The sequence below is a fragment of the Mesocricetus auratus genome, unplaced genomic scaffold, assembly GCF_017639785.1.
Source record: "Mesocricetus auratus isolate SY011 unplaced genomic scaffold, BCM_Maur_2.0 Super-Scaffold_100009, whole genome shotgun sequence".
Taxonomy (NCBI): domain Eukaryota; kingdom Metazoa; phylum Chordata; class Mammalia; order Rodentia; family Cricetidae; genus Mesocricetus; species Mesocricetus auratus.
In genome coordinates this window covers 39,704,980-39,849,158 of record NW_024429193.1, presented here as the reverse complement: position 1 = coordinate 39,849,158, position 144,179 = coordinate 39,704,980, and the positions used below count along the sequence as shown (strand labels likewise).

The 144,179-nt window shown below is 37.7% G+C and overlaps 1 long non-coding RNA gene across 1 annotated transcript; it reads left to right on the top strand.

Annotated features, from left to right (window-relative positions):
- The first annotated feature begins 45,484 nt into the window (after positions 1-45,484).
- On the top strand, positions 45,485-117,167 carry LOC121142347. The gene is made up of 4 exons (XR_005879339.1): positions 45,485-45,706; positions 111,462-112,121; positions 115,127-115,230; positions 116,827-117,167. It is a non-coding gene; the product is annotated as an uncharacterized LOC121142347 (long non-coding RNA).
- The last annotated feature ends 27,012 nt before the right edge of the window (positions 117,168-144,179 follow it).

The window sequence follows — 144,179 nt, the reverse complement described above, 5'->3', positions numbered from 1 at the left end:
CCACATCAAACCAAGGGTTTCCTCACCTGCATCCTACTAGAAGATACCCACCAAGAACCACAATTGCAGTATCCTCCATTACCATATCATTTAGCACTCACTGTGTGAATTAGGATCGACAAGCAGAAAATCCCCCACTGTCCCATTAGTTCCTTCTTGTCCCAGTTCTGGCTGTTGGTATGGATTGCGCACATTTCTGTTTGCCTATCCACTGAGGAGCCAGTCTAGACCTGTCATCTCTCCTGCTTGTTTGTCCATTGGGAGCCAGCCCTGTTCTTTCTGCATCTTCAGTTGGACTCATCTCTGCAGCTTTCCTTTGAAGTCTGTGAGTCACATTGGTCGCTCTGACTCACCAGAGCAGCTCCTTCTCTGCAACCTAATCAGGTTCATTATCTTATCAATACAGAGATGAATGCATTTCATCTTTGGCTTCCTAAGTCTCTTTGAAATTCCTTGTCTCTTGAACTCTTTGTAGTAATGTAACCTACATAAATATTTACTGTGTGGTGAGTGATTCGAGAATTGATACTAGTAAATAAACCACTCTGTGTTTGCCTCAGTCAGATTATCATGGAAAGTAGGAATATCTGAAAAAATTCTATCATGGAAGTCATCACAACCATAAGAATTTTTGGAATAACAATTTATTGAAATTGAGGAAATACATTAGCATGCCCATCTATCTTTCTTACACAACATTAAGTTGGTTTAACACTCACAGAGTCTTTAAAATGATTATATAACATTTTTGTTTTAAATGTTCAAAGGTGCTTAGATGTTCTCAGTTGTACGTAGATGCTTTTATTGCTTTATGGAGGCAAATATAAGGCAGTACTAACAATAAGATAAAGGACTATGACAGGGATATGTTAAGATTCTTTGTGATAGAGCACAGAGAGCGTTCATGAAAATGTGACTTTCTGACTTAGACTCAGGTTGAGAAACATGGCCATTTCCCAAAGTTGCTTATTCTTACCTTGAATGGCTGATGGGAAGCTTATGCAACATGGCAGTTTATCATGATAATAAGGCCAAAGTAAGCTGAATATACAATCTCCCTTTTACTTGAAATTCAATGAAAACATGTTATTATTTAAAAAATATCATGCTCATTTATATGAAAAATAACAAAGCTTTTTATGAGCACTGCAAGCTAGATTTCAGCTCATCATTGTCAAAGCCACTTTTTCCTATTCTTTTGCAGACAAATATAAGTTATTTTTAAAGAAACACTTTATTTCTCCTTAGAGATATTCTGAATCCTAGCAATGAAATGCAGGTTGTTAGTACATAGCTTAAAAATAAATCCACAGAAAAGTCCCTCACCTAATATCACATGAGTACCCAAGAAAACTTGTTATTTGGGGTTTTAAGGTTTAATCATAGAGTGACAAATGAATTGCTTCAAAAACGAAGAAATGTTTCTGTTAAAAAATGTTATTTGCCGGTTTGGGGAAAATTTAAACACGTTACATTTTACAAAAGACAGTACAAAACTGTGGGTGGATGATAGGTAAAAGCAACCTAGAATTTGAGATCAACAACCTTTGTTGTTATTCTAGAAAGAACATCAGGAAGAAAATAACCACTCATTAGACTCCACAAGAGGCAGAAACCACAGCTGGCACATGGAGTGTCTTCCCTTTGCAAAGTCTTTAAGTCATGATTTTGATGTCCTTTATAAAACAGAGTGGTGCGCATTTCCTTGTATTTTTCTTTCATGCTAAACTTTCGACAGAGTATGCTTTGGGGATCATTTTTCCCCTTTAACTTTAATTTATTTCCTAATATATGAGCTCATTTTTCTAGTTGAGGGAATGACTTAATGCTATAGGCCAGTGAAAAATTAAGCTTTTAACCATGAACCCAAATTATGGGAAAATAAATGGCAATATGTCTAATGATTGATGTATCCATGTATGTTGAATGCTTAAAAGATTGTTATAATATTTTTAAAGCTTTAAATTGATTTATTCTTTGGAAACATCATATATGTACGTATTCACTCTGACCACATTCATCTACTACTTGCCTTACCATTTTCCCACCCTCAGCGGCACCCTCCTCCTTCCATTAAGTCCCTGTCCCACAAACATGTCTTTCTGATTTGCTTTGTGACTCACTGAGTTTAATCAAGACACTTAACATAGACTGAAGAACCAGCCTTCCTCCGTCTTAGGCTTAAAAGCCATCTTATAGTAAAGACACTCTAGGTTCATTCCTGTTTATGACAAAACCTCTGTTTCTCAAGGATTGGGGTGAGCCTCACCGAAGAAACAGAAACCATGTGTTCTTTCAAAAACTCATTATAACCACAGTGCAACCCTACATTTGTTTCAAAATGTTATATGACTACTTTGTTATGATTACGAATATCTTGCCATGCCTACCTTACAACCATGTCTTCATTTCAAGAGGTCATTAGGACTAACTTGTTTGTTGTGCTCTTACAACACCACCTATTTTGCTCATGAAATACACAATTTGAAACCTTATATCCCTGAACTACAAAAATCTCTGTCTTCCTCACATGCAATGTTGACCTCTTGAAACCAATCTTAACGGGAGGCAGCCCATGTACACGAATAAAAAAAAGCTTCCTTCAACTAACTGCTTGCTTTAATTAAATTTGGCCATTACGATTTTGGTCTGTGATCTTTCTCCTCCCATCTTTGGAATTAACAGGACATGGATATATAGATACACATTGCAGAATGTGTAACTGACTCATGGCTACATCAATAAGGTCATTAATTTAATCTCTCACAGCAACCTAAGCTTCTTTATCTCCACTGACCAGGGTCCTGAGAGTCCTTCTCCATGTATGACTGGGTATTTCATTGTTGTACAGGACCTGTGTAGAGAACCCCAGTCGTAATTTCATGAGTACGTTGTCACTGCCCTTACATTCATTCATTTACATTCTTCCTACCTGCTTTTCCACATTATCCTTGATGCTAGAAGTAGGTGTCACGGGTAACCTGTTTAAGACTAAGTGCAACCGTCACTTGTTCTCAGCCTCTTGACCAGTCTGAGTCTCAACATTACCACTACTCATTGAGGAGAAAAATTGATTTTCTGTTTTCTTGTGTCCCTACTTCCTGGTCTTTTACCATAGAAACCAGGTACTCAGTTTCTATGCTTTGGCCCTTTCCAAAATGTAAAATTATATTGAGAAAAATCACTGGGAGAAGAAAATTCTATAAGTTCACTGGTATGTGAACTTCTGGGCTGAATTAGAATGCTTCACATCTACATGGTCTGGGGTCTTAGGGACTTTAGGGAATCACACCTAAGTGAATATGTATTGGAAACTGTAGCCTAGTTGCCTCTGAGAACAAAGGAAAGAACACTTTTGAAAAAGAGCCAGAACAGATCTGTGTCTAGACCCTGATGTTTTTATGTCTGCTAACAGAGTGATTTTTCAAAAATTGCTTACTTTATTTTTTCATTACAATTTAAAATTTCCTGTTGATTCTCTCTATACATTACCTTTCTTTTCTGAAGCTGTCTAATTTTTATTTGTCTCAAGAGTGTTAATCTGTACCTATTGGAATATATGTGCAATAGCTATGCCTAGAGTATTCGATGATTCTAAGATTGTGTCGTCTCACATTGGCATTTACTGTCTTTTGGCCTTTGTGAGGGAACTTTTTCTGGTTCTTTATTAGAATTGGATCCCATTAATTTTTAGTATTAAGTTATGAACTTATGGGTCTTATTTAATGCAATTGAATATGAGTTGGAACCTGTACCTGGCCACGTATGAAAACAAAATTAAATGACATATAATAAACCATACTTGGGTGTCTTTGATGTGGGATAAAGTCACATAAACATCAGCCTCTCTGCATGGAGACATTCTTGGTGTGGTCCTAATGAGGATTCTTAGAGGAAAGTTAAGCATGCATAGCACTGTTCCCTCTGCAAGGTGCCTCTGCATATGAATACATGTGGGTACCTCTGATACATCTCTGCTTTCTTTGATCCAGGAGAGAGTATTTTCCTACTTGAAGAATAAAAGATCTTCTTCAGTACTTTGAGTGCTGGCTGCGATTATTTGTTTTGCTTTTGCACTCAACAAGATGTAAACTCTTTGTGTTCTGTTACAAATTGCTTTTATGAATTAAATGATGGAAGCATTTTTGAACTTTAAGGTAGATAATTAGAAACAATGCAGTCTGAGCAATATTGAAAAGACTGTGAACAAATTTAGGAACCGGTGAGATGATACCAAAATATTTTGTCAATGTGATCAAATAAGGGGAAGAAAGGCAGGAGGTTTAAATTGATTCTTTAAAACAATTAAAAAGAATGACAGGACTCATCTCAAATAACCAGAAGATAGAACCAAAATTAGTAAAATCTGAGATGAAAATAGGGACATTTTAATAGATGCAAATGAAATTCAGAGAAACTCTGAAACTCTAAGTGAGCCACCCCAATTAAATGTTTTCGTTATAAGAATTGCTATCGTCATGGCGTGTCTTCACAGCAATGAAAACTCCAAGACAAACAGAAATGAAAGAATTACCAAAAAGGCCTCTGGAAAAATTGAGCATCCTTTCATGATGAAAGCTCTGAGGAAACTGAGAATAAAATAGAACATATCTCAACATAGTAGAAACAAATCTATAACCAACATCACACTACACTGGAAAAACTTAGATATTTTTCTTAAAATAAGGAATGACACAAGGGTATCCATACTCTCCATTCTTATTGGACATAAGGTTTGAAGGTTTCTTTAGCTAAAGCAATAAGGCAAGAGAAAGAAACCAAGAGGTTGCAAATTGGAAAGGAAGAAATCAAATTATCTTCATTTGAGGATGGCATCACCATAAATTTAAAATATCCTATAATCTCAGAAGACTCTTAGACCTTATAAACATTTAAAGTCCATACCAGAACTCAAAATCAACATATGTTTTTAATTGCATTTTAATTAACCAATAGTGAACTTGCAGATAAAGAAATCAATAGAGCTTACATTCAGAATATCTTCAAAGGAAAGCAAAACAGATCAACAAAGACCAGGAAAAAGCATACCTAAGAACAAGATATGCCTCTACAATACAAATTTTAAAACACAAAATAAAGAAATGGAAGACACTGAAAGTTAATAAGTTGCCTATAATCATGGATTTACAAAACTAAAATTGTGAAAAAATGATATTATCCAAAGCTGCAGTCCCTGCCAAACTGTCAGTGACTTTCTCCAAGGAACCAGAAAAATAAAAATATCCTAAAGAGCACATGAAGCACGAATGACCCTGAATAGCCAAAGTAGGAAGAATACTGTTGAAGGTATCTGTGGCCTAATTTCAAATTTCAGTATAGAACAGCAGTTCTAAAAACACCAGGATGCACGAAGCATGATGTGCAGACCAAAAAAATAGGCTGCAAGGCCCCAGAATAAAAACATATGCATCTCTAGCCACCTGATTTTTAACAGACACAGGTCATATATCTTGAAGAAAAGGGAGCCTGCTCAGAAAATGATGCTGAGAAAAACTGGTTGCTGCATGTAGAAGAATGAAAAAACGTAAATTCAAAGTAGATCAAACACCATAGTGTAAAACTTGCACTTTGTCATGGAGGAAACATATGTAAGGGTTCATATGTAAGAATTAAAGGTGGTTATAAGGAAGGATGTTATAGAAAGTTCTCTAAAACGTCACTTAATAACAGCAAGAACTGACAAATGGATTGCATGCATTTTAAAAGTTCTACATAGTGAGGGGAAAAAAACAATCTGCAGAATGAGAAGATACTTAGCAGGAAGGGAGAAAGTCTTTGTCAATTATATATATGCAAGAGAATTAATATTTAGACAATATAATGAACTCAAAATGTGCATTCACTCAATAAGTAAACAAATGAATTGGACAGTGTTTTCAAAAGACAAAATATCAATAGCCAAAATAATGATGGAAAAAATCCCATCAGTGTAACTCATATTAGAACTCCAGCCAGAATGGCAACAAATGCTAGTGAGGATGTAGGGAAAATGAATTCTTCCATTCTGCAAATGAGAATGAAGTCACTAGTCACTATGGGAATGGTAGTGATTGCACCCAACCTAAAAGTAAGACACCCTAAGAACTACCTATTCTACTTCTGGATATGTAAATTGGAGAACTGAAGTCAAAATGCCATAGGCATTCACAGCAAACAGTGTATGGGACCTGCGACAGAAGAATGGCTAAATAATTGTGGCCTACATACACAACAAAACTTAAGTAAGCTGTATTTTTTTAAGAGATGTCAGAATTTCTTACAATTCTATATCTTCTTCAACTAAAGCTTTTTTTCCCCTCTTGAATTTTCATCTCTAATTTCAGAAGCCACTTTTTTTTGAAAAAAATCAACAGAGTCACTTAAGATTATAATTGTTCCATACATTTATTCTGGTCTGTCTGTAGACAAGAAGAAATTTGACCTACCTAGGAAGGTCAACATAACTGAGAAAGCATGATTAGCTAAAATCTGTAGCAAAAAGTAGAAAAAAATATATGTGTGTGGGGGGGAAGTGGGATGTGTCTTGCTATCTCTTAGCATTAATCCAATGATTTCACTTATGAGTTTTCCTTTGACTACAGCCATGCTTTTTTAATAGGACCGTTTCCCATGTTGCTAAATTGTCTGTAGTCTTATTTCAAATTCCCAGCTTTATACTTGTCGATCTTTCCAACACGTGTGCCACTGGGCACCCAACTCTCCATCAACAATGCCCCCATGACACATTAGAATCTCTTCACAGACTGATTTTTCTATTACTTTCAATGTTCTTTAGCATATATGGTAGGTACATTCATTTGCCCCCAATTACCTCTGAATAAGTCATCCTGCTGATTTCATTATAGTAAGTCAGCCTAAAATGACTTTTCCCCATTAAAATCTGCAAATCCTATTTCAACCGTGTCCTGGTTAATTTTCTGTTGCTGCGATAAAACACCACGACCAAACTCAACTTGAGGAGAGAAGTGTTTATTTCATCTTACACCTCTCAGGTCAGACTCCATCGCTGAGAGATTTCGGGACAGTAACTCAAGGCATGAACCTGGCGATAAAAACTGAAGCCAAAAGGAGCCATAGAGTGGAGAGCACGGTCCACAGAATCAACAAGCAGGGCTCATAGACACTCACGGAGACTGAAGAAGCAGCAACCACGGATCCTACATGGGTCTTCTGCATATATTTTATGACTGTTAGCCTGGTGTTTTTTGTGGGATGCCCTAATATTGGGGGTGACCTGCCTCTGGTTGTTTTGACTGCTCTTGGGACCCATTTTATTCTACTGGGTTGCCTCATCCAGCCTTAACATGAGGGTTTGTACCTACTCTGATTGCATCTTGTTATGCCGTGGTCAGCTGATATCCCTGGGAGGTTTGCTCTTTTCTGAAGAGAAACTGAGAAGCAGTAGATTTGGAAGAGAGTGGAGGGGGTACTAGGAGGAATGGATTGAGGGGGAACTGAGGTCAGGAAGTATTGAAAAATAAAATAAGATACAACAAAATAAAATAAAATAAAAAAGAATCGACGACAAAACCATGGAAGAGTGTTGCTTATTGGATTGTGCTTCATAGTTGGTGCAGCCTGCTTTTTTATATACCCTAGAGTAACCTGGGAGGGTTGGCAATGGCCATAGCGGACTGGACATTCTTACATCAATTACTAATCAAGAAATTGTGCAGCAGAGTTGTCTTTAGCCAATCTGATGTAGGTTAATTCCTCAATTGAGATCCCCTCTTGTCAAATGATTCCGTCTTAAGTTCAGTGGCCATAAAACTAACCCAGTATCCATAATACAGCTTGGTGTACAATATGAAACTGATGAGTATTTTAAATGAATAAACAAATGCAAGAATATTATTTCTTAGTTCCCCTACAGAGAAAATAAGCAATCTTTTATGTTTGGAATCACCAGGAATTTAAGCCATCTTATCTCCACTAGATAATTCAGGGATTTTTGTTTGTTTCTTGTTAGTGATTTTTTTCCTTGTATTCAAATAATTCTAATTAACGTCAAGCCAATGAGTTCTTTTGAATACCTCATTTCTGGCTTTCCCCACTTCTATGCTGGTTTGATTTGAACTTTACTTAACAAATGAAAAGATTGAGTCAATTTTGAATATGTATAAACTCAGTTTTACTCACTATTTTTAGATCACTTGTTAAAAACAGATTCAATGTTCTTTGCCTAGAGTATTAGGTTTGACATCACGTGATCTCTACCCCTCCACCATGAAGATGTTCAGAAAAGGATGTGTTCTAACAATTTTGTGTTGAAGTTCCTACATAAACTGTTGTCTGTTGTTCATGATGTATAGTTTTGGTTTTGTTCTTTCTGATCACTATGCTATTAGCTATGTACTCCCAATAAACTCTTCAGGAAAAATGCAATGATAAAAGTGCTTTGAGGGGCTGGAGAGATGGCTCAGAACTTAAGAGCATTGGCTGCACTTCCAGAGGTCTGAGTTCAATTCCCAACAACCACATGGTGAAATAATGCCTCAGCAGCAAACAGTATTGGCTACTCTTCAGAATACAAGTGATACACATACATGCAGGTGAAACACTATACACATAAAATTAAATTAAACAAGTGTTCTAATTTCTCAGTGGTCAATGCAGCAGCACTTTCCTCCAATGCATATTATCTTGAACCATGATAAGTACCACTATTAACTGAATTTAAAAATGTACCTAATAGTAGTTTAAATTTATATTCAAATTCAAAATTGAACATGCATTTGGATTACTATAGTATCAAGCAGCACAGATACAGTCACTTGGGCAACTTATAGGAGTTTTTACTTTGGTCCACATAGTAATGTGAGTTCCTTCTCAGTGCCTGTATCTATACCATATGTGTTGTCTAAAATCCCTTCTATTATCCTAGGACTCTCACAGAATATTGTCCCTCAGAATTTGGCTTAGTGAATCTTCACCCTCTTTCTGACCTTTGGATTCTGAATAGGAACCTTCTTACCCTTTGAGCACTTACATTTTCTGTTTCCATTTATTGTTTCCTTCACAAGAATAATTATTTGACTTATTTGTCTGCTTCAGAATATAAGCTTAGTAGGGTATGACCTATGAACACCTTCTAAATATGAGTGCAAAATTTATGGTAAGAATTTAAAATTCATTTCAAAGAATTGAGCAAGCACACAATGGCTCTAATTATAGTAGGCAAAATGTGTTGTGGGAATACAGAAGAAAAAAACCCAAAAAATATGCCTCAGGCATAAGTAACAGTAGGATTTAGTGGAGATTTTTATGGGAATCACATTTGTGTCAAGGGGAAAGACAGTGAGGAAAATTCCAAGCAGGAGAAGCATTCCCTGAAAAGATGTGGAAGCATGAAAACACAAACCGTGTAGGAACAGAGAAATCATATATGGTTGAAGAAGTTTGCTGTGGCTCTAATTAAAAACATCTTTTCCTCTATGGGGACTCTGGTAGTGGATCAGTATTTATCCCTAGTACACAAATGGACTTTGGGAGCCCATTCCACATAAAGGGATACTCTCTTACTCAGTCTAGACTTCAAATGATATGACAGACTTTGAAGATAGCCCCATGGAAGATCTCACCCTCCCTGGGGAGCAGAAAGGGGATGGAGATGGGGGGATGCTGGGGGACAGGGGAGGAGGGAAGGGAGAGGGAACTGGAATTGACATGTAAAATAAGCTTGTTTCTACTTTAAATAAAAACGGGAAAAATCGTTTCCTTTTCATCAAAAAGACTTGTTTCATTGTAGAACAATGTTGGCTTAATGCATTTCCTACTGCCTGATGGACTATCTTCCACCAACTCTCATTTCATGGTTTCTGAATTTCTTTTGGCAAACCAGCATTCTATTATAATGAATGTGTATACTCATGTTCCGCCAGATGAAATCACCCCCCCAAAATACAAAAACAACAAAAATCACCCCAAACTTCACAATTTAATTTTCCACTTTTACAAAACAATTCACAGACTACATGTACTTTCTGAGCTCTTTGTCACATCTTTCACTCAACTAATTACAGTTATTTTCCAAATAGTATTTCCTGAATGTTTTTTCCCCTACATCTGAAAACTTTAATGTCTTTTTAAGGTCAACTAGGTGAGTAAAATTTAATCATTGACTCTAAAATCCCACTCTACTATGAAATGCTTCTGCTCTTTTACCATGCTGCAGCTAAAATGAGCTGCTTAATAAGTTACAACCAGGGCTGCAGATACAGCTCCATTAGCAGAGTGCTTGGTTAGCATGCCTGAAGCCCTTGGTTTGATCCCTAACACTGCATAAACCCAGCATGGAGGTGCATGACTGCAAGTGCAGTACCTGGAAGACAGAGGCTGGAGGTGAGGATCTAAAGATCACTGTCAACGGCATGGACGGTTTGAGGTAAGCCTGGCATATATGAGGCCCTGACTCAAAATAATAGTAACAAGTGATAGTGACAATGACGTTTGATAAATAGTAAAAATTGGCATATGAGAGGGTTGAAATGAGCTAGGGATTGCATTTGTAATTAAAAGACAAAGTGGTTGTAAACATTTGGTAAGGTTTGTAAGCCAGCCCTGGTAAGAGTGAAATGTTAGGGAGCACAAACCAAGGACATGGCCACAAAACTAATACATAAAGCAACTATCATAGATAAAAGAAGCAGAAGACAATCATCAAGAAAATTGGAGATATTTATCCTTTAGTGAGTATACAGAGCCCTTTCCAATCTTTTCTAACTATTTTAACTAGTTTGGGTTTGAAATTGATTTTGTCAGATATTAGAATTAATAAACTCCCTTGTTTCTTGGCTCCACGGGTTTAGAATCCCTTTTCCATTCTTTTAGCCTAAGGTCGTATCTGTCATTGATTGGATGGGTCCTGTTTTCTAATACAATCTATTAGAAAGTTGTGTCTTTAATAAATTGTAATATTAGAGTGTTAATAACAAGAGTTATTATTGAACAAAGTTGATTGATTCCTCTTATTTTGTTTCTTTCTTTTGTTTGTTTGTTTTTTGAGACAGGGTTTCTCTGTGGCTTTGGAGGCTGTCCTGGAACTAGCTTTTGTAGCTTTTGTAGACCAGGCTGGTCTCAAACTCACAGAGATCCACTTGCCTCTGCCTCCCAAGTGCTGGGATTAAAGGCATGCACCATCACCACCCGGCTTGTTTCTTCTTTTTAAAGAACTTTTTGCTTGACTTTTCCGGACCTTCAAACATTACAGGCTACTATCATTGCCCTTGGCTTTTGTGTGATATTTTGTTCGTGCTCCAATTAATAAAGCTTGCCTAGGAATCAGAGGATGGAGCTAGACAGAAGAGAGGAAGAGATATGGCAGGGCATAGACAGGATCTCAACCCTTTCTGTTTGAGGATTCAGAGAGGTAAGATGTGACTGTGGCTGCTCTGTTTCTCTGATCCTTTAGCTTTTACACTGATATATAACACTGGGTTATTATTGGTAAGACCAATAAGGATCACGCTATACTTGGCTACTTTCTATAACTTGGCAGTAAGACCCTATTTATTGCTGAAGATATCACATATTTGAGTCATAAGAATGGGGTGGGAATCATGTAGGTTCAGTTCTGAAGATTTCATTCCTACTAGTCAGCTTTCACAGTTCTGGTAGATGTTAGGCATGCTACCAGAGGAGAAAAGGAATAACCAATCTCACCAAGCCATGAACCCTGAAAACTACAATTTCTTGCCTGGCAAGATAAACTCACTGGTGAAATAATGGCATAGATATTATGAGAGAAACCAATCATTCTCTGACTAGATTTAAGGCCTGCTCCATGAGATGGAATCTACATGTGGCATTGTTTTTTTTTTCTTTAGTTGAAAGTAATTATTTCAAGTCAACAAAGAAGTAGCAACCCAATAGGACATGGGTAAGGGAGATGACAACCAATAATAGAAGTTAAAATGCAGATGACAGAACTGAAAGAAAGAAGTCAGCTTTCTGTCTGTTAAATAAACAAAATAATTTGCTCTCTATCTGGCATTGGTGTGTTGGAGCAGTTTTTTTCTTTTTAATTATTATTTTAATTTTAAATAGCTTGTTTCCTCTCCCTCCCCTCCTCCCGCACGCCCCACCATCCCACCCAGCCTCCCACCCTATCTCCACTTCCTTCCACATAGGGGATATCTAGAGTCTGTCATTTCACTCAGGGCAGGGTCCAGGCACTACCCTAAGAGTCCAGGCTGAGAGAGCACCCCTCTTTGTGTTATGGACACACGATGACTGTCTGTATACCAGTGATAAACACTGATCCACTGCCCAGGGCCCCATAGGTTGCCCAGGCCTCCTCACTGACTCTCACTTTCAGGGGGTCTGGATCAGTCCCATGCTGGCCTCCCAGCTGTCAGTCTGGGGTCCAAGAGCTCTCCCCTGTTCAGATCAGCTGTCTCTGCTGGTTTTTTCAGCCCATTCTTTGCCAATTTGCTCATCGCTCCTCTCTCTATGTCACTGGGTTCCATGGGTACAGTTCAGTGTTTAACTGTGGGTGTTTGCCTCTGCTTCCATCAGTCACTGGATGAAGGTTCTAGGATGGATATAGACATCAAGTTCATTATCAGGAATGGGCATTTAAGGTGGTCTCTTCACTATTGCTTAGCTTGCCAGTTGGTGTCAATCTGTTAGATCACTAGAGGTCTCACTGGTGCCAGATCTGTCTTCTAACCTATGATTCCCTCTTCCCTCTATTCTACCCCCTACTCACCCTTCCTGTTCCCCCATGACCTACTCTCTCTTCCTCTTCTCCCCCTCTCTTCTTCCCAGCTCCCAATCCCCCCTACCCCTCACCGTGTTCCCAATCTGTTCAGAAGATCTTGCCTCATTCCTCTTTTCTGGGGTACCTTGCATATCTCTCTTAGGTTCTTTCCTGTTTCCCAGACTCTCTGTCAGTGGAAGTACAGACTGGCACTATCCTGATCCATGTCTAAAATCCATATATGAGTGAGTACATACCATGTTTGTCTTTTTGTGACTGGCTTACCTCACTCAGGATGGTTTCTTCTAGGGTCATCCATTTACCTGTCAATTTCAAGATTCCATAGTTTTTTTTCTGCTGAGTAATACTCCATTGTGTAAATGTACCACATTTTCTCTATCCACTGTTCAGTTGAGGGGCATCTAGGTTGCTTCCAGGTTCTGGCTATTACAAATAATGCTGCTATGTACATAGTGGAGTATGAATTTGCCTCTTTTGGATATATGCCTAAGAGTGGAATTGCTGGGTATTATGGTAGATTGATTCCCCTTTTCCTGAGGGATCTCCATACTGATTTCCAAAGTAGCTGTATGAGTTGGAATTCCCATCAGCAGTAGAGGAGTGTTCCCCTCTCTCCGCATCCTCTCCGGCATAAATTGTCTTTGGTGTTTTTTATTTTAGCCATTCTGACAGGAGTAAGATGGTATCTCAGAGTTGTTTTGATTTGCATTTCCCTGATGGCTAAGGATGTTGAACACTTTCTTAAGTGTCTCTTGGCCATTTTAGCTTCCTCTATTGAGAATTCTCTATTTAGTTCTGTACCCCACCTTTTAATTGGATCCTTTGGTGTTTTCGAGCCTTGCTTCTTGAGTTCTTTGTAAAGTTTGGAGATTAGCCCTCTGTCAGATGTGGGGTTAGTGAATATCTTTCCCCATTCTGTGGGCTGCCTTTTTGTCTTGTTGACTGTGTCCTTTGCCTTACAGAAGCTTCTGAGTTTCAGGAGGTCCCATTTATTAATTGTCGATCTCAGTGTCTGTGCCACTGGTATTATGTTCAGGAAGTGGCCTCCTGTACCAACTTGTTGAAGAGTATCTCCCACTTTCTCTTCTAAGCGTTTCAGTGTGGTTGGATGTATGTTGAGATCTTCAATATATTTGGACTTAAATTTTGTACAAGGCAATAGACATGGATCTATCTGCAGTCTTCTGCATACCAATACCCATTTATGCCAGCACCATTTGTTGAAGATGCTTTCCATTTTCCATTGTATAGTTTTAGGTTCTTTGTGAAAAATCAAGTGCTCATAGGGGTGTGGGTTAAAATCAGGGTTTTCAATAAGGTTCCATTGATCTACCTGTCTATTTTTGTGTGAATACTAAGCTGTTTTCAGGAGTATAGTTCTATGATAGAGCTTGAAGTCAGTTATGGTGATGCCTCCTGAAGTTCCTTTATTGTATAGTTGTGTTGGCTATCCTGGGCCTTTTGTTTTTCCATATAAAGTTGATTATTGTTCTTTCAAGGTCTGTGAAGAATTGTGCCGGAATTTTGATAGGGATTGTGTTGAATTTGTAGACTGCTTTTGTCAAGATTGCCATTTTTATTATGTTGATCCTACTAATCCAATAGCATGGGAGATCTTTCCATTTTCTGGTATCCTCTTTGATTTCTTTCTTTAGAAACTCAAAGTTCTTGATATACAGGTCTTTCACTTCCTTGGTTAACATTATCCCCAGATATTTGATGCTGTTTATGGCTATTGTAAAGGGTGATATGTCTCTGATTCCTTTCTCAGCCACTTCATCATCTGTATGTAATAGGGCCACTGATTTTTTTGAGTTAACCTTGTATCCTGCCACATTGCTGAAGGTGTTTATCAGCTCTAGAAGTTCCCTTGCAGAGTCTTTCAGGTTACTTATATAAACTATTATATCATCTGCAAATAGTGGAAGTTTGACTTCTTCTTTTCCTATATGTGTCCCCTTGATCTCCTTTTGTTGTCTTATTGCTGCAGCCAGAATTTCAAATACAATATTGAAGAGATATGGAGAGAGTGGACAGCCTTGTCTTGTTCCTGATTTTAGAGGAATTGCATTGAGTTTCTCTCCATTTAGTTTGATGTTAGCTGTTGGTTTACTGTATATTGCTTTTATTATATTCAGGAATGTTCCTGTTATGCCTGATCTCTCTAGAACCTTTATCATGAATGGGTGCTGGATTTTGTCAAAGGCTTTTTCAGCATCTAGTGAGATGCTCATGTGGCTTTTCTTTCGCAGTTTGTTTATATGGTGGGTTACATTGATAGATTTTTCTAATGTTGAACCATCCCTGCATTCCTGGGATGAAGCCTACTTGATCATGGTGGATGATTTTTCTGATGTGTTCTTGAATCCACTTGAAGCAGTCATCAAAAGTCTCCCAACCAAAAAAACCCCAGGTCCAGATAGCTTCAGTGCAGAATTCTACCAGAAATTCAAAGAAGAGCTAATTCTAATACTCCTCAAAGTATTCCACACAATAGAAGCAGGAGGCTCACTACCAAACTCTTTTTTTGAGGCTACAATTAGTTTGATACCCAAGCCACACAAAGACACAACTAAGAAGGAACTATAGACCCATTTCCCTCATGAACATCGATGCAAAAATACTCAATAAAATACATATGGCATTGTTAATGAGGCATAAACCTGTGGTTACAGCCCTAAGGGAAAACCTACTATTCATTAACAGGTAAATGGACTCTGCTAGCTAGTTTATTTCAGCTTGACACAAATTAGGAATAGAGAACCTCAGTTGAAGAATTGCCACCACTATAAAATTTCCTGTAAGTATATCTATGGGGCATTTGCTTGATTGATGAATAAGGTGGGAGGGGTCAGCACACTGTGGCCAGGGCTACACCTGAGCAAGTGGGTCTGGGCTGCACAATAAAACAAAGTGAATAAAACATGAATAGCAAGACAATATGCAGAGCTTCTCCTAGGCTTCTGTTTCATTTTGTGCCTCCAAAATCTTGCCTTGAATTCCTGTGCTGACTTCCCTTGGTGACCTGTGATATGAGAGCCAAATACATCCCTTCTTCCCCAATTTGTTTTTTGATCACGATATTTATCACAGCAAAAGAAAGCAAACTAGGCCATGGATACAATCTTCAAATGACTCCCAATGATTTATTGCTATTCCCATAGACCAGTGTATCTCAACCCTTTCACGGTGATATTTATTAATGCAGAGGTACACAACTGGTCACTGGTCAAAGAATAGGACTCTGGAGTGCTCAGCTACAGATGTTTCATCTCTGTGAATCCCCTGACCTCATCACTAATGAATATTTGTAGAAAAGGGGACAGAATAATTTTAATTGGCCGGAGTGATGAATGACTTCAAGGAAAGAGTGTTTTCCAGACATAACATAGTAAATGCTCACATGAACTCACAGAAATTGTGACAGAAGGCACAGTATGCATACAAACTAAGTTCATACAACATCTCATCATTGGGATAGTGGTAGAGGTGTACATATTATCACACCCTTAGCTGAGGAGCTGTAGACAATTGAATGATGCTTGAAATGGTCCACTTTCCTTCCTTTAATTGTGAATTCTGGCATATAGATTACATTATAGAGTAGGCCCTATACCTAAGAGTTGTTGGCCAATACCAAATGGACTTGGAGTCAGAGAGAAGGGGAGACAAGTTAGGCAGTTTTGGAGATTGGTGGATCTGGGAGGAGCTGTAGAATTGCATATGAATAGGATCAAAACACATTCTATGAAATTTCGAAGATTTCTAAAGATATTATTTTATTAAGAAAATAAAATGCCAAAGAAACCCATAACTTTGTATATGCTAATTTTAAAAGCTAATAAAATATTAATAAATTTTAAATAAATAAATACATTTGGAGGAAAACCCTGAAGGCACTCAAGAGATCTTAAGGACAGCTCCTGTCAACAAAAGCCCACAAATGAGCCTTTAGTGTGCTGTTTCTAATGAAGCACACACATGACCTTCTCATTCTCTATTCACTGTCACCTTAGGAGTGTCATCCCTGCATTACAGGGGTACACAGCTCAGATGGACTAAAGTGTAGGCCTGGCTACTACTCCTTATACTATGTATTCTGATGACTGAAGGCATATAAAATACAAGAGCTGTGGATACACAGCAAATTTTACCCAGACTTTTAGTAATTTACTTGATACTCAAGAGAACCAGGTATAAGATTTTCACTGGGGAGGAGTGGTAGCTTCCATTCCACAAGGGCAGTATTCAGCAAGACCACAAGAGTGAGACCATCACTATGTGTCACTGATTAGGCAATGGCATAGAAGCAGGGCAATTCCCAAGGCCAAAGAAATGGAGTCATTAGCAACAAATCATCCTAGCAAAACTACAGGGATGAGAATGTCAGAACTTCTGAGTGGAATCTTCCAAAGTGATGGGCAGAAAGCATAACCTCAGGCCTTGGCTACACATCCCAGGACCCTCCATTCCTAAACTGCAGAACATGGAGACAAAACCACATAATTATGTTAATGCTGCATCCATCTTGGATTTTGTACTTACATGGGGTCATTTATATGTTTCTCGTAGGCTATTACACCATTTTGAAATAGGAATGTCTATCTTACATCTATCTTCACCACTATATTCTGAAAGCAGATTAACTTAATTTCACAGGCTTATAGCTGGAAAGGAATCTACTCCAGGAAGAATTATATCTTGAGTTTCACCCATGTCAGATTCAGATGAAACTTTGTACTTTTGAATTGATGCTATAATGAGTTAAGACATTGCAATGTATGCAATGACTGTATTTTGTGTTATAAGGACATAAATTTTGAAGTCAAGAGTGTAATTCCATGATTTGAATTTTTATCATATTAGCGACTTAATATCAAATGAAATAGGGAAGAGAAATGCTGATAAAAGTTGGCTTGCTCACAAGGGCTGTGTTGTTGTGAATGAGTTATTGCTGGTGACTTTGGTTAGTGTTTTAACACAGAAGCAGAGAAGTCAACTAGAATACCAACTTACACTCATTCTCTGTCCCACACTGTAGAAAACAGAAGAAATATAGGAAAGCAATATAAGGCATCTATACTTTTTTTTTCTGAGTTTGAGAGAAGAAGAGAAATACATATAAAGGAACTTGCCACAGATTTATGAATTTTAACATGTAATATAGCTGTTTATAATATTGTTTCATTGATTTAAATTTCCCTTTTTTGCTGTTGAAAATATTTTTAGCTGTCCCGCGCTACCGTCTCGCCAGCAAGAACGACGCGGCACACTTAGGATCCTTCTGCAGAACAGCTTTAATGCGTCTTGAGAGGGAGAGCATAAGCTTACAAAGCGGAGACCCGGGGAGCGAAAAGCCCAACCCTTATATAGCTCAGCAGTCCCCGCCTCAGATGTGTCATCTCCTGACTGGCTCCTGCTCGTCAGCCCATATGAAGCCACGGGAGAGGCAGAGAGTAAGGGATGGAAAAGTAGCAGGCACATGCGCACCAAGGTTGTTTACTCCAACTGACAACGGGTGTCAGTGCCATCTTGTAACGGAGAATGTGGGGGCGGCTCCCCACATTTAGCCATATTGAAATTAAGCACAGGAGACCATGCTCTTTCTTATATTTAAAATCAAACAGACAAGAAAAGCTACAATTTTTTGCAGTTTTACTGAATAGGAATGGACACCTTGTCACAGATTAGCGTGCTAGAAATGTTAAATTTATTTTAAAGTTCCTTTTTCCACTACTGCTTCATTCAAATATTTCTGAATGTGTCCTCTAAAATATACTTCCATTGACTAACAATTCTTGTTCATCATCTGTTGTGTGACACTATTTCTGGAGAAATGTGAAATATCTACTCACCATAGACAGGGACCCAGTGACAGGCCAAGGGACAGACATTACTGAAGTCCAGCTAAATGAACTAGTGAGTTCACAAATGAGTTGTCACTAACAGGAATGTGCATGCGGGATTGCCAGTAGGATCACAAGGCTCAAAGAGTAATATATCACTGATATCTACCCAAGTATGGAAGACAGCTGATGAAAGCTAGAAACCTGATTCACAGGGTACCACCACCTGCAGGCAGCTCAACAGGTTGAACAGGTAGCTCGGGTGGTCTGAGCTTTTTCAGGGGAAACTTCGTTTGTCTGGTTTGCCTCTTCCAGGAAGCTTGGCTAGGTCTGAATCTGTCTTTCAGCCTGTCTCACTGTTTATATATGCTTGAGAGAGGCGGCCTAGTGGAGCTGGTCAATTTCATGACTTTCTAAAGCTGTTGAGTTGTTTATTTCCTAAGCTTAATGAATTTTCCTGCAGAGTGGAATGTTTTTCACTTCCCCTTAGGATATCATATTGTTTTACCTGCCCCCCCTTAATGTCACTTAATGAGCTTCCCTCTAAGATGGAAGGCTTTAATTTTAGAGGAAACTGTCTATAACGGGAACCCATTCATCTTCTGAGTCCATACATCTGCTATATGAATGGGCTAGAGAATTTTAGAAGAACAGACCTTCTCGATTTCAGCTGGGAAGGCCATAAATAGAATCAGAAGATTTATGTTCTTATCAATTGAAGAATAATGATTAACACACACACACACATCCATATAGGCTTTATCATGAGACTTTTATTCCATGAACCAAAACTCAAGGAATTTGCTGAGTTAGACAGCAGTCAAACTTACTTTTGCATTATTTGAACAATAGCATACAATTTTGCTAGAATTTTAGGAAACAATGCCACCATTGGTGATAGAAAATTCGATAAACTAGAAGTGAGTCTGGAAAATTACTACATTTGTATTTTATTAGTAGTTGGATAAATAAGTACTTCTAAAGTAATGCACTATTTTTTTTAAAGAAGGAAACAGGACTGGGAGTAGGGTGGCTCAACCAGTAAAGGCACTTGCTGGGAAAATCTGATAAACCCAAGTTAGATCTCTGGAACCCACAGAAGAACATCAACTCCAAAAACTTGTTCTCTGACATCTACATGTTCCCGAAGAACTGAGTGCTGGGAACCACACTCAGTGCCCCCTCATGGGCAGTATTGTGACTTCTTGGCTGAGCCATTTCTGTGGACCACATGGGGGGTTTTATTATCTTAAAATAAAAGCACTTGTTATGCCAGCACCATTTGTTGAAGATGCTTTCTTTATTCCATTGTATATTTTTAGCTTCTTTGTCAAAGATCAGATGTTCGTACGTGTGTGGGTTAACATCCGGGTTTTCAATTCGATTCCATTGGTCTACCTGTCTATTTTTGTGCCAATACCAAGCTGTTTTCAGGACTATTGCTCTATAATAGAGCTTGAGGTCAGGGATGGTGATGTCTCCGGACGTTGCCTTGTTGAACAGAGTTGTTTTGGCTATCCTGGGTCTTTTGTTTTTCCATACAAAATTGATTATTGTTCTTTCAAGGTCTGTGAAGAATTGTGCTGGGATTTTAATGGGGATTGCATTGAATCTGTAGATTGCTTTTGGCAGGATTGCCATTTTTACTACATTGATCCTACATATCCAAGAGCATGGGAGATCTTTCCATTTTCTGAGGGCTTCTTTAATTTCTTTCTTTAAAGATTCAAAGTTCTTGCAATACAGGTCTTTCACTTGTTTGGTTAGTGTTACCCCAAGGTATTTTATGTTGTTTGTGGCAATTGTAAAGGGTGATGTTTCTCTGATTTCTCTTTCAGCCCTTTTATCATCTGTATATAGTAGGGCTACTGATTTTCTTGAGTTGATCTTGTAGCCTGGCACTTTGCTGAAGGTGTTAATCAGCTGTAAGAGTTCCCTGGTAGAGTTCTTTGGGTCACTGATGTAAACTATCATATCATCTGCAAACAGTGAAAGTTTGACCTCTTCCTTCCCAATTTGTATCCCCTTGATCCCCCTTTGTTGTCGTATGGCAATAGCTAGAACTTCAAGTACCATGTTGAAAAGGTATGGAGAGAGTGGACAGCCTTGTTTTGTTCCTGATTTTAGAGGAATTGCGTTGAGTTTCTGTCCATTTAGTTTGATGTTGGCTGTTGGTTTACTGTATATAGCTTTTATTATGTTTAAGTATGTCCCTGTTATCCCAGATCTCTCCAAGACCTTTATCATGAAGGGGTGTTGGATTTTGTCAAAGGCTTTTTCAGCATCTAGTGAGATGATCATGTGATTTTTGTTTTTCAGCTTGTTTATATGGTGGATTACGTTGATGGATTTTCGTATGCTGAACAATCCCTGCATCCCTGGGATGAAATCTACTTGATCGTGGTGAATGATTGTTTTGATGTGTTCTTGGATCCGATTTGCCTGGGAATCCAGCATGGGACTGATCAAGACCCCCCTGAATGTGAGTGTCAGTGAGGAGGCCTAGGTAATCTATTGAGCCTTGGGGAGCAGATCAGTACCCATCCCGAGTATACACATGGACTTTGGACTCCCATCCAACAATGTGAGGTGCACTCTCACCCTGAACTCTTGGGGAAGGGTCTAGGCCCTGCCCTATATGAAATGACAGACTATGGACACCCCCATGGAGGGCCTCACCCTCCCTGGGGAAATGAGGGGATAATGGGGGGGGTGTTTGGGGGGAGGGCATGGGAGGAGGGGAGGGAAAGGGAGAGGGACCTGGAACTGACTTGTGAAGCAACCTTGTTTCTTATCTAAATTTGAACTGAAAAATAAATAAATAAATAGATAGATAAATAAATAAATAATAAAAAAATAAAAGCACTTATTAATAACAGGATGAAGTGTTCATACATGTAATCCATGCTCCTCCATGAACCTTAGTGCAAAATTAATTTCTTGGACAGAGGATGCAGAAAGATAGCAAAGAGGAAGATAAAGGTGTTGATGACTCAATATTAGCAAGCAGATGAGGGTCTCTTGTCCTAACATTGGCTTTGTGAGTCTGGAAATGGCCAACTTGAAGTCCACTTAGTACAAATATGCCAGACGATGCTAATGGCATCAACATTGTTCTATTTAAGATGTCCATAGAAATTTAGTGAATATAAGTTAGTTAAAAAGTGGGGAAGATAAGAGTTGTATGAAGGAAAGAAATAATTTATAAAACAGGAATCTAGTGTCTGAAAACTGGGTTGAGAGAGGGGAATTTGATTAAACATTTTCAGTAAAGGGAAGGTTAGTGGTGATGGGAATTTTGACCTTCTCCTTACCTATCTTTGCTTCCATGGGTAGAATTCCATATCTAATATCCTTGCTAAATCTGGAGGGGTGTTTGAGTGTAGTTTTGAGGTATTAGAGGGAGGGGTGGGACATTGGTGATACCTCAATTGAGGAATGAAATTACAGTATCAAGAAAATGATTCAGAAAACCCTAGAGTTTAGTCAGTCTAATGAGGCCTGCTACTAGCCAGGATTTAAAGAAGAGTGTATCCCATGCAATAGAACCCCTCTATGAAGTAAGGTACTGCCCAGCAGGGGGTAGGAATGGATTAACACACACACACACACACACACACACTATACATACCCCCAAAATAGTCAAGGAAAGGTATATCATGGAAAATTAAAGTTATATGGCCCACAGAAATGGAATTAAATGTATTTGTATGTGCCATTATACATTAAAACACAGTATCAATGGTCAACCAATAGCATTTATTGAGTAAGCAGTCATTCCAATGGCAGACTATTGTATGAAGGGCAATGGAAGCATTGAACACACAAATTTAGTTAATTCTATAGTAAACAAAAAATACCAAAATAAAGAAATTCAAATTAGTATTTTTCTCAGCTATTGAAATGTCTTTTCCTTCTCATGTGTTAACTATAAATAAATAATTCCAGTTCTCTGCCCTCAAGTTGTTGTTTATTATTATTAAATAACTTACAGACAGTGACATAGATTTATACCTACTGTTTATTTAAACTTCATGAAATGCATTCAGCTCTCTGGAGAAAATGCACTGAATACATATAACATAATAATAAAATAATAATATGCCCAAGGATAAACTGTGTGCCTGTGCTTTCATACTGAGAACATCACGGGTGTTCTCCAGTACAGGTTGTTTATAAATGAGGACCCCAGCTGTTGCTGAGAGTCTCAGGCGGAAAACGGGAGCAAATGGGGGATAATAATCCTGCTTATAATAGGAGGCTGTTTCTCTCGTGAACCAGGGTGAGTTACATTCTCCCTAGGAATAAACTGCCCAGTCAGTGCCTCCTACCAAGTACCATGTGCTAAATTACCTCTTTCCAGGTACTAAATGACACCTTGATGCTTTGAAAAAATTAATGGGTGAGTGGTTTACCCTGCAAGCATTTTATTCCCTGTGAGACAACACAGGATTCTGAACAATTAAGTTTTGGAGGGCAGCATTAGTCCTAGAAAGAACAGTTTAAAGGTGTAGAGTTGTGGATGCAATACAGAAAATAGTCTCCAATGTATAGTAAAGATAGGACTTTCCACATGAAGGAGGTTTTCATTAGCAGCAGATGTATTTCCCTCAGGGGCCAGTGGAATGGGTGAAAAAGGTGAGAGTCATTATTGAAATCATAAAATACATTAATATATCATCTTTACATTTATTTACAATGATTAAGTAATCTCTTAATCTCTTTTTTAGAAATGCCAAGTTGTACAACTAGTCAGAGGGTTGATGACAATTGAAGCAGTCTTCACACCAAGTAAAAACTATGGTTTCTTTGTCTACAGATATATGTTCTTTCTTTAACAGCTTGTACATTCATCAGAACCACACAAAAGTCCAATGTGTAGGCTAGAGGCAATATTGGATTTTGAGAAAAGGTTTTTTGTTGTTCTTCTTCCTGTTCTTCTTTAAACAGAGACAGCCAAAATGTCATTTTGTTTAGTTTTATCTAATTATTCCTCAAGGTCCATGCTACAGTTGGTGAAATTAAATTAACAAAATTAAATTAATGAATTTCAGAGAAGGGCTTGCTTTGGGAGACTCCAACCTCACATTCTCCTAAGCAAAAATAGGTGTTTATCTTTTATCTTAAAATGTTCATGAGAACATTAACGAGAGTACAAGTATAAATCATACAGATAGTTTTAGTGGTAATTGTTATAGGTTGGCTGGCAAGGTGATGTGGTTATTGCCACATTTATAAAGCAATTCTTCTTGGAGAAACAGAAGATTGCAATGAAATGTGTGGAAAATTCCACCACCATTACAACTTAAAAACAAATGTGTCTCTTTTCGCCATTTTTGAAGCAAATGTTCTATGCACATTTTTCAGATTCTAAAATGCTAGTACTTTTTGAATAATTTTGAGTGAATTACAAATGAGAAGTAGGAACAATTATATTTGCTATAATTTCTTCAAGGGAGAATATGATTTGCTCTTTAAAGTTCTAAGCCTACTTGAGATATCACAAAGAGATTTCCTGGTGTGCAATGTGTTAACTCATGTAAAGCAAGAGGTGGAAACTTTTGTTGCCATAGGAAAAAGGTAAGGACAGCTAAGAGGGAAAGAAAAGGGTTGGAGTCAGTGTGATGGGTGAAGCCTATTGTATAATGTGAGTTCCTTTTACATCTTTAAATGTCTATAAAAAGAAAGAAAGAAAGAAAGAAAGAAAGAAAGAAAGAAAAGAAAAGAAAATGATGGAATGTAGCACATGGAGTTGTCCTTTCAAAGAGGGAGATCTCTTGAGAGATGACTGCAATATCTAGAGAGTTTGAGTTCCAATTGAATTTGCTATTAGATAATAGCATGGATTAGGGCAGACTGTGAATTCTGTTTCAAATATGAGTTTGAGTTTGGGGGGAGTTTTGCAGTTGCAAAAATTTTAAAACTTATTATGAATTGTTTAGGAGTTTCTAAGCCACAGCATTGACCAGATTTGATGAAGGATGTTCTTAATAGCTAATATACTTTTGAAATTCTATTTCAGAATTTTTTCCCTTTTAAAATTTAAATTAGAAACAAGCTGCTTTGACATGTCAATCCCAGTTCCCTCTTCCTCCCCTCCTCCCCTGCCCCCCCACAGACCCCTAATCCATGCCCTATCAGCTCCCCAGGGAGGGTGAGACCTTCCTTTGGGGATCCTCAAATTCTGTCATATCATTTTGAGCAAGGCCTAGACCCTCCCCCATGTGTCTAGGCTGAGAGAGCATCGTTCTGTATGGAATGGGCTCCCAGAGTCCAGTCATATACTAGGAATAAATACTGATCCACTACTAGAGGTCCCATAAATTAACCAGACCTCCAAATTGACATCTGCATTCAGGGGGTCTGGAATGGTCCTATGCTGGTTTCCCAGCTATCAGTCTGGTGTCCATGAGCAACCACTTGTTCAGGTCAGCTGATTCTGTTGGTTTCTCCAGCCTGGCCTTGACCTCTTTGCTCATCACTCCTCCCTGTCTGCAACTGGATTCTAGAGTTCATCCTAGTGTTTAGCTGTGGGTGTTTGCTTCTGTTTCCATCAGCTACTGGTTGAAGGCTCTAGGATGGCATATAAGATAGTCATCAATCTCATTATCGGGGAAGGGCATTTAAGGTAGTCTCTTAGCTATTGCTTAGATTGTTAGTTGGGATCAACCTTGTATATCTCTGGACATTTCCCTAGTGCCAGATTTCTCTTTAAACCTATAATGGCCCCCTCTATTGTGGTATCTTTTTTCTTGCTCTCTTCTATTCTTCCTCTGATGAGAAATTTTAAGTGTTTGACATATAGAGAATGCAAACCCAGATTGATATTCAAAAAAAGTAAACATTACTCACGATGATAATGACAATGATGATGATGGTGGTGATGGTGGATGTGCTCAGTGTAGCAGTCAATAGGATATCAAAAAATTGTAAAAACTCACTAGTACAACAGTTATTCTCATTACTATAACATAATGTTATTTCAATGTCAAGAAACCTTTTTTTTCTTGTTGACATGTGTTTAAGGAAGAGGAAACTAAAACTAGGTATGAGTGTGTATGAGCCAAAACTTTCCCTATATCTTTATATTAGCAGAATTATTGTTACCAGAATGAAACTCATTGAAAATAGAGTTTGCATTCTTAGTACTGTGTGTGCGTAAATTCAAGCTTCAATTTTTCATAAAAATTCTCTAACACTATATGATTTTAGGTAGACCTTCTATAAGGACCTCTTACTTTCCAGAGAGGTAAAAATATGCCTTTTTCTGAGCACTGGAGCCAATAAACTAGTTTAGGTTCCTTGCAGCAGAATATTTGTAAAACATCACTGAAGAAAGAAAAGTTGACTTTGAAATACTATATTATAACAGACTCCCTACTTGGTCCTTAGGGGAAAGAAGTAAATAATAAAGGCCCCTGAGCAGCTTATTTATTTATTTATTTATTTATTTATTTATTTATTTATTTTGGTTTTACGAGACAGGGTTTCTCTGTATTGTTTTGGAGGCTGTCTGTCCAGCCTGGCCTCGAACTCACAGAGATCCGCCTGCCTCTGCCTCCCGAGTGCTGGGATTAAAGGTGTGTGCCACCACCGCCCAGCCCTGAGCAGCTTATTATATGCAGTAGTTCCTTAAATAGCAGGTTCATGAGATGGAGTTTTGTGAAAAACCTCCCTGAGCTTGTTCAAAGAAGGACCAGTTGGTTAAGCATCTCATTGTTGAGGTGAATTGTCGAGCTCAGGCACTAGTGGGTTAGCATATGATGGGAGAGTATATATATATGGAACTCTGTACCCTTTATTTTTTTCTTAGTTAGAGTTTTCTTAGCTGTTTATTACTGCTATGATAATTTCAAAGAACCTATCCATCATTCCTTTATAAACACTAATATAATACCTATGTTCCTTTGATTCTTACATGTCCTTCAGAAATGCAGATTTAACCTACTTTATGTATAAATAATTAGGTGTAACTGTGACAAGAATGATGTAAAATTCTTCTTGAATTCTGTTTCTAGAATGCTCAAATTTCTAATGTAGTTTCCTTCTGCTTGATATATTCTATCTTTCCCCTCTATTTTTATTTGAAAATTTCTAACACAGAATTTCATGCCAGAATTTTTTTCTTCCTGAAAGCTGGAAGAAATCATTTCAAGCTTCAAGACTGTGAAAATTGACTATGCCTGACTTTTCCTAAAATGACTCGCAATGCTTTTAGCCAGGCAGATTCTAGGACTAGTTCGTTTGTGATCAAAACTTACAGATGGCACTTACTGAAGACTAGCCAGTAGGATGTTTTTGAGAATGTCAAGATAAAAAACTATAATTAAAGGTTATTTTGGAGGAAAGCCAGAGTTACTATCAGTAGATGCCTGAGGTAGAAAATTTATATAAAAAAGACTTTTTGACAAAGTAACTGCTGACAAATATCTTGCAACTGATCATGTCTTTTGCAAACAATTGAATTTCTAGTCTTTGCATTGCAGATGCTAGCTTTCAGGTGATATCAGTTGAAGTTGCTATGTATCATGCTGACTGCTGGAGAATTGGAGGCTATTTCACAATTGTCAAGATTGTGTAGCCATATTTTTTTCACCAGTTATTGTAGCTCATCTCTGCTGCCTGTTATCTTTATGCCAAACCCACATAATATTCAATTGCCACAACATGGAGGTTATATGATGATAAACCCATGATGAAACCATGATGAAATGATGAGCTTTATACTACTAACAATGTAAAGTGGAAATTTTATGCACTGAGACAAGCATCATAATAATAAATATCTATAGTTTACTTTCCAGGCATCATTGCTCATGGCATGAAATAAATAACAGTTTGAAGTAATAGAGTAGTTAAAGGGGTGGGCTAGTGGCTTGAAGAAGGGAATTAATATCCGTGATTAAAATTGCATGTATCACTGCCAAGGGCTGTGAAAATATGTCAATTGCATGACTGTCTGTTTCAGGGCCAAGGGAAGAACATTTGCAATTTAAAAACAATGACTCTCTTTTATTATATAAAACAAACCAAAGCCCTCACTCCAAAATGAAGCTAACAAGAAATAAATTCCATCCACGTCTGCTTCAAAAAATGATCAATGTTAATTATACATGTATTTTTATGGGCTGTTAAGTACTTTAAAATCTTTATTTAAAGGGCTGTGCCAACTGATCTAATAATGTATTTCTACAGGGTCATATTTTATATTCCTCATGAATTCCTGTAAATTCCAGATCGCAATTTTATGACCACTGGGTACTGAATTCTTCTTTAAATTTATATTTGCAATTCGAATTTATATACTTTGATAACAACAATGAACTTGCCCTGTTGAGAGGAAAAGTGGCAAAGTGTATTTTCACTATTATTAATTTATAGTTCTAACTTTTGTAACTAGCAATTATATACAACAAGCAACATGCAATTTAATATAGCACACTGGGGAAAATGGAGAATGAGTAACAATAAATTTGATTCTTCTTTTGGACTGAGAATGCGTCTGGCTTGTATGATAAGCACCACAGAATCCACTTGCTAGAGCATCCCCAGTATTCACATTTGCCATGTCTGAGAAGTCATGCTATCTGTAAGTTATTTGATGCAAAAATGATTTCAAAGAGATACTAATGTGCAATTTGGAAGAACATGTGAAAAAAGTCTCATTAAATGTATATTATTTTTCTAAGATTTTTTAAAAAACAATTCACTATGAAGAGATACCCTCAAATGCAAAATCTTCATAAATGCAATTTTATGTTGGCTGGGGCACATCTAAAATAGACTAATTTTCTTGCTATCAAAAACAAATACTCTATCTCTTTTTGTCTCTCTGTCTCTGTGTCGCTCTGTCTGTAGGTCTGTCGGTCTCTCTGTCTCTCTCACAAACACACATACAGACACACACAGACACAGACACAGACACACACACACACACACACACACACACACACACACACTTTGTCCTGGCTCAATACTATGCTGTTATTTTTACCCTGTTCTGTTGAAGGAGATGAGTGCTTCACCTTTTGTTTAGCTTAAAACTGAGTATTTGCTCTGCACTCAACAAATAGTAAGTCATAATGACAAGTAACGAATCCTATTTGAAACCATAAGGGGGAAATGCAAGTGGTCCCAAATGCCAGTGTTCTGTGAGTTAATTCCATCTGTGGAGGAACTGCAATCCCAGATTTTTATGTTCGTGAAATAATTCAAATGATTCTCTCCTATTTTTAACTTCTGGATGGGCCAAAGAGATTTTCACACCAAAGATTACAGCCGTGGCTTTCACCAAGCTGAAAAAACAAGCTTTAATGTGATGATCCACACAAGACCAAACTTGATGAGAAATGTAGGGTGTTGCTATGGCAATTCCATTCGTTGGAACTTTTCTCTGTTGGCTTCAATCTGACATTACAGTCTAAAAAGAATCTCATAGAAAGGTGCATTGCAGGGAAGGCAAATGCAAAGCTATGGAGATGGCTCTGCACATCTCTCCTTCTAAAGAAGAATGTGTAATCTTAACATGAAGTCAACCCAGCTTGGTCAGAGGTCAGGATGCAAAGCTGTCATTCTGAGACTTCTCTGAAACACTGGAGTCTCTTCCTGTTTGGCCTGATTAGGAAAATATTAGGGTTATCTCCAAATTTACTATGTGAAGAATTCTGGGACTGGAAAGCAAGCTTTGAAGGCCTTGTGTCTTGAGAAACTGAGGATATGTTTTGTTGTTCTATATTGTTTAATTTTAAGCAGAAATATGTTTCATTAAAGCTTCATTTAAGCCTAAGCATAGATAGAAAAGAAAATACCAAATTTGAATATCTCTACTAGAGAAGAGCACAGGGAGACAATAACCAACCTTTTACTATTGATTTGCACACGGACCTTCCATTTTGGAGATGATCAGTCTAAATATTTACAACAAAAACCTCAATCAGATTCCTATACAAAACATTGTGTCAAGAATTTTCTTTTTTGGTTAACCTCAAACTCTTCCCAAGCAACATTATAAACATTATTATCGACATTATTTTGCATGAGAGAAGTCACCATAAAGCTGACGTTAATATCTTCTAAGTAGGAAATCTGGAAGATGAATCCAGAGTCAACATTTCAATGTGACCTAACAGCGGGAAAAGGTTCTTCAGTTTGAAGAGGAGTTTAGTATGGTCATTTGGGCATCAGTTTTTGGAAAAGATTAAAGTAGAGAAGATTGTTGTAAGGGGAAAGACTAGACCCTCCCTGACTCTCTCCAGTTTGCCTTCTGGTTTTGTCAGACAATCTCTCATTCTTGGAAACACTCTTGATACTATCCACCATGACCTGGTGCATCAACAGGAATTATCAGAGTCATACTGTCTAGATTTTCAGCTTTCAAAACTGTTAGATAAATCATCTTCTTTTCTTTACATGTATCCAGCCTCAGGAATTATTGTTATAGCAGAAGAGAACAGTCTAATAGCCATATATGTACAGCTATGTGTAGATCATGTATAATTAGCTGACCACGTTTTACAGTTAGGATATTGTGGGCTGGAGGGATGGCTCAGCTGTTAAAGGCTAGGCTCACAACCAAACTAACTAGGGCATTGTGTGTGACACTGTAAGACATCAGAGTTATGCTTAAGAGCATAATTAAAGAAACCTTAAATTTTATCACAGAAATTGTCAAATATACTCCCATTCACCAACCTATAAAAGTTAGTCTCTCCTTTGGGATAGGAACAAAGATCATTAAAATATTAACTGAGGTAAGGAAACCAATGATGTTTTTCTATATAAAGTTTGAAATAAAATTTTCATTTTATAGAAATACAATAAATATTGATGCAGTATCTTTTTCAATTTGACATGCCCAATATGTAGCTCCTAGGTGAAAATTACATAAATTTCAAAAGAGCCACTCCATTACTTGCATGTGAGTTCTAAAAGTCTTGTTGCCATAAAAGCATGGGGTGGATAAGGATGTTGGACATTAGCAGAAGCCTCCCCAGAGCACAGCAAAGAGAGTGCTGTGTGCAGCTGGGCTCCAGCTCTCTAGAAACATGATAGCAGACATCAGCCTAATGGCAGAGTGCCCAGAGCTCCTGTCCCTTGAGTCTGGAAATGGATGTGCCCTGGGAATGTAGGAGCCAGTGCTTCCTCCATACACTTGTGGAAAATCTTCACTAGTGTTTCCTTCAGGGAAGACTTGCTTGAAGGACACATTTAAAAACCTTGTTTCACAGCAGAGTCTCCATTATGGAAAAACACACAAAAACATAAATGGTGTTGAGGGAAGGATAAAATGCGTCATACCCATATACACATATAAATGGAAAAAACAAATACATAAATGCGATTTATGTAGAAACTATAAATATTTACATATTTTATGGGTTGTATTTTAGCAAAACATTTAAATTCAATATGTGAAATTTATAAATGCATATTTTAGTGTATATATAAAACAGAGAACTGAAATTATGAATAAGGAATAATTCACTAGGAAATAGATCATAGTAATTCAAATTTTCTTGTTTATTTGTCTTATAATATAGTCCTTTATTTGTTTTATATACTAAATATATATTTTATACATTAAATAAATACGTATGTATGTTATTATATTTAAGTATATTAAGTATATTTATACATTCCAAACTGGCATTGAATTTGCTATGCCGTTAAAGATGACATTAAACTGCTGACCCTGATCTTCCTGCCTCTATTCCCTGAAGCTTGCGCTATCATGCCCACTTTATACAATGCTGGGGATTGACCCCAGGGCTTTGTGCATGTTACACAAGTTGCCTATTAACCAATCCACATTCCCAGGCCTCCAAATTTTCTCCTTTGAAATAATCTACAATTTTCAAACTTTACACATCAAAAATATTGATCCATCAATAGAACTGAATTAAACTACCATTTAAGTGATTTTATGAGTTATCAGTGACTCTGACTTGACCTCAGAATGATGGACCTCTCTCACCTCAGACTGACATCATGAAAACAACATCTTCCCAACATTGGATGGGGGATCGGTAAGGCACATGGGAGGTTGGAAGGGATAAAGAACTGGGATTGATATGTAAAATAAGATTGTTTCTAAATTAAAGCCGGGAGTTGGTGGCACAAGCCTTTAATCCCAGCACTCAGGAGGCAGAGGCAGGCAGATCTCTCTGAGTTCAAGGCCAGCCTGGTCTACAGAGCGAGTTCCAGGACAGCCTCCAAAACAATACAGAGAAACTCTGTCTCAAAAAACACAAAAAAAGATTGTTTCTAAATTAAATAAATTATGTAAGAAAGGAAAAGAAACAACTACTTTCCATGCAAACTGAAAATGACGCTACTAGCTATATGTTAATATTTTGGGAATAAGACAAAATAAAGACATAATTTCAGTTGCAATTTATTGCTAGGTACAATTCATGCCTGTAATCTCAGCACTTGGGAGGCTGAACCAGGAGGATCTCTGTGAGTTCAAGTCCAACTGGTTTCAAAGTTAGTTCTAGGCTCATCTGGATTAAAATGAGATGTTTCAACCACACCCTCAAAAACCAACCAATTCAACAAACAAAGATGCTGCATACAAATGTTTATGTACTGATCAGATTTGACTTTCCAAGAAATCTCTAGCTCAAAGAGACCATGATGAGCCTTAGTATTTATTAGAAACCTGGGGCCCCAGAACCTAGTGTCCTCTTTAGACATCAGCTTTCTGCTTAGCTGCATTTACAAACTTTGGTTTTAGATTTACCTATGTTATTTTATGTGTGTGAAGGTTTTGCCTACATGTAAGCCTATGTATCACATGTATGCCTAATGCCCATGGAGGTAAGAAGATGTCATGCATACCCTGGGACTGGATTTACTGATGCCTGTGAGGTACCATGTAGATTCTGGGAACAGATTCCTGGTCTTCTTGAAGAGCAGTCAGTTCTATTAACTGCTGAGACATCTCTCCAGCTACTTCCTTAGCCCCCTGAATGCTGACTACCCATGCCACTTGATGCTGTGTAATACTAAAGGGCCATGTAGTGGCAATGAGTTTCCTTAGAAAATTGTTATTTCCACATTAATTAGGGAAATTCCATTTGTTGACAGTGAGAAGTCTGTGTCTTCAGTGTTGACTTCTAGTTTTAAGCAAAATGGGAAGGAAAATAAATGGAGATTGGACAGTGAAGTCAACAGTATATTTACTATCCTCTTACTGTACATTTGCCCTACAAAGACCTTAATTATAATCTGTTCTCGAGGAATCATTGCATAATATTCTTTCATTGGTACGGAAATTCTTCAATTTTGGGGCTGTTCATATGATAAATGAACAGGCAGTTCCCCGGGACATGTCTCATCAAATTGAACTGTTATTTAAACTTTGCATTGCTATTTAATTTTCAATCATTTATAGTTTATCCCTTCAAGTAGTTGTAGCATTTGGGAATATCATAGAACATGCAAGCAGCTCATCTTTTACCTCCCACCCTTGGTGAGTTTGTAGTTTCTTTGTAAAAGATTCAATAAAAGTGTGTGATGTGGGTGATATGGTAAGATTCAGATGAAAATACCAAACCTGATCCTTGCTTCTCATTTGTCTATTAAAAAATAAGTTGATAATGTCATTTTCTGTGATTATGCTCTCTACAAAACTTAAATAACTTAACATGTTCAATACATTGTCTTACAAGTTCCATAATTTAAACACTCAGCATTTTAACTATATAAAATGTCCTTAAACATGTAAGACATTTCTAATATGACAGGTTTACACTATGGAGACTTAGTGGTTTGCATACAAACTGTGAACCAGTTAATATAAATACTGTATATAGAAACACCACCAATATCCTAATCTTGAATGAATATGTAATAAAAATTATATTCAGAAGTTAGATTGATTTTTGCTTATTTTGCATATTTTATTCAGGTAAAAAATAAAAGTAGGATGCTAATATTTGGAAAGCAATAGGTATTTTCTATTTACTGAGTAGGTAATATTGGTCTGTTACAAGTCATTGTTTAGATCTATGAGATAATTCTTAATAATATGGACACATATTCAGGTGTGAGACTTCACTGTGACATCAACATAGGAGTGTGGCTCTCCTTACAGAGTCATCTGTCATGTTTTATCACTTTATGTATTCTGTCCTAGGAGTATTTTAAGCACCTTAAAATACAGAAACAAAGCATCATGCTGAATCATAGAGAAATCAAGTTAGTAGCATCTGCTTTGTCATTTCTAAACCCAAGGAAACAATGTCACCTGTGGCAATTGAACTGGCATGAACACTTCACTGAGGAGAACTGGAATACACACCTAGATGATAGTGAGTAAACAGAACACTTGGAACCCTCAGTAGCATTTTGTGTCTCTTTTCTTCTTTCTTGGAAGCACAAAAACACTAATATAATAGCCCACCTTTGAAGGATTTCAATATAGAAGACGCTAGTATGAGTGCTTCCTAGTGGACACTTAATAAATGTAAGAAAAGAAATCACGTATATTGAGTTCTACAGAGCCACAGCTCGTGTTTATGTTGGTGACATACTTTAAAGCTCAGCTTGCCTATCTTTACAGCAAACACAATATTTCCACATTTTCGATAAGCTGTATAGGACTACCAAAATTATAGAACACAATTACAGTACCCTTTTATATACCTCCAGTATTTAATTCCTGAAGAAAAAGAATTAAAGAAAAGTGGCTTAGTGAAACAAAAATTGAATACTCAAAAATCTGATGGGCTTTGGAAGAATTCAGTTTCAAAGGAGCAATCTCTCCTGCACTACTGCAGCAAAACGGTACTGGAGGAAGATGGCAAAATCTGTGGAAATAAGACAACAGAACTCTGGCACACTTCCTTTGTTTTTGAGCTTGACAAAGCTGTAATTCACTTAGATTTTAAAACTAGACCTCAACCAGTAATCTTTCAGCTCCCACCCCTCCCCCAGTTGCTGTACATACACTGGCATCTACCTGCTACAGTCATTTTGCTACTTTCTTTTGTTCTCTGCCATCATAGGAAAGAAATTATCTTAAAATTATTGTTCTTTCTGTACACATAAAAGTTCTCGGTCCCTTAGATTTTCTAGAAGCAAAGAAGAAAAAAAAAGAATTGAAATGATGGATTGGAATAGAAATAATTATTTAAATTGCTTTAATTTCAGGAAATTGAAAAGACAAAGCGAATTTTCATTTAAGAGTAGCTCATTTTAAATAAGTCCATTCAGGAATCATTTTACAACGTGCCTGACCAGTGTCCACTAGATGACACTGTTGTATAAGCACAGTAATAGGTGGCACTCACTCTGACAATAACTAATTTATCATATATATGTATATATACTGTTTAGATATTGTTTCCAGATGAAACTGGCTTAGCATTTTTAATTGGATATGGTTGATGACTATGACTTCATGTAATTTTAGGGTGAAGCTACCCACAAAGGTTAACATGAAGGGGAAGGAAAGAAACATAACATCCATTGCACCGGATTCATCTCTTTACAAAAGAATAAAAAATCTTTCCCAAAACCTACATATTTCACAGTTAAAATAGACCTCATTGTGAACCTTCAGTGGTGCTGTGTTAGAGAAGTGACCATGACTCTATCAAGAGCTGGTTTTTCAAATAGCATTTTGTGAGTCATCTCTCTTTTTTTCTTTCCCGAAGCCTCTCTCTCTCCTCTTGCTTTTTCAATGCTTCGTTTTCATTTAGCTTGCAGACTGAGATTCATTCAGGTGCAGGCCAAAGTCAGGGGCAGAATCAATTGTCTTAAGGTAAAAGCCTTTGTGCACTACTATCTCAAAGCTAGGAAACTTTAGCACGGGAAAACTCAACAAAACAGACACCATGCTATTGCACCTGTGAAGACAGAACCAGCAGGCAAAGGGAACACCTGGGACTTTATGCAAATATGTGGCCAGAGAAAGCCATGTAAATCCTACATATTAGTATCTGCCATGTGGGTTCCTGCGGTGTTCCTTTACAACAACAACAACAACAAAAAATGCTCAAAATCATTGTTAAATTAAGCTTATTTGCTCTGGTTTCATTTTAATGAGAAGGGTGAAATAGAATCTTCACTGCTCCCTCTATGTATTATGGACACTGATCTCATACTGCTTATCTGAAACATCCCAAAGGAGAAGATGAACCCAAAATGAAATTACTCAAAGTGTGAGTGGGATTGAAGTGTTTGATGGCATGTGGCCTGTCTCAAAGGGGAGTGCATATTGTCACCTCTTTTTTCTTTCTTTTTCATTTTAAATGAGGCATACTAAAACGAGACAAAGATATGTGAGCTGCCTTTCCGTTCAATGGGGGGCGTACCACATGCTACACTGCACAGCTGCAGGCTCACTACAGTAGCTCGGTGATTGAGCCTCACCTAGGCTGGGCTCTGTCCATTGCACCTGCAGATACAGCTTTTAGGACATACCATTACATCCACGACAAGGTACAGAGAAACATGGAGAAGGGAGTCTCATGTTAAAATCTGCTTTTAAGAATATAGACATCATACATACATAAAGGGATCAACATTTTCTTAAGGCTCAAATTAGAGGTTTGATCAGATGATCTCTGTGTCAACCCATTTTCCCTTCTGTTTCATTTCACTTCCCTGCATCTATGTCCTTTTCCTGTTTTCATTTCCGTTTCTGATTACACCAAAAGGACACACATGCTGTGCAACTTTAACTGAAATTATAATACCAAAGATAAGATAAGGACATATATGTATATATATTTATATAAAATCTCTTCTATTCCAAGAACATTATATAAATCTATTGGGCCTTAGAGTCTCTTGCACCTAATATTGCATCAGTTGTTATAAAGATTCCATGACATTGTGATATTATAAAGTTCATGATAGCTTTTGATAAATAGTAGGTATACACAAAGTACTACTTGTAGCATGCTTCAAAATTAATACATACATATATACATACATGCACATATACATACATAAATACATAAAAACACGTACACACATAAGTACATACACAAATAAAACTTATGAGTAAGCAGATGCTAGGAAGTAATTCCTCTCAATGTTGGACTGTAAGACAGTGTTGCTCCTTTAACTCTAGGCAGAAAGTAATGACAGGAAAAAAGAGTTGTCATTAAGCTCATGTAAATGTGGAAATGGTGTTGCAGGCAAAACCAAGAATGCAAAAGAAATAATATTATGACAAGGAGAATTACCAAGTCTTTAGTGAATATTGGATGCTGGGTCTTTCTATGCATCATCTCTCTGACTCTTACAAAATCCCATGAATAGGTTTGCAGACATCTATTTAGTGTAGGAAACTGAGGCTCGTGTAATTCAAGCATCAAGTGTATGTTCTTGGGGCTACTGCATGATAAAACCTGGCTGGACTCTGAAGCATTTTTCCAATGTCATTCGGTCACTCCTCTCTCATCACTTCTCAGACAAAGCAGGCTGGACTCACGTGTCTATATGTCTTCGATTGCACACTGATAAATGTGTTGAAAATTTTTCTTAAATTCTATGAATGCATTTTCCTCTATTAAAAGAGTATTTACTGCTGGCTGATGGTTCAACCTTAATTATCAAAGTGAGTTTAGTGCAAAATGGAACTGCCCTGTGGATTACAGAACTTAGATTCTATAGTCCTATGAAGTAGTCTACATAAAACGAGACCTCTTTGTTCTGATGTAAAAATTCAGAGCAGTTCTACTGCACTGTAGTAGCAAGAAGTCACATCTATTCTCTTCCTGTGAATGGACTATATACATGAGAAGAGGGAGGTGAGACGGTTCCCATTAAAGAATTAGTAGTGATTTGCCAGCCTCTATGTCTGCTCCCTGTGTGCTGTTGGTGATGTGAGGGGCCCTGCATGATACACAGTTAGCGGGGGCTTCAGCGGGAGTTTTACCATTTTGGGGCATGCTTGGTCAAGGCAGGGTTTGTTTTAGGGAGATTACAGGAACTGTCCTTTTTGGTCACTGCCTTGAGATAATGTATGGGCTGCCTCAGGCCTGGTACATGTTATATCCCTTATTGTCCTTTTAGGAAACTGAAACTTAGGCCCAGTTGTAAAATGGGAAAAGTTCTGACCATTCATTTGTAGCAGAAAATTTAATATGAATAAAAAGGAAAATGGTTGGAGGCTTTTTCTTGGTAATTAACTAAAGATATATAAGATTATTCTTTTGAAACGAGGATTATTGAGAGTCAACGTTGGATGCTGATCATAAAGATCAAGTCATAAAAATAAGTACATTTTCCTCATTTGATTCTCTGTCCAAGTTGTCAGAGAATCAAGCATGCACACGCACATGCACACAACTTTCTGAAGAAGAGAGAAACTGCTTTATTCTCAAGATTCTGAAGCAGCAATTGTCAAATATATGTATTTGTGTGTCATATATATGTATGTATGCATATTATCTGCATTATTTCTTAATTTGTTATGGGTATATCATTCATGCACATGAAAAAGTATTCACTGAACATGTGAGTTTTTACCAGGCCACTAGGAGAATAGAACATTATTTTGGAAGTTTCCCTGAAGATAGACAATGTAAGTATATGAATATATTTTCTGAAGCATGACCCAGTAACACATTTGTACTTTATTGTCACCTTCATAACATCATATAAAGTTGGGTTAGAATTATGATTTGAAAAAAGTAAAGGAATTTTTTGAGACATCTTTAACACTATGAGTGGAGAATTCATTATCTATTTTTTTCTGTGTGGATTAGTTTTCTCATTTCAGTGACAAAATACCACACAAGAAACACTTAAAGAAAGGAAGGGTATGCTTTGGCTCCTTAATGAAGAAACAGTCTACAGACAGGAAGCAAGAAGCAAACAGTTCCCTAGCTGTGAAACACTGAGCAAATTGGGTTTACAGGAAGCAGAGAAAGAGGAAGAGTGCTGTGTGGATCATGGTTTTCATTTTCCTTTTTATTTTATCAACAAGGGTGCCGTCCACATCCACGGTGACTCTTTCCTCCTTAGTTACATAACTCGAGAAATGACCTCACAAACATGCCCAGAAGTGTGTTGCCTTGGTAATCTTAAAACCAGTTAAATTGACATTGAAGATTCGTCATCGTATTTTACAATCCAAAGTGCTGCCATTGGGTGTATACTTCCTGTTTTGGGCAAAGACAACTGGAACTGGATTTCTATGTAAGAAAACAACCTTCAAACACTTTGAATGCTGTAGCTGCCTTGAAAGGTCCCTATCGTTGGAAATGTTTTCTTCTCATTACAACAGTATAGTCAACTGTCAGTCTATTGCAGATATGGTGGTGGTGACTTTCTTCCTGCAGAGGAAGTGAGCCTTGACACTTCCTGGTCTTTCCCTCAATATTTACCTCTAACTCATTCACTATAAATGTCTCTTCTTTGTTCTTGCTCCCTCTCTCCTTTTTCCCTCCCTTCTTCCACCCATTTTTTCTTATTAATTAATGTAAACTCCATAGGGATGGAAATTTTAGTTGTTTGCTTCTCAGCATATTCCCCATATTTTAAAACAGCACACAGTTAGTATGCTACTCTTTTTCCTTTATATATAGGTTTGCATTTCTTTTACTCTGTGTAAAATACTCTATGATTTCTTACAATTTCTTAAAAATTATAAAAAGTGGCATTTTCTATATATTAATAAAAAGGTACAGATTTTGTAAAAGGCACTCAAATCTTATGTAGATAATTGGTCTCTGTTTGCCTATCCTAGCTGGATTTCTTTTGTTCATTAGAGCATTTGTAACCAACACATTACTATCATTTCCAAAATTAATGAAAAACAGGAATATGGGTTGTTAGAAATTAAGAAAACAAAGTAACATTTATTTTGTCCCATTTTTGTCTAGATTTCAAATAGAAAATCTATTTGTCATACAATAAATATCATACAGAGGTATCTATTTGTTCACTAAACACTTATTAAACACTTTGTTATGAGTTTTGCTTATGTTGGTTCAGAGGGTCTTGCTTTCATGGTGTCCTGCATCCGCTCTGGCTCTTATACTTTCTTTGCTTCCTCTTCAGCAGATTTCCTTAAACTCTGACTGGGAGGGATTTGATGGAGACATCCTTTTTGGAAATGAGTGTTCCAAGACCTCTTATTCTCTGTATATTATCTGGCTGTGTATCTCTATATTTCTTCCCATCTTTTGCAAGAAGTTTCTCTGATGATAGCTGCTCAAGTCACTGATCTATGTGCATAGCAGAATATAATTATGAAACATTTTATCACTATTTTTATTTTGTCATTTTTAGGCCAGTATTATTTGATTTTACTTTAGGTTCCTGGTCTATGTAGTCTAAAGTTCTTGATAATCCAAACACTGTGGGTTGTGGGTTGAAGCTCAGGGAGTGGGCCTTAAGTAAACTCAGTTATTGGTTGGTTTCGCCCAAAGGTTTGTGCGGCTATTCCCCTATAATATCTTGCAGGGAGTAAGTACACCATTGTAGAGAAAGGCTTTGTATCTGGTTTGGTGTTTATGTTACTCTTTTAACAGCTTGCAGAGTACTCTTCTGTACCAAAGGCACTCTAACATAGAGGTAAAGGCTCTATGTAGGCACTAGTTTGACATTTCCACATTCAATATAGGCATTGTCTTCAGCAATGGGACCTTGCTGTCAGTGTGTGGAGAGCAATCTATAGTCCAGGCTGGTTTCTTTGGAGATTCCTGAGGGGCCCTTTGACCAACAAAACAATTGGATGCAACCAGTCCTGGTACTGGAAGATTTATTTGGTGACAAGAGATGGCCAGTTGGGACTCTGTCTCCGACATTATTTTGTGGTTTCATTAAGATTGCCTTCAACTAAGTTTTTAGGATGACCTCTACTAATTTATTTGTATGTATGTAGGAGGGCAGGGAGCACCTGCAAGAGGTCAGAGGGCATGTGGAAGCTGGTTCTCTCCTTTCACTGTATGGGTTCTGAGTATTGAACTTGGGTACTTATCAGGCTTGACAACAGGTGCCTTTACCAGCTGAGATATCTCACTTGCTTGTCAATCACTTTAGTTAAACAGTGTTTGGGAATGTCTACATAAACTTCAACTGAGTTCCTTTATTATGCTAAACACTGTAAGGATTCAATTGTTCCCCAAGTTCAAGGAGGCAGATAGATGAGCAGGTGACTGTTGGTAGTATAAGTGGCATCACTTACAAGCTGTTCCAGAAGTATAGTAGAAACATGTTCCACACTGATGGCACTCTCTGAGTGGTTAATTAGAGAAAGCCTTTTAAAGTGACTATTTACCAAGGTGTGGGCAAGCTCAGGTAAACACAATTATCTAATATGTTGGAAGTCATTACACATCCAGGTCTCACTGAACAATGGAGGACAAAAATCTCTGAACTGTGGAACAGAAAGGAGAAATCTCCTGAGCAGAAACTGTGTTCTTCATTTCACTGGTACAGCCAGTTCACAGAAGTCCCAGGAGACCCTGAATTCCTCTCCTACCCAACTCTGACCTTCTGCTACCACGTGCATCAGCCAAGCACAAGCAGAAGGCAAAGCGCAAAAAGATCTATTGATGAAGTTGATTCAAGATCACATCCTAGACTGTGGAATAGAGTTGTGAAGAATCGAGAATTAATGAATCAATGCCAAAAATAAGAATTCAATGGAGAAGGTTTTGGTGGCAAGAGAGGGAGCTATGGTATGAAGGGTTGAGTGAAAATGCATTTATTGTCAGATGAGGAGAAACACCATTCTGTAGACGTTCTAACAGTCTGTGCTGACTGGAAAGTATTAGCTCCTCTGAGCATGAACTTTCCTGCTGTGAGATAATAGTGAAACAACTTTACAGTTACAGAGTGGCCTCAGAATCTTGAAACTGACTACATATCTGTACACACCAGCAGACACATTCTGTTAATCTTTAGATTGTAAGACCTTCCCCACAAATGGAAACCTTCATTCAGATCTAAGGTGCAAATTAATTAGACGTGATGTTATCTTTGTGGTACAATATGAAATCACAAAATGATAGACTATTAGATAAATTGGTAATAAATACTGTGATTTGAGACTCTTTAGTCAGTGATGGTTAAGGGTAGATAGTATGTTTTAAGTTTCTAACTCAAATTATTTCAAGGGTATAATGGGTCCACTTCTCTTGATGAGAAATTATTTATTTGTTATACTGCAGACAGAGCAGCTGAGTCACATATATTGCACCCTAGCCTACTTAGAGAAGGGATGTATATGGAAACAGTGGTTTCTAATCTTTAAAAAGATACAATTGTCCTCAGAACTTCCAAGTACAAAATAAGACAAAGGTAAGAATAGGTTCTCTGGAAGTTTAGTTTTCATTGCTCAGAAGTTGCTCTGTGAAATCTGAAACAGAATTGTGGTTTCTGGCTTGTCCTCAGCAATAGTTTAGAAATTATTAAGATCAAGAACAGGGGAGTATAAGAACAAACAGAATTGCTGGGTTTAAAAAAGGGAAATTTCTGTCAGTGAAGTGTTATAAAAGTAGGAAAATATCTTAAGGGAGATAGAAGTTCATCCATTGATTTTACTGAGGACTGGCACATAGGGTGACAATACATGAAACCTCTTCACAGTTTCTATGAAGTGGCTTAAAAGTGCCATGTACATAACTCACCATTAGGAGGCTGGGGAGGTAAATGAATAATTATTGCATAAATAGTAAAAGAGAAATATTAAGATGAATCTCTATATAAATTTTCAGATATATATATTACAGATATAGTGATGGAGGATGTCCTTCTGTATGCTGTGAATATATGTTTCTCTTATTGGTTGATTTGGTTGATGCATAAAGCTGTTTTGGCCAATGGACAGGCAGGATGTGGCCAGAAAAGAAGTATTGGCAGAGCTAGCAGACGACAAGTCTGGGAAGAGGAAAATAGAGAGTGAGTCACCAGGGAGACGCCATGTAGCTGCCAAAGAAGTAACATGCCAGAGCATTATGGGTAAGACACAGCCTCTTGGCAATACATAGCTTAATAGAAATGGATTAATAATTAAGAGAGAGCTAAACAATAAGTAGCCTGAGCCATCAGCCAAACAGTTTATAACTAGTATTAGCCTCTGTGTGTATATTTGGGACAAAAGGGCTATGAGACCAGGCAGGACAGGACAGAAACATCAGTCTACATACAGATTATATAGATGTAGATGGGATAAAGATATCTTATATAGTCCATATTCTAAAAGAGTCCCTAAAACTCTAAGAAGATAGTCTCAGCTTCAATTTACTTTTCTTAGACCATGGCACTGCTGTTGGAAGATGTACAGTGCTGGTTTCTAGAGAAGGGATGAGCTGAAATAAATTTAGGAGAAGTCATAACTCAGTGAGTAGACACATCTGGACATGTGAGCACCAGTGACATGAGATGCCGTGAATGAAGCGGTCAAGGCAAAAGTAACACAGGAGCAGGTGCTCTGTGCACTGGAAGAAGCAGAGAGTGTGTAAGACTAGCTTCGGTCATTGTGCACAGGCTAGATTGCCTGCTGATGAGGGGAGCTCTCTAATCTCTAGTTATGAGATTTTGTTTCCTTGCAATGCTGGGAATGGAACCCACGGCCTTTCCTATATTAGGCAAATGTATATCTGAGCTATATTACCAGCTTGCCATACACTTGAGTTGAGGTGGAGCTGCTTTTACCCCAAGACTGAAAGACATTTTAGGGACAGTAATCTTTGCCTTCAGTCACTTGCTTTCTCCAGCTTCCTGGCAGTGATGTGAAAATCAACCTAAATCATAACATGACCTCACCTGCCAATTCTGAAGAGCATTCTGTACTGCCCTTGGCTGCCCTCGTGCATGTCAGACTTCTTGTGTAGGGCTCAAAGGCTTCATCATCTGCCACCAAGCCACATATCCAGTCTATCTGTGACACCTCCATTCTGAATTTATCATCTTTCTCCCTGGTCCCAGTACTCAATCCATATTCTTCCTACTTACTTCACTGTGCCATGTGGTTCTTTTTCTCTCATTATACAAGATTCTAGCTTTCTTAAGGGCATTTTTTATATTTGGTCATATTCCTCCCCCATGTGCTCTTCCCCAAGTCATCCCACCTACCCTACTCCCATTAGTCCCCTTGATTGCCATAGACAATTTTGCTTCTGCTTTCACATCACATGTGCATACATGGTTTATGTACTTAATGGCATATTCTGTTCGCATGTAGTGTTTATACCATGTTCTTTAATTTTGAAGTTTCTCATCATCTCTATAAAGTTCCTTTCCCTTTTTGCTCAGTATCCAACTATTCTTCAAGTCCTGCTTCAGAGGACTTTCTGCACAAATTCTTCTCAGCTCTTCCTCCTTTGTTCCCCCTTCCTTTACTTATCTTACTACTTTACTTCTGTGACAGTCTGTCATGATACTTATTTTCCTCTATGACATCCATCATGGGTGGGAGTTCATAGTCCCCAGTCTTAGTTTTTGCTAAATTCTATCCTAAGCCAAGTTACTTAACATTTTTGAGCCTCAAAGTATTGATCTAAGTGTTCAACATTAAGAGGATACTAAGCAAATAGTTATTGATGGGATGAATGAAGAAAACATAAACTGAGACAGTATAATATGAGACAGCATGGTAAGTCTGGAAGAACGTCTTTTCTTTCCAAAGATATTTATTCGTGTGTGTGTGTGTGTGTGTGTGTGTGTGTGTGTGTGTGTGTGTGTGTGTGTGTGTACTCAGGGCAGAGAAGTCATTGTCTCTGGATCTAGAGACAATGAGACTCACTTATTCTTGCTTTGAGCTATTGAATAAAAATTCCAAATCTGGAGTGATGGGTCAGTAGGCAAATGTGCTTGCAGTGCACATGTGAGGCCCTAAGTTAGAATCTTCAGGACCCACTTTACAGTCAGATCTGGATCTAGAACAAATGTAATCCCAGGGAGATGAGAGGCAGAAATGGGAGAATTTCTGTGAAACTTGTGGCCTAGCTAGACTGATAAAGGTAGAAGAAATATAAGCCCTGTCCCAAGCAAAGTGGACAACAAGAACCAAGATGAGTTTGTCATCTGTCCTCCACACGCAGCATGTATCCATATCGACACACGACACACACACACACACACACACACACACACACACACAAACACACACACATGTATACACAGAGACAAGACAAATAAATGAAACAATAATCTATCTAGGTGTCTTTTACTGAACTTGTGGCATTCTGCCAATCAGGGGACAAACATATACACTTGGAGAAGGAACATTGGCAGAGTCACACAATCTAACTGACTACCCGGGATTTCTCCATGGGGATAGAACTTTGTTTCTATATAAAGTCTTTCAGGCTTGTTTCCTTCCACATCCAGTATCCAGTACTATGGAGGCTTCATTGCTGTTCTTTAAACTCCCTGCTATCAGACAAGGCAGCAAGTTTGGCTTTGAAGTCCCAGGAAGCCATGTTGTCAGTTACCTGGGGACCCCATGGAAGTACACCTGAGAGCAGGCATTAGAGACATGGGGATCAGAGGCCACTTCAAAAGCAGCAGGGGCTATTCAGATTCTCTTATTTAAAGGGATTCTGGTGCCAGGAGATGGTGTGCTGTATTCTTCTTTGCTACCTGCTTGAAATGCATTTGTGGTTTAAGCATTCCGAATCCTCATTTGAAATCTCCCGTTTCAGAGAGAAAACTGTTTCTGTTCTCACACAGCATAGCAGCATTTCCCAAAGAGCTATAGAGCATGCCACTGTACCAAGTCTAGCATTTCAGGGGTGGGTTTAGGAGTAGAGAAGGATGGAAGAGAAGAAGGTGGCTTCTCTGCTTCTGCTATGATACAATGATTACCTCGGTGTTGAACTCAGGCTCCCGTGTGTCCTGAAGGGTTAGTGGACATTAAGCGTATATTTGCAGATAGATATGCTGGTTGAAATAACTGCTTCCCCATCCTGTGAGAAAAACCTCCTCCCTTTCCAAGGAGCAAGATTTAGTTGTGGCCACCCTGCCCTGGAGTTTCTCACACAAATGAATTTGGCAACTAAGAAAAGAGACAGGAGGGGGAAAAAAGGAGGAACTCCTGGCTGAGCTTCACTCTGTAAGAAGTGATAAGCAGGGGATGGGAAGGCTTATTAAACTAGAGCATTAAGTTGCAGGTCCAGGAAAACTGAAGACAGCATAATGCACAGTAAGTAGCCTCTCCTTAGAAGACCTTTAAGGACATGGGGGAGGGGGGCTAATCTGTCCCTACGGCTCAATTTTCCTTTCCTTCCTAGAAGTAGAATTCTGTCTTTCTGGGGTTCATGTGATATCTGTATTGTTGTTTCGACTACTATGGCACACGGGTAGATGACAGTGTTCTTTTGGTTTAAAAAGACTGAAAACTGACATGAAGTCTCCTTATTTTTGGATGAGATATGGAGGAAATAACTCCACAGATCCCTCGCACTTGAATTAGACTTCTCAGTTGGAAAAACAAGAGCAGCACAAACAGCCACATTCCCTCCCTGCTTTATTTGCATTGTGGTGCTGTATTCTGTTTCAGAATCAGAAGGGACATGTTTCGCCCAACAGAAATCAAAACACGCTGGGTTAAAAGGAAACAATAGTCATGATTCAGCTCCTACTTTCTATGTAAAAGTTAGACCATATGATAATGTAGTTGTGCTGCATATTCAATTTTGATGTGTAACCTTTGAAATAAATTGGAATATTCTCTCCTTCTACTCTTGGCACGCACTGAGTGATCATAAACAATAATCGCCTAAAGGTCATTCGCTCCATAAGATATGCTTGTCACATGAAGTAAGAAGGATGACTAAAAGATGTGTTTTTCCTTTTTCAGAGACATGCAATTCATTCTTTTTTTCCCTTTTTTCTTTTTTCTTCAAAGCACCAAATAACACACATTTACTTATACATTGTAGATGCCATGAATTTCTGGAAGCTTATTGTTTTTCTATTTGTCTTACATTTTATATAAATTGGCTGATGGGAAGTTGGTAAAGTTTTCTTGAGTATTTGGGAAGGGAGTTCCAGCAAAGACTATTTGCCTATTTCAAAGCAAGTGATTTGGTATGAGCTCCCCTCTCTCCAAATTATTTTATATGAGTAGAATGGTAAAAAGAAGTAAGCAGACTTATTTCACATCTTTTCTCGTACAGAACTTGTTCACTTACAAAATATATTTCGGGAACCTTTTAACAAATCCCAAGGGAGCTTAATGCTGACTAGCTGCAGTAACTTCAGCTCCTCATACAAAAGCAAGAAACTGTGGTTTGTAAAAATTGAGCTCCAGTACTGTCAGTTTTGTTTCTTCTACTTTCAAGAAAAACAGACCAATCAATGCTACGGTACCTACTGATATGTTAGTATAAGTCAATTCCATCTGCTGACAAATAATATAGGCTACTAATCCCCTCACATGGCAGCAACTCAGGCTAGGACTCTCTTGACACATGCCTAGCTATGAGGGTCAGACCTGTGCTTTGTGGACAGTTGTAATACAGTCTGAATGTGTGTGGAAGGGACAGTCAAGACAGCAGTCCACGTACGACCTAGTGGGGAAGGTTCGCCTGTACTGCCAACGGGAAGCCCACACCTTTCAAGTCTCTGCATACTTTAGTTTAAGAATGATCATGGGATATTTTTGAGATGAAACTCATAAATGAAAATTCTTGTCATTTTTTATTCCCCACATTTTTCTGAAAATTGATTTTAAACCATTCAAAATCTCATTGATCGTCTTCCTTCGTGGCATGCCAGATTCTATTTTGATTCTTCAAGTCCTCATAATTGAAGGATGTTTCTTGGGTGTTGAAAGGTCAGCTAAGCAATTCTTGCTACTTCTACTATCATATTAGACATACCCTAAATATTAATTCCACTTCTAAAAATGTGGACAAAGTTATTATTTATCAGTTAGGGAGATCATGAGAAGGTTTTCTTGATTTTGTGACATTAGAATAGAGTTATGAAGCAGGAGTTGACATCAGGTGGGTAAAGTCAGTTGTTACATGCAAATGGGATGAAGTAGTGAGTGAGAGCTTTCCCTTTATGATATTTTTTATCATACATTCTTCAAATATAACATTATCCTCATCATCATCGTTACTATTGATGGCTAGGGATTGAACCCAGGATCTTCCATATGGTAAGCAAGTACTCTATTCCTAGATTATATCCCCAGCCCCTGACATTATCCTCAGCTGGTAAAGTGATTTTCTAGAGGACTTTAGATACTTAGGTGTTGTTTTTGTAATTCATGTTTAAATGTGTATTCTTACTATGGAGGAAACGCTAATATTAGCTAGAACACAGAGTGTTTAAAATTTAAAAAGAATCAGTAGTGGGCTTGGATAAATCTGGCAAGTGATGTTGAACTATGGCTCTCATTGTTTGTCCATCCACCTGTCAGTTGGTGAAAAGACAGAACGTGAATTCAACTGGCCTCTAGCCGGACATGATTTCGGGGGGGGGTGAGCAGCAATGGCTTCTTGTTGGAGCTGTTTCCCACTGAACTGCTTTCTTGGCTAATAAATTAAAACCGGACACAGTCAGAATCCTCACTTTACGTTCATGGATATAAAGGGGCAGTTATATCTCCTATGAACAATTTTTTTAAGAATAACATGTAAGTAGGTAGAAAATGCAGTGTGAAAAGCCAAGATAATCCACTTTAATGTTAAAGATGAACAAACATAGGCAAATATCTTTTGGACAAATCATTGTATTAATGTTATATGCAGGTGGACTGAGTTAAAATTCAGAACTGAATACACTTTAGGAGCTGAAAATACAATTTTCAGCAAATGTGCTTATTTATTTATTTTCCCTTCCCTTTCCTTCTTTGTTAAGCCACGTTACTTGTCTAGCACCTATAGAAATGCATCCAGAAGATGTGACTGGATTTTATGAGTCCTGAAAGAATTTGCATTTATTTTTGTCAAGAGGCTAACTGAAAGCAGGGAGCTTTCTGTGAAATATTCTAATTAATCCAACTCACCATATTTTGTATTCTGAAAATCCCATCAACTCAAATTCAGCTCTTATTTTAAGAAAAAAGGAAAAGAGCAGAAGAGTCCCTGAGGACGAAGGAGGGAGGAATTAAAATGAAAAGGAAGGGAATGGAACAAAAGGGGGCGAGCCAAATGGGCATATTCTGCATAAGCATCTCCTTCTCCAGCACTCCTTCCAGGGACCCCTGACCTCTGCCTTACTGGAGAGCAGATCCTGCTGCCAGAGTACAAAATACTCATCCTGATAACCTAGAAACTTTTATCAAGTCGTCTTCAACTCAGCCAACTTGTGAGCCAGTATCTGCAACCCCTAGCCCCAGTGGCCACGCCCCCTCCACCTCTCATAACTGCCCCCTATCCGAAGGCTGCTCACTGTGGGTTTCTCTACTTGTAAGGGGTATCATTTGCGTCTCAGTAACACAGGCTAGGCCGGCCCATTTGCTAAGACTCTCCACTTGAGAATGTATTGGACAGTCTCTTCCCATGTGTCAGTGTACAGATTAATACTGTAGACATTCATTTCAATTAGCACGCAGCCAGAATGCCAGTTTGGCTGCTTGGAGCAATCAGATTAGAGATGAAGGCACACCTGCCCTTATGTACACTGTATTTAAAAACATATCTTGTAGAGTTTTCTGAATATCTTATCAATCCAAAGGTATGTGTCTACACCATATCCTAAAGTCATCAGCCACATACAGTACATTCTTCCAGTCACTAAAAAAATGTGCTTTTCTTTGCATGTATTTGTGTGTGTGCGTGTGTGTGTGTGTGTGTGTGTGTGTGTGTGTGTGTGTGTGGTGTGTATGTATGCATTCATGAGCTCATGACTATGAATGCCAGGTGCTGATGCTGTGTGTCTCCCCTCATTGTTCTTCCCTTATTATTACAAGGCAGGACTTTTGCTTGCATCTATAACTGACCTATTCTAGAAAGTCTAGCTGGCCAGCTTGCCCCAGAATCCAGAATACCCTGTCTCTACCACTCAAACTCTTGAATGACAGTCTGGGTCCCAAGTCTGCTTGACTTTTATGTAAGTGTATGGGATTTGAATTCTAGTTTTCATGCTTCCAAGGCAACTGCTTTAATAATTGAGCCATCTCTCTAAATCCCAATCTCACTTCAAGTAGTCTTGAAGTGCTATACTTTCTATGGAGGTTTCTCAACAAGTGTGCATTTACATCACACAGATAACTTTGAAACGGGAAGCAACTTCCCACTTTTGCAGTGGAATAAGCCAGATACAATATGAACAATATTCCTGGAGGTTGCAAAGGAGAGGCAGGACACAGTGCATGTGGGTGTTTTCCTTTGTGCATTTAAAATATTAAAACTTTCATCGTTTGAAAATTAAGCTTGCCTACAAAAAGAAATCTGAAAAAATGCACCCTTAAAAGTAAAACCCAAAATGCCTTCTCTTGTAATTTATTTTAAGTTACATGACAAACTTTTAAAAATATTATGCAGGTTAATTGCAGGAAGACTTCAGTTGCCTTAAAGTTGTCTTTGAGAATTTATTAAATCTATGTAAGTACACAATCTTGGGAGGGAACTAGAAGAATGACTGTCTTTCAGCTTGATCTGGATGACAGTATTTGAGTAGCATCATTTATGAATCGCAATCGATATGTTTCGCAGAAGTGAGATTTTGAACACCTTAGGGTTCATAAAAGACCATTTTTACTAGGCATTTCTATGAATAGATTATGTTCTTTTAAATTCTCTAGAATTGAGGATGTTAGAATTAAACTTTTTTAGTTTGTTAATAACTGTGCAGCAGTCAGATTCCAGTCATTTATAACTAAATAGTAAACCTGTCAGCTTAGAATGAGAATGGGGCTCTCAAATAAGACATTTGTGCTGTTAGAACAGGATATAGATTGGTCTTATATTTTTTCTTTAATCTGTCTAAATCAATTAGATGTTTGAATTGTGGTTTTGCATTTCCAGGAAGCTTCATTGCTTTCTATTATCCTCATGACAAAAATAAACAATTCCTTTAGAAATCATAAAGAAAAATGCCTCCCATTGAGTTGATGTTTTATGCTGTTATATGGAAGAACATATGTGTAATAAAAATGAGAAATCATGGATCAAAAAATGATGTTGGAGTCACTTACATAAACAATAGAGAACATTTTGGATGATCTCCAAATATCATTGCTATTGTTTAATTTCAGCCCCTGTTATGCATCTGCCCAGGCTGGTGTCAAAGATAATAATCTCACCAGATAGATGTAAAATGCACAACTAAAATTACACAGCTCCATTATTCTGTTTACATAGAGTGCTAAGCCTTCCTTTTCCAGCTGACTGACCCAATAGAGCATTTCATACATTGAACTCCCTTGCAAATTCAGTAGCCTGATACCTATTTCTTTGTGTATATTAGGGCATTTTCTCCCAACTTAGGCTTACAGTAACTTAGAAAAGGCATTTGTATGTTGGCTTTCTTGTGAATTTGTCCCTTACATCTTGCTCTTTACTTTCACATACAAATTTGGGCTTCTAAAAGGAGGAAGCATGCTACTGGGAGCCACAAAATGACAGTGAAAAGACTTGGCCAGGATCATAGTGCCAAATCCCTAATTGTGAGAAAAAGAGGGAGACAGAGACAACTGTGCATTGTACCTTTCTTCATGGAAATGCTTCCTGTCACTCAGCACATGGTAGAATCCTTAACTACAGGGAGGATTTAGGAAGTTACCCAATCCAGGAGCAAGATTTTCACATGAAATTATTCAAAGGCAATTTTCTTGTGAGATAGTGGTAAGAAGTTGAAAAAAGAAAGAAAGGCGTGGAGGGAGGGAGAGAGTAAGGGAAGGCAGGGAAGGAGGGAGGGAAGAGAGGAAGGAACAAACAAAGGAAGGAAGGAAAGGGAGGGAGGAAGGAATGAAACCTGGAAGGAAACAGGGGTAGGGATAGAAGAGAGGGAGAGAGGAAGAAATGGGGAATACAAAATTCTAACCATAATGTTTTTCACTAGTATATTCTTAAAATGAACACTGATAGATAAACATTGCTCAATTTATGTCTAAAGTAAAGGTAATTGAGAAAAACTATGATTTGTGGGTGGGAAGAAAGATCATATCCTTTTGTTAAGTTCTGGATTGATAGACAAAACTTTTGCCATTTATTTTCTTTGAATGCAAGGCACCACAGTCTAAGTAGACCTGAACAGGATCTGCCTCTCCATCACTGACAGTTAATAATTAAATCAAACATTATATTCGGCAATAGAACATATGCATCAGCTTCTTTCAAATTGCATTTCCTTCCTGTTAGGTCCATTAGCGTAAGCCAGACTGCCTTTAGAAACCCCTTATTGCTGCTGTCTTTCAGCACAGTTCCTGAAATGGATAATGTGGTACATATTATGGGCAATTACACAGAAATCCCCAGTGATCAGGCTTGAGAGTTACAGAATGAAACAGCTGGAATGACAGAGATAGAAGCTACTCGGAAAAAAAGAAATAGTTAAAGAAATAAACTGGCTAAAAAACAAACTAAAAAGACAGTTCTATAAAAACTATTGTTCTTAGAGAAACTGTCTGCACCTACAAATGTCTCTGGGATCCAAGAATAAAACTATCTAAATCTAAACATGTTTTTTATTTAGTGCCAAGTCTTTTAGACCCCTGGTATAGCAACTTGTAACAAGCAGCACCAGTTCTGTGGATTGAAAACAATGATGTTTTTCTTTCCAGTTTGTTAGCGTGATATTTTCATTATTAAGTGCATTGTGAGAAATCCGTTTTTTATTTTATTTTATTTTCATGAAAACATATACTTTACTGAAAGGTGGGTTTCTCCTCACTAAATTAGCATAAGATTTTTATCTTCTATTTTATGTTTGGGCTTCATCGCAGAGTACTTCTGGCATAGGGTTTTTTTTTAATTACATAATATATCTCCCCACTGGGTTTGGATACTGCAGTTGGAGTGTTCTGCCTGAGAAATCCGATGCAAACATTCCATGTATACCTAAGGGACAAGTTTCATTTTTAAAGGGGAAGATGATTTCTCTGATTTCTTTCACAGTTTTAGGCAAGAAAGTAATAATGGGTTTTGATGGTAAAAATGCTACTTCGTTTGGTTGTAAGCAAAGTGCAGTCTTCTGTTATGCCAATGAAGTGCTATGAATTTTTTTCAGCAAAATGACTTTATAACTTGAGAAATAATGGAACAATTTTCACAATAACTACTGGGAAATGAAACAAAAGTGGGTGCAATTTCAAACTTTAAATATAGTTACGAAACTATTTTCAGATTTGTTACTACCGTCATCCCCAGAAATCAGAAGATACTGCCTGCACAATATATGTACGATTTTTAAAGAGCTCTTCTTTCTCCCTCTATAAAGACGCGGATTACATAGTCACATCCAGATTTATGTGGCTGCTTATGGACTTTCAGATGGCTTCAGTAGCCGATATTTATTTCTGCAACACTAAAACGGCAGAGGGAGGAGGAAGCTGGACATAAAACACGCCAGCCAGTTTGATGACACTCACTGTCATTGAATCCCGATTCACTTAAAAGCAGCTGTCTTTTGTTGTTCTTAGTTTCCCTCACCACTCCCCCACCCCAGTGAAAGCTTTATTGTGATGGAGTGGAAGGAGAGGAAAGGTATTAACAAGGCAAGATGTTAAACTCACAAGAAGACTTTGTCTCTTATTATACAAACCAATGCTCATTTTCACAGTAAACTCCTAGTTTGTTTTATAGTCAACACTTTACTGGTGACTGTACAGGGTATGTGAAGACATTCAGCATACCCAAAAGTATCTGCTAAGCAACAAACCCATTATGGGGACTTGCTTGGAGGTTATATTCATGTGGATGCGTCTATTTTTCATAAGCAAAATAGCAACCATAGAGGAGGGAAGATACCTAAAAGAATGTCAGTGCCCTGGGCAGAATGGTAGGCAAGCTGATGCTGGGAAATGTATATCTCCTTCCACTTTTATCTAAATTTACCCTGCAGGGAGAGGAGAATCTGATTCCACTAACTTCTAATGCAAGGTCTGTCCAACTAAGTCCCATATCTTCATACTAAATAACTGGTTTTTCTTGACATAGCTTAAATAAATATAACTAGTAGTGATATAAGATAAACTTTACAGCACATGAGCTCACACCACATTTCTAGGAAAACTCTGAACACCTTACCTGGCTTCATCTTTCTCACTATATTGTATAATGTAGAGATTATTATGTTTATTTCGTAAGTGAGGAGAATACATTTGGAGGGCTTAACTGGCTGACCATTGACATGTTAAATGGAAGAGCTAAGACTGGAAACAATCAGGCATAGCTCAGAATCCAGGCTCTTAAATATCACACTATATTATCATTGATAATAGATATATTTCAAAATCGTGTGGTGAAAAAACTGTCAGGTGTCAGGATGCAAATCTCCCAGAAAATATGGCATTTCTCTTAAATGAGTTCAAGTGTTACTAAACAAAGGTCTAGTAAATTTGTGTCTGGAAAGAGTAATGGAAGTTATATGATATTATTTTGGTGACTATTATAATGCCTATATGGTTTTCATATTTATTTTATATCTCATTCTAAATACAAAAACAGACCTCCTACCTGTTAATATCATGCAACGTTTAGACCATTTATCTGCTAATTTAAAATATTTTCCTTTGGGAGCTAAGAAAGTGTGCTTGGTGAGTAAATATCACAATATATTATCATTGACAATAGATGACTTTCATGAGAATCTGAATTTGGATCTCCAACATCCATTCAAAGAGTGCGCTACTGCTCTTTTTGTGCCTGTAACCCCAGCATTGGAGGACAGAACCAAGCAGATTCTATGAGCCACTAATCAGTAAGCCTACCCAGAACACCAATCTTGTGGATCAGTGGCCTGTCCCAAGGCCGGAAGATTTAGAGAAAACTATCTAATATCCTACTCTGGTCTCTGCATAAGCACACAGACATATGCACACTCTACACTCACATGCTTGAACCACACGTATGTTGCAGACATCCAAACACACAACAGTTATACATATACACAAACACACACATACAAGCTTTTTACCTCATTTTAGTGGTTACTCCCAAAGAAAGCTTTAGACTCTTGGCTATAATGAATCTAAAGCATTTGGAAAGATATACGTTCCAATAATCCAGTGAACCCCAAATATTTTTAAAAAGATAATTATAATATATCTCATTATGTGTAGTAAACTAGCTGTACATCTAAGTCTCTGAAAGCTTATTCTGTTTCATTTCTTATGAAATATGTGGAGTTTTAAAATGAAAATATTAGAAGAAAATATAGGAAAAATATTTGCATGAGTTTGAGTAGTGTGCCCCTTCGAAGGGAGCCAAGACTCTCAGAATTCATACAGAATAAGACAGACATTCTTAAACAGACTAAAAACTTAAGCATATGGTGAACATAACATGAATTGGAAAGAGTCTCAGATTATAGACTAGGGAAGTGTTCATTATCCATATGACATCAAAAAAGCTAGCATGTATTAGAGACCTGAATGCTTATTAGTATGAGATTTTTAAAAATCTATATTGGTGTTTCTCAATATACATATGCCTCAGCTGGACATCTGGTCAACCTGAAGCTCCCGTTTCAGCAGTGACTTTTTTGATATGATGCACAATGTGTAAGTTGTACTTGTGGCCCACCACTGCAGGTGTCACGGTGGTTGCAGTACTAATTTCTAGTTTGTGCAACTATAATCAACTGGATGACTTAGAAATGTGCAGAGATAATGGTTACATTTATATTCATGGAAATTATTGGAGTGGTAGTGACCTAAAATAATAGGCAATGCTATTTTATCTTTGTATTTCATGCAGAATTTCCACATCCATGTGAATGAAGGCTGATATGAGAATGTTTTACTATCCTATTATCCCTAAAACTAACATGAGAAAAGGAAAGAAAAAGAAGCACAGGGAAAAATAGGTCTTCTTAACGGACAAGTGACGAGAAAAGATGCCTAACAGAGAGTACACTTATCTGTTAGTCGTCAGCCAAGAGGTCATCTATCTTTTTCTGTTACATTGGTAAAAATATAAAGTGAAAATAAAATTTTTGTTCTGGGAGGGATGTGTGAGATCATGGAATGCCAGTGGACTTTGCGAACTACATGGAAAGTTATGTAAATTACATTTCACAGGTGAGAAACTGGAGGCTTTGGAACATAACTGTCTTATCTGTGGTTACACAGCTGATAAGAGATTGAGGTGGATGATAAAGCCAGATACGTAGAAAGTAGTTTTTGCCATCATAATTAGATTCTATGGGCTTAAAATTGTTCTGATTATTTATGGGGCCCAAGTGAGTTAATATTTTACTATAGTGAGTTCTCTTTTATCCAATTTTTACAAATAAGAGTTAAGTGGAGTGCCCTGGGTCTGTGATTACAGTGCAGATGCTAAAATACATTCAAAGAGCATTGACTTCCATGCACCTGCTCTCATTTGCATACTGTCTATTAGATGGCTAAGCACACAGATAATAATAAGGTCATCGTAAATAATGAATAAAAAGCCTCTAACCATGTAATTTTAAAACCCCACACCCCAATTTACATGCAGGAAAATGAACTTCATACAGATTAAAGAATCAAATGAATAAACAAAAAGAAAGTATACTCAAATAAAAAGCAAATTTCTAATTCATTTCAAGATGGTAGAGTCCAAAATCGAAGAAACGATGGAAAGTGAATCTTCAATATTAAGGATTATGAGAAAGAGGAGGTTGAAAGGGAGAGGGAACTAAAGAATTGCCTGTTGAACATTTACATATGTTTCTGTATTCATATTTCTGAACATAGGCTATTGATATCCTTGGCCGTAGTACTAGTGCACCATTTTCTCACTGATTTGTAAGAACACTTTATATTAACTCCATTTACTCACTCGCAAATATTCTGTGCTCATCTTTTGCCTTTTCACTTTGTTCTTAATGTTTTGACATTATTTTGGCACATCCCCTCATAAAAATATGTAAATAAGACTTCTCTCCAAGAAAACACCCTGGAAGAGTATGAGAAAGCTACACAGAGCATAAGAGAATCCGTTCAATATAATGTGAACAAAATATTCTTAAGATGAAATATTTCCCCTCATTATATCATGAGAAATTTGCAAAGCATGGGACTTACATCTTCTTCTAGGTGATATGGAAATACGTTTAATATGTATGAAAGATCATTAAATGATTTGTATCAGAACATTAAAAAAGTTCAATAGTATAAACTCCCTTGTTCAATATATTCAGGACTCAGCATAAACTCCAGGCTTATACATAAAGTTGATTCTGGGTCTGACAGTGCCAGTTTAAGAATCTACAACAGAGCAAAACCAACTGTGCAATTAAACAGTTACGGCAACATTTAATTATAGAACAAATTGTTCAAACAATCCTTTAATGAAGACTAAAATTCATGATGGCAGGTATCAAAATGTACATCCATATTTGTATATATGTTTCCAAACCAAGAGTAGTGTCAGTATACTATATATATACATATATAAACATATATATGTGTGTACATACATTTATATATACTTGCATACATATTGACAACGAATTTGGCAAATAAGTGTTAGAAATAGAAGAATCCAAACAGGTGGATTTGTCTAACAAGCCACACTTGTTTTGGATGTATTTGCCCTTTGGACTAAACCTCTGTGAACTTGAGCTGGTGGTTTTTATCCTTCAATAAATTGGTCGTATTCATATATGTAATGGAATTAATATGTGGAGGACTGTTCATATGACCCCTTGTTTTTCTGTTAACATCTATGAAGCCAATAATGACACCGCATTTCCATTTATTATATTGGCAGTTTGTAACTTTTCTCTAATTTTGTTTTTTTTATTGTCTTTATTTATTGCACTACTTAAGAACCAGCTATTGGTTACATTAATTTGTAACCAATTGTACATAAATTTCATTGACTTCTGTCTGTGTGTGTATATTTGTGTGTGTGTGAATATATACAGGTATACACATGTATATTCCAGGGATTGTTCAATATACAAAAATCCATCAATGTATAATCCACCATATAAACAAGCTGAAAAGCAAAAATCATATGATAATCTCATGAGATGCTAAAAAAGCCTTTGACAAAATTCAACACACCTTCATGATAAAAGTCTTTGAGAGATCAGGGATAACAGGAACATGCCTAAACATAATAAAAACAATATACAGCAAAACAACAGCCAACATCAAAATAAATGGACAGAAACTCAATGTCATTTCTCTACAGTATGAAACAAGACATGGCTGTCCACTTTCTCCATACCTCTTCAATATTGTACTTGAAGTTCTAGCTACAGCAATAAGACAACAAAAGGAGATCAAGGAGATACAAATTGGAAGAGAAGAAGTCAAACTGTCACTATTTGCAGATGATGGGATAGTTTACATAAGTGACCCAAAAAACTCTACCAAGGAACTCTTACAGCTTATAAACAACTTCAGCAAAGTGGCATAATACAAGATTAACTCAAAACAATCAGTAGCCCTACTATATACAGACAATAAAAGGACTGAGAAAGAAATCAGAGAAATATCACCCTTTATAATTGCCACAAACAACATAAAATACCTTGGAGTAATGCTATCCAAACAAGTGAAAGACCTGTAAAACAAGAACTTTGAATTTTTAAAGAAAGAAATTAAGGAAGATACCAGAAAATGAAAAGATCTCCTATGATCTTGGATAGGTAGGATCAACATAGTAAAAATGCCAATAACAATCAATAGATTCACTGTAATCCCCATCAAAATACCAGCACAATTCTTCATGGACCTTATAAGAACAATTCTCAACTTTATTAAAACGAAAGACCCAGGATAGCCAAAACAACCCTGTACAATAAAAGAACATCTGAAGGCATCACCATTCCTGACTTCAAGCTCTATTATAGAGCTGTCCTGAAAACAGCTTGGTATTGGCACAAAAATAGGCAGGTAGACCAATGGAATTAAATTGAACAACCTGATATTAACCCACTAAGCTATGTACTGAAGTTCAGGTCACATCAAATATAACTAGAATTTGTTTTGGATTTTTTTATTGCTCTAATAGCTGAGAAGAGATATCAGGATAACTCGTAGTTACTTTAACTTCAAAATTTCCTAATAATCTAGTATGTTTATCACCTTTATATGTATATATATGTACATATAGCATAATTTTAGTACATATATGCATATAGATCATTTTTAAGAGAGGGTTTCACCTTGGGCTTATGCCCTTCTGACAGCCTTCTCAGTGCTGGGATTATAGATGTGTACCATTCTATTTAGCTTCAATATACTCTGTATATATATATATATATATATATATATATATATATATAGTCTAATCCATCTGTAATTGGATTTGGGGATTTTGATATCTAATTGTATTCTATGGTCTTTTTGAATCTCAGTTTTCTTTAGTTTGTGAAGGATTGTTTACAGCAAGTGTTAGGGTTTACTTGAGGAATGTTATAAGTTTCAAGAGAATGTGTATTTGAAAATATGGAAATGTATTATACAAATAATGGTCATATTGATTAGGTCCCTTAGTCTTTTTACAAATTTAATGATTTTATGACTAGTGATTTAGTGATTTCATTCATAACTTAGGGAAGCATATTCAACTTCTCCACTATGCTTTTGCATTTTCCTGCTGTTCCTTTCAGTTTTGTTAGTTTTAGTTCATGTTCTTTGAAAATGTAACACTATTCTGGTGCACACATATGCATGATTATCATATATTCTCATTGAATTTCATATTGTATAATTTTGTACTGCTGCTGTTTACATCTGGTCGTTTTCTTTGCTCCATAGTATGCTTTAACCAAAGCTTATTATCTTTCAACATGCTTTTTGATTCATGTTTGTAAGCCTATCTATTTCTATGGTTTTATCATTAAGTCATCTAGAATTGTATGTAGGTAGGTTTTGAAACAGCATATATCCAGGACCTGTTTTTATATCCACTCAGCTAACCTTTATCCTCAAATATTAAGACTCTTCATGTTAGGTCTAATAATGACTGGTCATTAGGCATGGCACCATCATACATCTCTCTGAGCATGGTACCTACTAAGAATGATAAGAACACAACATTGTTAGTAAAATTCTGAAGTGACTCACAGGCTCCAACTGGTCTTGGGATTGGGTTGGGTGATGGGCAGAGAAAACAATACCGGATATATTTCCTATGGTTTTCCTTTCAGTAGGGCTGCCCACTTCCTGTTGCTTTGGTTAAATAGTACTCAAGAACAGGATTAGGTCCTTCATCAGAGCACTCAAAAGACCTTGTACACTGTGTAAAGAAGCCAAATAAAGGTGCTGTCTATGCAGAAGTTATTCCACATTAGATAGTAGGTGTGCTGGTGTCTGAAGTTTATACTTTCTAGACTCCAGACCACATAAAATGTAGTTTTGTAGTTTATATCTACTTTATGGTGTCTCATTTTAGTACCTTGGATGCTTCAAGGCCAGGATAAAAACAAAACAAAACAAATCCAGGGAACTGATAAGCCCCTTACCAGCTTGCTTTCTCCTCACTTTTCAGGTTATTCTTGTAGTTGTCTAGAAAACTCACTTTAGTAAGAAGAACTTGTGGGTTAGAATGTTCTTATCTCCTCTTATCTGGTACCAGATGTTGTTCCAGATTATAATGTTGTTGTTTTTGTTTTAATTATTACATTTAATTGAGTTTTTGTAGAAATATTCCTACACTAAGGAATTGCTGATACTCCGAGTTCTACAGTTTAATTAAAATATTTTGCCTCCCATCCAAGTACTAACCAGGCCCAACCCTGCTTAGCTTCCGAGATCAGATGAGATCGGGCGCGTTCAGGGTGGTATGGCCGTAGACTAAACTGGAAAATAAAATAAAATATTTTGCCTCGATAGCATTCAAAAGAATTTTCAATGGTATATGTCTTTTTAAAGAAAACATAAAATCCTTTATTTCTTTTGTCAGAATATGAAATAAAAGGAGCTATATCCCCCAAGGTAAACCTTAACATCAAGAAAATTGGATGCAGAGATAAAGTTTGTGTTATTATTTTATTGAAACAAGTGGTCATTCAGTTCCTAAGAGCACATTTCAGGTATACAGTTCAGATGAATGTATTTCTGTATGTCTACATGTTTTACTGTCCACTTTGTATTTGTTCCTGAATGGTTTGGGTAATAATTCTAGTTTAATAAGAACTGTGACTAATGGCATAGCCTGACTGCCATGAACCATGTTTATGTCACAAGCAGAATTTTCATCAAATATAATAAAATATTACTTGTATTTATTAAGCCTTATTTCAAATTCCATCATTTAATTCTCAATAAATATTGTTCTTTGAATTCAATCAATCAACATGTAGTATAAATATTGAATTCTACAGAAGGCATGTAGAAAGAATAAAATTCAACTTATTTGTTTTATAAGATGGTGTTCTACCATAAAAGAAACAAAAATGCAAACCAGAGCTGCAGATAAATGTTTGTAACAAGTTTAGGAAACACAAAGAAGATGTTAATGGATTTCATCAGTAATTGCTGGTAGCCCTAAAGATTTCAGAGTGGAAGGAAAAGATAGTTGAAAAGTACTTGGTTATGGGGGAAAGAAGTAATTGACTTCAGTTCTCAGTCTTTTGTACCTCCAAGTTGCAGCAGGAGAAATAGAAAACATGAGTTCAGTATGGGTTGCATCAAGGACAGAAAGTCAATATGTGTTCATCTTTCTAAGCATGACTGGGAAGACACAAAAGTGATTTCTCTGGGCATTGTCTATCATTTTATGGATTTAAGATGTTTAATGAATGGGATTACTGTGTTCTGAGTAGTATGAAAAAAGTATGAAGAGGAAAATGGTAGAATCTGTGTGAATAGAGTTCTGAGAAGTTCATTGTATCTCTGTGTGGACACATCTGATATGTGCTGTCCTGATCTGCATAGAGCCTGAATGAAAAACTAGGTCTGAAGATAATATATTTGAGACTCATCAAGTTGAAATAACATAGGGACAGAATGTAGGGTAAAATGGGAAAAGGGAAGGGCAATCCCTTGATTTGCAACAGTTTAGAGAAAACAGGTAGGAACAGCGAGTAAAGCTCAAACAGATAGGAGGGACCATCGGAGATAAGTTCTCCTCCTCATCCTAGGGGATTCAAGAGGACAACCATACAAAGATAAGACCACCCATCCACTCACAGATGAAGAAACTATAGTGGTGGCAGCTGAATGAGCAATGGGAAGTGAGAATGTGCATTCAAGGTCTACAGAACCTTGCATCAAGAATTTTCACAAAGATGAAAAAAGGCATATGAAGAGGACAGATCACCGTAAAAAAAAGGTAAAACTGAAATTTCACCTTAAAGAGTTGTTAAAGTAGTGAAAACAAAAACAAAAACACAACAAAAAAATAGCTCATAGTCTGGGCTTGCTGAAAGTTGTCTTGCCAGGCCAGGCAAATAGGTGCCAAAGTGATGAGCAAATAAATATGTGGTAGGGAAATGGGAGAGAAAAAAGAAGCAGAATGGTTAGTGTGCTGTGGAAAGAAGTAGAACTGAAGAATTGAGGGAGAAGAAGAACAGGCAGATGAGGGGGACCTGTTTGCCACCCAGGGCTATGGTGACACCCAGATCCAGGCTGTTGCCAAGAGCCATGTCTTGATCATGGTGTCAGTGCTGATGTCCATGGCTCTCGTTACCATGTTACCACAAGGGGTCACAGGAACCATGGCTGCTGAAATCTGAGGGACACGTTGAGCTGACTACATCATTCACTGGCCCTGGCATAGCTGGCCCAGCCTCATTGCTAGACACTACAGAAAGAAAGCTGGTCCGGCCTCTCTTCTCTCAACCCTTGACTCAGGATAGATGACCCCATCCCTCACAATGGGTATGGGAAAGCTGGCTCCAATAATATGTGCCTAGGAGAGCTGACTCTGCTCCTTGCCTGGCCAGGAATGACCCACTAAGCTACCAATCAGACCGCATCATAGACCTTGGGTTTACTCATCCTAACATCTACCCTATGTATAACCTGGTGGAGGGCTTGAAAGAGCAGGTATTTCCGAATCATAGCCATAGGATTACCACGATTGGGGGCAAGGATATCCAAGAAAAGGTTTGGTGAGGATCCAGTAATAATGCTGTGCCAGAGGTCTTGAACCAGACCAAAAACTCATTGTATGAACATTTTCAGATAGAGATGATTCTGTGTAACATAGAATCAGTAGGACAACTGAGTAAGTGGTAGAGAGACCAGAAAGATAAAGGAGAGAGGTGAAGTTTTCGTTTTATTTTTAATTAATTTGGGGAGGAGGTTTATTTTGGGGAGGGTGCTTACAGGAGTGAGGAGCAGATATGGAAGGACTGGGGGTGGGTGGGATTGGGGTGCATGATGTGAAATTCCCAAAGAAACAATAAAGAGTTATGGTCTATAAAATATTTTTTGAATATGGTCACATGATTCTCTTAAGCTAGAAGGGTGAAAAAGAAGAAAGCCAAACCTATATATTAAAATTATTATTGTCTCTTAAAAATCTTGTCTTTGAAATGCTTTAAAATCATTAAAAGTTGGCTCAGTTGCTCAAATGCCTGGAAATACCTTTTCATAAATGCACTCTTGGAGACAGGTGCGTTTACCACAAATGAGCACTTCTATACTCCCAAGGTATTTTTTGTCATGCAATTATATTTTCTGGAACTGGCTCAAAGTTATTTTAAGTCATTTGATATAAAGGATGCAACCTGGTGGACAGTTATTTTATAGAAAATAATTTTTATAATAGACTATTAACTGGTAAAACAATTCATTCTAGAAAGATTTTTGCCAAATCGTTGCTGCTAAATCAATTGGAATAAGTTTGTGGCCTTTTTGGCTTAATAGTTCAAACAGAATGTTATGTATATACTATTATGAAGTAGACACTGAATTAAGGAGTGCTTTGACACATAGCTCTTATTTGGACATGCTTTAATTATTTGTCATAATACTATGTAAAAATATATACCAACTTGGTATCATTCTACATACTTCTTCCTCTAAAGTCAGTCAATGGCAAAATTGTACTCATGATGTAACTATTCTGATCATTGTACTTGTATCTGTTCTGAAGCATTTGTGCAAACTCTGACTTAATTTGCAATTCTGTATACTAACAGATGAATTCAGCCAAATGGAGGAAGTTTGAAAATCTCATAATGACCTGCTGAAGAAGGAAATCTGGGTTTACTGAACTCAGCCAGTTTTATATATTTCATTAGATATTTGACAACATCACTTTCTTGCAGAAAAGGCACAGGCATTAACATGCAGAGCTCATCCCCACCCCCTCACTTGTGTCTCCCATCATGCCTAACTGTGCTCACTGCGTGCCTCAACTTCTCCATCACATCCCCAAGCATGGTCAGGTGGCAAGTCTGCATTTCTCACAAGCTTCCAGGTAATATCTATGCAGTGTAAAGTTTGAGGATTGTTCTTGGAAATGCTAGGAAAAAAACTTTATCTGCTAGAGAAAATATGCTTTGGGGTATGACATAGAGGTAGGCAGGTAGGACAGTGTCCTGCCAAGAATATCGACTTTGTGCCAAGTGGACTTAAGCTAGACTCCTGTACACTTATTTCCAGGCCCTATGCTTAAGAATAATAGCTGATTTCTTTGCTGGCCACTTTCCACCTCTATAAAACGATGATTGTTGTCCTTACAAATTTACTGAGTGCATTCAAAGACAACACAAGTATCTCAACTGTCTTCAAGACCAGGCCCATGGGTAAGACAAAGTACCCAAGAGATCAGTAATAGACAACAGAAAATTATAGATCCTAGTGAAGTAGAGAATGAAAACTTTCTCTAGGGGTATAGCAATAAAAATAGATTTCAGTAATAAATAAAATAAATAAACCTCAAAATTCAAACAAAACATATTTGTTGGTCCATTGTGACAAATGACCATGTATATCCTGTGCCTTGAACTGGTTAACATTGGATGCCTGTTTAGAAAACAAGTGTCTTTGATGCTAATGCCTATTTTTTAATCATCTGGATGTGTTTCATCAGACTTCTGATCCACATAGCTAAACTGCCTCAGTAGCCATAGATTTTTATCCCCTGGGTCCTGGAAAGCAGAGCTCGGCTATTTGGAGATCAGTCTTTTTGCAAGTGGAGTTCCACAAAGCATGACACCTCTGTCTATTATTTTGCTAACATGACTCTCCCCAGAGTGCAAAATAGAATACAAAAGATGTGAAAACCTTACTCTGCCCCTTCCAGGAGATTTTACTATCATTTTTTCTGAATAGGAAGCAAAGCTTGTAAAGGTGGAAAGTTTGGTTTGTTCTCACAAGGAAGAAAAAAGGTCATTATTTTGCTACATAAAATAAACCTGGTTTTGTTTTTTCAGCATATTAACAATTTCATAGCCTGCAGTCAAGTATTTCTATATTTGGATTGAATTTTGATACTTATAAATAAAGACAACAATTCTTTATGGTCAATTGAGGGTTAAATGAGCAGAAAATTCTCTCTTCTCATACTTGTTGCTTAACTGGTGTAGTTTTTCATTAACTCCACCTTAACAGCTACTTATAACCAAATAAGAGGCTGAAGGTATCCAGTGCTAGGGCTGAACTCTGAAGGGGTACCCAACCAGGATTCAGTTTATTGCTATGGAGGCCAGGGATAAAGAGCACAGCCTTTAGGAACTATGATGCTTGAAAGAGGATGAAGCTGGCAAGCCAAATCCAAATTCTAACGGACAGCAAATGAAGACTACCAATTTAACACTTCCTTCCTACAATCCCTGATCCTGCATTCAGAGATTAGTGCTTCTTGTAGACCTCATGCAGCTTCCCCTGAGATCGTGGAGTGTTCAGGCTTAAAGGTAGCATCTAGATCTCCCCCTACCTGAAAGGTTCAGGAACTAGCACTGAAAACAGACTGGGAACACTCTGTTTTCAGTGATGTTGCTATGAAGCAGCATCTTCTGGACATAACTGGACGAACACAATGCAGCTGTGGTTACCTCTACAAGACTTGTGCTAGATTTATGTCTAAAATCCATATATGAGAGAGTACATGCCATGTTTCTCTTTTTGTGACTGGGTTACCTCACTCAGGATGGTTTCTTCTAGTTCCATCCATTTGCTTGCAAATATATGGATTTTAGACATAGATCTGAGGAGTGCCAGCTTACAGTCCTATGGTCAGAGAGTCTGGGAAACAGAACCTTCATTCAATGGCTCATGGAAGCAGAGGCAGACTCCCACAGCTAAACACTGAGCTGAACTCAAGGATCTAGTGACAGAGAGGGAGGACTGATGAGCAAAGGGGTTAAGACTGGGCTGGTTTAACCCCCAGAAAAGCTGACCTGACAAGGGTTAGCTCTTAAATCCCAGACTGATGTCTGGGAATCCAGCATGGGACTGATCAAGACCCCCTGAATGTGGGTGTCAGTGAGGAGGCCTAGGTAATCTATTGAGCCTTGGGTAGCAGATCAGCATTCATCCCGGGTATACAAATGGGTTTTGGGCACCCATACAACAATAAGAGATCTACTCTCACCCTGGACTTTTGGGGGAGGGTCTAGACCCTGCCCTGGATGAAATGACAGACTATGGACACCCCCGTGTAGGGCCTCACCCTCCCTGGGGAAATGAGGGGATATTGGAGGGGTTGGTGGAAGGGCGTGGGAGGAGGGGAGGAAAAGGGAGAGGGACCTGGAATTGACATGTGAAGCAACCTTGTTTCTAATTTAAATTTAAATTTAAAAATAAAACAAACAAAAAAAGGAGTTGTGCTAGATCAAGCTAGTCAACATTTCCGTATTGATGGGGGGAAAGGTTCAAGAGGTACCCCGTCTAACTGAGGAGCCTTTGCCAGGTGACAGTCACTCTGCGATGGAGACTTTACTTCTTTCAGTGGTATAGCACTGACAAGTTTCCACACTCTACAGAAATCTGTTACGTCCATGCCCATACTGGCAACACTAACTAGAGTCAGTGGGCGATTACCAGGAACCATTTGGAAGCAGTGGACGTGAAAGTGGGTATGATCAAAGTACAGTGCACACATGTATGAAATTATCAATGGATTTTTAAAAGGCAATAAGCACTGTCATATGTTCTCTAGGCCACTTTGGGATCCTTCATTGTCTTCTTTCCGGGAGCAGTCAGAAAAGTATAGGTGTCTTTGCAAGTTGATGCCTCTGATCCATCTTTCTCCTAGGCCAGGTCTGAGTTACATTTCTTCACATTTATGAAACTCACTCCTAAATAGTCAGCTTTTAGCTTCCATGCCTCTTTTTTTTTTTTTTTTACGAGCCAGGGTTTCTCTGTATTGTTTTGGAGGCTATCGGTGCAGCCTGGCCTCGAACTCACAGAGACCTGCCTGCCTCTGCCTCCCGAGTGCTGGGATTAAAGGCATGTACCACCACCGCCCAGCTGCTTCTATGCCTCTTATGTAGGAGATTATCAGGTGTACAGAGACCTTCTGCAAGTCACACAGGTAGTTTATATCAGGACCTGGGCCTAGATTCAGATTTTAGTAGTGAAGTTCATACTTTTCTCTTGTACTCTATGCTGAACATATAGTATTGACAGCTTCTCCATCATTCTACCCAGAAGGTCTCTTATCTGTCATTCATGCAGATTTGTATGTACCATATATTATAGGATCCGGAAGTAGTTAATGATTTTCAGTGGCACATGAACAGCAAGGGCTATACATACTCCAGCTTCATGTGTATGCTTTAAATTCTCTATGGCTCAATATGTACAGGAATTTTCAAAATCATGTCAACCATTTCAAAGTACTGGGAGAGCTTTTTGTTCAATTCAGCGAACATATTATTGAGTACTTAATTTGTAGTATAAAAACTGTTTAAGTATATATGTGTGTGTAATACACATAGATGTAAACAACATATATGTTTGCATATAAAATGAGTATTTTCTATAGAATTATTAAAAGAAATTCTTCATCAAAAATAAGGCGTAGAATAAAATTGATTACTGCATATAAGAAAATGTATTCAGAATTATTAATTATTTAGATTTTGGAAATACTAACAAAACTGAATCAGCACAAAATCTATGTCTAATCCTTTTACAAAACTGCTTGACACATTTTACAAGGCAAATGTGTACCAGTTTTTGATACAGGAATTCATTTTATTCCCAAGTTGAAGACAAATATGTATTCACACACACACACACACACACACACACACACACACCGCAACAAGAATACTTTAACAAATCAGAATGCTCTAACAGTTCTTTTATTTTTAAAAGAATATTATTTTACATACCAATCTCAGTTTCCTCTCACTCCTGTAGTCCTTGACTTCCCAAACCATCTCCTCACCCCATACTCCATCCACTCCTCAGAGAGGATGAGGTCTCCTTTGGGGAATCATTAAAGTCTGTCACATCATTTGGGGCAGGACCAAGGCCCTCCCACCTGTATCTGGGCTGGGCAAGATATCCCTCCATAAGAAATGGGTTCTAAAAAGCCAGTTCATGAACTAGGGATAATTACTGGTTCCACTGCCAGCGGCCCTAAACTGTCTACTCCCCCCCCAAAAGTCACCCACATTAGCAGTTTATTTTATAATAAACCAAATTGGGAATCAAGTAAATATGTACCACCAGCAGTATATTCACACAACTAATTATTACATGACTTTGAAACCTAATGAATGCTGTCTAACTACTGCCTAACTCTGGTGAATCTTACAATCTTTATGGTGAATGGAAAAATCCCTGTACCAAAGAGCATACAGCGTGTGACTCTAATACAGGAAAGTTAGCACAGAGAAAGCCAACAGACATGGATGGGGAAGGGAAACTGACAGTGGTAGAATGGGGAATCTTTGAGGGACTGCTTAGAATGATTAAGGTGATCTGTGTCTTGAATAAGGTATTTCTGACATTTGCCAAAATGCCTTGAAGTAATCACTTAAGAGTCACATATTGTCAGGAGGACGAGACAGGAGAATCATGAGTTCAAGGACAACCTGAGCATCACAGTGAAACGTATCTTCCAAAGGAACAGAGCAAAACCAAAAAGAAAATTTATGCATTACACTTTATGGTTACATCTTTTATTTTAAGTAATCTGCTGTTAATCCCTTGGTAAAGAAAAATCCTGGCTCTAAGGATCTTGCATCTTTTTCTTGAATGTTAATAATAGACTTTGAAACACTTGCAATATTTGCTTATAGACAGAAAGTGTAAGTAACTAAAGCAGTGGGGTTGAGCCACAGTGTTTGATTGTCAATCCTTCCTTTCAACATTTGCTTTCAGAACAGACACCATGCATTCATTTACATATCCATCCTCCATATGTTGCTATAAATGAGACATAACCTTTCCCCTCCTGAAAATTGCCATTTCACAGCAAATTGATAGGAGCATCTACTTAAAATTGGTGCAGACAATAATTTATGACTTCTAATAACTTCATCCACGTTGTTATAATGCTACTAGTTAACTCTTCATAGGTGTGTTGAGTGAAAGCAGAAATTTAGATCCTGATGTTTGACTGCTATCCCACATTGTTGTTTTGGATAATCATGAAGCTCCCCAGAAAGACTATGCCCAACATACAAACTTAAGCACACAAAATATATGCTAGCAAATTCTTTTGCTTCCCTACGTGGGAAGTACCTTCTGAGTGACTTAGGGCTTCATACATGTTCTTTATGTGGAAAAAGTTGTGTTAATTTCCAGGAATATCCAATCTATAGGCTCTGCTAAGAGCCTGCCAAAAACACTGCTATCAGTTGTCCCAATTGTGTTGGTGTTTTATGGCTCTGTTCATCTTTAATGATCTACAGACCCTCTCAACATGAGAGCTTCCAAAACTTGGCTCCTTCTCAACTGCTCTATTGATCTGAAATTTGGACAACAAGTGAAACCTTTTATTTGTTTTGTGAATTATTTTTATTTTCTGGCTGCTGACAGAGGACATAGGGTTGGGTAGAGATTTCACAGAACCAAGAACATCTATTCTTTTGGTGTCCTGAGGACACAAGACCTGATCTGTGGTGCTGTGAAGAGAATTCAGATTTGTATTTTGTAGCTATCAACGACAGCTTGCCTGGCCTCCATCTGTCAGATCAGGAGCTACTCTATACTTCAGAATGTCAGGACTCTAGGGCACCTCTTACAAGTGCTCCGCTGCAAAGTGTAGACACAGTTTTCAGAAGTGAAGTTTATTAACAAGTCTTTCTCTCTCTTCCCGTGTGTGTGTGTGTGTGTGTGTGTGTGTGTGTTGTGTTATGTTGGGTTGGAAATACAGTTCTTGATGTGTAATCTCAACAAAGCTTTAGATTCATCAAATCCCAAAATGCGATTAATAAAACTAAGTACCCTAGGCATGCTAGTATCTCAAAATGGCACAAGATGACATTTAGAAATGGATCTCTGTGGACAAACATTTTCAGGACAAGCTGCATATAATATTCATTTTCTGAAAATGTATATCAATGCATTCCTAAAGGCTATAAAAATTTCCGGAGAAATTAAAACCCAAAATTCTTTTCATTTTCTTTAGGTGCATGTTTTCCAAGTCTCTTGCCTGTTAGGCTTTACTTAGTAGAGGTTTTAGACTAGTAAGATTGGAAATGTAATGCTTTCACATGAAAAATTTCAAAGACATGTTGAATTGTCTTTATATTAATTTATTAATTATTAGCATCACATCTGCTAGGAGCAGATTTTGATAGTAAGGAATGTGTCAGTAGATATGTATGTGTTCCTGTACATGTGTATCTATTAAGTAGAATAAATCATTGCAAGTATCCACTATTCTCTTCCAGAGTCATGCATTTGTAGCTGAGAGCAGATGCCAAGATTGAGATAGTATTCTGAAGCTTCTTCTACTATTGGGGTGTGGTCATATGGTTAGTGTAGAGTATGGAGAATAGGCATATGAATGTGTAGGACTTCTAGCCAGTGCTGCTTCTATGGATCAAATGACTGTGATCCCTAGTGTGGTGCAAAAACACAGTATGGAAGCAGAAATGTCCTGAATTATCCACATGACTGCCATCTGAGAACCAGGAAAAACACTGTACTGTCACCAGGTTGAGAAATGAACTTCTTCAACTCAGAGGTTTATTGAGGGGTTTCCAGTTATCTTCTTGATGTGTTTAATTGGGGCACATCAAGGAGTAACATTTCAGAAAATTTGGAAAATAATGAGGGCTCTGCTGTCCAGCATTACATCTGTGGAGAAAGCAAGCAGCTAGTGGTTTTAGAGACAACAGTCAGCAAGTGAAGTTCCTCCCTTCGGTTACCCCTGCCCAGTTCTTCTAAGTGACATCTTTATGAGAAGTAATCAAAACCAGTCCCACAGTCTACCTTGGCCAACCATATATTTTTATTTATTTTATCCACATGATAAAAATTAGTATTGTTTCAGTTCATACATTAATTTTTAGATTTAAATGAGAAAACCCATTATACATACAAATATACTTATACTATTGATTTGTCATAAATATTTTGTGTGACCCACTTCTAAATGCATAGTATAATTTATTTCTCCATCTTTACTGTTAAATATTGCCATATCACCATCTAGGACACAGTTTTCAGAGACAGTGCATATGAGAAAGCATGGAGATTTTTCTTCTTCACCCAGCCTCTGAGAGGACAACTTGTGAAATGTCCAAGCTGCCCATACTTGATGTATAACATAAATGCAAAGGAACCCATTGTGATTTTCAGTGAATGAAAAATAATATAACCTCTACTATATCAAGTGAGTGTTGGATACAGAATTGGAGTTCTGCCTCAGTGAGATTCTAATTTGCACTAGAATATTTAGCATGTGGGTACCATTCATGGGCGTACTTAGCATGGGTCTACCATCCCAATAACAGCCAGAAACTTCTACTGTGGGCTAGGAAGATGGTAACTCATGACATGAAGTTCCAAAGTCTTTATAATCCTGTTGCCTGAAGGAATTTGAAAGACACATGAGACAATAGTGAATTTGGACTTCAAGCAGAAGAGACTGGAAATTGTGACTCAGAGTTCATTTTTTTCTGCATTTGGAAAAAGTGTAACTAGAAGGTAAGCAAAGTGAAACACTACAAGCAAGAATTCCAGGGCATAGACAGTTCAGACTTGAAGACCTTCTTCCCTGGATTAGAGAAACAACTACTTCACAACTCAAGTGCAAAAGATAAAAGCATGGAAAATTTTGAGGAACAAAGACCTCTTTTAAAAAGTCCATTCGAGGAAGAACAAGTCAATGCTATGGTTTTCATCCCCATGTTAAAATCTATTAATTAATTTCAGAGCAAAGGCCCAATTACAATAGAAGCAATCAGCAATTCCTCCTAATGGAGCAATATTGATTAGAAAAGGTTTGTAAGTCAATATGTGTTTAATGAGAATGAGACATGGGGTGGATGAGCAGAAAAAGCAAGAAAATATATGCAAATATTAAAAATTGAGTTGAAAGCAAAATAATTTTGAATATTCAAATTTATATCTGAAAACTTCATTTAAGCAAAAAGCTATTAGTCTAGAGCAAAAGAGAATTTTGTTATATAATGATAACTATCTTTCTGTAGTTCTCTCTCTTTCTGTCGTGTGTGTGTAAAATTGGTACCTGTATGTAGAAACCAAGGGACAACTCAAGTACCATATTTTAGACTGAAACTTTTTTCCAAAATAGTCTTTCTAGAAGTAGGTAAGCAGGCTACTAGGGTAGGTGGGCCACCCTTTGAGCTTTACAAATCAGTCTACCTGTATCTCCTCCAAATATGTCACCATGCTAGCCTTTTTAAAATGTGGTTTTCAGGAATAAACTGTGGCCTTTGTGCTTGCAAGACAAGTACTTAACTGAGTGAGATATCCCCTAACTTGAATGAAGACTGAAAGATAAGTTACTGTAGCTTTATGGCAGTGGGATGTGGGTATTGTCGCCACACTTCAGGTTAGCCAGTTTAACTGCTTTAGAAAGTCTAGACAGATTAACAAAGAAGCTTATGAAATATCAGGTTAAGACACAGGAATAATGCAAATACTCTGTTGGGCAGTATTTTTATAACTATAGAAATTAACTTGCTAGTGAGATACAAGGCAGTTTAATGGGATATGTGATAGGGGATGTCCTTCGGTAAATATGTTTCTCTTATTGTTTGATGAATAAAACACTGATTGGCCAATAGAGGGAGGAAGGAACACTGGGCTAGGAGACAAGGAGAATGCTGGGGAGAGTGCAGAGAGAGGGAGAGGAGACCATGTAGGGACCAGGAAAATAGGATGATCCAGGCATTCTCTGATAATGTAAGGCCATGTAGAAATATATAGATTAGTAGTTATGGGTTAATAATTAAGACAGACCTAGTCAGAAATAAGTCTTAGCATTGACCAACAGTTTTATAATTAATATGGTGTCTGTGTGTTTATTTGGGTCAAAGTGACTGTGGAACCAGGCAAGACAGCAGCCTCCATCTTCAGATTTGAACTCACTGTTTTTTTCTAGAAAAGATTAATAATATCATGTAATAAAATTAGGTATGTGTGCTTTAGTATGTAACAGAAAAAGGAAGAGAGGTTAATGTCAAATATATTTCTTAATATAACTTACTGTCATTTTTTTGAAAGCCACTGACCTAATTAAACCACTCCATTGATGAATTTTCCCATAAGTAGTCATTCCCAAAGGGTTTGTGGCATGGTGATATCCAAAGATTATATTCTCTCAATTTTTCTGTTCAAACATTTATTCTTCAAAGTTAGTGAAGAGTTCAACAATGTTTTAATTGAGTTAAGATGAAGTTGATAACCAAGACTTGTGATGGCTAGAAAGCTATGTCAAATAGCAACTATGGAGGATAAGAAAATTAGCATATACCATGCAGATTAAAAGAAACAGGATAAAGTGATACTCATGAGATACTGAACTTGATGTTGTGACAGAAAACATTATAAAATGATAATATGATGTATCTTTGAAGATGTAAAAGGGTAAAGATGAGATTTTTGTCATTCAGTCATTCTAGATGAATACATTATCTTTAATAGTATTCCTAGATATTGGTTTGGAGTATATTAAAGACAATGCCAAGATTTCAAAAAATTTTTGACAAAAATTCTTATGCTGTGAAAATGAAGATATATGGCTGAGTTATTTATTACTAGTAACCGCTTTAATAGTAACCAACTTGGAAAGATGTTGTTAATCCTTTAATATAGAGAAAACCCAGTATCTTCCACATCTTTCCTTCTCAAATGTGTGTACTTTGTTTTTAGTGGAGAGCTGGTATAATTCAGGGGTAACATAAAATTGGGATAGATTAGAAAACAAAAGTAGGTTACAGGCTCAAAGTTAAGAATGCCACAGAAGAATAAAATTCAAAGTCAAGCATAAAATCTGCAATTCAATAAATACAATGTCAGTACCTAGGATCTACAGACACAAATGAACTAAGAGTTAACAACATTATGTACATGTAGGGCTACCTATGTTTCTGGTAATAACAAGTGACCAGAGAAAATACTTTTATATCATTTTGTGGAAAAAGAAAGCACTTCTGTCATGCAAGTATGTTTTATTCGATTCCAAATCATGAAGGGAAATTTTGAATAATGGAAACTTTAAATATTTTCCAACACCAAAAATCTGATAAGTCACACTACTTAAGTTGAAAAATAAAATAATAATCTGTTCTAGATTTCTATCTTTCTATTAATTGAATCCATGTCAAAACTACCATAGCATGTGATGTAGTTTTGAACTGAGGCAATAAATAAAAAATATTGGGAATAACAGCCCTGATAGGAAACATCCTTGACCTGAAATGTTAGTCGAGAGATCATAACAAATAAATGATTATAAAGGATTTGGATTTATGGAGTGGATATGACATAAAAAACCAATAATCAAAGAAAATTCTAATAATTTTGGGTCTAGAAACCAGAAGTAAATAAACAGAAATGAGACCGCAATGGCTCTTTTAAAACATTTTAACTTTGGCATTAGAGAAGAGAATTTTCTTCATGGTGACTGAGTCAAGAAATCACATTAATGGTGAGTAGATTTCAATCTCAATATGAATATTAATTGTCTAATAATTATGACTGAGTAATAACTGATAGGGTCCCTCACTAGGTAAATACATCTTTGCACCATGATTGCTTCAGATACATTGTATTATATCAAAGATTTTGTGGAATTTATGTATACATAATTGAATTTATACAGCAAAGTATTAAGGATTTCAGGTTTGGGATATAAGACTTCATAATAATCTCCCAGCTATGTTAATAATGCAACTGTAACAAAATACAATGGATAACACATCCACAAATAAAGATATGGAAACAGGAGGATGGAGACTTAGGGAGAATAAGGAATCTGGTAGGTACATCAAATGGGCACTTTTGTCAAAGAATATATATATATATATACATATATATGAATTTGTAAATATATATATAATTAATTAATTAAATGAAAGTGAAGAGATAAAGTAGTATGATGCCCTTGCTCACATCTCTGATCCCCTGGAGCTCACCAACTTTACTGCTCAGTTGACTTGTGAGCACCTCAGGATAAATCTTAGAAATAATTTACGTTAGGGTTTATAAATGGATTGTGATTTGGAACAGATGTTAGGTAAGAGAGGCTTTATTTCAGAATCTAATGGTGAGAGGAAACTGGTAATTCCATGATCTCTACTTTGATGATTCCGGGCTAGAGGTAAAAGTATTGAGATGAGACTGGTTTGTTTTGTAGCAAAGCTGCCTCTCTCAAGGACATTTTGTGTGTTGCTTGGAGGAGACTCTGGATTTGTTTTGACCATGTTCAACCATGATTGATTATACCACTGTCTTTTGTCTGTTTGAGACAGTATCTCACTAGATAGCCTAGGCTGACCTTGAGAATTTCCTGCCACAGTCTACCAGATTCTGAGATTACAGATGTGTACTACTACTACATCTGACAGGGTTTTTTTTTTCTTTCTTGATTCATGACAATCACAGAATTGTCTGATATTAGTACTTTGTACAATTGTTTGTGTTTATGGAGAATGAATATTTTCAATTGAAAATAGATTTTTTTCATACAATATATTCTGATTATGGTTTCCCTCCCCCAACTCCTCCCATAATCTCTCCATTTACATACCCACCCAAATCCACGCCCTTTCTCTGTCTCATTAGAATACAAACACACACTAAAAGATAATAGCATAAAATGAAATAAAATAAAAAAATAACAGTATTAGCTGTGAGTTTCAGGACATGACTTTCCCTAATTCCTTTGCTGTTTGCCATAATATTTCTTTCATTGTCCAGGTGCTACTGGACCCATATGCCTTGTTTCCAAATTCCATGAACAAATTGTTCTCTAGTAAAAATGTTATGAACAGAGACAATGTTTTATTTCTCTGTATGTTCCAAAAAAAGAGCCTAATGTCTTATAGTGGACATTCATAACATCATTACATAGTATGTGTACTACATGAGATATATTTTGCTATGTGGAAATGGTCTGAAAGCAATGATCACATAGAGATAACTTCTATTACTGAATGAAGAATGAATTCATTAAGGTGGAGCTAAGACAAATTTCACAGTCAGAAATGCTTTTTATGTGTCAAATGTTTTGTGAAAAATAGATATTAGGCAAGGCTGGAAAACCATTTGAGTCTTGTTTAAAATCCATTTTTCCCCTCAGACACACCTGCCAAAGCATGAATGAAGTAAGTACGGAGGATGTTGAAAATATTATTACTAAACTTGTGTAAGCAAATAATCAGACTTGTATGCCCAGCTGGTATATGCAAGTCTTGTCTGGTAACTGTGTCTGCATCCTTCAGTGAAGAATCCTCTCTGGTGAGCTGCCTGAATTGATGAACTCAATTTCATATTGCATCACTCCCCAGTCCCCTGTAAAACCTCATAGGAAGGCATCTGTGCATGGACTTTCACTTGATATACATAGTATTTATCACTCATGTTTTGAAACCTCTTTTACATTGTTTTCCCATTCTTTGGATGTCCAGTCAAATGGTAAGTGAAAGGCACAGGTGTTTCTATTGATTAGCATCAGTAGGCTGTCCTCATTGTTGACATGGGAAAGACCTGTGGGTTGCTTGTAATCCCTCCCCTTATTGTTAGCCCATTTGGTTACTACCTACTGCTAAGGAGCTCAAGTTTGGGAGCTAATCCATTTTTAAACTACAAAACATTTTTGGGAGCTTAAGAACCCTAGTATAATGTCATAGGCTCTAAGGGGCCAAATTTTTAACATCTGTTGGAGGCCAGAATAAGGGGTCAGAAAACCTATTCTTAGTCCAAACTATTCACTATCTTGGAAAATTCCACATAGAGTCTTCTGGTTAATGGAAATCCAGGGCACTGAGAACAATGGACTGAATGGATAAATAAGAATGACAATGAGAAGAGGCCACCTCTTGACTCACAATACATACCAGAAGACCAAAGAGGAAAATTAACATTTGTTTAGCATTAGGTCCGGATTTTTGAACACTGATACATGGGCAAATTTGTTGGGACAAATTGTTGGGGCAAAAAAAATCAGTACATTCTGATATATACTTTATTTTTTTAAACCTCCCCACACAACCACTTTTTAAATTCATGTCCCCTTTTCTTTTATTGTTTTCACACCTCACCCCACCCCCATGCACTTTAATAAATTCATACAGCCTGTTCATTCCATATAATTTTACTCATATGCATGTTTTCAGAGCTGACCATTTGGTAGTAGATAGCCAACTGGTAAGTTCTTATTTGAGGTAGACTATGTCTCTTGCTGTCATTATTCCTTAGTTGCTTTTAGTTCTTTGTGTAAGATTGAGACCTCCTGGGATTGCCCTTGTCCACATTAACATGTCTTGCTGCTCTTCATATTCAGCACATGTTTAAGAAGTCTTGTTGCTGAGATATAGCTTCTGACATTTCTGTGAGGCACTGTCTTAGAGCAACTCCCTGTTCTTCTAGATCTACAATCTTTCTACTCACTTCCTTTCCTGCAGTGTTCCCCAAGTTTTTGGTGCAGGAGTTATGCAGTAGTTCTACCAGCTATGATATCTATGAGTCACAACAATAAGCAGCATACCACTATAACCCTAAAGGTGCAATAGTGACACATACACCTTGACAGTAGCCAACAGCTCTCTAAATTGATTGATTTTAAGGCCTACTTATCAAGAGGGAAATCATTCCTGGTACTGAAACCGAGCAGTTATCTAGGGATAATGAAGTCATGCTTCTTAGAGAAAAACCTACAACTTCTGCATTGCTAAACAAACAGAATCTTTAACTACATTTTAAATATTGCCCTTATATCCACAGATAAATGTAGTTCTTGTCCTTCATCAAGGAAACTTCATTTTGTACCAGACAGAGACCATTATAGAAAACCACCACAAGCTATCAAAATGCAGAGTTGTGGAGCCCAGTCTTTTCTTTTTTAAAGTTTAGTCTAGTCCGAAAAGAAAGAAAGAAAGAAAGAAAGAGAGAAAGAAAGAAAGAAGAAAAGAAAACAGAGTTGTTGCTTTAGATAATGCTTATTCCAGCTGTGAAAAAATCTTAGGCCCTCCTAGCCCAATGAGTCCCCTGAGCTTCTCTTAAAGAAGGTGCTATGTGCCAGGTGCCAGGTGCCAGGTGCCAGGTGAGGTATTAAGCCTTAGGCAACATTGTGTCAGAGGAACAGCAAAATGGTCATGGCATTGTTTCAGGGTCACCTGGCTTCTTTTGGTAAACCTGCTGGCATTCACCTCAGAAGAGGCAGTGGGATAGGTGAGTCTTAGCCACACCAGGGTTTCCCAGTCAGTTGGAAAGGCTGGACTGGAAAATCTTTCTCACATGCAACATCAACATTCTGTTTAACAATTGTCAAAGTGAGTTCTCTCACCTGTTTTACTGGCCTCACTGAGCCTTACCCCAGCCACATTCCTACTATGTCTCTCTCCATGGTCCTTTCAGCACCAAAGAAGTAGTCTATTACTATGCCTATTTTTTGTGTGCTTTTAAGCATAAATTGCTTATACATAATGAAATATTTCATTATGAATATATATATATAACATATTCGATGGTATTTGCCTACTTTACTACTCTCTCCTGTCTCCATTCCACTCTTGCTGACTTATCCTTCTCACTTGGTCTGCCTTTGACTTCCCTGACTTTTCTTTATAGCTCAATGAGCTTTATTAGGATTAATTACAGGAGTAAGAACAAGGAGTTATTTACAGGAGCACAGGGTCCTTACCAGTGTGAGCTACCCTACTGAAGAAAATATTTCTTCCTTTCCCTGCAACCGTTAAACACCTATAGACACTAAGGAGGGGTGGGGCTTCTTGAGCTCCTCCTTCCTACATGAAAGTATATTGATGGGCCCAATCCAATATAGGTCATGTGCTGGTAATGACAGCTTCTGTATCTTTTAGAATGTGACGGCTCTGTGGTGCCTGCAAAACAGTTTTTACAATGTTCTATCCCTTTCTTCATCTCTTTTATTCTTTTTGCTTTTTTTTTCTAAAATGTGACTTGGGGACGTGGAAGGGCGATAACATCAATGTCCCATTTATGGATGAGCACCCAGTATTCACTTTGCTTAAGTTTTCTTCCCATCAATATGCTCTTCATCCTAAATTCACCACTATAGGCAGACACATTGATATGCTGTATACAGTGGATATTGGAAAATTCCAATAAATTATTTCCATATAAATTTTAACTTTCATATCTATGATTTTCTCCCTGGAGAAAATGGTTAATATTAAAAATTAGTACTTGTATTGCTTGATTTCCATATAGTGATATGAGAAAATGTCTGTTTACACAAGAGAGGTCATTGACAATAGGTCAAGGAAATGATTTCACCCAAGTCCAGATATAGGATTGTGAACCAGTGAGTTTACTGTAGTTACAGGAACCTGGCTGAGGGTTTGCTTATAAGAGCATCGATGACTCAGAGACAGCTAAGTCACTTAAAAGCACACTCCTAGCATGGGTGATAACTTGTGAAAGTTACATTCCTAGAATTCTCTTTCTGGCTTGTTGTAACTCCCCTTGAAGGAGACTTTTTTTGCCCCAGTAACTATAACTGCTTACATTTTTTGGAACATACAGGTAACTGTGAATCTTGTAAGCTTCCTCTGTTTACTGAGCCTTCCAAATTTCATTTACCTCTTGAATTTCAAGACCTTAGTTTATTTCTTGAGTCCTATGATCCTCCCATATTCCTCTAGCAAGTGATGCTGAGTACAGGGGTAATAGTTATGCAGTGGCAAATTATAGTAAGCATAGTTTGAAAGTAAATTAAAACTTTTTTCTTACATTTGCGAAGTTACTATATGATCTTCACATCATAACCATTCAATTATTCAGTCACTTAGTATGTACTTGACATTGAGCATTTTACATAATATTTATTGAATTTTTATAATGAACTGGAGGGGTATTTATTCTTCCTATTTTCTTTTCCATATAAGAAAGTTGGGGCCTGCAGAATAATGTGATTTATTCAAAGTCACACAATTAATACATAGGTGGATCTGCAGGACTCCTTTGCTGGGTTTCTAGCAACAAAGGTATACTGTTGATCATTACACTCTCTTGTTATTACATCTCTCAAAGGGCATTCAATTATCCAGAATATGTAAGAATATACATATCTAAATTCAGTGCAGTGTAACATCTTTGCAGATGGTGACCTAGAATTTGCTAATATGTTTATCCATGTTAAGGCAACAATGAGTGTATGGAGAGATCCATCAGGGGTGTGGGAACATTTATCAGGACATCGGGGGCCCATCAGCATCAAATCATTTAACAGAGTGCAAACAATTTAACACTGAGAGCCTCTCAATTATCTCCTTGCAAATAAATAAAAGATAAAGAATAAATCTTTATCCTGTGAGCAAGTGAAGTACATTTCTATGCTGTCTTTCCAAATTTGGCATCTATTAATGAGTGAATGTTCAAAAACTACGTACAAACTTTAATGTGTACCTGTCAAAATTTAGATAAAGATGTCAAAACTAAGGATACCAGCAACAACAAGAGTCATGGAATGTGTCGTAGGTAGCCTGTATGTGGGCTTACTCAAACGATTGTTCTATTGATACTCATTGTAGGCATCTGGCTCCTTTCTGTTGCTCTCCTACTTTTCTTTTTGTGGACATGTTTATAAGGTTAAAGGGCTAGGATTTGGAAACTAAACACATGTTTCTAACTCTATTTCCCCACACACCCCAAAATAATGAACACAATAACTCCCATCATTTCCCCAAGGGTATCCATGAGAACCAAAGGAAGGATCATGAGTTTAATGCCAGCCACCAGAAAGCAATATTGACCCTTCTTCAGCTGCTTGTATCTCATGCAAATGCTATTATCACTACTGCTTGTTTCCTCTGCCGTATTTTTGACTCACAAATAAGTTCAACTGACATAAAAGCCATTGATCCAAAAAATCACAGGCCGTGACATGTATTTCTTGTACAGTTATACAGGTGACCTTTGTTGTAGGAATTACACGCATTTGGAGCTCCAGTTACCACCATATTGCTTATTTCTTTAATTTTCCTTTAGCTCCACTCTTACTTTATTTCCCTCTGCTTCACCAGCCCTGTTGCTGCTTCTCTTTCCTTTCCATGCACCTCGGTGTGAGTTCTTGAAAAGTTCTTTGGCCTAATATAGACTTTCTCTTTAGGCAAATATCTTCTGTTAAAAAAGAAAATGAAAACAAAACAGATCACTCACAACCCTTGAATCCTAAATCTACACCATTAAAAGTGTGATTTTTTAAATAAAAATGTGTTTTGATCATTCTAGGTTTAATAATGATGATGCTTCAGTCCCAGTAAGTCCTGTGTGTCTAGAAATCCATCAGTGTCTTCTACATCACCCAATTTGGTGGGTTTCACTCTAGGGCTCATGTAGAGTAATAGTTGTTGAGGCACTATAATCCCACTCATTTCTGCAACTTCTGTGTATTGTCTCCATCGTTACTCATTAGTTAATTAATTTTTTAGTCTTTGCTCTTAATGTAAAAAAGATTGCAAATTTTATTCATCATTTCAAAAGAAAAGGCTGGTGCTTAGTTTTGGTAGACTTTATTGCTTTGTTTCTTTCTGCTGTAATAACCCTTCATTCTGGGTTCAGTTTTTTCTTCTTTTTCAGGTGCCATGAGATTTAAGGTTTCAGTGGGTTACAAATAAAAACTTCAGTCATATTACACTGCAAACTAATAGAACAGCTAGTAAAATACAAGAAGACAAAAGAGAGATTCTGGGGTCATTAGGAAGAAATAGATAGAATGTAAGATAGAATGCAAGTATCATGGGGAAGATTATAAAAGTTAAAAACTATGGGTTGGTAAGGTAGTTCAGTGAGGAAAGTGTTTGCTGTGCAAGCATGAGCACCGGAAATCAGATCCCCAGCCTCCCTACAAAATGCCAGTAGCCTTCGCCTGTAACCCCACCACTTAGATTTCAGAGAAAAGAAGCCTCCTTAAGCTAGTATCTGTTCATCACTTTGACTCACTTCAATATGCTTACATGCCTTATTTAATCCTATGTCCTTTGCTCACCATCATCCTCCCTCATCACCAAATATTACTCTCTCTTGATATTCTTTCTAGATTTTTAGACTTTACCCACACTCGTCCCTGTAAAGGGAAGCTTTTTCCTTGAGAGAAGCCTTCCCACCAGCCTGGTTCTAGAGCCGCATCAGTCCCAAATAAACACACAGGAGGCTATATTCATTATGAAACTGTTGGCCTTGCTTGTTTCTTACTGGCAAGCTCTGACTTAAGTAATTACCCCATAATTATTAATCTAAGTATTTCTCTTACTGGAGAATAGTTCCGGGCTTCCTACCCCATGGCGGTTACATGTCAACTCTCTTGTGTTTCTCTTACCCAGAGTCCTTCTGGACTCCTAGTCCCTCCTATCTAGATTCCCTATTGGCCAGACAGTGCTTTATTGACAAATGCACAGGACTTCCCCAACATCTCCTCTTTTCTGTTTAAACAAAAAGAAAGGTCTTAACTTTAGCATAGTCAAATTATATATAACAGAACAGTTATCAAGTAAGAACACAGTTACAACATTTTGTCTATTAACATCTAGCAAGATTTAAAGAAAATATCATCCATCCCATCCTTGTGAGTCCAAAGTCCTATATGTAGCTTATCTTTTATCATAACTAAGAAAAACTATGATTATAACTATCTGTCTTCAACTCCATCAAAGAACACAGAAGGATAATATATAAACACTAGGATTGACAGAGATATCTTACTGCCTGGACAGTCACCCGAAGTTCCTCTGTAACGTTGGGGCATCCATCTTCAGCCCATAGGCCACAATGTGTCTAGAAGACTTCTCAGCAAAGCAGGAAATTTCAAAATGTCCATCTGCATTGGCAGTCTGTCAGTCATTTTTCTGTGTCCTGCAGAAAGTCTGGTAGACTCTTCCATGAAGCAGGAACCCTGTAAGACTGAGTTCAGCAGTCACTTTTCTGTGGGTCCTGCATGTCCAGATTATACAACAGTCAAGCAGTACAGGCAAGAGCAGTTTCTTGCCCAAATGGCTAATCTTGCCATGTTGAAAGCAAACTCCATAACAAGTTCCTTCGATGCCCATCTTCCTCTCAGACATAATTGGTACTGCCAGTAGCAGACATTTCTCATTGTCAAGAAAAACTCTAAACCATTTTAAATGCCATTTTCTGAAGGTCTTTGAGAGGTTTGAAGACTGTTTGTCTATCTCAAATATATTTCTGTATATCTAGAAAACCTAACTCACCTAACTATAAATTCTGACTATTATAAGTAACTATCTATAATCTGTATTCAATTATGCATTACGTTGTAGAAGATCAGTATAAGTACAATACTTAATCAAGAGGAGAAATATACACATCCCAAAATTGACCTTGAATTTGTATCAATAAATGAAAAAAAATACACATACCATAATTCCCCTTTTTACCATTAAAAGGAGATTGGTTGTGATCATTAACCAATTATGAACAATCCCATTTAAATGAAAACAAAGATTTATAAACAAGATGGGAATTGGGACGTCGCTCATTCCAAACTGCTTCCTGCTGGAAGGGGGCGCTGTTCACACCATGGGGATCATGACAAAACTCAGAAACCTGTATAAGTCCTTATTTTCGTGGTCTGTAAAGGTCCATCATCTTAGCTGTCTCAATTGTTGAAACGCCTGGCCCACTGCTTCCGGGGGTCTTGGTTCATCAAACCACAGAAGCCTGGAAGGAATCCTCAGCTTTTCATTTTCTGTAGAAACATAAACTAAAACTCCTTTTCCGAGTAACATATCCTTATACTTAAATTTTGAAGTCAAGGCATTTTTAAAAGATAGAAGTTGGATTAATTCAGCAGCATTTATAATCAAGTGTACTTTAGTAGCTGTTCCTTCCTTAGCAATGAAAAAACTGAAAAACATAATAGCGTACAGTATCCAGACTCTCTGTGTATTTTCCATCTTTACGTGGCTTATTTATTTATCTATTATTACTTTATTTATTTTAATTTATTTTTTTTCCGAGACAGGGTTTCTCTTTGGAAATCTGCCTGCCTCTGCCTCTGGAGTAAATCCTACCGGCGTGCGCCATCACAACTCCGGCTTTTGTATTTATTTACCACTTTGCCGTTTCATTTTCTCTCTCAATCTCACGAATATTTTTAAACACACTGTAAACCTTTAGAGGTTTTGTTCATCCAAGTCTGACTTTACTGTAAATCTTTACGTTTTTCTGGCCACGTGTCTTATCTGTTAAAACCGCAGCAGTTTAAACTGCCGTATTTTCCAAGATGGCGGGCATAAGCGTGATTCCAGCTTACCGCCTCAGTCCATGCTGACATCCAGCAAAAACTGCCACATCCCGCTGTACGTACACACCTTTCAATCGTTAGCAGAGTGTCTTAAAACAACCCTGCTGCCCTGCTGGCTGTTTTTCTTTTTTTTTTTTTATGCCGAGTCAGGAAGACTCCAGTAAGTGAGCCGCGTGAATCTCGGCTTGTCGCTAGCAAAACACCTGAGAAAAATGCTGCTATCAAAATTCTGTGCTTCTCTCTGTTCTTCTGTTTCTAAAATTCCTTTAAAGCTTTTGTTATTTTGTGTGCAAATTCAATCCTGCTCTGACACCATTCTGTAAGGAGAAGCCTTTTTCTTTGAGAGAAGCCTTCCCGCCAGCCTGGTTCTAGAGCAGCATCAGTCCCAAATAAACACACAGGAGGCTATATTCATTATATATGAGAGATGCAGAAGGGTTTGGAGAGAGATAGGGGAGGGTGCTTGGGTGGAACTTCCACCATAACAGTTTTCATTATATGTTCTTGTGTGGATGGACACCTAGGTAGGTTCGTATTCCTTGCTATTGTGAATAGCAGCAATAAACATGAACGTGCAAGCATCTCGTTAGTAGGCTATGGAGACTTCTGGGTATTTGACCAGGAGTGTGAACCAGGGTAATATGTCAGTTTTATTTTAATCTTTTGAGGAGCCCCCATAATGACTTCTATGAAGGCTGTATATTAATTTGCATCACTACTATTAGTGAATTAAGAGTCTACTTTCTCCACATCTTCTCTGGCACTTATTTTTATCAGAATCAACTTATGGACATCTATTTTCTACTTAAATAGTACTATTTAGCTTTATTATTGCTCAAATTGTTAATGTATTGGTCACTGGAAAACCTTTCATTTGGCCAATTGGCTCCTATATCTATTTGAAATATACTAATATCATTTGGTTTATTTGTTGTTTGACTGATTGGTTGGTTTATTCAAGAACGGTTTCTTAGTTTGAGTCTGTTGAGTATGCTGCTGATTATTTTTTACATATCCAGCACCAGTCCTAGAATCAGCTATTTTGGGGTATTCTGGCTCTATTTCTTGGGCAACTGTACTAAATACTAATACTGGGAAATTAGGTATGTTTGTTACTATGGGGATAACAAGCCTTTGTGGCTGGAAAGGTGAGGATATATAATTTCTATTTCAAGTCATATGTATAGACATAAGTCTTGGTATACCAAATTCATTATAACCATAAGCTAAACATTAATTTATATATTGACACACATATATATTATCAATTACCACACGAATAATCCACTTTCACCTAATATTGTTCCTTTCCCTATGTTCTACAATGTTATTAATCTATATTTCACTACTATAATGAAATACTTGAGATTGAGTCGATGTTAGAAATAAAGGTGGCCTTCTCTTTTCTGAGAGCAAATAAAGGAGCAATGAGGAGGGAACTAGGAGGAGTGGAGGAAGAGTAGGCTGCAGCTGGAATGTATTGTGTGAGAAAATAATAAAAAAAGGAAAAAGAAATAAGGATGAAGTAAATAAATAAAAGAAAGAAGCCAAGAAAGTTTGTGTATGTATAGTGTTAGAAAGAGCAAGACCTGGGCATTGGGCTTGGTTGTGGTTGATACTTAAAGCAGTAGCCAATGGGCATCACAGAGTGGAGCACATCTATAAGTGATAGATTAAATCAGCAGAAAGAAACCAGAGAGGCTGAGTTCTTATAATCTCTTCTGAGGGAACAGAACTGCTGAACTCTACCTGTTAAAGACCCCACCATCTCCCCCACCTTGTCTCACCAAGAAGCAAGTTTCTGACACATGAACCAAATAAAGTAATCATAATATCAGTGTCTCATAGCAGAAAATTCTCTTTTTGTAGCTCCATCCTGTGACAATGCAGTTATTCAGTCAACTTGTCCATAAGCCTGCCATATCTGCCTAAAATAACTTCTAAGCAATTATTTCTTAAGGCAATTAAGAATAAGACATATAAGATGTATTTTATCTTCATTTATCGATTTCTTTATAACATTTACATTTTTTAAATTTAAATACAATTTTAATGTTTAGATCGAAGTTCCTAATCAAAATAATTTTCCTTGTACCTAAAGAAAAATTTGACATTTCTTGCTATTTATAGAAATACAGAATTTATTTAAGCAATTTTTAATTTCTTTTTCACTTATGAAAGAAAAAGTTGATAGAGGTAGAATTCAACATTGCAGTTTTTTACTTTCTGTATTAAATACTTGTTTTTTAATTTCAATTATTCCTATAATACTTAGAATTTTTCCGGTTTGTGATATTTCATTTGCTTCTTCCAAGACTCTCTTTGTGCAGTTTGATTATAATGACTCGATTTCCCTGTGTGTGTGTGTGTGTGTGTGTATGTGTGTGTGTGTGTGATAATGAGGCCAGAGTTGAATGTTGAGTGTCTTGTTCTGCCACTCTTCATCTTATGCCCTTGAGTCAAAGTCTTGTACTAAACATAGACTCAAGCTTACATCTTTGTGTAAAATGAAATTACCATTATAAAAATGATGAAAATTCATTTATCTTCTGAATTAGTGTATAATAGTTGTGTAGTAGTCTTCTGCATATGTGTATGTATCAGTAATCTTGGGTAATGTTTCTCAGGCAATGCCCATTTTTATTTTGTTTTGAAAAGGACCTTTCACTGTCTTAGAACTGACCAAATAAGATAGACTAAGGTATGAACAAGCCTCAGGCATCCTCCTCACATTGGGATTACAAGAACATCCCCACATGGTAAGATTTTTAAATGTGGGTCCTAGTAATTGCATTTGGGTCCTTGGGCTATCGTCCCAACATTGTTAAGGGACTTGTATATGACATTGTTTAATATGGATTATTTGTAAAACCAAAATTACATAGAGCTTTATTTTCCATGCATGCATAATACAACATGAATCTGAAGCCATCAATCTGATAGATATAACCTCTCTTGAAATTAGTGATTTTGTTATTTCTTTCTTCTGTGAAATAGCTAATTCTATGTTTTGCACTTGTTTAGAATAGGGGTTTTTGATGCTTTCAATTTTAGGATTTTTTTGTAAGATTTCTATTTATTTTCTTGAATATAAGTGTGTGTGCGAATATGTGTGCATGTGTTCAGATAGTCCCAGAGGTCAGAGGTGGTGATACAGTCACAGCTGGCTTTGGGTTGCCTAACATGTGTACAGTGAAAGAACTCTAAGCCTCTGCAAAAGCCATAGGAGCTCTTTTTATCCCTGATAAAACCTTTAATGTTATCAAATCTGGTATTCTCATGAACATACTATAGTTAATAATTGCAAAATAATTCCTTGTGAGTCTACATTATAGTTGGCAATTCTCAGAAGAGTAGGTTTTTTCTTTTAATTATATGTTCATGAGTGTGTAGGTGCCCACAAATGGGCACTGGCATGGAGAGTCCATAGCAAGAATTCATGCACATTCCTCTATTGCTTTCCTCCTTATTCCAGTGAGACAGGAACATTGAGTAAACTGAAAGCTAACCTCTTCAGCAAGAAAGACTGTACAGGAAGTTCTCAGGATTTACTAATTACAGCAATGCTGGGTTTACTGACAGCAATGGTCAGCTGGTATTTGTTGCTGTTGCTTTGTTTCATTATGTTTCATTTTTGTTGTTGTTGTTTTGTTTTTAATTCTTTTGAATTGATTCTTTGAGGCTTTCACATGATATATCCCAATCATCTCTCCATCCCCTTGCATCCACGCTTTGCCCTTGCAACCCTCCTCAACAAAACAAAATTTAAAAGAAAACCAAAACTAAACAAACAAACAAAAAACAAAATCAAACAAAACAAATCACCAAGCCGTTTCTCCATCTGAGGAGTCTGAATTAGTTAAGAGTTTCATGATAGGGTTTCCAAACATGCCAGCATTGATTTCTATAACCAAAAGTACTTAAGCTGGATGGAAAGAACTTTGTACTTGTAAACTCCTTAACTTTTCAGATTGTCCTAAAGTGAGAGGGAGTCATCTCTAACCAGTGGCTGCCAAGCTGTAGGAGTCATTCACAGGGAGAAGCCAATCAGCCTCCAGGGTAAGAGTACATACAGTTCTACTGGAAAATCAAGTTAGGAAAGTATTGCCCCAGAAGTTTAGAAAGTAATAGAGATAGTTGTTCCACTCCATGTAGGAGGAGAGAATATGGGATACACATTTTATACACTCTTTCTATGATTATTATTTAAAATGCAGTGCAAGAAATCTCCCAGTAGCTGATAATGGAATGGCTTAAGATAAAATGTTCTTTGTAAAGCAATTTCTACTGTTTTCCATGTATACAAATTTAGTTCTATATTCACTAAAACGCAGTATTATAGTTTACAGCATTTTCTTTCTACAGAAAGTGATTCTATGAATCAGAATCTAAAAGCCTAAATTTAAAGAAAACAAGTATAATATTTTGTATGAAAATTGTGCGGAATAGTAAATCAGCTGAGTTTTTTATTTGATCAACTAATTATTGAAAATCATTAAGTTATTGCAAGTAAATTACTGATCAATTTATTTAAAACATGTGTCCAGATCGCTCCAGTGAATATTTTTCTATTGCTTAGCTCATAATATTCAAAAAATGACAGGTAACATCGCACATGAAACTTGACACCTGACTCTTTTATGATTTGCCTCCCAGGTTTCTATGGGTTTCAGTAATATCTAATCTTACCTCTCTTATAGTCCCTATAATATAATATTAAGAATTGTCATGTATTGAGTCCCAGATGAGTGACAGGAACAGCCTGGACACATGCTGTCTGAAAACCATCCGCAAGTCTATGAGGCCATTTGATGGTAGTGATGTTTTTTGTTTTGTTCAACAAATGATGATATTGAGACCCAGAAAGTTAATTAGTTTGCCCCTAGTGAGTTACTTAATACGTAACAAAGACAGAAAATATATGACTAGAGAGACAAGGGGGATCTTTGCACAGTAGTTGGTACCAGAACAAAGAAAAGAGAATTACAAGGAAGAAGGGGCAGCAGGAAAATCAAGGGAGAAAAACCAGGGTGAGGAGAACAAAGATCAGCATGGCATAATTTCAGTCTTCTCTGAGTGGCTGAATTTAAATTGCATTATTTAAAAGTCTGTACAAGGAAATAGGATGTAAATTTGGATCAGTTTTGTTTACATTCCATAGGTTTTTCTCCACTACAAATAATAGGACATATAGACACATTTACCAGTTCATAAAAAGCAAATGATTAGGGCCTCCGGTCTCAAACAGAAAAATGTCTAGATTTTGAAAAGCTCTATTCTTATGACCATTGTCAACACTGGAACTTACTTTAAAAACAAACACTACTTGGTTTCATGGTGACAAAGGTGTACTTTATGTCAATTTCAAGGAAGTTGCACTATTTGAGGTTAATTTTTTATTTATCCATATTTATTTGATGCCAAAATGCCTTTTGTGTCTTCAGGCACAGTACTAATGTTAATTCCGCAGTCCTATGTGATAGAGCAAAAGGATGACATGTTTTGCTTGGTGACTGAGTATTAATTTCTTGATTTCATTTTGTTTGAAAGGATCCTACTTTCACAATCATTCTTTTGCCATGCTATACCTCAAGTTATGGAGATAAGAAGGTAAGTGTTATGTCAGTGCCTACCTTGTTGCATTGAATAAACAAAAAAAGTTCATCATTATATGAACAAAGTGAGCCAACAGTTTATAAACATGAAAACATAGTCAGGACCCAATGCTTCTTATGCTGCTAACATAAGACATGTGAATATTCCTTATAATCTAGAAAGTTCCATATAGCTGTAAGCTATAATGATCTTCCTTACAAAACTAGTTCTTATAGTCAGCCAATTGAGTAACATTTGATCATTAAAGTGGGTTCTGATAATTGTTTTTTCAATTTGCAGAGGAAACAACAGAGGCAAAAATAAGTTAATCTTTCCCTGAATTTATACAGAACCAAGATTTCAAAGAAAGATATGGTGTGCATTGTGCAGTACTGTCTTTAGTGTACAACATGGCTCTGTCATATGGAAATCAGAGCACCTGTGATTACCTGCATCGGATTCTCACAAGATCTGGGTTATTAAATATTCCTTCCTGAAGTGGTAGGAGAAATCCAGCCCACACTCCCATTTGTCCATCCCCAGGGCATGAAATCCTGACCTAGATTTTTGTGGCCTTGGTTGATACTAGAGTATAAACACATATAAACAAATTAGGAACTGTGATAGGCCTCTTCTTTTCTTTTCTCTATTTTTTCATTTAAATTAGAAACAAACTTGTTTTACACGTCAATCCCAGTTCCCTCTCCCTCCCCTCCTTCCCTGCCTCCCACTAACCCTGTATCTCTATACCCTTTCTGCTCCCCAGGGAGGGTGAGACATTCCATGGGGATCTTCAAAGTCTGTCTAATCATTTGAAGCAGGACCTGAACCCTTCCTGTGTGTCTAGGCTGAAACTGTATCCCTCTATGTGGAATGGGCTCCCAAAGTCTATTTGTATGATAGGGATAAATACTGATCTACTACCAGAGGCCCCATAGATTGCCAAGACTTCCTCACTGACACCCACTATGGATCAGTTCTATAGATCCATAGATCAGTTTTATGCTGGTTTTCCACCTATCAGTCTGTGGCCCATGAACTCCCCCTTGTTCCGGTCAGCTGTTTCTGTGGGTTTCACCACCCTGGTCTTCACCCCTTTGCTCATCACTCCTCCCTATGCAACTGGATTCCAGGAGTTCGGCTCAGTTTTTAGTTGTGAGTGTCTGCTTCTGTTTCCATCAACTACTGGATGAAGGCTCTAGGATAGCATATAAGGCAGTCATCAATCTCATTTTCAGGGAAAGGCATTTAAGGTACCCTCTCCACTATAGCTTAGATTGTTAGTTGGTGTCATCCTTGTAGATCTCTAGACCTTTCCCTAGTGCCAGATTTCTCTTTAAACCTATAATGGCTCCCTCTATGACTGTATCGCTTATCTTGCTCTACTCAATTCTTCCCCTGACTCAAACTTCCTGCTCTCTCATGCCCTCCTCTCCCCTCCTCTTCTCCCCTCCTCTTTCTTCTAGTTCCCTCTCCCCTCCCCCCATGTTCCCAATTAGCTCAGGAGATCTTGTCCCTGTCCCCTTCTCCAGGGGATCATGTATGTCTCTCTTAGCATCCTCCTTATTTCCTAGCTTCTCTGGAGGTATGGATTGTAGGCTAGTAATACTTTGCTCTATGTCTAAAATCCATATATGAATGAGTACATACCATGTTTGTCTTTTTGTGACTGGGTTGCTTCACTCAGGATGGTTTCTTCTAGTTCCATCCATGTGTCTGCAAATTTCAAGATTCCATTGTTTTTTCCCCACTGAGTAGTACTCCATTGTGTAAATGTACTACCTTTTCTCTATCCATTCTTCAGTTGAGGGGGGAACTAGGTTGCTTCCAGGTTCTGGCTATTACAAATACTGCTGCTATGAACATAGTTGAACAGATGTCCTTGTTTTATGATTGCGTCTTTTGGGTATATGAGAAAGAATGGAATTGCTAGATCTTGTGGTAGACTGATTACATTTTCCTGAGCAATCTCCATACTGATTTCCAAAATGGCTGTATGGGTTGGCACTCCCACCAGCAGTGGAGGAGTGTTCCCCTCTCTCCACATCCTCTCCAACATAAACTGGCCTCTTTTATTTTCTGCTCTTTCTTTCTTTCTTTCTTTCTTCCTTTCTTTCTTTCTTTCTTTCTTTCTTTCTTTCTTTCTTTCTTTCTTTCTTTCTTTCTTTCATATTTTAACCTGTCTTTAAAACTCAGTTACTTTAGTGCACACTATTTTACTTTGACAAATATTTTTCAAAATATTATAAAAGTCCATCTATACATTTTGTTAAATCAGAATTTATAATCAGCTTAAAAAATGTTAAGGTGATTTTAAATATTCATCCAATCCCTTCTATGCTACTTTTAAAGGTTTAACTAGATATTTGATTATGCAGAATGATTAGTTTCTGGTGATTTCATGCCAGAAAGTTGAATTCTGTTAAAAACTTGCTCTCCAATTATTAAAGTCCCATTGCAGTGATTATTTTTGAGTAATAGAAGGTTAATAAAAAGGCATGATTGTTTTAACTACCTTTTAAAACAACTTACCTTTTAAAGGGTATCCCAATCTAAATCTCAAAAAGCTGTTTAATTCTGCAGGGAAAAGTTGACATCCTAGTGGCATTTGGGTCTTAGACAAGAACAAGGTCAAGCAAATGAAACCTCAGAGCTTGAATATGCTACATTTTTATGTAGTCATATGTGAACATCTTTTTATTTACAAAAATAGAACAGAATGTCTATATGTGAAAACTGTAAAGTGCATTCAAAAGAAATATATGTCAACAAAAATAGATTTAGAAAAATAACAAAGAATCCATCTCTTTTCCATTAAAATATGGTTCCTCAGCAAAGAGGAAACCATGCCAGAAATGATTAAAGAAAGTAGCTCAATGGCACACATTCCACCTAAAATGTGTAAATAAGATGAAGGCATGTAGCAGAACAATTGAATGTATTGTGTAAAGATAATTGAACGAGACTATTTTTTCCAAATCCAGCAGGAGTACAGGGAATGAAGCTGAGTGTGGGGGTGCCAGCCTTGTTATACCAGAAAGCCTGGGCTTAATCTTCAGCAACACGTACAGTAGGTGGAGGACGCACACAAATATATGGATGGATGATTAGATTAGCAAAGGGCAAATGTGTATCAGTAATTAATAAATAGGGGGCATGAATAAGTAATAATTATTAATGGCTAGTGATGTGAATTAAGAATTAAATAATTGAGAATAACATATTAGCTTTTAAAAAGTCTCCTAGGAGAACTGGGATATATGGAGACTTCACAAAGCAAACTGATGTAGAATATGAAGCCTCTCAGAGTCCCTTGCACTTCTGTTTTATTAAAGACTTAAAGCAATTGCCAAGGTATCCTTAAAAAGATGATTGAGAAAATTACAAAGCAAAAACAAGACAGAAGCTATGAATGTGGGCTGGAGATATTACTTATTTGGCTGAATGCTTGCCTAGCATGCATGAAGCCCTTGAGTTTGAACCTCCGTACTTCGTAAACAAGGTGTGCTGAGAACTCAGGAGACAGAGGCAGGTCAGTATCAACCTTCGTCACAGATGGCATTAGATATCAGTCTGGAATACAGGATATCCTATCTCTAGAACAAAGCAAGAGAACACAAAACAAAAGAAGGAAAGAAAAAAGAGAAAGAAGCTGAGACAAGTGATTCACTCTTCAGTCTATTAAAAACTGAATGTTATGAAGCTTTACTTTGTAAAAACTCTTCATATCCTTTAAATGTAATAAGAATCATGATCTTAGGTCTTTGGAATATTCATTTCATCATGAGATCACGGGATCCCTCTCCTCCCACAAGGGGCTCTTAAGTTCATAGTTGTTGGGAGAGAGTGTACTGGTGGAGTACCACTGGCATGTTCCTCACTCATGCTCATAAAAGCCATTCCTTAAACTCTGTGGTTTGCAAGGAGATATAGGGAAGTATGCAGAGGACTTTTGGGGAAGGCAAAAGATTTTATCAAGAAATGACTATAAAGAGGGTAGTAAGGACTGACAATGACATTGTATAAATTATATACATGTATATACATGTATAAAACTGTGGAAGACTTAAAAGTAATAAAAGAAAATAAATGTATGAAGTTTGTACTGACACGTTTTCGTGTTATAATAGTAGAGTTTCAGATAGATCACTTGTAATGCAATGCCACCAAACAAGGAATATCTCAAGAAACATGAAGAACACCCAGGGCTTAATCCACTCTCGTGTCTGTAAGTGAAGGTAGTTGGAGAGATAGCATCTTCCCAAGGGACTGGACCACACATTTCACTGTTATTGTCTGATTAAAATGGCTAACTCTGCATTCATGTTTTTTTTTAATCCAAGAAGCAAAGGAGGTGGCTCTTTATCACAGAAAATAAGGAGGCTGGAAATACTGTTGTAAAGGACTTTTATACAGCTTACTCTAAATATCTCATAACATAAAATCCAAAACAATAAGCTATTAATAATCCATGTTTGCCTAACCTTATAAATAAGGCATCATATTTTGAAAATCTTAAATCACTGATGATTTTTATGTCTATGTTTCTCTGTATGAACAGGTCTGCACTAGTCTGCATTAATTAAATGTAAGTAGATTCTCTGAGCTGGGATCATCATTAAGTCCGTGGCCCTGATTTAAATCTGCAGTAAAACATTTCTCCATTAAGTCTTGTGCTTTTGTGTCATATTTCATACACTAGTTGTCTCTTAATTAAATCCACGATGGTCCACCAACACAGGTTATTAAAATCACTATACCTTGCACTTGACATATTTATGAGACAGAGTCATACGACTATAGACTGATACTTGAACTACTCACAGAGAAATGCTAATAAGATTATGATGAAGGTTAGATGAGAGCATTCCTCTCTATTCTCCTCTCCGTTCTGGAGATTTATTTTTATAACCACAATTCACATCCATTTCTGATTTTCCCAAGACTCTCTGAAAGCTCTTTCATTGTTGAAAATCAGCAAATTAACAGTCAATGGAAATCTTTGAAAGGGTTAATTTATACCATAAGCTGTTCATATAAAGACTGAAATAGAGTCTTCTCTGAACGTTGCTCTCTTTGGAGCGACAGTCTCTATGTATGCGTGCCAAACCTTTAGGTGTTGTGAGAGGAGAAAATTTACAAGGACTGGGAAAAGAAAACAGCCCCAAGTGAGAAAGCGGTTAACTTTAGATGGGGGTGAAAGGAAGTCCATGAATGTCAACGTCAGATATACTGGATTTCCGTGGGGATCACCGTAAAGAATGGTCCCTCTGCCTGGGTGAGTACAGCGAAAGGGAAGCTTATAGATTATTTTGTTTGCTTTTAGTGACACACTTTAGTTCTTTTTCAATTTTTCTCTGAAATATCTGTTTGCTTACTTGTTTGTTTGCAACCTAGTGGGATGGCATCTGAAAGGGGACAAATATTCTTCAAGGGAAGTTCAAAGCAGAAAGGATGGACAAAGCCAACCGGCCCTCGCTCCATCAGTGTGATCTAACACAAACAGGCATCTTCTAATATGAGTAGAGGGAAAGAGTCCGAGGCCTTTAAACACATTGTCTACCTCTCACTAGATTTAGTAGATGCTGTGCACCTTTTCAAAATAGTACTTTGCAGTGTGTCATTGGCTCTGTATTTTTAGGAGACATTTTTTAAGTACTGCAAAGTAAAAGATGAACTTAAAATAAAATATAGTTTTATTATAGCACCGGTCTGTGCTGAACAATGCAAGAATAAAATAATTTCTAATGTCTTGTCAAGAATAGCAGCTCCAGTCTGGCAGTGCCACTAAACACATTAAATCTAATAAAATCACCCTCACGTCCTCCTGACACTAGTAGTAATTAAAATAACTTGTTTTAAAAAAATGGTCCTATACATGAATACTTATTGGCAATTATTTCTTAGTTCTTCAAACGAAAGATAACATAATTTGATTCTCACACAATTTTCTTGTAAATGCAGTTCGTATTGGGTTTTATATGCAGCTTAAGACTGTTAATTGCTATTTTGAGCTTCACAGTAAAATAGGGTTCAATATGTCGCTTTTCTCAAGCATGGAGCTGTGTTTGAGAAATGCTTGTCTTAGTCTAATGAACTGTGAATAATTTACATCCTGAGTCCTAGCTTCCACTATAAGTGGCCTGACTTTTCTTGAAGCTTGTAAAGCCAGTCAGTTAGTGCGGTATCAGACTGGAGACAGATCCTGGGTTTCTTTGAGACTGCTCAGGTGGTGGCATGCTTTTCTTAAGGCCACATTTTCACTTGGATCTATTTCCCCTTTGTCATTCCTGACAGAGCTTTATAAAGAAAGAGTTCTTAGTTTCCATATTTGGGAGAAAATATTATCTGACAAAATATTTTCTAAATCCTCTACCTCCTGGCAGGCTCACTCGATAACTTCCTGAATTTACAGTAGCCGTGGTGCTCTCGGGAAGAAAAAGAGCCTGTTTGGAGGTGCAATCATTTCTCATCCCCGAATGAATCGCTAACAGGAGACGCGATTCCAGCTAGCTTCAAAGCTCATATGCACTAATGAACTGCACCAAAGATCGACACTGTGAATCAGCATGTGGTAAGGAGCAGTGTCACCCACAGGAGGCATTTTAGCTTACGTGGGATCTTGACAAAGAAGTAAACCAGTTCAGTGTTCTTCCGGGTTCATGTCTTTTGAAAGACTAGATTTTTGAGGACCTAAGAAATGTAATAGAATATGAGATGCAAAAGAAATGTTGTAGCGATAGTCTATATTTGGCTCTCATTTGTGACATAGGAGACTAGATCTACAGAAGTTAAACAACACACTTGTTTCATTATCAAGCAGCGAAATTACTAGCTGGTAGCAGAACAAAAAAGAGGAATTGGTGATAATACTGATGAAGTTGGGATGTGATAAACATCTATGAAAAGGTCACAAGCAAATACTATGAGATCCTATTGTCCTATTACCTCCATAGAAGATACCCGTGTCTACAGGTTTATGCCTGCAACTCTGAATTCTTCATGCTGGCAGGAATGTTAAAGTATCATTTATAGTACTAAATAAGGGACAAGAAAGAGCAATTGTTTGCAATTTAAATCAATGAAATAGCAAAAGTCCATAAGGCAAGATTCCAGCGTGAGTGTTGGAGGGACTCATGAGCTGAGGAGCTACTGGTGGTTAATGAATGCTGGGGGAGGGGGAAGATTTTTCTTCAGTGGTGTAGCCAAATATAAAGTGTCCCTGCTCCAGTACATAACTCCCTATTCATGGTCACATACACAACTGTTGTTAAACTCAGTGGGTTGTTCTAACAAGTGATATAAAATTTTTTTAAAGTGACTTGTAGGGAAGAAGAAAGGCCCCAGAAGGAGTAGGAAAGGATAAAAGATGACCTTGAGGAACAGGATGACAATGATGCATCCATTATACAGCATGGGACTGATCAAGACCCCCTGAATCTGGGTGTCAGTGAGGAGGCCTAGGGAATCTATTGAGCCTTGGGCAGCAGATCAGTACCCATCCCAAGTATACACATGGACTTTGGACTCCCATAGAACAATGTGAGGTGCACTCTCACCCTGAACTCTTGGGGAAGGGTCTAGGCCCTGCCCTATATGAAATGACAGACTATGGACACCCCCATGGAGGGCCTCACCCTCCCTGGGGGAATGAGGGGATAACGGGGGGGGTTGGGGAGAGGGCACGGAAGGAAGGGAGGGAATGGGAGAGGGACCTGGAACTGACTTGTGAAGCAACCTCGTTTCTTATCTAAATTTAAACTGGAAAATAAAATATAAAAAAAGAACAAATTACATTGCTTTAAAATATATAAAAATAAGTCCACAAGGTTAAATATAAGGGAATACCATGTTTATGTATGAAGTCAACATATATTGCTCACAGGAAATCTTTGAATTAGGAAATGTCAAGGGAGTCACCAAGTCAAGTTAGAATGTGGTTATTGACCATGCAAAAAGGTCAGTGTCTGGAAAGTGAGGGATGGCTACTCGCAAGAGATGTAAGAAAATGTTGAATTCATGTTTCACATTAAAGGAGTAGCGTTGAAAAAGCAGGCCAGGAGACATTATGCTATACTGCAGAACTGGCATAAGAGAATGATGACTTGAGCTGTAGAAATTCAAGATCTGAGTAAAAGTAAGAGATACATCTGACCAGGTGCCACATATATATATAGGAAATATATGGGGTATTAAATGTTGTCTAATCTCTGTGATAGCTGTGCCACTCTGACAGTGATAGACAACATGAACAGTCAACAAGTGAGCATGTATATATCTCAATAAAAGTTTCTAACAAAAAGAGGGACCTGGTAGCCAAAGACTATGATCTATGATGTTTAGATGAAACAATGATTTGTATAGACATTATAGATAAACATATAGACATATGAATTGGTAGCTATAAATATGAATGATAGAGTTAATGGTATATTTTTCTTCCCATAAGTAACACATATGTTATTATGGAAAGCTAACTTCTAATCTCTACATGCATATGTATACACAAAATAAAAAATACAACTATAAAACACTTCTTAAAAATCATCTCTTATAAAGATGAATCTTAAGCTAATGTGTCATTGACCAAAATGCAAATTACCTGAAAGTCTGAAATATGGAAGCCCTAATTAAGACTACTTATTTGTGGTCATCTCAAGAATATTTGTGTAACTATTTATAGTTTCTACTTCTGTTAGACATATAGTGCAATCATGACTTATGTCATTATGGTGATTCCCATGACCTGAAAATCTACATGGATTTAAATTTTATGTTACAAACATTCTAGACCCATTAGAATAAAGCAGTTTGTAAAGTTAAGTGGTCTGTCCTCCTCAAGGGCAGTTTACCTTTGTGTAATCTTGTAAACTAATGTACATCACTCCTATGATTACCCCCTTGCATTTGAAGAGTCTCCTTTTTCCTCACCTGAATATCTATTCAAATAGATCATTTATATACTTTGGTATTTAAGATATTAGCCTTCTACATAAACAACACCCCCTTCCATTTAAATTTAGTAGATCATTCCACAATTTGAGGTTGAAAGTGGAGATCCTAAATTTCCAGAAATCTTTTGAAGATGAGAGTGAGAGGGTTTCACTGTGATGTGGGTAGTTCAGAATGCATCATTACATAAGCAGTTCTGAAAGCATCACGGCATAGGTAGTGAAGAATGTGTCATGGTATTATGCCAGGCCCAGGGCTAGAAGTTTGGCGACTCGTCCTGTGAATGCAGAATCCATTGTGATGCATTGTGGCACTGATGTGTCTTAATTCCAAGTTACAGAAACTGTCCATTTTGTTTAAATAAACCTTTGTCTCACAAAAGGAGACCCCATCTTTATTGCCCCATCTCTCACTCTTTCTCTAAAAATGTAAACTGCTACAAAGTTAGAATTGTGAATTGTTTCTCTTTCCTGTTGTTGTTTCACTTGGAGTTTTAAAAGTAAAAGTTGGCAGTGATGTTCAAATGTATTGGCCCACTTCAGTACAAAAACAAAATCTACAGATGGACTTAGAATATTTCACTTTTATTCTTATTCTACAGTGCTGGACTGCTGCTTAAGTAGGAGGTGTGGAAATTAATTATTCTCCTTCCAAGTGTACCATGCTCTCATGGCTTCTGTCACATATCAGCACACTGCACAGTTTTATAAAGAACATTCTGCCTGAGTGCCTCATTCCGTGGACATCCCTCCTCCTAATATAAGGACTGGCTCATTTTGTCCTGTGACTCACTGACTCTGTTTTCAATATTGAGAATCAACCAAGTCAGTGTCTCAGCAATTCATTTATGTAGTAGAGGGGCTGACAGAAATCTAGGTGAGAAGACTGGTAGAAGGAGCAGAGGAAGATGCCATGGGGGTGATGGGTAGAAAAGGAAGGAGGAGAAACTTTAAAAGTAGAATTTGTTTTAAAATGTCAAAAACGAAACCAAATAATATATATGCTAATTTGAGAATGGGGGTAAAATGGTGAAGTTCAAAATGAAAAAAGGAACCGTACACATTTCAAGCCAAAAATGGCCATAAAAATCACTTAGTTCAACCTCCCACCTGCAAAAAAAGGTTATTAGTTTGGTGTTGGTTTGGTTTGAGAGTATCATCTCAAATTTCCTTAGGTAGTCTGAAGAGACTGTGGTGATGGAATTCAGAACCTATGCTGGACACTGTTGTTATACTCATCAGCTAGTAGAAAAAGATTTCCATCACCTATACAAGGTAGACCCAATACCTGAGGACTTATGTATCTGTTCTTCACTCCAGAACTCACACCATGTAATTCTACAACTTAAAATCATGTTACGGCTTCCCACTTTCTTCAACAAAAAGTTCAAACTCTAATGTATGTCCTCCTTCAGGAAACACCTTTAAATATGAGTTTCTTGTGCTAATACTACCTGAAGAAATTTATATTTAAGTTTCACTAAGTATGCCAGATTCTTGTATCTATCTGTCTGCCTTGTCAAACTTACTCGTACCCTCTGTTGGATTTCTCTTTCCTCAGAGGTAGCCAGCTTACCCCAGCATCCCTTTCATCAAAAAAAGCTTTACAATGTCTTTGGGATTGTTTCCAGAGTCTCTTCATATTATTTGGGCATTCTTGGTGCTCTCTGCATGATCTACACTAATTTTCAATCCTTCGTAACTTTCTATTATAAATTTTTTCCTGGAAGCTTACATCAGTATGACCACTTTGATAACACAACATGAATACCTTGCTAAACTTCTTTGTTCTTAGTATAGGACTCTGGTAGAACATAAGTATGTTTGTGCATAGCATAAAGGTAGACACATTTGTGTCTAATTGATCACACTTTTATTAACTCTATCTCCATTTCCACTTTTATGATCATGGCTGCCACTCTGAGGACATTTTCCAGCTTTCTGCCATCATTTCTCTTATTGGCAGATGAGCATGTAATTCCTAATAGTGAAATAATTCCCAGAAACTCTTTAATTGCTTTCATTTTCAACTGTAACTCCCAGGGGCACACAACAAAGACTGGGTCTGTGCATCACAAAATGAAAGGGAGGATTTGCCTGTCTGAGCTTTAATTGGATCAATGTAGATAACTAACCCAAATAATTTAATTCCTGCTAAAGAAGTAAGAGAGTTTGTCTGGCATTGTAATTCATATTTATATTTTGTGTAAGGAAACATGAAATCTGCTAAAGCTCTATGGCTGCTTCAGAAACAGTGTCTTTGGGGACTGTTTAGATAGATCACACTCTTGAAGCTTGCAGAGTTTACACTTACCATTCTCTGTTCTTATTTAGTGAAGAGGGGCCTTTTTTCCCCCAGAAGTATCATCACCATGAAGGTACAAAATATTTCTCAGATGAAAAGAGTTCTGTTATGATGGGGGAGGGACAAGAACAAGGAAAACTGGATCTAAAATGAATTTATTATTAGTTATAGCTTAATTTATCATATAATGTTATGAAAGCAAAAATAATACAGAGTTTTCTACTGAGCTTATCCGACGGGAGTTTGAAGAGAAGTCTAGATGTGTAATTAAGGGTTGTAGAGATGGCTCAGTGGATAAGTCATTTAGGCATAAGCATGAGGGATGACGCTTGGATCCACAGAAGCCATGTTAGAAGCCTGGCAGGTGCAGCGGCCACCAGTGATCGCAGCACTCAGGACGAGGCAGAGACATGCAGTCCCACCTAGCTAGCTAGAATAGAGCAGATGCAGCTCGCTGCAAAACTTTTTCTCAGGAAATATACCCAACATCCATTCCAGGCCTATACACACAAAAATAATGTACACACACACACACATGTGAACACGCATACACACATGGCATGTATGCACAACACACACATGGGTACACAGAGAATGACATGTCAGGCTATTTCATAGCTCATTAATTTATAGAATTAGGTAGATTTGTTCATGAGCATACTTTAGACTTGAGTTGAACAGGCAGCAACTTTAATGTGTAATTACTTTTTTTACATGATCAAAGAAGTTCAAGATCTAAAGATCCTTCTATACAACTTTCTAACGTCACTAATCTATTCAAACTCATCACCTTTTGATCATTTATTCTTATAAGCTATAGGACAAATGCTTAGGAAAAGAAAGAACCATGGTTCATTAAAATGTATACATGTGTATATGTTTTTTGTGAGGAGAAAAAAGTCAATACTTTTTGATCAGAAAGAACATTTTCCTCCTCCCTTCATTTCTTCCTCTTTTATAAGGGATTCTTCTTGTAAGGGAGAAGAGATTTAAGTGTTTGTATCATTTGCCAAAACAAAGACAAAAATCCAAAGTATCAAGACAATGTAGCAGTATATAATGAAAGGTATTTCCTCCATTTTCTAGACCTCTGCTCCATGGAAAATTTTAGGATGAATACTTCTCTTGTGGTAACAAGCTGTGTTACAACTTTCAAAGTGACAAAACTGCAGAGGTTTCAAGTTCCCTTGGTGACTATTCCTGTCTAAGTTGGAGGCAAAGAGGTCAACCTACAAAGATTTGTGATTTGGAGCCTCTGGTCAATTTTTCAGGAAAGCACTTATTTCTTCTAGAATTAGCCTACGATAAACACCAGAGGCATACATACTCTGCTGTTTGGTTCTTTATGAAGTATAATAGAAGAAGCTCAGGACATGGCTCACTTGGTAAAGTGATTGTCTAGCAATATTTAGGACCATAGTTCTCCCCCAGAACCCATCTTTAAAAGTGGATGCAGTAGCATGAATTTATAATCCCACTGCTGTGTCATTGGAAACAGGGCTCCCTAAGGTTCATGGGATGTCCAGCCTAACTTAATGTGTCAGTTCTAAGCCAATGGAAGACCCCGTCTCAAAAATATTTTGGAAAATATCCAAAAATGACACCCAAAGTGGACTTTAGCCTACACACACACACACACACACACACACACACACACACACACACACACACACACACACAAACCACGTTACTGTAGTCAAGAGTTAATGGCATTTGCAACCTGTTCTAAATTTCAGGTGGAGTTTTCTACAGAAGTTTGTTTAACTTGCTTTGTGACTTGGCAGCAGCAGCATGGAACTAGAACACCCCTCTGGTTGGGAGATTAGATTAGGTTCAGCATCTGATAGGACTACACTCTAGACTATAGAAAATTCCTGAGACTATAAAATAATTTGAAGTCTAATAATCTTTTTAGGCTGTCAAGGTTATAGCTTACATATTAAAATCATTTGCCTCATCCTACAATTTTTCTTAACCCTTTCTTGAGTTTCTTTCTCATTTCTACTGTTAAAATCAATCTAGTCTGTCTAAGAAAACCCATTGAGTCCACAAGTTTTACTCCTTTTTCTTCCTGCTAGTTTCTCCACAGTGCCTAGAAATTTCCATTTGCCCAGTATTTCTGGGCACTTCATGTTGATGGTCTTCATTCTTTTATCAGAGGCTCACAGTAAACATGGCCTGATTGCTCAGCGACAAGATTTCACTCAGCAAATCAATCAATGGGGCAGCCAAGCTCTCCTATGAGGAGGAGGGGGAGGAGGTGGATTAGCATTCAGCAGAATCACACCTATGGAACACTGAAATGTTATAACAATTTTTACAAAAAGTAGTTTTTAGTTAGGATTATCACTGTGTTAGGTTTCCTCCTTTAAAGACATTACAGTGTAATGAGTGATATATATAACTCTAAGGGAAATCATTGCTTTGTATTCTGGTGACTGGGATAGCCCCAAGTGTTAGGGACTCTATGTCTGTGCTTCTTCAGTGTTTGTAGAGATGCCTTTCCCAGCCAGCAACAGCATAAGCTTTCCCTCCAGAGTAATAGCAGTGCCATGTCAAACAGGAAAATGGTCTGTGTTGTACCTGTGGTTTGATGTAATGGTTGTTAGGCACAGGTCCACAGAGAGAAATTTCACATAGCTCAGAGACGGTCATCATCTGCCCTAAGCCTTGACCCTATTCTACCACTGCATCCATATGCTACAGGGAACATGTGATTGAAGGATGTCAGATTCCAAGAACCATCACAGCTGTCACTGGGGTTTATTCTATCCGCTGGCTGATGCGCTTATCATAAAACCACAAACCTTATATCGACTCATGTTCAGGTCTTGACGGTTCCCATTATACAAGAGAGAGTCAGAAAATAAACACTTGTACCAGTTACAGCTTAATGCTTTTTAGAATTGTGTTGGCCAGACAGCAAATCAAATATTCCCCTCCCTTTCTACTTTTCCATTAAAACAAACACACAAAAATCAAATAGCACATCAAATCATAGATCTTTGTGGTCATGTTGCTAATGCCTGGAACTTCAAAATTGGACCCAAGGAACAGATAAATTTTTCAGCTAGTACAGATATGTAAATCAAGCAGAGCCCGTGGACTAGGACAAAACAAAAAGAAATAAAATAAAATAGGCAGAAATTCATTCTTTTGTAGGTTTTTTAATGTGAAATTTTAAACACTGTGACTCCAAGCATTAATTACAAAATTGTTGTGCTTATTTTGTAATCACCAGACAGATCTCATATGTATACTGAGTAAGAAAACCAAGAGAAGAGATGAAGATTGATTTTCAATTTGTTCACAGAGCTAATTATCTGTAGTCTTTCAACCACATTTGGTGTTTCCATGTCTTGCATATTCCTTAAAAGTCCCACGCAGTTGTGATTCCCACTGCCATGAAGGGCTGCTGTGTATCTTATGGAAATCATCTTATTTTTGTTTAACCAGAAGAGTTACATCTAGAGCCACATAGTTCCTTTTATTCACTGAAGCGAACAATAATTATGGCACAATAATATATAGTGGGATGAGACTAAGAAAACCATGTCCCTAACATAGCTTAAGACAAGCCTAATCTGTCCAGATGGTATCTATACCCATTTTGCCTGGATGCCTATAGCAAAGATATCCTTCACACTATTCATTCTCTCTGAATATGGGTATATAACCTTGAGTTTTACTCTTCTCCTCTACCATTTATATGCTGATGTATGAATGGCATTCATAACTTCATTATGCTTATCAAGGAGAAGACATTCAGGGTCTTGCATTTCAATATTCTTAACCTTTGGAAACATTCAAGCTTTTCTGAACTGTCATTGGCTATGTCTACATCTCTATCATGTTAAGTCTGGATTTTGCATAAAACACAGGTTTCCTAGATTTACAGATGAACTCTTAAATTCCTATTAGAGGCTTCCTTCTCATGTATTTTTTTTGTCTATTTTTTTAATCAGTGAAGAAGTTAAAAGTTAGCCTTCTGTCTACTAGGTAGGCAATCCTCTCCAAAATGGAATATCCATAGTCTTCCAAGTTCCGTTTATTATGTCAGTGGTTTGACTTTCATTATTGTTTTATTTAGGCTAAGCCAGGAAACATTTTTGATTCCTGGAAAATATCTTAAATATAATGAACAAGCATCAATTTCTCTAATATTACTGTTTGTTACTGTGGAATCCATGCTAATAGTCACTGTTGAATTATCACTCACTCTACTAACTTATTTCTCTGAACTCTACTTGCAATACTAGTGGCCACATCAATGATGCCACAACACATTTTACTTCTAAAATTTTATCATATTTAAAGTTAAAATTGATTTTAAAAACATTAGTTGACTTCCCTTGACAGTAGTAAGATTCTCCTTCTTGCCAAGTTTTCTTGTGAGTTATACTCTATTCTTCTTGAGTCCACAATATCCTAAACAAAAAAAATCCTATGACAGTAAAGTCATCCTTTTTTATTCTATAAAAACAGCATAATGTTAGTGGAACTCTTATAACAAATTTCTTCTGCCCAATTCTGAACTGAAAAATGTTTTAAAAGTTTATTCTGACTGAGCTGGATTAGACCTGAAACTTCATCCCTGAGGACTTGCTTTCATGGTACCAGAGGATACCATGGAAGCTTCCAAAGGATGAAAGCAACCAAGTCATATTGAGTATAGCCAAGTAACAACGAGGGTACTATAGTGTCACTATGCCTTGGTGATAAACAGCTGCTCTTTAATTGAACTTAAGGTTTGCTAATCAAGAAGCAAATCATACCAGTTACTGGAAACCTGCCTAATATCCAGGACTAGTAAAGTCATGGATCTTGAAAGGATCCTATAACTGCCACTTAACTAAACTAGTATATACATTCTAAATAATTAACCCTATACCCACAGATAAGTGTAGTTCGTATTCCTCATCAAGGAAACTTCTCTTTGCAACAGAGGCTACCAGTACAGAAAACCACCCCAATTAAAATGCAGAGTTGTGGAGTCAAGTTCTAATTGATACATCTACAACACAACACTTGCATGTAAGGCTCAGGGATCACTAGGCAAGAGAGGAGATAATAATTGTAAGAGCCAGAGGAACACAACGTTTCGTAAGAGCTTATATAGTCTACAAATGCCAGAAAAGCTACGCCACTCAAGTAAGTCTCATCAACATAGCTGCCTAAACATTAAGTGAACAAGGATGATTACAATAGACATGGTAATGTATAAGGGGGAAAACTCATGAAACTTCAAATCCAGACAAAGACTACAGGCAACTAAGGGTCACTTAATCATCCTTCTCTGAATTTTCCCACACTGTATCTAGGGTTAAACCCCTGTATACATCACCTGTCTAAGCATTTGCCAAACACAGGAACCTGGATCCACAGCTCTTAGTGATGTCTACCTGGATCTTCTCTCCCTGGGCTTTCTCTTCCTTGCGTTTATATGACTTCTGTACCACATTAGTGACTTCTGGTGTAGAAGTCCCTATACAGTAGTAATTGTTTTTCAGGGAGTGCTTTCTGGACTCTACAGACTTACTGTTGGTAGCCTCTTAGTGGCTAATGTATTGCCAGTTCCCAGCAAGTCTGCAGAAAAAAACAACCACAAAGGAACAAGATACTGTCCTCAAAAATATATGTGAAGGCAGAAGAGAGATGGCAAGAGCAAATACTATTCTTGCAGAGGACCCAGATCTGGTTGTCAGAACCAATGCCAGGTGATCCATCATCCTTTCCTTGAACTCACATGTGCAGATATGTCCTCATGCAAGCATAAAAATAATAAAATAAATCTTTTAAAAATATTTGTTGAATGAACCAATGAAAATTGCTGGCTCTCCAGAAATAGTACTGAAAAGTCCTGTCTTCTGAAGTCAGTGTAACTTGTGTGTGATTGTCCAGCCAAATATTTATCAAAGACCAGAAACTCTGTGATCTATTGAGATTCTATTGTAGTCCTTTGGTACAATGAATTAGAAGGAATGGCAGCTAGAAGTTTGGTGGCTGGGAGGCTAAATATTTACAAAGCAATCCCAGTAAAACACTGTCTTGGTTTTTTGATCCATGAAATGGGCCTAAAACCAGCCTCATGATTGCTGCCCTCGTTGGCAAATCAGTCTTTGTGGAAATGCTCTGAAAAGCATCAAGAATGGTATAAACAAAGTTATTAGCTTATTTCACAAATGCCAGTTACTGAATTGATTATGTGTCTGCCTGTTTCTTCCACATTTTACCAGTGTAAATATGTGGATAAATAAAAAACAAATAAGGGAACATTGTGCTTAAACAGTACCCAGACCAAATATTTTTAGTATTCTTTATTATGCTTCTAAATATTTAATAGATTATTAGTAGATGCAAACATAGAAGACACTATTTCACATTTGCATGTTAATGAAAAAACATGAATTATACATTATTTGCAATGCGGAGTAGTGGAAACAGTATTCATTTTTCATGGCCATAAAAACTTGGACTGTCTCCTGAAGCACACATCAAACCCTCATCTGTAAGAGTGCCAGAAGAAGTGCGAGCTTTTCAAAACCATCTCCAGTGAAGTTAGACAGATTTGTTGGTGTTGTTTTGTAACACACTGGTGTGAAAGTTCATTTTAAACAGAATAATTTTAATAACGTCATTACTAATGTATATTTGGTCATCTCTAAAAAATGGTGGCTTAACATAAATACTTCATTTTAATAAACGGCAGAGGAAGCAAGCTTGCCCTGAGTCAGCAGGAAGTGGTTATACACCAGAGAACAGCCTGATTGTGTTAGATTCATCCAGAACACTGAACAGCCCAGAGACAGTCGAAGAAAGAAAGAAAAACAACAACTGGTTATAGTCAAATGATTAGACTCAGTGCAACTCAATAGTGAGATTCACACATTCTCCTATTATTTCTTGACCTTGTGCCAAAAACCTCCCACTTACAGTAATAATTAGAAATAGTGTTTCTAATGCATGTTTCCATCTCCCTAACAAAGAGAGGGGGTGGAAGTGTCACTTTAAAACTATGCAATTAATGAACATTGTCTTTACCCCATTTGATTAATCCAGCTCACTTTCCCTAACTCTTTACCACAGTGGCCAAAGAGACTCACCTCCTATTTCCAAATCACAGGGTCAATACCACAGATCCTATACTTGGGAAGAGGAACTGCTTTCACTAACTCATTAAATTCTAAGAAACTCCTTATATTTGCCTGGTAGCCATTGAGGGCTGTCATTCTGTGTATTGCACATTTTGGGTTCAGTGATGTACGAAACTGTATATAACTTTAATAGAAAATCACTAATGTTTAATTTAACTCATCATCCAAATCTCATTGTGCGCTCTCTTTTAATGAGATGCAAAGTTGTGAGAAGATAGGAAAGGACCCATGAAATCTTCCCAAATATCTAGGGCATGCTTCTTTCTCCATCACATGTCTGGACACCTCAATAGACTCCTCACTGCACTCATTCTGCATCTGTAGGAGGGAAAGCATGGGGAGAGATTCTTGGAATATGTATATGTTTAGTGACTCCCATGTCTCTGTGGTTATCTCAACTCACAGGAGTCTAATATGTGCACCCAAAGGGTTTATCCTTAGATGTTGGGACCTAATGGGAAATCAAATATAAATCACAAGTATAAAAAACAAATATTAGAAAAAGAATATTACAAGAATGATGAGAATTTGCTCTTATAGAAAGAGGTCAGAGTTAGAATCCCCAAGTCTACAATGGGGATTCACTGACAGACTTTGCTATGCCCACATGCGAATCTAGTTGGAGAACTTGAGCACTGTTGGGAGAGCAAAATCCTTACTTCAAGCATCGCTCAGATTTTCTGTTGAGACAAAAAAGGAACAGAGTTACATGTGAATGGCTCCTTTGAGCTCTTGGCCAGAACCTAGGCTTTCTAAAACAAATCATCACAAACCTGCTGGAAGCTATGATTGGGTTATGAAACACTTGGTACCTAGGGCTTCATGAAACTTCTTTCAAGGCCTAGAAATTCCTTTTAGAAACTACAGCTTTTTCCACTATAACTCATGTGAGCAGTGGCCATAGCTGTCTGGAAATAGACCTCAAGCTTTTAACTTTAGTACTTATGTGGAAATTCTTCATTATTTTATTTTTAAGTTTTTTGAGATAGTGGTATAATTACATAAATCTACCTTCCATTTTACTCAGTTTATCTCTTTTCAAGTTGCCTCTTGCAACAGAAGGATCCCTGAGTTCAAGGTCAACAGGGTCTACAGCAAGTTCTGTCCTAGTTAAGTCCCATGACAATTCCCCAGCTGTCAATCCAGAGTCCATGAGCTCCCACTAGCTCTGGTCAGCTGTATCTGTGGTTTTTCCCCATCATGGTCTTGAGCCCCCTTGTCCATGTGATTCTGTAGGGAGAAATCTTAGGTACCTGTGCCTCTGACCAAGCCTGCTTTGGGAATGGCTACAGGTGCATACGGACGTGGGAAATAGAGGGCTGTGCAGGGGAGACGCTCCTTCTCTTGGGGTTCCGGTAAGGTCTCAGAGAGCATCGGAGTGCTGATCTTAGTTTCTTGGCTTCTCATGTAAGTGACTTCTCATATAACATACATGAGAATCATATCATATAACATCCCTTCTTTGTGTACCTTGTGTAGCTTAATATTCCCCAATAAAATTCCTCCTCCCTCTCGCAACTGAGTTCCAGGAACTCAATCTACCTCGAGACCCAGCAATACTGCTCTTTGGCATATACCCAAAGGATTCACAAGGACATTTGCTCAACTGTGTTCACAGCAGCATTTGTAATATCCAGAAGCTAGAAGCAACTTAGATGACCCTCAAATGAAGAGTGAATAAAGAAAATGTGATGTTTACACAATGGAGCATTGCTCAGTAGCAAAAGACAATGAAATATTGAAATTCGCAGGCAAAGAAATGGGACTAGAATAAATGATCCTGAGTGAGGTACCCAGTCCCTGAGAGCTTTAGTGTCTCCTAAACTGGATACAGATGCACTGATTTAATTATCAATGAAATGCTTTGGTTGAACTATTCTCACCTTTCCTCCATGAAGGCATAGACCACAAAGACCCATCTAAATACAAGATAACTTGAGTGGAGATCCCCTGTATTTTGACCATCATAATGCAATCTTTTGTTTATGAACCCCACCTGAAGTTTGTGCTATTTGAAACTTCACATCATCAATGTGATATATGGACTATTTTTATGCATTTTAACAAAGGAATAGGTGGGGACCTAAGGGTTTAGTATCACTCCTTACCATCTAGGTAACAAGTGGGAGCTAGGAGAATTATACTCTCTAGGCTCCCTAGTGCTTGATCACTCTGCCAAATTGTTGGGCCCCTGGGACAAATGAGAAGGCTAATTTCATTGCTCTGCATGTAAAACTCACCCTAGAATGGCAATTCATTTCCTGGTGGAACATCTGGTCTAAGATGATCCCTCAGGTAAATCATTTTCCATTTTTGGCAATGCTAGTTAGGACTTTGGTGTTGTGTTTATTTTAATATTAAAATGATCTCAAAAAACATAGTTTTGAATACATAAGCAACCCATTTTTAATTTGATCCAAATGAGCCACCAATGAAACAATGTATTAATCACCTTAATACATCTATCACGATCACTCTCTCTAGTGTTGCTTCCTTCTCTCTCAATACGTAAAGCATAAATAAAACAATTGGGTCATAGGAAATCATGCAAAAAATTCACTGGAATTTTCTGATTATCTTTTAGGCTTTCTGTTGCTCTCAACACCTCAAGCCATATAGTTTTATATGGCCACATACTTTCTTAAACTTCAATAGCATAGAGGAAGGATGAACTTTACAAAGAAGTAAAAATAGCTAGAGAAAGACCCCCCAGTAAAAAATGTTTTAATGTGACTTTAAAATAAAAGTTTAAAAAGGGGGTAATTAAAGAAAACCAACAAGTGGGGATAATATAGAAATTTGTGATTCATACATTTTAGTAATTAGCCAACAAATATCCATAAGATAAGGCAGAAAGCAAGTTATATCTCTCAGAAATGACCTTTGGAGGGAAAAGAGAAAAATGTATACCTATTTATGGATTTTGAGTTTGACAGCACAACCTTCTTTCAGTTTTCTCCTCCTGCTGGGTCAAGGAATTTTAAGCACCCTTTTGTAAATCATCATCTCACATCTATTTCTTATCTTCCAGCTCACTGCACAATATTCTCTGTTACACATGGATACCAGCAACAATACACAGTGGGCTCTGGCATAAGTGACTGGCAGCTTGGTGCTCATCTGTCTTCTGAGCCTCATTCTGCAACAAGGAGTTCCTGCTTACACGGAAGCCAGGAATTAATCAAAGGCACAGGACTTGGACTTCTAGTACTGCTTCTTCTGAACTTCAGGCAGGTGATGCATCCTTAGCCTTCTGGTGGCACATGGAAACAGCGAAGGTTTGACGACTACACAGCAGCATGAGTTTGAAGAGATTGGTTTTATTTTGTTTTTGCTCTAAGACGGGGGTAATTTCAAAGAACCGTTTTGAGGACTTAAATAAAATAAATTCTCCATCCTATATGAATGCTAAAAAAAAATTAGCTGCTATTGTGAAAGAAGAAATCAGGTTCTATTGAAGAAAACCTAGGAACTGTAAATGTTTCCATTGTCAACATGAGTTTTATGAATCCACCTAAATGCTTCAAAAATGCAGACATGTGTAGCCCATCTATTGGAGAGTCTGATTCAGTTAGGATACAGCGAAGTTGAGGCATCTGGAGTTTTTTTAGCTCCTCTGATGACTGCAGTCACCAAGCAGAAGTGGAGACAATTGGTGTCTGGAAAAACCTCAGCGCTCCGATTCTAGCAGGTCTGTGAAGGCTTAGGAAACATCTGATGAGCTCACAATCTTTCACACTCTTCATGCTTTCTCAACATGAAGGATTTGCAGGATAATTAATTAAACCTTGAAGATAACATGGCCTTTATAAGTAGTTACTGCTACAAAATAGAAAGAAAAAGAAACCTCAGACAGCAAAGACCTTTGGGGTCTGTTGTTGATTCTGACATGATTTTTAGACTAAGGAGGCTTGATATCAAACACATACTTTTGTGTCATCTTCTTTACTCTGAAGCTAGCTGGCAGAAGAAGGAGATAAATATCCCTATTTTATGGAACTGTGAGGATTAAGGCAATGTTTTTTTGACACAAAATTTCATCTACTTTGGTTTTTCTCCCATCTTGCACCATCTCTCTGAGGAAGGACTGAGTTACTGTATGGAAGTGCACTGTAACCATGATTCACATCCCTCTGCTCCGGTCTTGTTCTAAGTTTTCTTTGTGCCCTAATTTACTCAACTTGAACTAAATCATTGTATTTCTTACAAGTGCTAAGTATCTGTGATTCTACAAATAAACAAACAAAACAAACCAGGGAAAACAAACTTTGGGAACCTTCGCATTTGTCTGTTTCTGCTTCTATGTTCAAACAAATGTGTATATGTTTGGTGTGTGTGTGTGTGTATACACATGCATACATCATTGTATATGAGTGTGTATGTGTATATGGTGTTTGTGTGGTGTATGGGCACATGTGTGTGCCTGTACTTGTGTGTACCTTGTGTAAATGTGTGTGTGGTATATTGTGTATGAGTGTATGTATATATGTGTGTACATGTTATGTGTGAATATATGTGTGGATGTGTGTACATTGTGTGTGTGTTGTATGTGTGTGTGAGTGTGTACACATGTTTTACCTGTGTGGCTTGAGTGTACTTTCGTGTGTATATTTGTCCATGAGTATGTGGTATGTGTGTGTATGTTTCAGAGATCAGTATCTAGAGGGAAGATCAGAGTTACCACAGTCTGGTATCGCTCCCACTTCCCCTCCTCATTTCCACTGGAGCTCCCACAGGTCAAGGCTGAAGAGTTCACAGTAAGGTCCCATCTGCTCTCAAAGTGCAGGATCATCCTGGCCTTATGAACTCTGTTCCCAATGCTGAAATCCAACTTGCTATCAAGATTGAAGGTCAAAGGCATGAGCTAGGTGGACAATGCTTCTCCCTAAAATAGCCCACAGAAGAGAAGTCGCTGTGCTGTCCTGTATAGTCTGACTCACTGAGAAACAGAGCTGTCAGCTCTAGACAGACTTTGTGGCCAAATTTCTAATGGTGGATTTGGGGAGGAACACATATTTCTTCATATGTGACAGCATTTGAGGGCAGCAATAGGAAAATGCTTTGTTCTGTCAGAAGTTGTCTACTGTGTGCTCCCTGGTCTATTGTATGAATCTTTAGCTCATCTCTTTTGCATGCTCATTTCCTTTGGGATATAAATACATGCAGGTATCTAATAAATCACACACACACACACACACACACACACATATATATATGTATATAGACAGATAATAGATTCATTCTTTAAGTTCTTTTCCTCTAGAGCATCAGTTCTCAACCTGAGGTTCATGACCCCCACAGTGGTTGCATATTGTATATCCTGCATGTCATATATTTAAATGATGATTTATAACAGTAGCAAAATTACAGAATAACTTTATGGTTGGGAGTCACCACAACATGAGGAACTGTGATAGAGTAACACAGCATTAGGAAGGTTGAGAGCCACTGCTCTAAAGAACCCTGAGTAATTCACTTTCCTTACCCAACATCACTGACCACTACTTCCCTACCTTGTGCCATTAACTGCTGCTCTGGTCTCAGACTTTCTTTGCCTTTGGTTGCAGACGCCGATCACTCTTAGTTTCCCTTCTCACTCTCTGCCTGCCTGTATTTGTGTTTCTTTGTGTCACTTGGATCTTGTATGCTGGTTTTTAGAACCACCCCTCATTCTTTTGCTTGCTCTATAAACGCTACGGAATAGGCTTTCCCATCTGATTGAGAGCATTCCTAATTGCTTCTAGTTCCTAGAAACCAGCTTGTGTGAAGCAAATGTTCACACATTGTCACCTTCAGCTGTATAATTTCAGAGAATCATAAGTAAGAGAAAAGGAGAATGAGGGATAAAAACATGATAACAAGTATCAGGTAGTACTGTTGGCAGCTTTATAGCAAGCATTTGTTTCCTCTGTTTGTTTCAGGAAGACTGTAGAAGTTCCATGTATGTAACTTTGAGTTCATCTTCTTTTCCACTATTTCTGGCTAGCTCTGTCAAGAAGGCAGGTTTCTGTGAAGGACTCCTATATCACCCTAAGAATTCGAAACAGAAAAATAATCCTTCTATCATGCATCTGCCTCACCCCGACATTCTTGACACTTTTGCTTTTCTTTACTTTGTATTTTTCTTAACTTCATTTGCACAGCTGTCACATCATCACTATTGGCATCTGTGTTTTACTCCATTAACTAGCCTGGATAATCAAGGATCTCTGAATGTTCTGCCTGTTTCTATGACCTATCCCCACCAATGCTAGGGTTACAGATGTATCTCACAATGCCTGGCTTTTTACTTGAGTGCTGTGCATTTTAATTCAGGTCCTCATGGTTATTCACTAGGTATTTTATCAACTAAGCCAGATCCCAAATCCTGAATATATGATTTTAAGAAATCTTAGCTTGTGGTTAATTTTTCATGTCAACTTGATTGGGCTAAGAGATATCCAGATGGCTGATAAACATGATTTCTAGATATATCTGGGAATATTTTGTAATAAATTACCATTTAATTGGTAAACTGTACTAAGAAGTTTTGCACTGATAAGTGTGGGTGTATGAGCCAATCATTTGAGGGCCTGATTAAAATAAAATGGGGGAGGGGGTAAAAAGCCAATTATTTTATCTTTTCCTGTGTTCATATGGCCATTCTGTCTATGACCAAATTATACCTCCTGCCTTTTTGGTTTTCTGTCTTTTCAGTGGCAAATTGTTGGATTTCTTATCCTCTGTAATCTCAGAAGAACAATTCCTATAAGAAATCTGTCTTCTGTTGACTACAATATGGGCAGTCTTGAGGATTTTCTGTAAGTATGTACTGTACTGGTTAGACAAGCTGGCCAAACGTGAGACACCTGGAAGAGCTAACAAGGCAGCATCCCTTTAAAAAAGAGACTGTTAGCAATGACAGTGGGAGCACACAATTTTGCTGGAGAGAATGCCAAGTATTTAACACGCATATACACATGCATAATACATATGAAAGTATCTAAGTTATCATATATTAATTATCAAGTTTTTTGTTATAGTATAGGTACTTATTTGTAGACCTGAGGTAATGCTTTATAAATATATCTCTGTGATTAACATTTCCTTTCCAGCATTTTCTACTGTTGTTCCCAGATTCCCCCTCTTCCTAAATACTTCCAGTTATTTGTTCTTTATTGTGTTGGCCAGATACTGAGCTGAGCTTACTCATCTTTGCAATAACCTGATGTGATAGGGACTATTTGATGCCTGTGATGCAGATGAAGAAAACACAGCACAGACAGATGCAGCAACTCTGCAATGATTACAGCAAGTTTCATACCTGGGATTTCATTACAGACCCAGACCAAGAGCCTGTACATCACTCCATCCCTGCACTCAGCTGATCCGTTTCTTAAAAGCACAAGAGTGTGTTATCACTGAGAAGCCTTGTTCTGATCCATGCTGTTGAAAATCAGGCTGGAGAAGCTTTGCTGGGCTGTGGAGTCAGCTTCTCCTCTTGTGGAAGGGATGGAATGTAATTCCTGTATTCACTGTGGTCCTTTCTGGCTCATAGTGTGGTGTCAATCTGAGCTTTAGAAGCTCAGTGTGAAAAGGATCAGTGTGGATTTTTGACAGCCAGAAATCCATTTGCAAAAGATAAAGCAAAAATAAAATAGCAACAATAACACAAAAATGGCATTTCCAAGGAAATGACTAAGGAGGTACAGAGCTACACACCACCTGAGGACAATACAAATGATTCTCTGTGTCACTTTATCAAAAATAAGTAAGTCACCATCTCCTTTAGAAGTAGTTGATATGAAAACAGTTGAAAATTTATTATTTCTTTGTTCATTCATCTCAGACTTTTATTCTTTATTCCTCTTGGCAGTGAGATACCTTCTAGAACTATGCAAGCACAACACTCAGGTGTCTGTAAGACAGACAGAAACTACTTCTCTGAAGAAGTTTCACTTCTCTAAAGGTGAAGAACCTTCAACTTAGGAAGATTACCAAACACATTGTATAGATCTGAGAATCTATTCAGGAGAAATAAGATTCCAAAAGTGCAGCCTTTTGTCACAACATATACTCCCTACTGATCATTTCAGTTGTGAGTTTATGGTTATAGATACTATCCAGGTAACCAAAGAAAAACAATTATGTGTATATAAGAGAGAAATAAGAATCTTTGTAAATGAGTTGCTTTCCACAAGAATTCACTACTTGAGGAATTACTGAAAAGTTAGGAGTCTGGGCTCTCAGGACTGACTTTTAGTCTTGGAGGCACTAACTACTCTGCCTCTGGAAGATCTTTTTTTTTCCTGAGTTGCTCTTGCATTATTTATAATGAGTAACTGAAGAAAAACACTCTGCTCAGTTCTTCAAATTTTTTGTTGATTCCAAAATTTGAATTTCTTCTGTTCTGACAGATATTGCATCTCGTTCAGTCAATTTCATGTGCTCAGAATTTCATGTTCATGGAAAGAAGAAAATAAGAAGGAAAGTCACCTGCACAGCTGTGGAGCCTCCATGAGATGGAACTAGGCTCTCTGCATGTGGGAGACAATTGTGTAGCTGCATCTATCTGAGAGACTCCTGAAGGCAGGACCAGTGTCTATCCCTGGTGTATGAGCTAGCTTGTAGGAACCCATTCCCTAGGGTGGGATGCCATGCTCAACTGTAATGCTTGAGGTTGGGGGGAGGGATTGGTCCTGCCTCAATTTAATGGACCTGGCTTTGTCTAGGTCCCATGGCAGCCCTTATCCTGTGAGAGGAGTGGACGGGGAACAGGTTGAAGGGGGAGGAGATGGGGGCTGTAGGAGGGGTGGGTGGGAGAACTGTATTCGGAATGCAAAATGAAATTTACAAAATAAACAAAAAGGTCACCTGCAGATGGTTGTGTCAGATAAACTGCAGTGCTCCTCCTTTAGAGTTCTCCTTTGTGTTGAAACCAGGCCAGCTTTGCAGGGGACAAGCTTTGCAGGGAAGACTGTTGTCATCAGATATTTCATCTGATTTATTTTTTAATGAAGAGATTGCAAATAACACTCAGGAACTATATTCATTTTGTCAGAAGTCCACAAGCTATTGTAACTAAAACGGTTGCTTGGACTCGGAATTGGTGTTCTTGTCATTTTGCTCTTTTGAAAATAAAAAAAATTCTCAATCCTGGCTCGTAAAGTAACATTAGTTCTTATAATGCTATACATTAGAAGTCGACTGGTAATTCTCACAAATTAAATTAGAGATCCCACACTTAATTTACTGATGACAAACTGTAGGATTCAGCAGTTTGGCTCTGATAACCTTTAAAATGTATTAATTTCACTAGTGATTTACGTACAGCTTTATTTCCCACTGTGCTGTCCTCAATTGCCAAAGCAGAGCTGCCCTGTGGTTTTTCAATTTGCTAACCAATCAAACCACAATATAGCCCTCCTTTTCCCTCCTTTTACATTTTCTCCTAAATTTGAGACTTCAATATTGAAGAAATTGTACCAAGAAATCTCACATGGCTTTTCTATTTCTGGGACCCTAGAAAGGAATGAGCAGGAAAAAGTTATTCCTTGGAACTAGGGAACTACTTTAAGATGATAGCATTCAAACAATTTCTTTTCAAATCATGATACTGGATATTATCAAAACTATTCTCCCCAATCCACCCAAAGCTCCTAGTGTCTATATGTTAACATCTCTAAGGAATACACCAAAAGCAGATTGGAGTCCTGAGAAGCAGTTTCTAAGGGGAGTCTAATGAGGCACACTGAAAAAGAGCTGGACTCCAAGGCCCCAGTTGACCCTGTGCAGGCTCCAGCTAAGTCCTGGACCCTCTTCTTCCTTTTTGCCCTTCCACTGAGGCCCAGAGACAGCAGGGGACACCAGAGTTCAGAAAAACTCAGGCTTTGGTAGTCAGGCAGTATTTTGACTTCTGATTTTAGGAAATGGTTCATTGGATAGACTGTACCACAAGCATGGGGACTTGAGTTGGAGTGCCCTGAATCCATGTAGAAAAGTGAGTACAGCATCTTCTGTTGAATCCTATCCACCCACTCATGAGTTGGGAGACTGAGACTGTGGACAGTGTAGAAATTCTGAAGACAGATAGCCAGGCTCAGGTATTAGTGGTGAAGGAGAGATTATGTGGAAGCCAAGGAGGAAGGCAAGGATTGACTAGGCATATACATATACATTACTAGATGTAAGCCATTAATTCTGTATAATGTTACTTGTGTGTGTGTGTTTTTATACGTCTAAAACGTTTGCCAGCATGATGCCCAAACATGAGCTGAACAAGGACAACAATAGACACTTTAAAGTGGACAGGGAAGAGTCCATGAGACCTCACCAGGAGACAGCACACCACCTGGTTCCCAGTGCCAAACAGATTTCTAGTTTCGTAACCCACACCAATTCCATGGACAACACAAAGACATGCTTTGCTTAAGCTGAGGGAAGGAGGGCACTTCCCCCAAACTTTATGGCCTTTTCAGGGGAGTCTTGGCTGAAGGCAGTGAAATTAAACTGTAATTTGGAAGTAAAAAAATGTTGCTATTTTCCCACAACTGAGTTCAACAAAAGTGCTCATTTCTCATGAAGAAAAGATGATGACAAGACTCAGGCTGTAGCAAAGTGCCCACCACAGGTTCCCTGTTGGGAATACAGAATAGAACATTTGACTGAACCAAGAGAGGTGATATAGAGACAAGATTTTTAGAAGAAATGAAAGTACACTTGATGTCTTAAAGTAAACAAAGTCAAATGCTGCCAAGCAAGTGGAAAGGGGTCTGACCATTTGAGTAGAAACATCCTCTTTCTAATATGCCTTAGATACCCCCTAAGGGCTGCTCTGGGGACATCTGTTTGGAAAGCAGAACGGAAAGAGACAGATAATGTCAGCAGCAGCAGTCACTAGGAGACGCCATCAACTACTGGGATGAAATAATCTTCACAAAAAGCCATTAGTTTGAAATCAGCAGTAGTTTTTATTACATTGCATTTTTCTATCTACATGTTGTCATGTTTAAATATTGATGAACTGAATTTTTAAAGTAAAAAAAACCAATGTGCTACAAATTTTATTTGTTGTGAAGTAAGACTTATCATGATGTAAACTTTAAATTTTTCCTGTATATGGCATTGCCATTAATTATTTTCCATGTGTAATGCTTGTTCTTCTTTGGTAAGTTTGAGCTTTCTTTGTTAATGGTCTTGTACACAAACTCCCATAAGGTTCCCCTACTGTGTTGTTTTATGAAACAGAAGCACTTTTCTTATTTGTCGACAAGATGTGTTATTTGAGCCAAGCTTGCCATGTTAGTTGCTTATGTTTATGTTTATATTCTTGCATGTGACAGGAGAGGGTGTCAGATCCCCTGGAGCCAAAGTTACAGGTGTGTGTGAGATATGGGTGCTGGGAACCAAACATGGTTCCTCATTAATTTACCTGAACTTTTGTGCTCAAGGTTCCATTACAATTGAACAGAAAAAGGGGAGATTAAATTTTTTCATCATTTGAATTCTGCAAAGCCATCAAAGTACAGACTTTGCTCTGTCCTTGCTGTTACCCTTACTGATCACTCATTTTCTTTTAGAGCATTGCCAGGTGCAGAAAACTACATTTGGAGGTCAGTAGGGTGCTTGGCTAGTATGTATAACACTCAGGATTTGATCCCCATCAGAACACAAACTTAGTGTGGTAGCACACAGTTTTGACCTAAATATTAGAATGTAAAGGCAGGAGGATAAAATTTCAAGGTCACCTATGGCTACTATAGTGAATTTGGTGTTATTCTGGACATTTCTGGACCCAAATACATTTGTGGAATTTTCACCAAGCCCAGTGAAACTCTGTGAAGAAACCAATCCCCAGAAGGCAAGCTAGAAATCAAAGTCATTGTAAACTGTTGTTGTTTTCCTACAGTGTGGATTAACTCCGAGCTTTTATCTCCTTCTTCTTTGTTCCAATATGCTCATACTAACTGTGATGTCATATTACTTTTGATAGTTTGACAGCATAAAGAACAATATACTACAATTCCAAGGATAAAGTAAACTGCTGAGTGAGATGATGTCTTAATGTGGGATCACATAAATGACTTCTAAAGTGTTCCTGTGAAATACAAGAAAAAAAGCACAGTGTGATATTTGTGAAAAGAAATAGAAAATGACTTCCTTGCATTATATAAACACATTTGTACATATAGACATGCTCACATATTTACATTGGATGAAAAAATGGATTTGTAGACTATTTAAGCAAATTCTATTTCCTTGTATTGAGAATTCCCAGTTGGAGTTCAAGACCCCTTGTATTAGACAGACTTGTGATGCTCACATGATTTTCATTTTGCCTACTAGGGTCTATTGTATGGGAGTTGCACACTGTCACTATCAAATATATAGAAAATTTAGTTATATCATCAGAATAAAATTTTGATCTCTTTTAATGTAGGCTTATACCCTAGTGTAAGGGTCAATAGCACTTTTGTGGCAAAAAAAGAGGTCTGGACAATAAATATTTAGTATTTGCAAACCATATGGCATCTTGCTTTTACTTTGTTCTGACTATGAATCATGTAAACAAGATCTGAATGGATGAGTTTGGCTATTCGCCAATAAAGATTCATTTATAAAATCAAGCAGTAAAGGCCAGAAAGATGGCTCAGGGGATAAAAAAAATAGTTGATGCCAAGCTTGATACTCAGGTTGGTCTCCAGGGCCCATATGGTGGAAAGAACCAGTTCTTGGAAGCTGTTCTCTGGATTCCTGTTACAGGAACACACACACATACACGCACACACACGGAAATATACACACATGCACTAAAATGCAATACAAATATTAAAATTATAACCAGCACTTATTTTGGACTTGGCCTGCAAATTATAGTCTGTCAATCAGTCTTTTTGTGTATTCTCTCATTATGTTCATTTTCCTTTCTTTGTATAATGTGTTTCCTCAATGGTACTTTGAGTTCCTGTTCTCTATCCCTTTTCTTTGTCCATCTGATAAATTGCCTCTTACATACCAAGATTCAGCTTTGCCAGAACCATCTTCGTGAAATATGTCTTGACCTCTTTAGGAACCATTTACCTTGGACTCCTGTTGTGGCTCAAACCCTAACATTCATCTGTATAAGTATTCATCTCTAATTTTATACTAATAGTGCCTGGTAGGAAGATTGGCTTACGCAGCTTCATTATGTAGCACACAGCTGATACATCATAGTTCCTTTGTTGAATGTATGTACATATATATTTGTGTATAGACACACATTTCAAATTGCCAGGAATCATTAATTATCTGAGATAAAAGCATGCAGAAAATCAGATTCTGTATTTTAAATAGGAATCATACTTTTTCTTTTACATTTGCTACATTAAAAATAATCAACAAATGATTCATAATGCAGGCAATTATATCATGAAGCAGCTAGCAGTCCAGTAGGCTCCATTATGGTAGGAATCATATCCTCTCATTGAAAAAAATATGCAACTAGAATAAAAAGGAATTCCAAGTCTGAGGGGTAGCAATTAGCAAAATCAGTGTCTGGGGCACTGGCTGCATGTAATTGGACTCATGGACTATTGCCTGGAACGACTCTAATAACCATAGCTAGCACTTGCCTCGTTCAAGCCGCTTTGTACAAATAATCCATTAGCGCAGGCTTATGGTTCCAAAGCAACATACCACACCCCTAAGTCAACTGTGAGCTCTTCTCCATGCTGAATTTTATTGCTCTTGATGGCCTGTGCCTTGCAATATCCCACTTTCCACATCTGTGGCCCTCTCGCTAAGAATGGAAAGGCTGGACAGAGCTTCCTTTCTAGTCAGGCCGATATAGTTCAGGAGACGGCAAAACAGGACTGAGCTTCCTGTGAGCTTTCGGTAAGTCCAGATGAGAAAGGAGGAGGCCGTTCTGGCCAGACTTTCGCTATGAAAAGGAAGGAATTTTTAAGGTCTGGGCACTAGCAGTTTAGTGCTTCTTATGCCAAAGTCTGGAAGGCTTTTTTGGGTCTGTTAAGCTAATACTCATGTCTGCAGTCCTCACTATTGGGATCTATCCCTATTTTTCCCTACCTCTTGCTTTTAAGTGACTCCTAACCTATATGTTTCCTGCGTTAGATACTGTCTCAACTCCAGACTTTGAATGCGGAGAACCCAATATGGAATCAGATGTGCTTTCGTTGTGACAGTTGTCTGTTTTATGCACGTGGCCTTGTATTACCTATCTCCAGCTGGTGACACTGTTTCGGGAGGCTATAGACGATGTGAATCCGAGATGGAGGAAGTGGGTCGCTGGGTGTGTGCCTTGAGGTTTTAAAGCCAGTTCTTTTTCCACTTCTTGAGTGCAGATGCTCTGTGGCCTGAGACCTCCTGCTCCCTTGCCTTCCCTGTGGTGAAGGAATGAGCTCTTTCAACTGTAAGCCAGCTTAAACCTTTCCCGCCTTAAATTACTTCTTGTCGGGTATATAACCAGAACAAGGAGGAAAGTAAACAGTGCTGCGGAAGCCAGTCCAAAACTGACTTAATTTCCTCAGCCCAAAGCCAAGCTCCATGTATATGATGGTCCTGGAGAAAAGCCTGTTCTGCTTACAGCCCAGTTCAGTTACCCTGTATGTCTGTACCTGTGTAAATCAGCCCACTGCACACTTTAAAACAAGATTAGATTTAGGTGAACGCTGGAGCCAGACACATGGAATTAGGATTCCAAGGGGACCAGTCAAAATTTGAAATTACATAAAGAATAACCAGTTATTAGTATAAGTGTGTCCAGAGAGACTTGCACAGGGCACATACATAATAAAAAAAACTACTCACTGGATACCTTAGACTTTTACATGGAAGTGGATTTCCTATACTTTTATTTGTCAAATTTGGCAATTTGAGATGCTCTACTATTTGTATAATCCTGTGGAACTTCTAGTCAATAGCCTGTCTGTTGGATAGGTAGAACAACAGTAACTTCATGAGGAATTTACCCATGTGACATGCTGGGCTCCACGGTGAGTACTTAGTAAATGATAACTAATTTTATTATGCTGATTTTCAAAGGAAAGATCAGCAAACATTGTTTTTCTCCCCAAGAGCCAAGATAGTAAATAGACATTGTGGATCCAGTAGCCTTTGTGAAAACATTTTTCTTAGACAGCAGTTCACATAAGGGACATGTTTATATCCCAGTGAAAGGCCACTTACAAAACTAGGTGGTATATTGGACTTTATAAGAGACTATATTTTTTCCCAATCTGTAAACGAAACTAAACTAAAGCTCTATATAAGTAGTCACTCTTGCTAACATCCGTCCTGCTCTATGAACTTGTTCATTAGAAGCATTGTCTTTTGTTGTAATATTGCCTATTTAAAGGAAACTTTTGCTTAACTAATTAATAATTCTCCTGTTAGTTAATATTTATAGAATATGTCTCATTTTGAAGTCCTTCCCATAAATTTATGAAGATGTGTGCTAATGATTCTAATAATACATTTATGTTTGTACATGTTTTATATAGTACAGAGAATTTTTCCCCTGTGGATCTTCATGTCTCCTGAAGGTCTATTCTGATTTTTGTATCTCTAACATCCTAGTGCTTTGCCAGTATTATAACATCTGTGTGTGTCAACAGAATGGATGATTATAGAATCAATAGGAATTTGTAAAGATCATCTTTCAAAAAAAAGAAATAAAGTGTAATCCCTAAATCCTAGAAATTGCCTCTACCTTCCTTACTTTATAACAGTATGTGTCTGTGAATGCGTGTTCCAACGATTGTGTACCTTTTTCTTTAACCACTTTGAAGCCTTGTCATTTCTTTAGCCAGTACTTAGGAAATAAGATGCCAATGTACCCACCATCCAATTTGGCATCATGTTTCTCAATGCTGGTCTGATTGCTGTTGTTGTTGAGTGGTTGTGGCTCAGCACACTAATGGCTTTGTGACAAAGCCGGCTTGAAACCAAAGAGGACAGGTTCTTTAAAGAAAAAAATTTGCAACAGTTGAGAAATTAGAAGCTCTTCCTTATTATTGTATTGCACCCCTTTCATCTTTAGCTTTCTGATGTTTTCTTTTCATTTCCTCCGTGATGCCCTCAGACATCTTAATGAGATGTGGCTAGGTCTAGCTCTGGCTGAAAGTTAACTCCTTCTCTTCTGTCAGATGGTGAGTGTGCTTATGATATACCTAGCCTCTAGGAGTTTAATTGTGGGACTTAAAAAAGAAAGTATTAGCTGCAGTTTCTGGGATAAGCTGCTTATAAATCAGCAGTGAAGAACTCCACTTAAGAAGTCAACTTTAGATAGATTCCAGGATGGGGAAATGGAACAAGCAGGTTCATAGAAGTTCGAATACAAAGGCAGCTTTTGACTGACATGGAAGTACAGTATGGCTTTAAGAGAAGACGAAGTTTAGGGGAAGATTGCCACAACAATCACTACCAAGAGCTAAGAACCACAGCCTCTGAGTCTGAAGTGAAAGACTTGGAAATGCTAACCTGTCAGCCTCCTCATCAGAAAGTAAATTTCACAAAGTGGATTGTCAAACTGACAGTATAGAATTCCTAGTTTCTCCAGAGAAATGCAGAGTAAAGATTTGGACAAGTTTTACCAAATATGCATGAATGGTCTGCATCTCTGTGTCTCTCAGAAATCAGGGACTACATGGCATTCTGAAGTGGTTGAATTAGTCAGCTCATAATTGCCACAGTGAGAATTACAGAGATACTGGTATGAGGGGAGGGGTGGGGTATCTTTTTTTGACTTTGAGTTCTTCCTTTCATACTCCCTTTCCTTCCTACAATTGCATCACTCTCACACTAAACAAATTGCCCTCTCTCAGAAACATACCGTCATGACATATTCAGAGCATTTTTCCATAATCTCTGATTTTGAATACTAAGGGCGCAGTGAGGTTCTTTGCTTTTGTTTATTCACAAGAACACATAGAGAGTATGCAATAGCTTCCCCTGCTCCTCCTCTTTCTACTCAGTGAACTCTACTGGGATAACAGTGACTAGCCTTTTTTTTCTTTTATGGGGGTGTCCTTCTCCTTTTCCTGGATGCATTTCCATTTCTCTGGGAACATCTTGCCATTGAATATTTCCCATTCTTGACTGGAATCATGTGTTCCAACCTGTCATGTTGTAACCTAGAGAGAGTCATTTCACCCAGGCAAGGCCCATCAGTCTACGAAACATGATTACCTGGCACTCAGATAACAGTGATAGTTAAGTCCATCCATCTCATGTCCCAGCAAGCAGTGTTGATCTTGTTTGCTCTAAGGCCATTCTCACCATTTCAGCTTCACCACTCCTCAGAACAGCTCAGTGACCATTTCTATAGATTCCGTGAGGTTTCTCTATCTCTTAGGAATGTTTACTTTGAGTTAGCCAGGTTCGGCCTCTTCTACTGAAAGTAGGGAATAAAGGCAAGAAACTAATACTAAGAAGTGTAAGAAGTGTTTACTGATCTTGCATGGTGATTGTGTGTGTGTGTGTGTGTGTGTGTGTGAATTGTCTAGGTAGAGGCATATCTGTAGATATGTCTGATCAAGACATTTTTACCTGAAATTTATGCAGTCTAACCTACAGAAGGGTACTTTTCTTTTCATGCTATGTGTAACACAAAAGCCTAGCCACCTCTGTACATTACTATATTTGCAGAAAAATTAGAAGCTAAATGGTATGAGGGGTGTTCTCTGTTCTGCAGTTACTTCCTTTCTCCTTTAATAGCACCAGAAATTATTATCGGGCTATTTTCATACTTACCACAGCATATGGTTTAATAGCCTCTCACCCACGGACCATATGTTTCAAGCACCATAAAAATTTGAAGCCTGGGGTAGTACTAAATCCTATGTATACTATGAGTTTCCAAAAATGCACATGTATGAAAATTTAATTTGTCAATTGGTAACATAGATAAATAGCAATAATTACAAAACCAAACAAGTGGGACCGTGTATCACAGCTCACTGTCTCGCTTTTCTCTTCCTCTGATAAGATTCCAGGATCAAGACAACAGACAAAGAAAGTGTTTACTGGGGGCTTACAGTTTCAAAGGGTGGGTCCATGGCCATCATGGCTGGGAGCATGGCAGGAAAGCTTACACAAGCAGAAGACAGAGGGAAGCAGAGAGAGAGAGAGAGAGAGAGAGAGAGAGAGAGAGAGAGAGAGTTAACTGGGAATAGGGAAATCTTCTGAAACTTCAAGCCTTCCCCCAGTGACACACTTCCTTAAACACAGCCATACTTCCCAGTCCTTCACAAACATTTCCACCATCTGGGGACCAAGTATTCAAAACCTATGATTCTACAAAGGCCATTCTTGATCAAACTACCACATGCATTGTATATATGATACACTGTAAAATACGTTTTTGGGAGAGATGTTTGAGAATTTAAATGGAACCAGTAACCTAGGAAACTTCCCTGGGTTATCAGAAAAGTAACAGTGGCTTAGTGTGCACCAAAGCGGCCATCATTTCCAGCTACCCAAAGGTTTCAAGTCTGCCCCAAGTATGAGGGACATTATGGGAATGGTATGGTTTAGCCTGGACAATCAGGACCTTTTAGCATTAAGCTACCACTCTATGAATCCACCAGATCCAAACCTGAGTCAAACATTAACCAGTCAGCACTATCCTCCTTCTCCTGGTCAGAGGAAACCATCTGCAAAAACTGTAAAACAATAGCTCCCACCTAAAACCACTCAAGCCCTTCTCCAGGGGGCTCTCTTGCAGAGGCCTTGAACTTTGGTTTCTCTCCTCCAGCCTGACTTGGGTGATTGTTTAATCACCCAGCAGTCTGTCACCAGGATTACATTTTATGCCGTGTAAAACATTATGTTAAAAGTGAACGTGGACAGTCTGTATTGCGCTTTCTCACAAAATGTCCTAGGATGCAGTTGATTCCTGGTGGCCAAAGTGAGTTTCATTAGGCAAAGGGGAAGCTTACTAATGTTGTAGTCCCTTTGAGGGAGACAGAAGACTGCTGCCTGCTTCTAAGGGTCAGGAAGGGGCATCATTCAGTGATTGCCATTCTGTCTGTACATGTCGTATTGTAATGCTGTTCCTTTTGTATGTCTGCCTTCTCTAGCACTGGAGGGCTGGTCTCCACTGCGCCACGTGCTTTTCATATCCCTTGGGATTCACAGGGCATGCTGAGTCCTCAGAAAACCCAGTCACTTCAGAAGAAATGGAATCAGTTTTATTAGAAGTTCTCTACTTTGGCATTTTTTCCTGGAAATAAAGAATTTCTTAATAATACTATTTAGAACTCTAGATTTCTCACCTTACCATTAATTGCTGTGCAATACTGAGTGACTCAAGAATCCTGGAATATTGAAGTAAAATGTTAAAAATGTTTCAAAGATCCTGAGTGTGGCCTCAGATTGCATTGCAAAGACTTGGAAAAAAACTCTCACTCACATATCTTAGATTTATAGTAAAATGGATGGAGGGGATGAGATAACCATGAAAGTTTCCATGTAAAATTGAACAGAAACTGGCTTAAAATTAAAAAAAATATGAAATGATCTTGAAACAGTTTTTAGATACATATAATAAAGGCACCATTCCTCAATAAATTAATTAGAAAATATTGGCTCCTTGCACTGAGTTCCTTTTAAAATTGTCTGTAATCATTACAAGGAAGCAAATAACAGGTTACCCCCTGCAATAAGTACATCTTAATTGCATCCTCATGTCAGCACTTCACATGAGCTATCTTAGCACAATGACAAGCCTCCAATATGAAGCATTCAGTACACACATTTGTAAACGGAATTTAATAACTCAGAGGTGCTTAATTGAAGTATACGTGAACCACCACAACATCCCTCTTCAAATGAAAATTTGAGATGTTTTTATACTTATCATTTTTATTTTATCAATACCCAAACTCCAGGGGAGCCCTCAGCTGTGACTTTCATGATGAAATGTATAAGGAATGACTAAGGAAATGTTACTGACCCTGGACAAAGCAACAACTGTGGTTTAGCTTAGGACCCAGCCTCTGTTCATGAGTTTGTGAGGGCAGAAGCTTTCAGTCCTGACTGGAGTCCCTGTGCTCTGTGTGACCACAGTTTCTAAGGGAATGTAAAGAAGTTTCATGGGAAACCATAGTTTTGTGATGGACTCATAATTGTGATTGATGTACACTTGGAACACTGATTACTCTCCGAACCATTTTCCATTTGAAAGTTATTAAAATGGCTCTTGCCATGTTCATAGATAGTGTAAGGTATGAAGAAATCATGATTTGTTATTATTTGGGGAATTTAGTGAACTCAGGTGCCCCGTATCATCACATTGCACCAGGGTTCTAGTAAGCAATGACTACATTTATTTCACACTCTCTTCCCGGCATTCTGTTCTCTGCCTACTCCCTATTTTCTTCCCACTTTGACCTGTCTTACTTTATGATTCTCCTTGCACACATAAATGCTATATAATAAGCAAATAAGTGTGTGAGTGTGGGTATTTGTAAGGGAGAAAAATCAGCTGATAGAAGAAACAAGTGGGTTTCTGGGAGAAAAAAGTTATCTCCCTCATTTTGCCTACATATACACTGTTTTTCAGTAATTTTTCCTAGTTAGCATTGGTTGCAGAAGGAAATTGTAGATTCTATGTTAGAAAACCAATAAACACTGTGTGTCTTCTATGGGCATTTAGAAACATCTAGAAAAGTGATGCTGACTAGCGTATGCTGAATAGATAGATCATCAATGGTTGATTGCCTAATCAGTGGACTTAGAGAAAAATAATAGGTGGACAAATTGCAAAGAAATTGAATTATATAACTTCAACCTCCAGAAAGTTGAACCATGTAACTATACTTTGTTTTCACAGTACACAGTCTTACCGAACTGGTTAGTTATTTAGTCACAGAATTTTTGAATGACACTGAAACATTGACTTAGTGCCCCCACAGAGCCTGTCCTGTGGGCCACAGATAGTCAGTTCAGTCTTTACCTGTACCAGGTAAATTTAGCTCAGGAATATTCCCAGAGCCCAACCTTTGAATGAAGGTTTGGTGAGATGCCACAATAGGCATTGTCTACAGCAAGCATGAGGACCTGGTCCTAGATCTTCGACACCCCCCTAAAAACGTTGGGCATAAACACGTGTGTTTTCAATGTGGATTTTGTTTGGCAGAGACAGTCAGGGGCCACTGACCAGCTAGTTGAGTCAAAGTTGCCATCTTCCGGTTTACTGCCAGACTCTGTCCCTAAAACACAAAGTGAAGAACAATAGAGGAAGAGACCTGCTGCTGACCTCTGACCTCCACATACGCACATACCTCAATACATATGCACACATACACACTTCATACACTCAAGATGTAAAGTTCTCAGCTGCTGCCCCAGAGCCATACCTGCCTGCTTCTAGCTATGATGATCATCATAGCTAACCCGTTCCAATTTGAGGCAATCCTCCAGTTAAATGGTGTGTCTTATAAGAGTTGTCTTGGTCCTGGTATCTTCTTCATGCCAATAGAACAATGACTAAGATAGGGAGCAAAGGCATTTTCCACCAAGCCTGATGACCCGAGTTTCATCTTTTGAATTCACATATTGAAAGGAGAGAACTGAATCCTGTGAGTAGTATGCTGACTTACACCTACACACACACACACACACACACACACACACACATACACACACACACACACAGGTGCACATATTAATTTGGAGGTAGCTGTGATAGGTCCTTTGAAAGAACAATGTGCTTTTAACTGCAAGTAATGTCTGCAATGCCAGAAAAAAAACAATCATTTTTGTTTTTAAAAGTTAGTTCAAAAGAGGAGTAAGCAGGGAGGCTGACAGGTGACAGGGAGGAAGGAGAGGAGTGAGAGAGGGGTGGAGGACATAAAAATATTGGTTTTGTGTTTAAATTCACATTGCTCTAAGAAATAATTAAAAATAAGTAGAATATACACTCTAGGACTGGCTAAAGGTAGTCCTTACCAATGTGATCAAAATGGTGGTGATTTAAACTCAATGAAGGTTTATTTCTTCTACTTAGGCGTCTTTGTTGTAGAGTCCCACTGCGACTGTGGTTACTTTGTTGGTTCCTTTGCTGCCACCCTTCACACAAAGTTATGCCTTCTAATAGGAGAGGGCTGACTTAATGTGGTCATTATATTAAAATTCCAGCTAACAGGGAAATAATCAGGAAAGAGGGAATGCACTCTTTAAAAGTAGGGGAATCTGCAGTTATAAATATCATTTCTGCTCTTGTTCTGTTTGCCAGAGCCCAATTTAAAGAGCATCTGAGAAATGTGCTCTACTAAACTCCTATTAATATATGGGAAGAGGAGAACAGATAACTGGGAACAGCAGGCAGTGCCTTACATTCAGACTAAAGGCTTTCAGATAGGCTCATAGAATTTCATTTTAAATATCGTATGTACTTCAAAATATTTCCTGCAGAAAGGATGCCTGAGAACAGGATTAAAAGACTGCCATTTGATTTAGGTGGTACTGACAGTGGTGTTGGAGGTGAAAAACTAGCATGGAGAGATGGGGAGACTCCATATGCAAGAGGTTACTGCTTCACAGTGGCTCATGCTTATCAGGTTCATCGAAGTGATACAATAGCTCTAAACAAGTGTTACACCTTGGCCACACAGGAATTTCTGAATAAAATAAACAGGGAAAGAAGGTTATTAGAGAGACTCCAAGAAGATGTGCATTGCATCTAACAAGCACATAGGCAGGGATCTAATAGTCTTCTCTCTGATATCTGATATATATCTCTCCTCTTTTACTTTCTTTCTCTCTGTCTCTCCCTTCCTCCCCATATTCCCTCTTTCTGTGTCTGTACATGATTATGTCAGGCTGGGATGTTCATACAGCTATATATGACCTCCATGTATGTATGTGTATATATGTACGTATGTATGTGACATATATATATATATATATATATATATATATATATGTCAGAGGTCAGCACTGGGTGTCTCCCTCTGATGGTCACTCCAAATCTATTTCTTTCCTTCCTTCTTTCATCCCTCCCTCTCTCTCCCTTTTTCTTTTTCTTTTTTTTTTTTTTGACATGGTCTTGTGTAGACCTTCTTTGTATAGAACTTACTATGTACACCAGGATGGTCTTGAACTCACAAATATTCAAGTTTCTCTGTCCCCAAGTAGTGGTATCAAAGGTTGGGCCAGCATCTCTGACTCCACCCCCTTTAGGTTTGCCTTTTGAACCTACAGCTTACCCCTTCAGTTTGACTGGCTTGCCAGCAAGGCCCAGGAATCCTACTGTCTCTACTTCTCCAGCATTGCTGAGCCGGCTTTAATGTAGGTTTAATGAAGGATCAAAACCTTCAGGCTTACACATCAGCTACTTTAACAACTCAGCCATCTTTTTAGTATCTTGATGTCTCTTTTCATGTCAGTGGATTTCCATTTGACTTGAAATTGTGGTCTCCTCATTAACCATCCCCTTTACTCACATTCAGAAAGTGATTTACCTGACTAGTGAGATGGAATGAAGAATGGAATGGGATGGGATTAGTTGTATACTCACAGCTCAGCCTCTTTCACATGTTCCTTTTGTGTCTTGCCTTTGGCTGGAAAGTGTGCGCTTTAGTCTACCGTGTGCTTAGTGTTTCCAAAGAAACATGATAACGGAACCTCCCCGTAGATGCAGAAAGTCTGTCGCCCTGCAGTGCAAACTGTGACTGTATGCAAAGTCAGCTTCTCTCTGGAGGTTTTCATTGGGAGATCTCTTTGGGTCTCGAACTTAAACTTTATTCTTCAGTTTGTGCCTTATCTACCCCTCCCCCTGACTTTGCGTTTATCTACCTTAGAACTCTGCTGGTCGCAAAGGATTTAATGATTACCTCACTGAAATCCAATCAAAAGAAAAATCAACAATCACATATTCTGTAGACTGACTCTCCTGTGCTATATAAAGGAGAAAATTAAATGTGGTCATCTTATTTTTACTTTTATTACGGCTATAATTTATAGAGAGCACATGCAGTTCCTGGCACTGAACTAAGCAATGGATGAACCATGTCCCACACATTCACACAGCAAATATGAAAGATTTGCAGATAAGGAGACTGAAATGGCTCATTCACAGGGGAGTACTCATTTGGTTAACGTGTATTTATTAAATACCTCCTACTAAAAGTTCTGAAGAAGACTAGCAGACAGTCTTTTATAAAGACTTTAATAGGCATAGTTGTAGATATTGATAGACATTAATTATTTATGTGAAGAAGCATAGAATTCCATTTTTACTAGTGGCACGCACACCAAAAATGATACAATATGCAATATGGCCCTGGAGGAAACAATTCTCAAGAATCACTGAGAATTAGTTAAAGATTACATATATACTTTGGTCAATTTGGGCTTTGAGTGTGTGGCAAGAGAGACTCTGCATGTACCAAACCCTGTGGTATGAGAAAACAAATCATATTCTTAAATAGTTAATATGGGGAGTGACAAGAGGAAGACAGATCCTGAGTAGGGGATAAACAGGGAGAGATCACAGATTCAGGCCCACGAAGGCAGTGTAGCTTAATTTTAAGAGGATACCAAGGCTATTGTGAGATGTTGAATGAGTGGGGTCCAGTGGAACTTGAGTGGAAAGACGTGTGCAGATTTTTAGAATATGTATGGTGTAAAATGGAGAAAATGAGTGAGGAACAGGACAAATTCTGGTATCAAAGATGGCACTTGTATACCAGGATAGGACAGCTGTCTCAGAGTTAAGAGGTTAGCACACCTAGCTACAAATATGAGTACTTTCTCTTCGGAGAAAACTATGCATGTGTCTATGCATATGATAATGACCTGTTTGTCATGTCTGTAATACACACTGCATGACATGTCTGCCTTTTAACATCCCAGCTAGAGTACTGTCTTTTTGAATTATCAAAGTATGTTATTGGAATAGAAATCAATATAAAAATTGTCCTGAGTGCTGTTAAATGCATCATCCAAATGTAGTTTTTGCTGCATATTTTCCCATGGTAATTAAAGGAAACCCTATAATGTATGGATGTAGAAGACAGTCCTACCACACATGACTGTGACTTGGAAGGTTTGGTGGGGTTTGTCACATAGAGTGAAGTTCTAGGACCTAATTGTAGCTTTAAAAAATAAAAAGCAAAGAAAGGTATGGCTATCCAATGGCTGGTTTTTTTCTTTGCTGGATCCTCTCTTTGCATCTTCTTTTCTCATGCTGCAAATCCTTCAGATACAGCTTTTCCAAAGTACCCAATGTGCTTCCAGCGGTGTAATGGATTCTCCTCTGGTTATAGATTCACAAATGCCACATCTTAGGTTAGATAACAGCATTTTTACTTTTAAATGAAACAGAATAGTTAATCAAAAGCCCCTTAATCTAATGAAGCTTAAAGAATCAAAGAAAAAGGAGTTGATTTCTCTCTTATTTCTGAAGTGAAACAGGCAGAGTGCTAAAAGGTGAAATGGTGTTATGGCATAGAGAAAACACAAATTTTTCTTTAGAGCTAGGTTCAGATGTTTAAAGGAGTCCAAATAACAGTGTGAAAATATAAGACTTACCCACCTCTCCATTCTGTGTCAGTGGGTTGTTGCAACTCAGGTTTTTCTGTGTGTGCATTACTTACCTTGTAATTGCACATGTTCAAATACCATTAATGCCCCATCTCAGTTCTGCACTAATGTAGTGTGCACGGCAACATAAGCCTGCCTGTTTGGTCACCCTTAATCTTGTTAATGTTTTATCTGACTCCGTTGATTAAAAAGCAGTCATTCCTGAAATGATTTTACTGTTAGAGTAATGGAGGTCTATAATCAGTGACTCAGTACTGTCACCTGTACTGGTGGCTCAATTTTTCTACCTAGCTAATTGCTACTGGTCTTAATTGACCAGAGCTGGGGTATAGTGAGGAATGATGTTTAATTGGAAATACCAGACTTTACACTGCAGGCCTATATTTCAAAATAGTGTTGCATGTACACTTATAGTTAAGGGTAACCACGTAAGCAGGTAGCCACTACAGGACTTACTAACGTTGGTGCAACTGTGACCTGACATTGCCGTACCTATTTGTAGCTTCTAGGTCCTGTTCCTAAATGCAGAAGCCCTAAGTCTTTCCACTCACAGTCAGGACTCTTTAGCCTACTTCAACTAATTGCAAGAGATCCTGGGCAAATCAGGGAACACAAGGAATATTCAGCAAGTCCTACTGTATCTGTTATACTAAATTTGTCAGCCATCTACAATATAAAATTGACCAGATGGCAAACTTTGATTGGAATTCTTCTAACAGGACTTTGTGCATGATTTCAGGAGAGAAGTGTTAGGAGAATTCACAATGGGAAAAAGATTCTGTCTGAACTGGAAAGGGGGCGCAATGAGCATGGCTATTGTATGAAATTGATGTAAATGAGTCAAAGAAAGTGAAGGAGTTAAGGAAACAGAAAAGAATAACAAGTGAAGAATCTAAACGCATGGAAGCAAGCTAAATATACTAATTAGCCAAAATGACCTTAAAAGAGAAAATGAAGCTAAGTACAATATCTTTAGAGTTTCAGTGTCCTTGTGAGCAGGTTTAACATTCCACATTGTCTCACTGGCTAATTTTAGATGAAGGGATGATGTTATCTTCAGGGAACCCAGGGAAATTCCAACTGTAAAATCCAGATAAGATCAAGGAGATTCAGCCATCTGGAATGTCATGGATAGGATTTGAGGACAAAGACAGTGCATATAAAAGCAGATGGGATATAATTTGGTGACAGAATAAGTGTGTGGGCCATTTCAAAAGCCAGCAAGAATCATGGTGTATCAGTATATACCTGGCAGTTTAGAGATGGAAAGTAGACAATGATGAATCCATATACTAAAAGGAAGAAAATGTGAGAGAAAGAGTATTCTAGTTTTCTCTTTCTTAAATCTGATAATGTGTCTGTATACGAATGAGCAAAGCATATTTTCCATTTTACTGCTTACTACATTACTAGTGGCAGTGGTGATGATTTAATGAAATGTCAAAGCTCTACAACAAGTGCTTAACACACATTATGCAATTTTATATTCATACCATATTGTGCCACCACTCATTATGACAAATTATGACTGAGGACAAGCAACTTCCTGAGATCCATTCGCTAATACACTGGACTTGAGCCGTAAGAAGCCACATTAGCAATGAAAGTCTGTTCCCCATGTCTCTACTTTTAGAATTTTATCTCTCTTTTTTTTAATCTCCAAACTTCTCCTGTGGATGTATCCTCTGCTTCACAGTTCCAGAATCTCTCCTCTCCCTTCCTAAGTAGTACATATTATACAAATAAAATCTGAGGGAGATAACGAGACTATCTTGACCCTAAAATTGATCAAATTGCACTAGCTCCTAATTGACACTTTGAAATTTATTGTAAAACTTACTGGGATTATTGGGAACAAGGAACAAAGGATGAATAAAAGACACAAAGACTTCCATTTTAATTTGGATATCAAACTGTAGCTCTATAACATGTTGTAAACAAAAAGGACACTCTGTCAATGAAGAGTAAATGGCTGGCACCAAGCAATTACTACATATTATTAATTATGAGACATAAAAATATATGATTTTGCATTGGAACAGTAAAATATCCATGTTTAAAACTATGCCTTATTCATATATATACATACAATTCCTACATTAAATGTTAACAGTACCAAAAGTATTGTTTATTTTGAGTATGTAGTATGAATGTGTGTGCACATGTGTGTACAAGGGCTCTCTCACATGTGTGTGTGCCTGTATGGAGGACAGAATTTGATGACAGGAGCCTTCCTCAATTATGTTATCTTTCCCTGCAACCAGGACCATCCTCCTGTCTCTCATCCCTGTATTAGCATTATGGATGCTGACCACCACTCTGACATTTTCCATAAGAACTGAGTATTTGAACTCCAATCCTCATGCTTACAGGGCAGGTATGATGTCCCAGCCTGAGAAGGAGTGCTTGTTCTGGTTTTCCAGGCTTGTCCATGTTTTCATTTCTTCAGACATTTGCCTTGTTTTTTAAGCTTTCATTTAATAAATTAAGCTCTATAGAGCAATGTTTCATTCCAATTCTGTTTATTGTTATAACACATCCTGTCATCTAGAGTATTTCAATATCTAATAAACCAGTGATTGAATTCTCCTGGATATTACTTTAAAATTGCCTACTGACTTACAGACTTATTTAAAACAGTTCTCCTCTTTCCCCAAACACCAACTGTTGATTTTTTTCCTTCATATTTCTTGAACTTCAAAATTGATAATAACCTTGACAAATATTATCACATATACAATAGTTAGAATTTGATGAGGATGGTAGAAGCATCATCCTCAGTACACTTCACAGTGCCTGTGGGGACCAGGAGAGCTTAGAAGCATGAAAGAGGAGCGCTGGTTTTACAAGCAGGTTACAATTTTTATTGACCTCTAGCCTGAGTCCAATATCTTTGTTCTAAAGAGTAGAACTAGCAGTTATAAAAAGAAAATCTCTTCATGTTAGGAATCCCAGCTGCCTTGTTTTTTCCCAACTAAGTTATGTGCAAAACATAAAGAGAATTCTTAGATCTGTTGGGATACGGGGTTGCTAGGGTGACTGTTAAAGAAAGTGAGGCCGGCACTATCAGAGATCAATAAGAACAGGGAGGCGCTGGGGGCTAAAGTTAGAAATATTAAATCTTTGGACAAGACCTTTTCTTCTAAAGCTTAGAGATCTAATTGGTTTTCTTGGTTTTATCTTTCAGCATCAGTTCCCTAACATGTGGACACCTCTTTTCAGAACCTACATTTGTTGCACCTTTCTTTGTACTTCCTCAAGACACAAGATAAGTTCAGAACCAGGAAAGCGGTGCAGCTGTAGACAGTCATAGTTCATACCTCATAATATATCACCATTGATCCTACATTGTCTTCTTTACTTATATCCATTTCATTACTCCTTCAAGAAGCAGATAAATAGCCCCAAAGATTCTAAATAAAACTCTCCCATACTTCACAAGAGTCATCCCTCCCCACACGAACAATCGTGGGCTGAACTAAAAACCTCATAACACTGTGGTCAAGTATGTTTTCCCACTGTGTTCAGTGATCTGTGAAGAGGAATGGAAAGAGCAAAGAGAGAGTTCATGTCTACCACTTATAGTCTCTGACTGGGGCTACATGGTTATTTTTCACACTCATAGACACAAGGAGTGTTGATGGGGATGATTCTGGTTTTGACAGTTAAAATTCATCAATAGCTGCTATTGATAGCTAATAATACATATTGCATATCACCAACAAGGGAATAACTCCTATGTAGACCGTACTTAAATGTTAACATCAGGGCTAGCAAGATGGCTTAGTGGGTTAAGGACTTTTACCCATAGGCTGAAAGACTAAATTATCTACCCTCTCCCACTACCTTCATAAGCTTAGCTTTCCTGCCTATTTACTCTCACCTCTCAGTTACTGCTCCTTGTCCTTGTTAGCTGCACTCAGCTGAAAAACATCTTAAAAGGCTTAGTTTCCAAATCTGATGGCCCCAGTTTAGTTCCAGGACTCACATGTTATAAAGAAAGAACAAGTTGTCTTTGAACCTCAGCACACAGGCTGTGACACTTATCTGCACCCCACCCTCATCCCCGAAATATACACTTACAATAAAGAATTTTAAATATTAACATCAATATAAAGCATTTGCAATGAATGAAATCTTTGATTTATCTTTTTATTTGGCTGATTTTTCTTCTCTTAGTTATCATGATTTCATTGATTATGTGTTTATATGATGTATGTAGACACTATTCTAGGTGTGAGAGATGTAGTCAATAAAATGTGTAAGAATGTCATTCCATATGAAGCTTATGTCTTAGAAAGGGAAAGTCAGAACCTAAGCATAATCTACACGAAATTATGCACTTTAGAGAGGGAAAGTTCATAGGAAGATGGGGAATATGAGACACAGGGTCTCTGTAAGATGCTCCTGGAGATTACTGGGAAGGTGGTACTTGAATAGATATGAAGGTGCTTGGAAGGAGCATTTCAGCTGAAGGTTTAGCGCAAGTGAGATGTACAAGAAGCAGGAACTGAAGAGAAGAGTCAATAAATATCTTAAAGTAAAGGAAGCCTTTAGAGCAGTTAAGAAGCTGTTAAAAATCCTGAAAGGTAATAATAGAAAGGGACTAAGTTAGTCAGTTTTCCACTACTGTAGCAAGATGTATGAGAATCAACTAAACAGAGAAGGGATTATTTTGTATCACAATTTTGGAGGTTACTATCATCACTTTTTAGTACCAGTATCTGGAGAAACAGTGATAAGGTTTTGGGTGGCCCCACCCTTTTGTCTATGCTGGTTACAAGATTCATAGACACTCTCTTGGGCTGGTTTTGCTCTTCTCTGACACTTCCCTCAGTAGGTATTCCTAATCCATGTATCTTTAATTTCCTGTGATCTCTATTGAAACTCTGGATTCACTGTCACAGCTTCACTATACTTTTAGGGACTCAAATGCCACACACTCTGCAACTTACAGGTTTGCTTTTGAAATCTCAGTGGAAATTTCTGTGACCCCCTAACTCTTACATTTTTATGAGTGAAAAACTCACACCATGCAGATCAGGTCAAAGTTAGCTATCATCTCAAGGTATATTCAGGCTCACAGGATCCACGGTTATCATGGCCTCTAAGTGTCTTTCTGTTTGAAATAAATTCTGTTAAATTATATTCCTTGTGTTCATAAGCATTCAAGGATTTCTGAGCTTCTTTTTAAAATGACTCTGCCCTAGAAAACCTTTGAAACCAGTTTGTGTCTATATACCATTAAGGATGTGATAGGTTGGGTTTTTCCCATTCCTGACATGTCTAATATCCTAGGAAAAAGACATTTAGGCTACTTTTGTATTGCACAAATCTTTTAGCATCTATGTCCTTTCTAGTATATTTAATTATGTACTTTTCTGTTTAAATTACAAGATGGTAGAATCTTTTCTGTCTGTTTCTGGGTGCTCTCAATTCTTACAAATTTGACTAAAAGCAGCCATTCATGAAACCGTTCCTAAAACCTCCACTAACTTGAAATTTTCTCCACCAAATAAACTAGTCCATTCTCTTCAAACATAGTCTTAGAACATGATTATTTAGGGAAGGGATTGTGTGGCTTATGGTTTACATTTGGCTTAAATTCTGGTTCATTCATTAACAAAAAATAGGAGTCTTTGCAGCCTCCTCTTTCCACCATGATACTGGCTGATTTCCACGAGATTCAGCCACAGTCACTGTCCAGGATTCCACAACTAGGATCACAGACTTTTCCCACAAGAGTTGGAAACATAAAAATCAAGCCTGAACATTTCTATTTACTCTTCATCATATCAAAATTGGATTTCCATCCCTGAGCATTGAATCCTGTTTAGTTCCAGTATAACTCCAGCATCATTGCTTGGAAAACATTGTAGTGGATGGCATAACTAACCAACCACTGTGATTAAGACCACTATATATATTAAAAAATACCTTCTAAGGAGACTGGTGAAATATACAATGATCAAACTACCATTACATCCATTGTCTGCATAATGCTGTCTAGGTGGAGGTGATTTTGTTGTACTTTTCATATCTACTAAATAAGATTAGCATCAGAATTTCACACAGCATGTATAATTACTATTTGTTTTAGTTGGGATTACTATAGAAACATCATGACCAAAGCAACTTTGGCTTATACTTCATTATCAGACTTCACCATCAAAGGACAGGAACTCAAGCAGGACAGGAACCTAGACACAGAAGCAGATACAGAGGTCATGGAGGGGTGCTGTCTGCTGGCTTTCTCCCCATGGTTAACTCAGTCTGCCCAGAGGTGGCCCAACCCATAATGATCTGGTCTCTCTAGCATCAATTACTAATTAAGAAAATGTCCTATATGGTTACCTAGGGCCCAATCTTATTAAGGCCTTTTCTGAAGTGAAGCTCCCTGCTCTCCAGTGACTCTAGCTTGTGTCAAGTTGACTTAAAACTAGACAGCACACAATCCTTATTTCACAGGTGAAGAAACTCAGAGACAAAGAGTTTAGTAACCTTCAAAAATCACAGAGATGTACTGAAGAGATGACTCAGCAACTAAGAACATGAATTGCTCTTGTAGAGGACTTTAATTCAGCACAACCATCTCGAAATTGAGCTCCAGGGAATCTAATACCCTCTACTGAATTCTGTGGATATTTGTGCTCACATATACAGATACACATCAATGCACATAATTTTGAAAAGACCAACATCTATCAGTATTGATGTCTTCAAAGCCCGGCTTTTATTCAGTATGCTATCACTTAATTCTTTTCCTTACATTTTTCTGCGTCATTTATTACTCAATTTCTATACTGTAGTCTAACCTGTTTGTTTCTATGTGTTGTATAAACCAAGTTTTTCCTTGGAGGAATGCTATTAGTTTTGTCATTTATTATCACAAATAGTGCCACTTAACAATGAATGATAAAGTTCATTTATCCAATTAAAAACACACCAAATATCCAACTTGTTTCAAAAATTAAATTATGTATTAAATTTGGTCAACAGAGTCAAAAATACTAGACATGGAAACTTAGAATTTAGTTTGAGAAATAGGACATGTCTATCAAAGATACTATGGAAGGAAATAATAGAGGAACAAGCAATTCCAACCTCAAGCTTGGAGGAGCAGGGGGAAGCCTGAAGTCATTTGATGGAGTAGTGGAATGATGTACAGGCAGCTGCAATGATGAGAGAAATAATGAGTCCACTGAACTGGTGAAACCCCAGGTAGTACAACTTTATCTATAGTTCCAACTACTAAGGACATTCACAGTTTCAACAATGTACAATGCTGTGGTTCTCGACTTAGTGGTATTTACATTAAAAAGGAACACTAAAGTTTAATTTGCAGGCCATATGTCTGCAGCGATGTAGCTCTGATTCTATAGTAGTGCCAAAACAGACTGTGGAGTACTCATTTCAGGGGTTGTTGTGAGATGGGAAAGCCCAATGCTTTATGTGTTTTAATAGGACACTTCTTCAGCTGCAATGTCTCTTTTAAAAGACTTTAAATCCTGTAAAATGGATGTTAGAATCATAAAACAGTAAACCTCGTACAGCAATTTACTTTCAAGCACAAGTTTAGCTACAAATGATGAGAAGATGATAAAGTAAGCATATAACTTACCCCTAACATTGGGACCATATAAATTTAAGAGTAGAATTTCAGGTGCTGAGAAGAAAAAGGGTGTTTGCTGGTAAATGTCTGTTTTGGTTCGTTGGAGAAAAGCTTGTAAGTCATTCTTGATAGTGTCTGCAAAATCCTAACCATGTCTACACTAGCACTCTCATAAAATAATTACATGATAAGACCCACTGTGCTTCACAGTAAATCAGGGCGTTCCACATCTATGGTCCACAATAAGCCTTGCTATATTAAATAGTAAATCACAGAATTCCTCAATAGACACACTAAAACTCCCTCAGCTTACTTATTTATTTATTTTTCTTTATGGTATTATCTCCCAGTTCTAGATGAAGGTCAACCATGTGGCTTGTGCCTAGCTGTGTCCCTTCATCTCTTCTGCATATATCTCCCCAGCAAAGGCATCACATCCCTCATCCCACTGCTACAGTGGTGAACATTTAACTTTATAGAAGCCTCCGAAGATCTCAGCTCTGGAGACACTACACACGGATTGTGATGCGGGTAGAAGAAGTGGAGCAGAAAGGGCTGTGAGATTAGAAACTGCACAACTCGGACACCTTACTAAGCAATTTATTCTGAAGAATCACCAGGACATCTATAACGTACACCAATAAAAGGCTTAATGGTAATTTTAATATAATAAAGTATTGCATCATCAAAATGAAGGTGTATTTTCGTAAATCCATTTGCTTGTTACTCATTATGCAACTTAGTCAGAAATTTCTCCATCAATGGTAGGGCAGTGATGGAGTCTTCCTTTGGGCATGAGCTCAGTCTGTCCTTACCTGCCACCTCCTCCTCAGGATGCAGAGTGATAAACAGAACTGATGAACTACCATTTCAGATCATATGAAGAAACTCATGATTCTAAGGACTGGGAAGATCTTATATAGCAAGTCTGTGTACAGATCAAGATGGATTTCATTATGGTCACTTGTAGATATTCAAAACTCACTTGTGTACATTGTGATATCATAAGATAAATGAATATGTTGAGATATGATGTCTAGCTTCTCCCAGAAAAGGCTTGCAGACAGAGAGTAATGTGTTGGCTATTCACAGAAAACAGCCTATTTGGATATTATTATCATAAACAATTAAACACAAGCAACACTGGTCAAAATAAATAATCAAAGTACATTTTGTACTTTAATGATCTTTTGACTACGGCTGTTTGAGGATCCTTTTGTTGTTGTTGCTGCTGTTGTTTAGTGTTGGGGAGCAGACTTGGTTGTTTGATTGTCTGCTTAAATGCTAACTCCCTCAAATTGGCAACTCACATTTCCCCCCTCCTAGTTGTCAATTGAATTTAATAAGAACATATTGTGTGGGCAAATGATGTTATATAAAATACAGTTTGTGAGCAAGTACAAGAAAGAATTAATAAGAATGAGAAATCTGAAAAGTTCACTTTTAAGCATATTTAACCCAATACAATTGTATAAACACTTATTTCTTTCTGTTATATGTTAACATGCACTGAAAATTCAATCAATTTGGGTGAAAGTCTTATTTCAAAGCCCCAAAAGGCTTGTGTTTTCTTTTTCAAAAATATGCTTAAAACCAATGTTTCATATATGGGTGTACTGTGAACAGAAGAGGTACATTGGCACCAAGAAAAGAAAACAGAGGACTGACTGGTGAGATTGCTCAGTGGTTAAAGCACCTGACTGGCAAATATGAGGACCTGAATTCAGATCTGCACAACTCGTACAAATGCTGGGTAGGTTTGGTAGCTTTGCTGTGATTCTACTGTCAGAAGACAGAAACAGGAGAACCCTCAGAGCAAGCTGGCTATCAGGACTAGCCTTACAAACCATCTATTGGTTGGACTGAGTCCCTGACTCAATGAATACGGTGAAAGTGCATCAAGGATGATGTCAGAATATGATTCTTGTAACCAACCTCAGGCCTACACTTGTTCAGGCACTTTCTGTTGAAGTTTCTAAACATATGCAAAAAGATGCATACATTCATGCAAACCACATAGACACACACACATGGAACAGGATTGTAAACAAACAAAAAATTCACACAGATGCAAAGAGTTGTATGTGTTGTCCTAATTTGGAGAGGAAAAGGCTAATTATAGTAGGAAAGTTTTTGTAGAAGTATATGCACTCAGGTTTGGATTGTTTCCCCAACCTTGAAACAGTGATGGGAATTGGGATAGAAGGGGAGAAATTGGTTGTTATTTTAGAAATTCATATTTTGATAGGCTTGGCTGTTTACTCATCCATGTTCAAAGTAGATTTGTCCTTGCATGCACCACTAGCTCAAAAATATCCACCATTAGGACAGGTCTGGGACTGGGCTTGCCAGCAAGGGGATGCTTTTTCAAGGCTCTTCACAAGCTTTGGAACTTAGAAAAAGCAGCTAGTAGATGTTTCTTTATTTCAAATCTAATTATTTTCCTCATCGAAACCACATAAGCTGAGCCAGAGTCTCAAAGCTCTCATGATATCAGGTTACTAGGGAGACATTACAGACTTGCACATTCTGGCAGTGCATCGAGAATCTCTTTCTGCAAGAGAGGTGACATGAGGTAAAGGGAGTATGTGACCCTCCTCTTCCTGGACT